This window comes from Vigna unguiculata, chromosome 1, assembly GCF_037176805.1.
Source record: "Vigna unguiculata cultivar grain cowpea cultivar isolate G323 ecotype 2 chromosome 1, ASM3717680v1, whole genome shotgun sequence".
NCBI classification, from domain to species: Eukaryota; Viridiplantae; Streptophyta; class Magnoliopsida; order Fabales; family Fabaceae; genus Vigna; species Vigna unguiculata.
Genome location: NC_140792.1, coordinates 30,067,598 through 30,186,009, shown reverse-complemented (window position 1 = coordinate 30,186,009; position 118,412 = coordinate 30,067,598). Strand labels below are relative to the sequence as shown.

The 118,412-nt window shown below is 31.5% G+C and overlaps 7 protein-coding genes and 1 pseudogene across 11 annotated transcripts; 3 read left to right on the top strand and 5 right to left on the bottom strand.

Annotated features, from left to right (window-relative positions):
- Positions 1-33,422: 33,422 nt before the first annotated feature.
- On the bottom strand, positions 33,423-34,605 carry LOC114195150 (uncharacterized). Its single transcript, XM_028085543.2, has 3 exons — positions 34,368-34,605; positions 34,219-34,271; positions 33,423-33,859 (listed from the first exon to the last, which is right to left on the bottom strand). The coding sequence occupies exons 1-3, from the start codon at positions 34,450-34,452 to the stop codon at positions 33,716-33,718; spliced, it is 282 nt and encodes a 93-aa protein (XP_027941344.1). The 5' UTR covers positions 34,453-34,605; the 3' UTR covers positions 33,423-33,715.
- Positions 34,606-37,439: 2,834 nt separating this feature from the next.
- LOC146888853 (uncharacterized) lies at positions 37,440-38,169 on the top strand (annotated as a pseudogene).
- Positions 38,170-48,052: 9,883 nt separating this feature from the next.
- LOC114194441 (uncharacterized) lies at positions 48,053-49,047 on the top strand. Its single transcript, XM_028084648.2, has 3 exons — positions 48,053-48,254; positions 48,347-48,414; positions 48,737-49,047. The coding sequence occupies exons 1-3, from the start codon at positions 48,164-48,166 to the stop codon at positions 48,884-48,886; spliced, it is 309 nt and encodes a 102-aa protein (XP_027940449.1). The 5' UTR covers positions 48,053-48,163; the 3' UTR covers positions 48,887-49,047.
- A 13,161-nt stretch (positions 49,048-62,208) lies between these two features.
- On the bottom strand, positions 62,209-66,216 carry LOC114194935 (uncharacterized). 3 transcript variants are annotated; one of them, XM_028085349.2, is made up of 6 exons: positions 66,168-66,216; positions 65,320-65,522; positions 65,052-65,171; positions 63,981-64,073; positions 63,383-63,436; positions 62,209-62,598 (listed from the first exon to the last, which is right to left on the bottom strand). In XM_028085349.2, the coding sequence occupies exons 2-6, from the start codon at positions 65,506-65,508 to the stop codon at positions 62,563-62,565; spliced, it is 492 nt and encodes a 163-aa protein (XP_027941150.1). In that variant the 5' UTR covers positions 65,509-65,522; positions 66,168-66,216; the 3' UTR covers positions 62,209-62,562. The 3 variants fall into 3 exon arrangements, with proteins under 3 accessions (XP_027941150.1, XP_027941140.1, XP_085527253.1); XM_028085339.2 differs by lacking the exon at positions 66,168-66,216 and adding an exon at positions 65,679-65,837; XM_085671127.1 differs by lacking the exon at positions 66,168-66,216 and having other exon boundaries at positions 65,320-65,838.
- Positions 66,217-69,152: 2,936 nt separating this feature from the next.
- Positions 69,153-86,830, bottom strand: LOC114194456 (Cyclin/Brf1-like TBP-binding protein). 3 transcript variants are annotated; one of them, XM_085671125.1, is made up of 20 exons: positions 86,644-86,830; positions 83,535-83,923; positions 82,800-82,877; positions 82,534-82,615; positions 81,973-82,048; positions 81,450-81,532; positions 81,261-81,337; positions 80,456-80,512; positions 80,207-80,319; positions 79,381-79,460; positions 79,183-79,269; positions 74,382-74,462; positions 74,088-74,252; positions 73,881-73,997; positions 72,888-72,948; positions 72,621-72,799; positions 72,274-72,411; positions 70,803-70,892; positions 70,055-70,117; positions 69,153-69,550 (listed from the first exon to the last, which is right to left on the bottom strand). In XM_085671125.1, exons 3-20 carry the CDS (start codon positions 82,859-82,861, stop codon positions 69,320-69,322), a joined length of 1,842 nt encoding a protein of 613 aa, XP_085527251.1. In that variant the 5' UTR covers positions 82,862-82,877; positions 83,535-83,923; positions 86,644-86,830; the 3' UTR covers positions 69,153-69,319. The 3 variants fall into 3 exon arrangements, with proteins under 3 accessions (XP_085527251.1, XP_027940485.2, XP_027940504.2); XM_028084684.2 differs by lacking the exon at positions 83,535-83,923; XM_028084703.2 differs by lacking the exon at positions 86,644-86,830 and having other exon boundaries at positions 83,692-83,968.
- Positions 86,831-89,052: 2,222 nt separating this feature from the next.
- LOC114173539 (beta-glucuronosyltransferase GlcAT14A) lies at positions 89,053-92,222 on the bottom strand. Its single transcript, XM_028058009.2, has 4 exons — positions 91,470-92,222; positions 91,234-91,309; positions 91,018-91,133; positions 89,053-89,663 (listed from the first exon to the last, which is right to left on the bottom strand). Exons 1-4 carry the CDS (start codon positions 91,954-91,956, stop codon positions 89,149-89,151), a joined length of 1,194 nt encoding a protein of 397 aa, XP_027913810.1. The 5' UTR covers positions 91,957-92,222; the 3' UTR covers positions 89,053-89,148.
- A 9,998-nt stretch (positions 92,223-102,220) lies between these two features.
- On the top strand, positions 102,221-104,523 carry LOC114177590 (protein pns1-like). Its single transcript, XM_028062998.2, has 3 exons — positions 102,221-102,738; positions 102,987-104,135; positions 104,219-104,523. The coding sequence occupies exons 1-3, from the start codon at positions 102,646-102,648 to the stop codon at positions 104,381-104,383; spliced, it is 1,407 nt and encodes a 468-aa protein (XP_027918799.2). The 5' UTR covers positions 102,221-102,645; the 3' UTR covers positions 104,384-104,523.
- A 446-nt stretch (positions 104,524-104,969) lies between these two features.
- Positions 104,970-108,829, bottom strand: LOC114176159 (DnaJ/Hsp40 cysteine-rich domain superfamily protein). Its single transcript, XM_028061104.2, has 3 exons — positions 108,540-108,829; positions 105,990-106,251; positions 104,970-105,344 (listed from the first exon to the last, which is right to left on the bottom strand). Exons 1-3 carry the CDS (start codon positions 108,723-108,725, stop codon positions 105,277-105,279), a joined length of 516 nt encoding a protein of 171 aa, XP_027916905.2. The 5' UTR covers positions 108,726-108,829; the 3' UTR covers positions 104,970-105,276.
- Between the last annotated feature and the right edge of the window lie 9,583 nt (positions 108,830-118,412).

Genomic DNA, 118,412 nt, shown 5'->3' with positions numbered 1-118,412 from the left:
CTTCATTTAATACTAAAACTAGTATATTGCAATTTTATTTATTAATTATTTAATTACTCATCCTATTGCGAAAATATATCATAGTTCAATTCACCATTCCTTTTGAACTCAACCCATCATTCTAAAAATTAATGTATTTTAAAATAAAAAGTGCTTGAAGAAGCATTTAAAGGTTAACCTTGTAATGAGCTTTTCATTTCATTAGCGTTTGTCGTTTAATGAATATAATTACACTACAATATAATATTTGGGTATAAGGATAATGAATTGTCATTAAGTACTATATTCGATTGAAAAACTATTAGTAATATACTAATTATTAAAATAACAAATTATTGATAATTAACTCATTTATGTATGAAACAAAATATGTCTTTTATAGTCATATATATATATATATATATATATATATATATATATATATATATATATATACTTAGGTCTCAATCTTAGTGTTACTAGACTTTTGAATGGATTTAGACTCAAAAAATCCACGAGCACTAGTGTAGTTTTTGGATTTAAAATCGCTTTATATATTTTGGTTCTTACGGAAACGAAGCATATAAGGACACGATGATATTTTTACAATTTTTGCAAACTTTTCTGACTCAGTTGCCAATATAACCGAAGCAGAACATGGTTTTTTGTCTCGGTTCCTAACGAATCAAGGCTTATAACCCTTTATGCTTCAATTTTAAAGGACTCGGGGTCTATAAGTTTATTCAAATTCCACGAAAATTGAAGCCGAAAGCCCTTTTATGCTTTGGGTTGTCTAAATCGAAGCCTAAAATTTGTTTAATATTTCAAAATTGTCACTGGCATCATCGTGTTTGACCTTGGTTACCAATTGAACCAAGTCAGATTATGCTTTCAGATTCAGTTAAAAATTGAACCAGGGCCATAGGCTTTTTTAGGGTTCAAAAAGTTAATTGTAGAGGCGTGGGCATTGTTCTTCTTCCTCAAAAACTCGTTTTCTTTTCCTCTCGCTTCCATTGTCTCTCCTTCCACGACCAACCACCTGTGCGCTTCTTGCCCCTGCCAACCAGCTGCCATCGCATCGCCACCCTCCTCGCCTCGTGTGTGAGTTCAATAACACGTGTGTATGGGTTGAAAAATGCTGCTAGTTTCCTTTCTTTTGCGTTTTTTTTTTGTGCAATTTGGGTGCTTTTTGTTTAAGTTTTTTATTGTTTTGGTTTGTTTTTGCTATTTTTTATGGTGTTTTTCTTTGTTGTGGTTACTTTTTTTTAGGTACTGTTGTAGTGTGGTGGGACTATTGCATCCTCTTCCATTGTCATTCGCTTTTGACGCTCCCAGGTTCCTATTTCTAATATGAGCCTATGATTTTATAGTATGTTGTTATTTGTTTTATGTTAGACATATGCGATTAATTATTTGCTTAAATATATTGTTTGATTTTCTTACATTGAGTTAGTCCTAGTTTCCCGTTTGAGATTCAATATGAAAATTATGTATTGTCTCCAAGCTTTGCTTTTGAAGTTGTATTTTGTAAAAATTAATATAAGAGGAGACAATACTAATAATTTATATGTATTGAATCTTGAATTGTTCGATTAAACAGTTTAAGAAAATTAATCACTTTTTCGTTGCTTATTAGTGCATGTATATTTTAATATACATATCTTAAAATTCATGAATATTTGTTAACTGTGTTTTGTATTGATCTTTGGGTGCTTATTTGATTGTGGTTGATAATCAATTTCATCTCGTATAACTTGAAGATCAATGCGAAATGCTGGAAAAATTTCATGAAATTTAAGATATGTCTTTTAAAACTAGTATGTACAAATAAAAAAAGAGTGAATCTTCTTGAATTGGATAGGGTCACACCTTAAATACAAAAGCGACATGATCGTTAATTCAGAGATTACTAAAATTGTGCACACAATTTTAGTATATATATATATATATATATATATATATATATGTATTGAGATTTAATTCATTTACCATGCATCAGTGATGAGTATGAGAAAGGAGTTGAAGAATTTATACAATTTGTGCAACGTAATGAGGGTAAAAGTGATGATGAGGTGAAATTTAGATGTCCTTGTAATTGTTTGAAATAGAGAATGTTGAATGCAAATGAAGTTAGGGAATATCTTATTTGTGATGGTTTTCATAGAAGTTATATAACATGGACATGGTACGATGAATTACTAGACTTCTCAATTGTTTCTCGAACTAAACATGTTGTCGATTCCACCAAGGAAGACCGACTAGAAGAAGATAAATTATTCCTCATTGTTCGTGCTCGTATTACAACTAGTTGGAAAGCAGTAATATATATTTGCATTGAAACAAATATTTTGCAACTTTGTCTTTCTATATACTAATTGAATTTAATTTAATTTTTTGTAGAAATTCAAGAATAGTGCACCAATTCCCGATAAGTCCATAACGTATGGTAGGATAACTTCTGCAAAATTTATAATTCAAATGTACAATAATATATACAATATTTACTTGTTGTAAGAGAAGACTTATAGTTGTATTTGGATTCTAGATGATTTTGGATTTCATAAAATGTATTATGTTGTTTTTGTTCTAGTTTGAAAATATGTGCAGGTTTAAAATGTGAGATCAAACCAAAACAGAAAAGGTATTTAAAAAAAGAATCCCACATTTGGCTTCAGTTGCTACATTAACTGAAGCATAAAATGAAACTTTGCCTCGGTCCATGTTACAACTGAAGCCAAATATCCCATCTTAATTTAAATTATTTATTTATTTTACTGATATATAGGTTCGATTTATGCAACAATCGAAGCCAAATAGTGTTTTTTATTTGAATTGATTATTTAATTTTGAGGCCGTATAGACTTGGTTGAAAAGCAAATTAAGACAAATTTTAAGGCCCTATAGTCTCGTTTGTTTGTTGAACTGATAATTATCTAATATTAGTTAAATTGCATATTATTTAGATACTTATCTTGCATTAATTCAATGTAAAAATCATTAAAATAACCTTAATTTCATATAAATACAGAATGAGGAGAATATAAGTCATAAGTTGAATTTAATATATTTGTGCTATTTTTGTAGGTAAAATGAAGGAAATTGAGAAGTTTGAGCTAAACCCCAAAAGTTGTAACTCTGCCAGAAAGATGAATTGAGAAAATTCAAATTTGAAGTCTACGACTGAGCGACAACATTGGGACTAAGCCACATTTTAAGAAACATTTACTACAAGAAAACCCAAAGCTCCAGAATTGAAGCTTAACATCAAGAGAAAACCTCCATGAGATGGAAAGTTCTATTACTGATCACCAAGGTGATTGCCCAAGTTTAGGACCAAACCCACTCATGAAGGAAACCTCCATGGATGATCTTCAAGGATGAAGCAACAATAGAAATTATATAAATATAAGGCATGTCTCTGTTATTTTCATGTTGATTTTGTAAATCATTTTAGAGAGAAACTCCATAGTTAGATTTGTTCTCATTGTACATCTTTGTAAAACTATGGAGGGAGGAAGGCTACTCCATGTTCTCATTGTATATATCATCATGAGTAGTTAACTTCTTCTCTAGTTGAGATCAGGTGTAACTTCTAAACTCTTTGTACTGCACTTGATTATATATTTATTATGTTCTTGTTTTAGGTGTTGGTTACTTGATTTGTATTAATTGCTTTGGTGACTTGGCCAATCGTCATACCTCATCAGCACTAGATGTAAAGACATCTAGTCTAGTGTTTAGATCCAATCAAGTCTCCTAATGTTTGGCATATACCATACATGGATATGTGACTTTAGTTGGTTTAAAGAATCTTGTTCTTAATGCAAGGGTTCCTCCACATGGATGGGGACATCCTGCATCTGACACCCATAGGTTCTAACTCTCATGCATGAGGTTATATCTACAACGTACTTCCAAGAACACTAAAATAAAGAACATAATTTATAGATAATTAAGGGCGGTGTAGTTGAGTAAAAGAAGCCAAGTTCAATCACAACGTCTTTAATCAACATCACTTCTCTCAATTTTCAAATATGTTTTTAAGTTATTAAACCAAACCTTTGCTATTATTTCATTGACAAACTTGAAGTAAATTATAGATTATTAATTTATTTATCAAATTGTTGTGGATACGACCTTGTTGTGCTACAATTGACCCAATACACTTGTTGGATAAGTTAAACCCTCAACTAGGCAACAACAAATTTTTGGCGCCATTGTTAGGGAGTTGTGCTAAGTAATCACCTTGAGTTTGTTGTATATTTTTGTAAACTTTCGCAGTAGTTAGTTATTTAATTCTATTTTGAAATATCACTTTGCTATGCTCACGTGATCTTGAGCTATTTTACATGCCAAGAAGAGAACAAAAAGAAATTCTGCTGTTTTGTCCAGAAATAGAGAAAATGGCAAGGAGAAAAACAACAAAAATAGAAAGAAGAAGTAGGCACAACTCGAGCAGCAACAACAACATATTGAAGAAAATGCACCTTCTCCTAACTTAATTCAGTATAATCAAGAGGAACAAAAGGCAGGACATACTGAACAAAATAGATTATTCAAAAATTATGTGTAGCAGCAAGGGCCAAGGAGGTTTTCAAGCATAGTTAAACCTACCAAGGGTGTGGAAATGAAACCTACCTTGCTGTCACTTATAACAACATTCTATGAATTGTATGGCACCATGAGAATATTAGGAGAGAATGAGGAGGCACTTTATCTTAGATTGTTTCCCTTTCCTTAACTAGAAAAGCAAAAATTTGGTTGCAATCTCAACCAAAACAAAGTTTGGTGAACTAGAAAGATGTGGAAATGAAGTTCTTGACCAAATTTTTCCCACCATCAAGATAAGTAGGTAGGTGCTAAGTCAGCAATCGCAACTTTTGCACAACTAATGGATGTGCCCTTATATGAATCATGGGAGATATACAAATCTCTTCTCAAAAAATGCTTTTGGATGCTTCTGCAAGAGGATCTATGATGACTAAAGATGTGGTTGAAGCAACTGCAATCATAGAGTCCTTGTCAACTAGTGACCACCAAGTGCAACATGATAGGAGCCAACCAAATAAGAGAGTAATTATGGAATTAGACACATAAAGCGTAATCTTAGCCCATAACAAGTTGATTTCACAACAAATGGAAGAAATTAAAAAGCAAATGACTAATATGTAGGTTGGAACAAAAATTGGCACATCTCAGCAAGTTTTGAGGTGTGATTTTTGTACTAATGGCCAATGTTCAACAACAAAGTTGATTCAAGAATAGCAGGTCAATTTCATGAGTAGCTAAAAAAAACCAAAATTTTTTAACTTCCACACCAAAATTCAAATTGGAGGAATAATCAATACCATAATTCTGGATGGAAGCAAGAGGATAGAAATCCACAAAGACATAATCAACAAGCACCTTACCAAACCCAACAACCATTCCGACAGGACAAATTGGACGATGCTCTAACTCAATTAAACACAAGTGGTGCTATAAACACAAGCGGTGCTAGTGTTGTGTACGATGTTTTATAATCCATCTAATTGATGAATCGAAGGGATGTGTTTTGACCTTTTTGTGGTGGGTTACATTCAGTTCACTTATAGATCACTCTAAAGAAGAAGACTTTTGAAACTAATTTGTTGGTAAAGGCACGTTAATTTCACATGAAAAAAGATGGTAATTTTATTTTATAATAATTTGTTTTAAATACAAATCTTGAACAAAAACAAAATAACAAATTGTAACCAAAACAAAATACCAAACTTCTTAAAAATTAGCACGAACTGGGTAATTAAAATAAATAATTTCTCAAAAACTAAATTAAATAGCAGGAAAAAAAATTGTTAAGCAAATTGATTGTCGATTCAAACTCATGCACATGTTTAACATATATCACTACTAGAAATTCTCATATTACATGAATTTTTTCTTGTAAATTTGTTAAAAAAAAGATTGTAAGAAAAAACTTTTTCTTCTACTATTTGTTCTAAGAGTATTAATTGGTAGGTAATTTCTTCGTGAGTAATTATTTCCTACAAAATTATAAAATTTGCAAGTATATTCTATAAAATTTGTTGCGAAAAGTGTTTTATATAAAATATTTTACAAAAAATTGATAATAATTTTTTGCAATTTTTTTTTACAACAAAATTTGTAAGATTTCTTACGAAAAAATTTTCAAAATAAAATTAATAAAAAATATAATTTTTTTTTTAGTAGTGTATGAATCTTAATTATACTCGTGGGCTTGCTTTTCATTACATTTTTTACTACTACGAAATTTGACGAAACCGCGTAATAAAGATTATATAATACATTTTAGTGTCTATAGTTTTAACGGCTCGATTTTAGTCGATATTTAAAAAGTAAGAAATATTAATTAATTTTCCTTTTTTTTTAATAAATTCTGTTATGTAGCATCTAAAAAGTTAGGACATTTGTTATTCAGTTGAAAAGATTCTAAACTCCAATTGAATTCAATTGACTGAGATACGATCTTTAAGTTGAACTAGAAGTTTGACTATTTTAATTTAAAAACAAACATTTTTATCAATTTGTTTTGGATAGTGCTTTCTATATTTTGACATTATTTTTAATTTATTTAATAATAATTTATCTAATGTTTAATATTAAATTATTACATTTGTAAACATCGAATAATTGATCTGACATATGGATGTTTGTGTGAGTTTATTATATGATCACATATATTAAAAATTTAGATGATAAACCGATGATATGGCTCGTTCTGATTCAAAACCGGACGATGAAAATTATTTGAACACAAATTATTCATTTTTTAAAATATACAAACTGAATTCCAGCCATTAAAATAATGAGAAGAAAAATTACTTGTCCATTAAGTTAAAGGAATCAAAAAGTACAATTGGACCCTAGCAAACTCAAATTAGAAGTTCCATATTTAAAGTATGCTTCATTAAATAAAAAAGTTATATACACAAACAAATTTAAAAACAAAAGGAAAATGAATCATTGTGAAAGTTGGTCCCCTGTACCTGAGTTAGAAACAGGCTTTTAAAAAATATAAAAAAGCCATGAGGAGGTTGGGTCCATCTACCCTTTTCAATGGTATAAACAATGACATTTGGGTGAATAATTTAGGAGAAATGGAATTTTTCTAAATAAAGAGTTGGTGATGGGTAAAAAAAATCAATTTTAAGTTCATCAAGTATATGTCTCAACACCTAAAAGTCTAAAGAAAAATTGAGAAAACAAAATAGATAATATTATTTCTTTTATAGTAGTATTTTATAAAATAATGAAGAAAGAAGTTCTTATACTTGTATTTATGAGGTGAAAAATATTTTTACACTAACCTTTATTTTCTTAGTAAGAATTAATACGTGAGTAAATAATATTAATAATGTGAAGAAATATATTTATCTTGAGACAAATGAAGGATAAAATATAAGAGGTGATTTGGAAAATGTATAAGCATCACTAAATTGGTCATCAAATATTGAAAAAATAAAAAATAAAAATAGTCATTATAAATGGCGTTTCTTCAAACTCATAAGCTACCACTTATTTAGCATCTTGAGTACCTTGGCATGTGAATTTGAACCCTGTCCATTCCTCTTTTCATCTCCTTTCCATCCTCTTTGTCTTTTTCTAATACTTTATTCTCTTAATCATTTATCAAATTTTCACTTCCTTTTCTACTTCAATACATATATGTAATACAAAAGAAAAAGTTAAATTGTAATTTTTAGATTTTTGTAAATTATTTTCTTAAAAACAAAATGATGATATATTAAAATAGTTTTTTAAAGAGGGATAACAAAGTCAATGGACATAATATCATTATTGAATGGGGTAAATTTTTTAAAAATCTGTAATAGTGTATTTGGACGAGAAAATTTAAGAGACTAACTTATTTATTTGAAGAACTTGAAAATCTTTTAAGGAAGATGACATGTTTTGATGAAGAAATTAAACAAAATGAATTTGAGAAATTCTAAGAAGATATTTCAAAAACTAAAATAGTAGAATTTGAAAATCACCCAAAATTAAGTTCGAATCGGCTTGAGTCGACTTGAAGCAAAACTAAGACGAGTTGTACCAAATTGAAGGCCGAATTAAGTTAAGTTAGACTCAAAGGTAGAGTTGAGTTCGCGTAAAATATAAATTAAATTGTTTTATCTAAATAAGAATATTGAAATATAAGATATTCAATTACTTCATCCAAACTAATTATTTAAGAAATGAAGATAATTCAATTATAACTATTTCAATTTCTTGAAATTTTTGAAATTCTTCCTTCAAACACAAGGTAAATGTAAGAATATAAGGTTGGAAATTTTTTGAAAAATAAAAATAAAAATTGAAAGAGATAGTAAAAATGAAGTAACAAAAGTCTCCACTCTATAATCATAATTTTATGTTTATCAAATATTTATAGCAAATGACAAAATAGGGTATTAAAGGATTATAACGTTGATATTAAAGGTAGAGTGTCATCAAGGATTAGGAGAATTTATGTAGATGAAGTTGGAAGATTAAAAAAAGAAGGCATGTGACATTGTCTCATGGAGGTTCCTATTATCTAGAAGGGTTGAGATTTCATGAAAGATGGGTGAATTGGATCAAAGAACATATAGGCTCATATTCTATATCTATTTATGTAAATGGAAGTTCTATAAGGATTTTAGGGTGTAGAAAGGAGTAAGACTAGAGATCTGCTAGCACATTTCTTATCATAATTGAAATAAAAGGATTGAGTGAAATGATGACAAGAGCAAGCAAAAAAAGTTATACAAGAGTTACAACATAAGTTATGGTAATGATAGATTTGATTTACCTCAATTCATTGATGATATAATAATTTTAGGCAAGACTTCCTCCAATAATACATTGGTTAGTAAAGGTATTTTGAGAAACTTTGAGCAAGCTTTGGCCTTAAAGTTAATTTTTCAAAAGTAGGTGTGAAGTTGTTGGGGGTGAAGAAATCACAATTAGTAACAATGGCCAGATCATTGAACTATAAGATGCTATTTATTTTCTTTGTGTGTAAGACCTGGGAAAAATTAAATAGTAATTAAATAATTATTTAATAAATGTGGGTAAAGAGAACCTTTAAGGTAATAAATGCGGAGTATTATAACGTGGAAAAGTATTAACTCAAGTGGTTGAAAGTACTTATTTGTGTGAGAGGACTTGGGTTCGAGTCTTATGTATGCTATTTTTGTGTGTTATTAAATTGGCATTATTTTTATGTATATTAAACCTGTTGTGAAGTTTTATAATAATTGAATTATATTGATTAGTATGAAATATGAATTGGTTGAATGGTTAGACATTGAGTTGGTATGTGCATGAGTGTGGGTTCAAACCTTGTCTTGAATTTGAAGGGTTAAAGGAACCCTAGTAAACCTAGCAGTCAAGGATGGCTGAAAAGACAAGAGAAAACCAACAATTGAATGGTCATTACCTTACCTCTTAATGCAATTTTTGTTTTAGGGCCTTAAACCAGAGTATTGTGAGGTAGACAGAGAGTGCGAAATTCAGTGAGGAATTGAGAGTGTAAGTGGAACCGTGGGGGTTGAATTGAGAGAAGCCAAGGGAGGTCATTTTGAGTCCAAGGAAAGAAGTAGAAGAATACTCCGGGAAAGCTTTAATCCAGGTTAGGGGAGCTATTATTGATGTTTTGTTGTTAATTGCATGTTTTCGTACTATATCGAATGTATGATAATGCCAAATTGTTCAATTTAGACGCGATTATGCGGGTTTCTGGAAATTTTCCAGAAACCGCCTGGCGGTCATGCACGACCCGCCAGGCGATACAAGCTCAGATGTTGGGTTCTGGGTTTCGCTTCATGAACCGCCTGGCGGCAGATGATGAATCGCTAGGCGACATAAACTGGAATGTCAGTTTGGGTTGTTTTGGGAATTTTGTGACATATATGGTGTTGTTGCGATGATGTGTAAGCGTGACTAATAATGATTATGGATTAATTTGGTTGTGTAATTATTCATCTGTTGAGAGTAAGGGTATTGCGTGAAATTGGGAAAAATTAGGGTTCCTGTAGAAGTTGAGAATGAATAATCACATTCTAGAAGTATAATTGACACACTGTTTTAAGGGGAAGGATAAACTGAGGGAAATATAAATTTCATATGATGGGTGCATTGGAAACTGTCACAATATGCTCGAGTCAAGACTGGTGCGAACACACCTGGGAAGAATCCAGATTTTTCACGCACCGCCTGGCAGCGCTGAGTTTGCCGCCAGGCGACCCAATAGTATGGCAAAGGCATGATGAGTTGGTGTATTGGTCATGGGGCTGTTTATTCAGGTGATCATTAATTGTGTTTTGTTGTGGGATGTAGTAGTATTTTAGGATCGATGTATTCTATATGATAATTGTGAGATTATATGGGTGAGATGAAAGAATTTGGGAGTTCATATAGTTGGTTGACATCGTAGCAGATTTGTTATTCATGTATAGGTGCAATGATGTTCCAATTGTGGTGAAATGAGTTAATTGAGTATTAGGCCGTGAGGGTATTGAATCAAGAGATTATTGAATGTCTTGGGTAGATTTAAAGTAATCAGAGAAAAATAGTAGGTGCATATGACAAAATGGATTTGGCACGAATTAAGGATGGAACTGCAATTGGGGGGTGGATTGGCAAACTGTATACATTGTGGGGTGGGAAATGGAGCGTACAATATTGATTCATTGTGGTTTGTTTCTTTAGAGCATAAGTGAGGCATGTTTGGGCATAATCATATTCAATTGGGACATGATTTAATGGTACTCACTGCATTTTAGTTATGGTGTTATGTATTAAATACTATGATTGATGTGTGAGAGTTGAATTGCATGCTTGGGGTCTCTTAAGACCTATTTGAAATGCCAAAAACCAGTAGCATTGCGCTATTGGTATGGCGCCTGGCGGCGAGGGGCAAGCCGCCAAGCGATAGGTGCCTAAAATAGTGGCAGTAGCCACTGGACGTATATGGCGCCTAGCGACAGGGAAGGTCCCGCCAGGCGATGACGGAGCAGCGTGGCTCCTGTTTGGCCGCTGGCGCCTGGCGGTAAGGGTCTGGCCGCCGGGTGGTCGACTTCCAATTTCCGCCTAGCGGAGTCTAGGTGGCACCAGGCGGTTTTGGTTGCTATGGAAATTGTTGACGTGTGGATTAGTGGACTTGAAGGACTAAGTTCACTCACTTTTATGCTTGGGCTTGACGAACTAAGTCCAATAGGGGTCTGGGATGTGCTTGGTGGTTGGACACATGATGGGCATGGAACTGGTAGAGTTCTCGTCGGCTACTAATGGGCGAGGAGTCCTTAGTATGGTGATTACATGTGTCGGGCGTACGATGGGCAAGGAACTTTTATGTTCCCGTCGGCTACTATTAGGTGAGGAGTCCATAGTATGGTGATTGCGTATGTGCCAGGGTCCAAGTTGAGAAGACTTGGATGTTTGACTATAGACGAGGAGTCTGTGGGATTGGACTATGAGCAGGATTGGCTCGTAGGGTTGGACCACGAAAGGGATAGTTTCGTGGGAGCACAGTAAAGTCCCAAGACCTAGTTTCATGCATATGACTCAAGAAGGAATCTGAGATCAGGGATGGATAATTTGTAATTAACATATATCAATAAATTTTTATTGGGATGGGTATCATATTTAATTTGTTTAATATGCATAGCTCACCCTATCTGTGTGTGTGTGGCGATGATCAGATGATTTATTCTCCGGGAGCAGATGATTTGACAAGTGAGCCAGAGGCGCTTGAGACTGGAGAGCGGGATCATATGGGCTTTTTGAAGATTGAGATTTTGATGTTTTTTTTATGTTTTGAACATTAGCCGTTTTGGGCTTTTATATTTGTAATAATTTTGATTGCGAACATTTACAATGTATTAAACTTTGCGATCTTAATTTTCCCGCGTTTTGGGAACATGTGTTTATAAATGAGGAATTTCTTATATTATCGTATTTAATTCCTTTTATTTAATTGCTTACGTTATTATCAAAGTAATATTCCTTAGGGATGTTACATTGTGTATTTGTGAATACCTAATGGAAGTGATAAGTATCAAGAATAAGTAATTTTTTTATTTGAAATTGACACTTATCATGTATCAAATGGTGTTATTTGTGTATAAAACAAACCTCTTTAGCTTAAGATACATAATGAGGTATTTAGAGTTGGAGTTTTATGAATTATAATGATATTTTACTGTTTTTGCAGTGAATATAAAAGAAAGTATCAAGTATGCAGCTAAGCCACAATACAATAGCTAAGCCATGGAAGTAGAAAAGACAAGACAACATATTTTGACTTTATGGCTAAGCACAACAAATGGAGTTGAGCCTCGTGAGGAAACCTTCTTTGCAAGGAAACCTGAAGCCCATATCCATGAAGTTGAGTAGCCAAGAAAACCATTCTAAGAAGGAAAGGTCAAGTGCTAAGCACCAGGACAAGAGGTTGAGCTAAGAAGGAAACTCATTTGTGAAGAAACCCTTATGGCTACCAAAAGTTGGGTTAAGCATCGCTCAAAATTTCCTATAAATAAAGACCTCATGTCTTCATTCTAGGCATTGAGTGGTGTAAGAAATGTAGCAATAAGAGAGAATAGGGCCTATGAGGCACTATGGAGATGCTCTTAGTGTAAATCTTATGTGTAGATGTTGTTGGAATTGCATTGTAATATTCTATGAGTAGTTGAAGTCCCTCGTGTCCAGGTTTGATGTAATCAACTCTTGTTCTATTCATTTCTACTTCTTAGATATTTATATTTTCTTTCATTCAATTGTTTGTGGTTTGATTTATGCTTAATTATGACTTGATCACTCATTTATTTAACTGGTTTGGATTGGGTTGGAAAACCAGTCTCAAACTGTGGTCCAATCAAATCATCATACCTATATTATTGCTTATTTAAGTAGCTAGAGGGGATGCTAGATGAAAGGGTCCTACTCATGGCATATATTCATTTAACAAGTCTTGCACATTAAAGCAAGAATTCATTCTACCAGGAGTTGAGGAATCACACTAGTTTGAAGTCCTTAGGTTCTAATGTATCAAACTACCAATATACTTGCTAAATCTTTGTGGATACGACATTTGTTGATATTGCAATGCACCAATGCACTTGTTGGGAAAAAATTGTCATGAAATAGTCATCAGGAAGCAACTCCATGGTGAGTTGACAAAATCCACGCGAAGCCTCCAGATCTTCGATCCTTCAGAAAGGGTCAACGAACGCAGCGAAAAATATGAATCTCTCAGGGGAGGAAACGAGTCTCTCTTGTGTTCCAACAAAGGAACCTCACACTCACACAATTTCGGAAACCTTAGGAGATGAAAACCTTAACTATCAAGTGAGCTTTGAGAAAAGGGGATAAACCTCTCAATATATTCATCAAAGCTGAAATTATAAAAATGACTTGCTTCTTTATATAGAAGTAGAAACAACCTTTAATAAGGAAAACATGAATTAAGCCTAAAAAGGGTGAATCCTTGTGTAAGAAATGAAAACCCTAACTTGCGGATTGCGGTTTAGCACCTAAGGGTCGAAGATGGTGTCAAGCTGCACGTATGAATCAATGAAAGGAACCCTAGTTGAGCTTTGCGCTCCTTCACATAATCATGTGGTGTGGGATGCTGCAAAACAGGGTCCAAGACTTGTGTTGCTGGGCTGGACTTGAAATGTTGGTACTTGTGGCCCAAAAGGAAATACAAGAAAAACATGGGCTTAATTCAATCCTAAGGAAAATGCTAATTACACCACACAAAAACACAACACATATACACTTATTCTCTTAGGGTGATTTCCATCATGGTGGCACACAACATTAATCAGCATCAATAAAACAAGAGGTTTCACATGGTCTCTTGGGTAAACTTAAGCAATGCATGCACTATAAGTTCATGTCTTCTTATTATAAGAAACTTTTATTGAAACTCCAATAGTTTCAACAATGGGATATATATATATATATATATATATATATATATATATATATATATATATATATATATATATATATATATTATCTTCCAGACCTATAATTTACTATGCTGAAACTTGAATTTCATAAAGATGATGAAGGCAAAATGAATATGTTCATTAGCAGTACTAATAGAATCATTTAAAGACACAGCAGAATTGCATGAACATTTTTTTTTTGAAAAATTAGTTTTTCAAGCTTTAAAGGCTAAATCTGAAGTTAAGAGAAAACATTTTCCTAGACTTGGAAGGATATGACTAAAAGTAAATATGAAAGGAATCTTTCAAAGGTTTCTAAAGATGCAAAACCTTATAGTAAATCTAGGGATTATAAAACTTCCATTTTTTCTTCTCTAAAAGATCAAGTTCAATTAAATGTTTTAAATGTTTGAGTTATGGACACATGGTTTATAAATTTTCAATGAAAATAACTTTGATTCTTAAGGAAGGTGGACAAACGAAAAATGGTCATTTTAATCCTCCATACCCTCCCAGTTCATCTTTTTCATCCCCTTTCTTTTGTGGTAATGAAAATGAATCCTTATGAAGATGATTTATTGATAGTTAGGAGCTTGCTTGGTCAAATCCAAAAGAATTTATATGTTTCTCAAAGGGAAAACATTGTTTTCATACTAATAAAGACCCATTTTAGAGTTTAGCATTATATGGTGTTTTGGTGATTAAGAAAACCATGAAGATTTTCACTGGAAATTAAGATAACAATGTTATTTGGTATGAAGGTGTACTTCAAGGAGCTCTAGAGAAGAAGAGAAGTTCAATTACCCAAGAATTATAAACAAGAAACAAAAACATAGTATATGCCGAATTGAAAGTGCATCGAAAGAGAAGAAAAGATGAACAAAAGATGGAAGTAAAGAAAGGGGGAAGGGAGCTCAAGGATGGCATGCCACTTACTTAGGGTTTGAGGCCTCCTTTTTAGTCATGCTTCTTGTAACTCCCCTTAGAAGGTCCTTTGTGGCTTCGTGGCGAGTCATGGATTCATCACATACAATATGTTAATTTAATGAAAAATTATACTATTGACGAAGGAAGTCGTACTTATGTGGTTAACATTAAAGTGATAGAAAAAATTGGTTTTTCTACTGTTCAACTTGCTAAGCCATATAAGTTACGATGGTTGTTTAAGGATGGAAAATATATGTAAACACAAGTTCTCATATTTCCAATAGCAAGTTAAAGGATGAGGTTGATAAGACACATGAAGTTGATATCAGTACTTGACATATTAGTTGTGCTATGAGCAAATAAGTCATTAGTATGAGTAATAACATTTTCCAATTATTACCAAATTGATCGACTAAGTGTTCGACTCATTTGGATTCATTAACCAAGTTGAGATTCAAGTTGGAAATTAATCATTGGTTTTAGTCAAACTCAACACGAGGTCCAAATCAATATTATCTTCAAGATTGCACTACAAAAATAATGGAATTACCGATGGAATTTTTCCAACGGATATATTTTAGTTGTTAAATTTGAATTATCGACAGATTTTACCGACTGATTTTCATATTTTAATTGTTGACAAAAAAATTCGTCGGTAACAAATTTCATTTATTGACAAAAAAATTTGTCGGTAATCTAAATTTTTTTACTGACGAATTTATCAATAGATAAATCCATCGGTAAAAGGAACAGAAAATTTTCCGCCCAAATTTATACTACCGACGGATTATTCATCGGTAAAATTCGTTAGTACTTACATAACTTAAAATTCGTCAGTAAAATCTGTCGATAATTTAAATTTTTTTTATCAAAATCCGTCGGTAAATGAGTGGGAAATTTCCCGCCCAAAGCTCACCTTAAAAGAAGATGAGAAGAAAGAGAAGGATAAAAAAGAAGAAGAAGTAGAAGAAGGAGAAGAAGGTGAAGAAAAAGGAGAAGAAGAAGAAGAAAGAGAAGAAGAAGGAGAAGGAGGAGAAGAAGAAGAAGAAAAAGGAGAAGAAGAAGAAGAAAGAGAAGAAGAAGGAGAAGGAGGAGAAGAAGAAGAAGAAGAGGAAGAAGAAGGAGAAGAAGGAGAAGAAGAAAGAGAAGGAGGAGAAGAAGAAGAAAAAGGAGGAGAAGGGAGAAGAAGATGAAGACGACGATGACGACAACGATGATGAAGAAGAAGACGAAAAAAATGAAAAAGGGAAGAGATGAACAGTGCACATTATTTATCGATGAATTTTTTGGTAATAACCAACGAATTTTTTTGTCGATAATTACTGACAAATTTATCGATGAATTTTTTGGTTGCTAATTACCGACGAATTTTTTGATAATTACTGACAAAACATGATTTCCGTCAGTAAAATTTTACCGACAGATTTTTGGTTGTCGGTAATTATAGTTTAGCGACAAATTTTAACCATTACCGACAGAGTTTGATCGCTGATAATATCAATTTTTCTTGTAGTGTTGACAAATTCAATTCTTCAAATTTGTGCCATCGGTCAAGATTTCTTCTATAGTTAATTTTGTTGCTAGCTCCATTACATGTGTTTTTGAATGAAGTTGTTAGAGTAATAACATCAATCAAAATGGTATCACTAGAGGGAGACTTTTAACATATGTGTATAACATTTATTTGCTTCTTTGAAATTGGCCTTGACAATGACAATAATTATTAACGATGGAAAATTTCATCGTCATGTGAGATATGTAAACCATAACTATTAAGTTTACAAGTGCCAACTTAAATTAAAATATTTAAAATATATACGACCATGAAATTTTGACATGCTTCACTTGAATTATAGGTTGTTAGAAGATATATGAATCCTCTGGTTGATATTACCTACAAACTCGAGCAAATGTTTCCTATATGGCTCAACAAGTTTCATGGCATGTTAAGTTTTCCTTATCTCTTGTACCAAACACAACTATTTCTTACTTTATGTTATGTTTACTTTAAACAATTTAACACCAACTTGTGTTTGCTTGAGGAATTCTACAGCATGAATAGAGTGGTCAAAATCACGTTTCATCATGGTCATTACAGTGTATAATATAATATTTTGTATAAAAAATAGTTTATAATAATTTTTTATCTAATTGAATAAGAGAAAATAATAGTTAAAACATAAAAAAGCTGGGTGACAACGGATAAGTCAACAAATGTTTTTGCTCTCTTCTCTGCAAATCTTATACCTTCTTTCTATTTTCATGGATTCATGAAATTATATATAGTTATCACATTCAACATGTGGTGTTTGCTTTTCTTTCTGTTTTCTTCATTTGTTTTTAGTGTCAAAGATATGATGAACCTTATCTTATCTGTCTAACACACAGAATGAAAATAATGTTAGAATATACAACAACACATTTCTGTCTTCCCTTCAATCATAGTATGAGATAGATTTGTGTCCAACTTTATCAGCTTTCTATTATTGTTTTAAGAGATTGATTTAATTTAGGTAAAATTGATAAAAATCCAATAATAATTTTTAACTCGATATTTACAATGCATGAAAAACACTAGAAACTAGTTTTTTTTTTTTAAACATGCGCATCAAATTTTTTTTATTAAAAACATAAATTAAGAAATTTATATCATCATATATCTGCACCTTGTCCTTGTTGTGTAGATTGACTTCGGCATATTGTATTAGAAATGTATAATTGTACTGACATTTTTTATTGCTTACTATTAACATACTGATGCAATTTTTAAAGTACATGTGTTGATAGTATTTTAAAAAAAATTAATTAATATCTTTTAGGATAAAAATGGTTTTTATGTATTTTTAAAAATTTTAAACTTTCATTTTGGTCTCTTTAAAAATAATATTTATTTTTCCCTAATTTTGAAATAAACTACTTTTTAGAGGTGAAACGGTATTAGATATAACCATTGATTCATAGAACTTTTGGATGTAAAAGATGCATTTCAAAGTTGAAGATAAGAGAAAATCGACAAATTTATCACAAGCATATTTTTAATATTTAAACTAAAGCTTGCAAAATCTCTTTTCTCGATCGTTTTTTTTTTCTCTTCAAAATCTTTTAACAAAACATACGCATTTTCTTGTTAAATTTTCCCAAAAATAACACAATAGGAATAAATTTTTATTGTATTATTTTATTTTTAAATTTACAATAACAGTGTTTTTAAACATTTATTTAGAATAAACTAGTTTTTATTTTTCACAGATAAAACTAGTTTTGCCACAAAAAATTCTCAAAAGAAAAAAAAATGAAACCAACATTTTTGGAGGGTTTAGTCACAATTGGAAAGGGTAACTTCTTCCTGTACTTTCATAATTTCAGCTTGTAATTCCATAAACTTTTTGTATTTTGAATTATAAATTTGAAATATAAATTTTATACTTCAGAACGTATAATACAAAATATACTTTTTTTATATTTCAAAATAATAACACAAAATACAAAAACTATATTATAAATTGTACATCCAAAATATAAATATATTAAGAATTATACAATCTAAATGAGTTTTTTATTTCAGATTTCAGAATATACAATTTGAAATACAAAAAATTATATCCTAAATTTTGTATTTCGAAATAAAAAAATTTATAGGAATACAAATTGAAATATAGGAAGAAGCTATCATGGGAGAGACGCCCAAAGCAGCGCTCAGTCAACAATATCTTCAAGCCCAAAACAAAAGCAAAACGGCCCGTTTACTGAAGAAAATGACGATAACTATTCGTATGCATTATTTTCGCTAATTCTATTGTAGTTTTCTTTTTTTAACTTAACTATATTGAAACAAAAAGAAATCTATAATTTTTTATTCCAAATTTTTAATTTGAAAAATATACTAAATACCCGTTTAAAATTTATTTATAAAATCCACCGTTCTACAAATTACTTTCCTGTTATATATATATATATATATATATATATATATATATATATATATATATATATATTTAAAAGTGTATTTGCAAATCAATCTTAGAAATTTAATTTCTAAGAGTAATATGTAGTTTGCTTTCAAGATTAAACAGAAATGATTTTGTAAACTCACTAAAGTCAATCTAGTGAAGACTTTGTAGAGATAAAGTCTCAGGCATAAAATATATTTTTAATGTTTTTATTTTATACAAAAGTAGTTGAATAATAGTAAATAAAACAAATGGATAATGTTACAGAAAATACTTAGTTACATACATACACGCATATATTATATATATATATTATAGTTATATTTATTTTTACTACATCCCAAAATTACATCAGAGGGATATATTTTGTTTCCTTTCTTGAAATTTAAATAAAGGGTGGAAGGTATGGGTAGTGGGACAATTAACATGTTGGTATAACTGCTGTTGCACATGTTCTGATATGAACTGTTGCAAAGGTAAAACCATGAATGACTAAAAGAAATACTATAATTGAAGAAAAGAAAATTTTTTATATTTCTTCTGGGTCAGAGTCTATTTTTGTTTTCTTGCACATGCAGTGCTCAGATCTTCAAATGTGCAATATAAATTTACATGAAGCTAACTGAATAATAATAAACACACACGTGCGTGCAGAATCTGTCAGTATTATTTAATTTATTGGTTAAGTAAAACTCTGCTCCAAATAATCTTGATTTGTTTTTAAATTTAAGTTTTATATTGTTAAATCAGCCACCACATTGGTCATGCTAAATTAGTAAGAAGTGTAAACCTTGGAACATTTAAGCTTTATTTAACAAACTTCATACTAATTTCAATATCACATTTTTCTTAGACACTTTTTAATAGGATACATACCTGAAATCCTTGTGAAAAAAACTTTCGATACAATAATCACATTATACTTATTTAAGTTAGTTTTAACCATCGATTTTGATACCATTTGTTAGGATGGAACGCTCACCACTAGGTCAAAAGCTATACTCTTTAATCAGGGCACAACTTTTTTCACTTAAGAGTGTAACAGCAGCCCAAGTGCCACGATTGTGACCCAGCCCACTTGCCTCTACCATGAGACAATTGATGTCACTTGCCTCTGCCATGAGACAATTGATGTCACCTGTAACAACTTCCCCTTCAACAATTGTGCTACTAGGAATACCACTCTTGGATTGTGACTTGGTCCACCTAGTCTCCGTCACGGGACAATTGTGCAACCCTCAACAATTGTCCACAAGGAGTTGAACTCGTGACTTTGGTTATGATACCACTATTGAGTCTTTCGAGAGAGGATCACCAGAGAGAGATATAACACCAATGAGACATGAGCTCAACCCACACATAAAGAATTTACACACTCTTCACCCAAAGATTTTGAATTAAGAGTAGTGTCACAATACCTTATGTGGTTGAACTCAAATCTCATTGATATTGTATCTATATGTGAACCTCATCCTCTTAAGCCTATCATGTTCTTCCACAAATATGCATTGTGTCAATCAGCTGGTTGGTAAATATTTTTTAAAATATTATAACAACCAATTTCATTAAAACACCACTACATATTTTTCATTCAAGTTTTATTAGTCTCCATTAAATTAATTTATTTATCATGTTTTTTTTTTTAATTTTAAAATCTCTAATAGCTTTATCTCTTTGGTTCCTTCATTTCTATCATATTATCCCATTTGTTAAAAATTAGGAGCAAAAGCGGAACTGAAGCCACATAATCACTTCAATGACAAAAGAGTAACTTCAATTTAAAAACCGGACACCCTTCAATGATTAACTGAGTTTAATCAGGTGGTGGAGCTCTAATTAAACAATCATAGCAAACACTACTAATATTAAATATAATATTTTAGATTACTTTTTTGTGTTTATATGTTTCTTAAACCTTCGATTGTTTTCATTATTGCACAAAGTCAATCATAACATCCAAATTAATCCTATTAGGATTTGTTTTATCTTATCATAATTCATTTTGCAAGTGAAATTTGACTTGAATGTCTTTATATTTGATAAGCTACCCTTAAGGTTCCTTTGAACCAAAATACTCTAATAAGGAAATGCATTGTACTAAAGAAATTTGTGGGCTTTATTTACTATTTCTATTAGTTGAGTAAATTGTTTGAACTAAAGCTACAGATGGTCAAAATCATTAGTTATTGAAGGGTTTTTTCTTTTACTAATCTAGGAGGTTTAGATCCAATAATACAAATGCATTTGAAATGATGTTTAGGATTAGGAGAAGGAATCCATTTACAATACGAGAACAAGAGACAGGAGAGTTCTACTTACAAAGATTTTGACACTCAAGATTTTTTTGGAAATCCAAGTGTGAGTTTAAGTCTCATATTGAATAAAATTGAGAAAGTTGAGCACCATATAAGGATGAAGACTCATAAACCCATTGCCTTAAGGTTTTGAGTTGAAGGTGGTGTCAATCTCCTATGTGAGGTGGGTTCCGACTCAGATGGGTCCCATTATCAAAAGTCTTCTTAAAGGAAGGTCAAACAAGCATGTCCCATTATGTGAGCGACGGTATAAGTAATGTGTACTCGTGGCTTGAATGACTTGAAATGTTGTTGGGAATCTAAGTGTGAATCTAAATCTCATATTGCCTTAAGTTTTCTGTTGAGAGTAGTGTTAATAACTTGTGTGGGTTCGGTTCATGTCTCATTAGTGTTGTATATTTCCGATCATCCTTTCTCAAATGACCCAACAGATTGATGGCTACTTACCACATTTTTTATTTGTATAACTATTTAATTGAATCAATTGATTATTTAAACTTAGATCAAATTTTAATAAAAATGTGATAAGAAGAATTATTTGTTTCTTGAATTTTTGGATTTACCTTTCATCTTCTCTTTATTCATTTTTTTATTAGCAAAATAACATATACGAAAACACTTGGAGTTCTTCAACCTGTATTCATTGGTATACACCATACAAAGAGGGCATATAAAAAAAAAGGATTAAATGTGTTTTTAATCTCTTAACTATAATACAAAGTTGGAATTGGTCCTAACTCAAAACTTTGATTCTATTTGGGTCTTTAATTTTAGAAAACAATGAATTTAGTCCATCCCAGCTATCGATATTAAATTTGTTAAATTTTGTCTGACGTGACAAACGACCTTCCACTAAGAAGAGTGACATGTTGACACATCACTTGACACGTATTATCTACGTGGAAAAATCTACTTTTTAAAAATTATTTTTTTTAAAAAATGTGTATATTTTGCTTAGGTGATCCTCTTCCCGCATCCTTCCATTCTCCTTATTTTTCTCTATCTTTCACTCTCACTCTTTTTCGTTAATTCAACCTTCAAACATATTTGTTGTTGTTATAAGTGTTCATCAAGATCAGACATGTCCATTCTCATTCAAACCTTTTCTTTATTCTCTCTCAAATTTTTCCCCTTTTTGCTTATACTTCACTCACTCTCTGTTTTTCATAGGTTGAAGAAGTGGTGCCCACTATGAGAAGAAGAAACACCAAATTAAATGGTTAAAAGCGCAAGATGCACAACTTCTATTAACTCCATATTAAACACACCTGAGTGGAATGTCATTTGCCACATCAAACAAAATTTAACATTGTTAGGTGGGAGGGACTAAATCCATTGTTTTCTAAAGTTAGGGAGACGAAATCAAAATTTCGAGCAGAGACCAATTTCAATTTTTATATTATAGTTAAGAGACAAAAAATATATTTAACCCTAAAACATTAGTAGTGAAATTAATCAAATGTTCACGCCCTTCAAAGTGATGATATTACACATGTTATCTCTTTAAGCAACCAATTCTCACACCCTATATATTCCAAAAAAGTTGTATATTGCTCCCCTTTAGACAATGCCAAAATCATTGCACAGTATTAATGTTACAATCTCATTTTGACAAGTTCTCTTAATTCATTTTTAATCATCATTGCATTTTAATTTTATTTTCAATCTATATTAATTTCTATAGGAAAAATATTAAAGATTGAATAGAATTGATATATGTCCTTGTGAATTGATTAAGATTATGCTTTGTTGCAAAGTTTTATAGAAACTTAGAATCTTTGTTTTCAAGATCTAGAAAAGTTATGACAAAAAGATACTCAAATGATTTCTTATATATGTATGCTTATTTGATCAAGGATGTACACATGCTTTCAATTTGACGACTTCACAATGAGTTTGTGTAGGATCTTATGTACTGACCTTCTTTTTTGGCATGGTTGTCTTGTCTTAATTTTCATCTAGTAAATTAAATTGTCTCATAGAAGTATCTATTGGTTAAAGTGTCTAAAGACATAAAAGAAAGTTGTCTAGCAAATCAATATTCCACTACACTGTTTTTTACTTTTGACCACACTAAACTAGCCCACGTGTATTAAATTGTTGCTTAAACAAAGAAAAGGTAACAAATATATAAATGTGGCTTAAAACTATTAAAGGCCACATTTTACAAATCGTTGATTATTTAAGGCAACAATTTTTTTAAATGTTGCTCATAGAAAATGTAGACAAAACAATAAATTGTGGCCTCTTCATTGTATTATTTCCCTCTCAGTTATACTATACACTACTAACCTTCTTCATACATGTAGATTAGGCAACGGTGACATGACAACAACTGAAAAACCATTGCACAAAATAGGAATAACCTACAGTTTATTATTGTTGGTTATATAGCGAGTTTTATTTGCTTAAACCTAGAGTATAACAAAAATGTTGCTTAAACCTAGGTAGGTCAAGTCACAATCCAATCATGACACTTTGGTTGCTACAATCTTAAGTAGAAAGAGTTGCATCCTAATTATTAGCGATAACTTTTGGCTTAGTGGTAAGCACTCAATCCAAGAATTTGTATCAGAGTCAAGGTCATGAGTTTGATTCCCGATGAGGCAATTGTTCAGGGAGAGATTAAATAATTATATTTTAAACGGAATCACAATAATTAAATAATCATTGTCTAAAGAATACAAAATATTAAAACAATGGTTTTCAAAACTTTCATAGTCATAGGAAAATAATTGTAGCTATACATTGGTAAGCTTATATTGAACTCCTGAGATTGGTGCTATAGACTTTGAAATAAGCCATTAAATATAATATTTAAAAAGTGAGCTAAGTCTTCATGGAGACCCTTATAACTCATGGTATTGCTAAATAATTTTTAAAGGGATTGAGACATTGTAATTCTCGATGTTGGGACATTTTCACTTTGATGGAAGGGTAATGACCATGACCTTTAGGGTGAAAGATGACATACATCAATGTTTCTTCTACACCACTCGTAGTAGTTGACAACTATTCTTACCAGAACCAGAGCATGGACCTTTGAATAGGTGGCAAGATCTGTGTATATTAGAGAATTCAGATGTATGCTCTTTGTTGTAATTAAGATGCGAAATAGTTTATTAATGGACAAAAACCAAGAAGGGGGTGAATTGGGTTCTTAATAAAAAAATTCCATTAAAACCTTTTACGAATATCAAAAATCAAATAAAAATCTTTCCTTTATTTTAATAACCACAATAAAATAAAGAGAGTAGGGAAGAGAAAAGACCCTAAGTCCAGTTGTTAATCTCTCAAAAGCGAGATTAACTCAATCACTAAAATAAGCCACAAATACAATTTTAGATAATACAATTTAGGATTTAGAAAGCACCTCTCTTAAATTCACAAGAGATGAAGACACCTCCCTTGAAATCCACAAGGGATGAACACTTCTCTTGAATCACACAAGAGTTGAAGAACCACATTTATTGAATCACACAAGGAATGAACACCTCCTTTAAATCACACAAAGGATGATCGACTTCTCCTAGCAACAATAGCAACACTCAATCACTCAAGATCCCACTTGATGAAATTTATCGCTCTACCCACACTAGGTTTTTCAAAGCCTTTCCACAGAGAGTTCTCAAGTACACATACTTCTCTAACTTTTATATTTGATAATGAAAGTCTGCCACTTTATTTATATAAGCCTATTTAGAAATTTGGTTAAGAATATGAAAAGTTAAGTCACAACTATCATAGATAATTGATTATCATAAATGATAATCGATTATCACATAAACTTTTATAAAAACATTTTTCTCACTATGATAATCTAGTATCAACCAGGATAATCTATTATCAATAGATGATAATCAATTATCAGCAGTGATAATCGATTATCACATAGGTTTTTCACAAATATCTCTTTTAACTGAGATAATCGATTATCACTAAGAATAATCGATTATTCCAGTACATTTTACAAATAAATAAAATTCTTTTAGTGCTCTACTACCTGGGTTATGCCTTTGGACTCTTGACATACTAATTTAACCATTTTAAATAACATACACAAATTACAAGACCTAAACAAATAAATCCCTAAGTCTTCAATGTATCTCTTGAATCCAAGCATTCTTTTAAGTCTTCAACATTTTTCCATGCATCATCATTAAGTCTTCCATACTTCTTCATAAGTCATCATCATCAAAACTCCTTATTTTAGGAAGTTGTCCATCTTTTTCTTTTTGTTAACACTCTTGAAGGTTGGAAGATAACGGAAGATTCACTTGCAAAAGACTCTTTAATGCATAAGTTAGTAAGAGGTTTGAATCTTTCGAGTAAAAGAGAGTGAGAATGCGTACAAAAATTTTATACATTAGCTACGAACAATTTCGTAGCTAATCCGTAGCTAAAACCTTTTGCGACAGATTACCTATCAAATTGCTAGGAAATTTTTCGTAGCTAAATACAGGTAGCTAATTAGAGAGGGATATAATCCGTAGCTAATCCATAACTAATTCATAGCTAATCCCTCTCTATTACCTATCTAATTGAAATGAAAAAGTTTTAAAATTTCTAGTTAATTCGTAGCTAATCTGTTGTAATTATGTTGTCGCTAATCCGTAGTTAATCTGTCGCAATTTCTTTGTCGCGAATCTATAGCTAATCTGTCACAATTTCGTTGTCGTGAATCCGTAGTTAATCTGTCGCAATTTTGTTCTCGCTAATCCGTAGCTATTCTGTTGCAATTCTCTTCTCTCTAATCCGTAGCTAATTTGTCGCAATTTTCTTCTCACTAATCCGTAGCTAATCTGTCACAATTTTTTCCTCGCTAATCCATAGCTGATCTGTCGCAATTTTTTTCTCGCTAATTTGTCGTAATTCTTTTATCACTAATCTGTATCACAATTGATTAGTTAATTTATTTCAATTCTATTAATCTCCTACAAATATTATTTTGTTAATTGCAGTTACTTCATTGTTTTTCACTCTCTATTATGAGTCATGTCCGTAAACCTATGCCCATAATAAAAAAAGAAGACGGAAAATTTATAATATTCAACAAGAAAATGAGACTTCTAAATAACCAGCAACCATTTCAAGTGTCAAATAAGTAGTTTAAAACAAGCTTTTTTCTATTCCAACTACTAATAATATATAATATATCAGTAAGCAAACTTTCATGGATAATTATTTCCTAAAAAATTATAAAATTTGCAAGTATTTTCTACAAAATTTGTTGCGAAAAGTGTTTTATACAAAATATTTTGCAAAAACATTGGTAGCAATTTCTTGCAAATTTTTTTCACAACAAAATTTACAAGTATTTCCTACGAAAAAATTTTCAAAACAAATTTGGTAGGAAATATAAGTTTTTTTAGTAGTGTGATCTTCTTTTGGGCACGTGTATCTTCAGATTCGATCATTTGCACAAACATTGTAGTTTAGTCTAATGTTATTTCCACATAAGGTTCAAATATGATGTTATGTTGTCAAAAACTAAATGGAAGTCCACCTAAAGGGAACTCTTTATATAGACTTTTTGAATTCTAATAAGATAAGTATAAGAAAATATATTTAATTTATTAAATCGTATTTTATTACCATTTCTTAGAGTTAACTATTTAGTAATTGAGTAAAGATATTTAAACAAATCAAAATAAACTTCAAATTCAAGTATATTCAAAGTGAATAACTCAATATGATATAATTGTTGACATTTCAACGAAAAATATCAATGTTCTATTTGTTCATAAATAATGACACAATTTTGATTAATTCCTAACTCATCTCTAACATAATAATATGGTAAAGTAGACACATGGATAATATGACAATAAACTAGAGGATCACATAAAGGGCATAATTAACCAAGACTAACCGATCTTAGATGATTTAGTCTAGGACATTATTTTTTTCAGAAAAATGAATAGAGAATGAAGACTTACCCAGAAGAAAAATTTAGTCAAAACTTTTGAGAACTAAAATCAATCAAATACATAATGGGTGAGCAGAACATCTAAGGGAGGAGGTTTGAAGTGCAAAAATTTTGTGCAAAAAATTCAAATTTTCAAGGCCATGTTGGGTTACATGGTATTATGAAACATTGTTGGACATAAGTACAATATGAACATAGCATAAAACAATGGACAATAAAATAAGAACATTATGTAGGAAGATAGCTTGTATAATTAATATGATATGAATAATTATGAATATCATTGTCAGGACTGAAATATATAGAAAATGAGTTTTTAGATTGCAAATTTAAGGTATTATCTTATATCATGGAGACAATATATTTGAGAAACATTGTACATGATTTTTTATATGGCTTGGAGCACCCAAGTGCTCTCATATAAATATATATATTTATACTTTGCTTATAAAAAAAAATGGTAAAGTTCTTTTTCAATTTTCCACTTCAATTAATATTTGTAATGGTATGATTCAATAAACTCCATATCGGGATTTCATGGTTTTCTACTTCAATTTGCATTATATTCATTTCTGATTATCTTTTTCTGATTGTCTTCACGTCTTGTCATATTGCTCAAGCTATTCCAACTAATCGGATGATATTAGGTTTCACCCAATAAAATCAACTACTTAATTTAGCAACGTATGCATCTCAAAAGGGTAAACCTTTTTCTAAGAGAAAAAAAAAAACTGGATAGAGAGATCGCAGACCTATATAATTTCAAACTTTATAAGAAGATATAAAAATATGTTAGGAAATTTTCCATGTTATCAATGAAAAATAAGAAAAAAATGTTAAATGGAATTTTCCATAAATTTAAATTATTCTATGTTTAAGTTAATTTGTAAAAATATGTTCATATATAAACTTTTAATTTTAATTTTTAATTTATGTACAAACTAATTTTAAGTTATTTATACATTTATTTTCTTTTTCTCTTCTCAGAATACTGTGGACAAATTTGTAAAACGTTTAGAAGGTAAAAAAAAAAAAAAAAAAACAGAGGGACAAGATTGTTGCCATTTCATAATAATTCCTTGGTTAGACTAATTGCTAGTATATAATCATTGCAAGTATGCTTATAGACCTTATAATAATCTCACATGATTAACATATCTAATTCAATTAACGCAATTATTAAGAGCCCCTCTTTCAAACGTGTTTCCATGTCACAGGACTTCTAAAAAGAATGTTCCAAAAATCAAAGTAGAGATTTCATTTATGTTTCGTAAGATTTTTATGTTGGGATTTAGTTACATGAATGATTTCATTCAATATTTTTTTTTTAAATTTAAGTCAACACTATAAACTAATGTTAGATATAAATACTTTCTCCTTTTGTTTTTAATATATATGCACACATTATTTTGATCATATGTAAAATCCTTAATATACTTTCTAAATGCAAATAAATATATGTTAAAGTGAGCTGATTGACTTACACGGATTGACTCACTATGATGCAGGTGGAAAATGAGTGAACTCAACCCGAATTAACTTACTATGAGGCAGGTTGAAAATAAGTGAACTCAACCCAATTCATTTTATTGTGAGTCAGAAATTTTGCAATGTGGCTCAATCCACTATGGGTTGGTGGGTTAAGTGGATTGACTTACCAACTCATATAAAAAAATTATTTATTTATTTTTAAGTATTCAAATATTTAAATAATTTTTTAAGCAACCTTTGAGATGACAATTACCGTGAAATCAAGAACTTATGAGATGACAATTACCATAAAATCAAGAACTTATGTCTTCATCATGCTCACCAACCACCAATATGATGAATTATTTTCAAGAAAGTATTCATATAATCCAAGAAAACTGACTAATATTACACATTTTCTGTCATGCTATTTAGTAAAATATAAAAAAAAAACTACACATTTTTGTCATACTAATTTAAAAAAAAAATTGTTTATAAGATGGTTGCTTGAGTAATTTACTATAAAGATTATAGTTAAAATTAAAGTATCAACATATATAACCTGATAATCAAATTAATTAAACATTCAAACTATTCAAATATTATTGAATAATATTCTAGCATTTAAAAATATGAAATTGTGAACCTATATAATTAGGAGTAGTAAATAATTATTAAAAAAATAAAAAAAAATGTAAAAGAATGTTGGTGGGTTAAGTGGGTCAAACCACCTTCAACCCAGCTCAAACTCGTTTAACCTATGGATTAAGTGAGTCAGGTTGAGTTCAACATACTCTTGAAAAAAAAACTGAATTTTTCTCAATCAAATACAACTCAAACTCATGTTGAGTCAACACATGTTAAAACTCATTTTGACATCTCTGATCTTAAATAAAAGTTTACTATATTTCATATTTATAAGAGATCTAATCTTAGTCTAATAACTCAAATAACAATATATTTCATATTTATAAGAGAAATATTTAACAAAAATAACAAAAATAATGAACAATTGGGAATGAAGAAAAATAATGAAAATTGAAACTAAATTGAATATAAGTCACGATACATTGACACAAAACTATTACTGTTTAATTTTCATTAATAATTTAAACAACACATAAAAAAGAACTAAATCGATCATAATTTACAAAAATTAGAATTTTTTAAAAAGAAGGACTAAAATGAATAAAGTTTATGAAAATTGATACCTGATATTTATTAAGACTATTATGTACCGGTATCAAAATGTTGTTGGACCCTCTCAAATATTTAATCGCATTAAATATTTCCATTCTTTGACAAAAGAAAATGTGTTAAAAATCTAAACTTTGATAGCATTATTTATATCAGTGTATAAACGAGATTTCCCCTTACTAGTAATTATCTGTAATTATCCATTATGTTAGTTTATAAAATATTTATACATTATGATATAGTGAAGTATCAAAACCTTTGGTAGATGGAAGAGTTACTAAGAGAGGAATGAAGTTTTGAAGCATTACCTTGGAAATGACATTGCATAGTGATATTAAAGGTTTGTTTACAGAAACTAAGACATAATCATGTCTGGTACTCTGAAATGGTCCTACTGAGTGAATGTGAAAAGCATTACCTACTCTCATTAACAAGGTTCCAAATCATGTACAAGTACTTCGTTTTGGGTCCATTAAATTTTATATTCGTAGTTGAGTTTATCAGAGCCATTATTGGACACATGAGATATGTTAATTTAAGACACCATCATTATCATCATTAATTGTCAAACTCTTTGAACTACCTATTAAAGAACCACACTTTATGATCACAAATTGATTCCGATTCATTTTTAACTATTCATTCACTCACTAATATCAAATTTGTAGTGCACTTGTTGCAAGAAATTGTTTTATAAATGTCACCAGTTGTCTCTTGTATGTTCAAAGCAATCTCAAATGAAAGCTTTCCTTAACTTTAGCCCTAGACCCTACGCTGGCTTAGCATCCTCTAGCTTTCCATTAAAAGATATGAGCATAGTGAATACGACAATGAACTAAAATCAATAATATAGTATTTGTAATAATCGTTTTCAAGAGACTAACACATGGAGAGTTCTTTTTATACCATTTTCCAATTTATTTATTATTTTTAGGGTTTCTAGACATGAAATACGAGTCATGTTCTCATAACTTGTTTTTCTATTATTTTATTTTCAATTAGAATTTACGAAAAGAGGAGAGATTAAATTACCTTATGTGAGATATTTGTTGTTTAATAAATTTATTATGTTATATGTTATCGAAAGATTTGTTACTTATTATATCTATCGTATCACTCGTATCACTTGTTACCAAACTACTTATTAATTTATAGTCTCATGTTTAAGATGAATTTCTTAAGAATAACTTTAATAGTACTTTCTTGAAATAAAAGTTTAGTATTTTTTGAAAATAACTTGATCTTTCTTAATACAATAAAAAATATAGTAAAAAAGAATTCCTTTATTTATATATATATATATATATATATATATATATTTTAAATGGTTATTTTTCATAAGTTAAGAGTTTTTATAAATTAGTTTGTATATTATGAGATAAATTTATTAAAATGGTATCCAAAAATACATGACTTGTACATGTAGATGCAAAAACTTGGCATCATAGCCACAACAAAACAAAAAACCAACAAATTCAAATGATTACAAACTTAAGTATCGTATATGCAAATCATAACAAGAAACTCTAGATGTAACTCTGTGAACTAGGTCGAGAATGTTCTCCTTACATTTTGTCTTTGATGAGTTGAGAAGGAAATTTGTTCCTGATTTTATTTCCCTAAAATACGAGACCGGAACATATATATATATATATATATATAATTGTTGTGAATTTTAATGTTATTAATTATATATATAACCTTTGTTATATTTAATGATATTAATGTTTGTCATTTTCATTGTAGAATAGGAACATGACTAATGATCAAAGTCCTCCCAAGAGATCTGATAGAAGAGCTACAAGATTACAGGATTTTACTATAAGGTTAGCTAGTAATGAAAGGACATCGTTGACGGTTGATGTTTACACTAGTAAAGCCATTGGGCCATATGCAAACAATTTTAGCACTTATCTCGGAGTTGTTATTTGAGCAGGAGAAAAACATCATTTGGTAAGATATATTTGTAAGAAATTGTTCCAATTTTTTGCCTTACTTTGATTACTAAGGAGATGTACTAATGTTTATTTTTGTCCTTATGTGGATAGATTTTTATATCCATAATGTGGGGAAGCTGAAGTAGAAGGTTCTTTCTTTGATCGCAATCAAATAGTGTCAATTTAAATCAAAATTGACCATAACTTATGTATATGCTTCAAGAAAAGATGAAAGTCCTTATGCCAAGTACAGCTACATTGATGAAGAAACTTGGAAACAATTTGTACAAATTTGAGAAAGTGAGAAATGGGAGATTAGTATTAAGATATATATATATATATATATATATATATATATATATATATATATATATATATATTTCTTAATTACATATAATATACATTACTAATTAAATTTCATTTCAATATGTTCGGAAAAAATCACAAGACATTTAAACACATAATAAGACTCACCACTTACTTTCCCAGAGTGGTTATCAAAAGCTGAAGTAGAAGATGATCAAAGAAAAGTTTAAAGCATGTTCTGCATCTAGCGATTATCATGGTATTGCACATTCAATTCAACCTCCATCTCTATAATAAGAAATGGAAGCAAACCCATCTTAAAAGGTCGGGAACATGGACTTATGAAGAACCACAATGGGTAGCTGAGAGGATTGTAGGTAAGGATTGCTCAATGAAGTAGTGGAAAATAAACATATTAAATAATATTTGTCAGGGATTGAACACCCTTGGACCGAATACCAACACTTTCAACAATAAATATTTCTAATCTAACTAGGAATTTTGCATTCAATAAATCAAATATATATGTAACTAATAAAATTAATCAAATATATCTAAATCATATAACTTATAAATAACAAATACTAATCAAATTCAAAAGTCAAATAAAAACAAAGCAAACTTACTTGGAATTGGAATGGAGAGTAGCACTAGGAGGAAAGCCAATATATATTACTGTCTGTGTCAAATATTGAATATGATGAGATAACAGGCTTGTTATTCAGTTTATATCAAACATTTGCTTCAATTAAAGTTTGTTTTGCGTATATTTTTTATTTATATATCCTATTATATCTAACCACCAAACGATTCTATCTTTTGAAGTGAATATAACCCAATGGTTATGTAAAGTTATTTTCTAACTCATTTAATGGTTAGCAACATTAAGAATCACTCTTATAACAACTTCAGCCATCATGCAAAAACACACAATCATGCAAGAAATAAAACAAAACACCTAAGCATTATTATTTCTAAACATATTATTATGGTACATGATGGAAAATAGCAAAGCTTGGACATGGACATTTAGCCATGAGCATCTGAATGTGGTACTACCTGTTAGTGTGGTACTAACAATATTTTGTAAGCTTTAACAACTTCGAAGAATCCATGATAAAATGTGCAAGAAATGAGGCTTTCCTAGACAGTTGGGAAAAAAAATTGCCTAATGGCAAAAAGGTTCGTAAGAAAAAACATTAATTTTGTAAATTGTTCTTATACTTTCAAAACGTTTTTAAAAAACGTTCTGATATATGTTTCAAATACGCCATATTACTGTGAAACTTGGTTATGACACTCTTAAAAAATCTAAGGGTTTTCTGTTTGTTATAACATGTTTCTTCGTTAGAGTGTGTCACATGTTTCTTAAATTTTCCTTTTGCCCTAATTATCTGCATATGCATGTTGTGCAATAACCCTTTGTAAGATAGATCAATAGCTTCACATGTAAATTGTCACACTAAACATAATCAGCTTTTTAACATTTCAGTAGGGAAATCAAGGTTACAAGCCTCAGATTGAAGTCTTACACCTTTTCATATATCTTACAACAAACCTTTTGACTCATATACATGTGGAATACCAAAGCACTTATGAGCTAAAACAACATGGATCTTACATCACAGACTTTTCATACAGACAAACACATTTTGAAGATTGCAAGCCAGGACAAACCCAAACCATATCTCATGACACTTCTAGTCTAACTAAATAACTACTCAAAACCCTGATTTCCAAGATTAAGTTAAGGTTTTCCAGGAGATTTTGGATCATGAGCTGGATTTGGTCTTGTTCCAGGGTAGTCAACTATATCCCTAAGCATTCTGCTCTCACCAATCTCTTCCTTCATGTCTTCCTCGTTATAACTTAACCCCATAACTGGATCCACCTGCAGGTTCAAAACTATCACTACTATATTACCATATCACATTCACAACCATATAATTTGGGTTATAATCTGTTTAATTGGATTTTACCAGCGAAATCAGAGCTTGTTCTTGTTGCTGTTATATATGAACTTTTCCTTTTTATTTTTTCTTAAGATAAACATTTCAACTAGTTCAGACAAAAACGGTTTTTGTCATGCTGTTAGGGCACAAGAGACATGTCCCCTTCGAGGTTTATTGTCTTTATATCTTGATATTTTTGGGATTTTTGGGATATATATGTGTCAGAAATATCTGTCAAGAGAGGGAGAGAAAGAAAAAAAGAAAAAGAAAAAGAAAAAGAAAGAGCGAGAGAGAGGACCTTAGCCAGATGATCTTGCACTAAAGGATTCATTTTCCCAATCATGGTGCTTCCTGTATATAATTCACAATTTAACACGATGAATCAGATGAATAGTCCAAATTTAATGCATATTAAGGCAACGAATAAATCAAACCCTTGAAACTTACTTGTTGCAGGAACTGCAGCAGCAAATACAACACAGGAAAGAATCAGAAGAATAACAAGAAGCCTAGAGAGGGGTTTGTTCTCCATGATATCAAATATGATAAGTAATTCAGAGAAAAGAGAAGAACAAGGGTTTGTGAGATGATGACCTAGAGAAGCGCCAAGAGGGTCCTTTTATGGAGGAGCAAGGCTACCACTCTTGAATAAAATATCAACCAAAGAATATACACAACCCTTCCATTTGCATTACAACAAAGATATATAAATATGTGTACGGAATACTTAAATACTTTTCTCTATTCCCTGCCTTTTGGCCACTCCAAAGAATACCTTTAATTTGTAATGTTTTTATCAAGATAAACTAAACAGGTACTTAGCTGTAATCAAAGGCATCAGTGATAATTGACATTGAGTTGTTAATAACAAAATGATTAATGCATAACATTTATCTTTCTGTTATCTATAATACACGTTCTGAAGCATAACCCTCCACTTAAGAAGGTCGTTGGCAAAAGCTACTACAGAATACAAGTTTCTTTGCATTGAACAATTATCAGCCAAAATATCATTTCATATCAGACTTTGTCAACATTGAGTTAGCAAAAGTCAGCTATGCGCATGATACACACAAATGCTTTTCACCACGCATGTTTGTGAATGGCACACTAGTGTTTCTGGCATATTTACCACCTACAAATGTTATTGGGAGAATCAGAGAACGTGCATATACCATTTTGAGCACAAAATATCAATACTTTCAAACGTTATATATGATTGCCATAAAATTAATTATATCCAAGTTCATTATTCTGAACAACACCAAAGTCAGAAAAAACAAACTCTTGCTATATAACATGTGAACATAGGAAAGATTAATTAGGTAGAACCCCTCAAAGAGAATAAAAACCTGCATAATTGACTTCCCCACACTGCATAAACAATTTGGCCCAGATACCAAATCATCTAGTACTTGTTTCATTCCCACTTTAGCTAACTTTAACATGGTTATGATGGTTCTCATAAATGTTCCACGTCTAGATGAGATTCTGTAAGAATAATAAAGAGTGAAGGGTTTTAGGAGGGTGTGATGGGGTTATTATAAGTTTCAATAATTGGCACCTGTGAGAGTGACACGAAGGGGTTAGATGTATATATATATTGCAATAAACAAAGTATCTTTAAGAAGTGCAGGTTCACCAAAAAAAACAATAGTGGTGTGTTGAATGCAAGAAGTGCAATCTATTATCCCAGGTGTGAGGTTTTCCTTTTTGAAAAGATGGATGAGTGCGTTGGTAGGTAGGTGTTAAGCACCCTTGTTGGTATCATCATCTTGGGAAACAGCACAGACATGGATTGTTGGTAATGGAGGTATCATACATCAGTATCTACCATGAATAAATATGAATCTGAGTCATTCCCTTAATTAGGTCACTCGTTTCAAGAATCTCATTATGCTACGTATTTACCATTCCACACTCAAAATATCTGTATTCTATTGGACCTACCCTCGGGCTTTCCACCTGCCCAATTTGTTTTCTCTACTAGTTGTGGCATAAAGTACGTCTTTGAATTAGATTTAATTTTTGGTTAAATATATTTTTTATTCTATAACTATAGAATTAGAATTCATCTCTTGAAACTTTGATTTTGTTAGGTTCCTTAGCTTTAGGGATGATCGAATATAGTCCCTTCCACTTAATGATTTAAATTTTCTATTATTTATCAAATCTCTTCTACTAATTTAAATTTTCTGTTAGGTGTCAAATTCCTCTTACTTAATCATTTAATTTTTTTCTAATGTGTCGACGGTAGTTCATTGTGACACTTAAAAGAACTAAATTCACATAATTCTAAAGTTGAGGGACTAAATTGAATCAAAATTTCAATGAGGAACTAATTTTATACTTAATATGTTTTATATTATAATTATTAAAAATGTTACTATAAATCAAATCTATAAATTATAGTAATGTATTTTAAATAAATATTATTATAATTCATATTTTAAATAGATGTTATTATAAAATATTAAATTATAATTATAACTATTAATATTTTTCAAATAAATATCATTATTTTAATAAAATTAATTTATTATATTATCATTTTAATAAAATATTAAATATTAATATTTTTAAAAACATATTTTTATTTATTTTTATAATATGATTAAATTTTTATTTCATCAAACTATTGTTTTTTTTAAATAGGATAAAAGCAAGTAATTGAATAATGAAAAAAATTAAACTTATTATGTATTATTCTTAAAATCAAAACTCACATGATTTTAAAAAAACAAAAAATAAAGTTCGTTCTGTTGGCATACTCGAACTTTTCAAAACAGGATAAACTTTCTGCGTGCAAAACAAAAACGCTCGATCTTCATAAAAGCGGAACACACTTATGTGATAAAGGGTTACAAGTTTATTATTGAGAGACAAACACAAAACTTTAGATTAATGGTTATTTCATCGACTATTAGGTTTGAAAATAAAGATGATTAAAATCCTGAAGTAGAAAATGTTACCTACTATGGAGTTTTGAAAGATATAATATAATTAGATTATTATGGACACTCTAAATTTGTGTTATTTAAATGTGATTGGTTTGAAAGTAAGCAAGACCATTTTGGTTTAACACTTGTAAATTTTGGCTAGTTGATTTCCAAAAGTGACCCTTTCATATTTGTAACTCAAGTAAAGTAAGTATATTATACAAAAGATCCAGTTGATATTGGCACGTTGTCACTAAAATCACCCCTAGAGATTTGTTTGATCTCTATGGAGATTTGGAAAACTACTTGGGAGATGAATTAAAGAGTCCATTTTTGTATCAATATGTGATTGATGAAGATGAATGTGAGGATGTTAATTGGTTTAGGAATGATGTGCCTAGAACAACAATTGATACGCGTACTGGATAATCATTGAACATAATATTAATGTTTCTATATGCATTATTTTTGTTGTGTTGTTTTAACAAACCAATTTCTATGCATATTCTTTTTTATTGGTTGGTTATTTGAACATAAAATTTCAAAGCCAAATAGATTTATGGCTAGTGATGAGAAATAAAAACCACCCTTGTTGGCCAAGAATGTTAAATTGTCATTTCCAAATGGTTTTATGGTTAAAATCCTTGATGAGTTGGAAGAAATTGCATCAAGACCTAGTCAAACTCCAACATTCCACCACATTGGTTAGTTATTTATATTTGTTCATGCAAATATGTAATACTTTATAATATATGTAATAATATCTTATTTCCTAATTTTATACATAATTACTACTAAGAGAAAAAGATGTCCTACCAAATGTCTCAAGACTCATGGCTTGAGATATGAAAAGCGTTTGTCAGTTAAACTTAATTTCCTTAACCAACCTGTTGGCACTTATCGAGCTACATTGAGCAATTATTTGAGAACATTAGCTAAAAATGCACATTTAGCTCCTCTAACTTTTACTAGGTGGAAAAGATTGAAAGAAAATTGGGATGACAGGTGGAAAATAATCCTGGTAATTCATTTCACTAACCTTTATCTTTGATTAATATATATTACCTAAATTCGAATACTTATTCATTGATTATGAAACGCAGTCAAAATTTGATATTGAAGAATGTGCTAAAAAGTGGGTTTTAGGAGGCATGTGCTCAAGTTGGAGGAACCATAAATGTTGGTTGAAGACGAAATATTTTGTTCCAAATATGCCAGATGATTTTCAAAAGTCAACCCCAAATGTTCCACTTGAGAAGTAAAAAATTCTTGTTAAATATTTGAAATTTGACATAACTAAAGTCATTTGATTATTTAAATTGTATTATATGTGTATTTGTACTTGTATACCTCCATTGCTTATATCTTTTCTCATTTCATATTTTTATTATAAAGGTTCGTTGTGAGTTGCTTATATCTTTTCTCATTTCATATTTTTATTATAATGGTTCATTGTGAGAAGAACAAAACAAGTAGATCAATGTATTAATGGTTAAATCAATATGATGAAATACGATATGAAGAGGTAGATGATGAAAAATATTAACGGAATAGAGTCATCTCATGCAAAAATGTTCATCATGACACATAAGTCTAAAAATGAGGAAACCAAAGAAATTATTGTATGATGATCTCATTCATTATATATATATTTTTATAATTAATAGTTTTGTTTGAATAACAAGTTTAACTTTGATTTTTTTTTTCTTTCCTTTCTTAGTCAAAGTTTGAGGACACAATTTCTTCTCATTCAATAGAACCAAAGAAAAACTCAACTCGAGTTGATGTATTTTCCCAAGTCTTTTGAACAGATTGACATGACTATGTGCGCACATATGGAAAAGGGGTTGCACCTTCATATCTATGGGGATCCAACTCTCAATTTGGAATACACAAATTAATTGATGAAAGTGGAAACCAAGCTAAAAGAGCAACTAGAAGCAATGAAAGTTAAGCTTCTAAGCAACTTCAAACTCGCTTCAACCTCAAACTCCAAGCTATCCTCCAAAGGTAATGGTTTCAAATTTGAAAATTATTCAAGATCTAAAAAAAGAGGAGGTGGTTGTTCAGGTATTACATTTCTCTTGTCATCTAATTTTTTGTCAGTTGTATGGAACCGGTTATCTAATTGTTGATGTTTACATTAATTTTCACTATTCATTAGACATTTTAATAGGTATTGAGACAGAGTGTACGATCCATGATACTACTATGTTATTACAACGATTTCGCGAGGAATAAGAAGCATCGGTTGTCGCCAATTGAAGAGCATTTTCATAGACAAATTCTACCTTATTCTTTGCACTAAGAGTTGTGATCGTTGATCTGCTCCATAGGGTTCGTAGGATCAAAGACAAGAGAAACAAGTTGTGTCTTCTTGTTGGGATGGATATAAAGAAAGCTTTGCATTGGTTATTTGTGAGCAATAACAAGTGTTTCTTGCATTGTTTGACTCATGCTGAAAGCAAGTAGAAAAGATAAACCAAGAAAAAAGAAAAGAAAGACAAAGAACAGAAAAAAAATAGTGAGTGTGCAACATAACTCTTCATGAAGAGCTCTAATACCATATTATAAAATACAACATACATGTATGATGAAGAAAGAGGTGTTGACTTACGTAAAACAAACTAATGTGAAGATAATAGAATAGAGTTGAACGTAAAACAAAAGAACAATATTATTAAATTGTGCATTTTTACATGTGTATGCTAAGACTTATAAGAAACATTTATAAAGACCAAAGAAAGCGTATAACTACATGATAGAAAGGAAGATGAATATGTTTAAGTTTTAATTTGTAAATGAGAAAAATGATATTTATAATGGGAAAAAGGTATTTATAATTAAAATAAATAAATAATGTGACGTGGATAAATTTATTTCCTACAAGTTATCGTTTATTTTGAATAGAAAGTATAAAACAAAAATTATTAAATATTCAAGTGCTAAATTAGCAATTGGACTTTTGATAAAAATTAGGCCTTAACAACGTTTGCACGTCCAAATGATAAGTTATGTTTCAATTTGATTCCAGTGTCAGATCTGGGCAGGCTTGTCTTTGTCTTTGACCTGAGATAACTTGGTTAAACTTTTAATTCAAGTTGAAGGTATTCTTCTTAAGAGTTAATTAAAACATTGTAATAGGACCAAATGCACCTTGACCTTAACCTTAACCCACTTGGGAGAGGGATTGAGATTTTTTTTTGCTCTCTCATTTGGTGACTCCTAAAAAGAAGCTTATTCAATGGTGGGTTAGAGTTTTCCATGGGTCACAACAAACAGTAAACAATCTTATGAACACTCAAAAGTATAAGCAATTAGTGTTCTTCAACTCTGCTTAATTTTATGGTAACCACACTAATCCCAAAGCCTCTAATCACCCAAATTTGTACAATCTAAACACAAACACCATGCTATAGAAGAAAGAAATTTTCTTTCATTTTGTTAAACCATGAGATTAGTCCTTGTATTAAGAGTCATTAAACAAATAGATAAGAAGGGTGTAACAGACAGCCTTAATAATGGTTTGTTATGAAGGTTTCGATGTCACACTACCTGTCATATTGATGGCAATGCAATATATAAGGCTTTTGCATGTTAAAGGCTTAAAACGAGCAACTATTTTCGTAATGCTTAATGCTCCCCAACACCAAGTGGGTTGGTGGGTGGGTTTCAAGTTTCCTTTCCACACATGTACACAAAAATTTTCTTAATTTTTCATCATGCACAACTTAATTATCACGTTTGTGGCTTTGAATCCAATGAGTTGTTGTTTTTGAAGCAAAAGAAGAAAAGACATGTTAGCCTGTTTAGTTTCTTGTACGATGTATTAATCTTATCATATTTCTTGTCAGTTGTTAGACATAATCATATCATGTTTAATTATTTACCCTAAAAACATCTCCCATTTAAGGATCTTAATTTAAAGTAACAAAAATAGAATCTCCCCTTACTCATCATCACTTTCTATAGTACAACTCTTTAATTAGGAAGTGTAGAGGGTCCCTTTTATATTGCTTTGTACGAACTGTTTAATACATCATTAGTTACAAAAACTAGTTTTAATTTTATGAGCAATGGTGCTGGTTTCACTTTTCTTTAATAATTTTGACAGCTCACTCAACTCGCATAGTTTAAGGGATATAATTATTTATTTTTCTTATTCTATATCGTGGGAAATAGTTACAAAAATTAAATTCTAAGTACCTTTGTTAATTTGGGAATTTTAATTAATTTTTTATTGAAAAGTTCTGTTTTAAAATACTTTTTCTTTTTATCTTTTGTCAAAATATTTTGTTGTTTGATTTTGTCATCTGATTTATGTGGACATTGTTTTTTATTTGTGTCTCCAACTCGTCAATCAATGTAGACACATAGTTATTGTTTCTTTTTTTTCTTATCTAATTCATTGATTAATGTTGTACGATTGACAAGTATATTCATTATTATTTATAATAATAAAAATATTGTTCATAGAAATTAAATTATTGAATATTATAGTTTGTTGAATATTAAGTTTGCAATTCAAGATAACAATTATTAGTTGTGAAAGTAACAAAATTAAAAAATACCTAATCCTGTGGAGAACAAATTGAATCACTCTAAAAATAATTAGAGAATCGATTTCATATATTTTCTCATATGTTGTTATCTTTTATTTCAATTACCCATTGTGTTAAAAGTAGTTTACTCTTAATTCCTTAGATAGTAAATTTGTTTAAAGAATCCTAAATCCCCAGTCTCTTAGTTAACTTAAGAAATTCAATATAACTATTAAAATTAATAATAATCTCAAATTTAAATTAATTAGACATGTCCAATTTTTTAATTATGATAATTTATTCAAATATGAAATATATATATATATATATATATATAATATTAAAAGAAAATCAAAACATATAATTTAGATCATTACATCAATTATTATCTAAATAGAGAATACTTAGCACTGCATAATGTGAAAAATATAATCCTAGGTAAAACAATTGGATGGAAGAGAGTAGCTTTGACTAGCTTTGACATATATGGTCTTTCTTCCCTTATGTCTAGTTCGTTTCCAAGAAAAAAAAAAGAATCCACATGTTCTTTTATGTTAAGAGTCATTATGGATTGTAGGTTAAGGTGAGTCATCTCGGACTGAAGGTCAAGGTGATTCAGTCTAAGATAAAGATTAAGCAAGGTTAGTCCTGGTCAAAGATCAAGATAAGTTAGTCTATAAAAGATCGAGACAAATCATCATGGGTTGTAGGTTGTCATGAGTCAATCCAAACCTAAGATGAAGAGGAGTCCACCTTGGTCGAAGGTCAAAAGTTGACATTGGCCAAAAGTTGAGCTAAATCGTCTTTGGCCAAAGGTCGAATCGAGAAGGGTCGAGCCAAGTTGGCACAGGATGAAAGTCTTGCTTTGTTTAAATGGATGAGGCTTTAGACGACTCGGCTCAAACTCGTATTTGAGACGAGTTAGCTCGACCCATAGTTGAGCCAAGTTGTCTTGGACCAAAAGTTGAGATGAGTTGATCCTAGTTGAAGGTTGAGCCGAGTCGACCTAAGCCAAAGGTCGATAAGAGTTACCCTTGATCAAAGGTCTTCGGTCAAGACCAACTCGTCTTGACCGAAGATCAACTTAAGTCAATTCGAGTTGTAGGTCAAGCAAACTCAGCATGGACCAATGATTGAGCTAAGTTGGCTCGGTACGAAGGTTGAAACTTGTTAGCCTAGGTTCAAAGTCGAGACTTATCGATCAAGGACCAAAGTCAAACTGAGTTGGACTGAGCCAAAGATCGAGATGAGTTGCCCCTATAGCCAATGGTCAAGTCGAGTTAGCTTGGGCCAAAGATTGAGTTAAGTTAGCACAAGGCGCAAGTCCACATAAGTTGACCTAGGTTGAAGGTTGAAACGAGTTGATCCAAGCTAAATGTTGAGATGAGTAGGTCAAGGTCAAAGGTCATTACAAGCCGGCTCGAGCCAAAGGTTGATAAACCTCGACTCAAGCCAAAGGTCGAGACAAGTAAGCTTGACACAAAGGTCGAGGTGAGTCATATCGATCCACGAGTCAAGTCGAGTTATTTTTGGATGAAGGTTGAGACAAGTCGATTTGGAAGAAGGTCAAACTGAGTTAGTCGACTGATGGTCAAGCCAGATCGGAAGATCAAGGCAAGTTGACCCAGCCTAAACTCAAGACAAGTCGAGCCAAGCCCAAAGTTGAGACGAGTGGAGTCAAGCTTAGAGTTGAGACGAGTTGGTCCTAATTGAAGATTGATTCGAGCCAACTTGGGTTGAGAATTGATTCGAGCCAACTTGGGTTGAGGATTGATTCGAGTTGGTCCTGACTAAAAGTTGATCCAAGTCTATTCAAACCGAATGTTGATTTCAGTCAACTCGAATTGAAGGATCAAACAGAATCAACTCGAATCGAAAGGTCAAGAAAACTTGAGTTAAACGGTCAAGTCTAATTGTCTCATATTAAAGGATAGAGCTTAATCATCCTAACCAATCCAACCCTAGCTAAACCGGGAAATACAAACCGAACCATGTTTGACCATGACCCGTGTAGCTTTTAGTACTATTTGATCCATTGAGCTTTTTGTCGCATAGACTCTTTTCTTTCTTAAGCCGTATGGACCAAAGCTAAATGTGGCTAAACCAAATTAACATATCTAGTCATATTAAATTAAATATTATTTATTTATTTATTCATACCTATGGTTTTATCTAACATTAAATATCCTTTATGAAACATTGTCACGAGCCTCTTTGACCATCCATAACCACCTTGTGAATTATTTTCACTTTTGTCTTTTTCTATTTCAAATTTAATGTTTATCTTCCTTCCAAACCATTTTTCTCCTAAAACATTCATTTAAAGGAAACGACACAAAACCAAACAAGTGTAATATAAAATAAAAAGAAAGTAAATCAAATAACGCAATTATGTATGCAATTGAACTAAATTCAACATGCATGAGAATCATTTAAATATACATAAATCAACTTACGTCATTTCTCTCAAATATTCTCTCCACTCAAAACTCAAATCACAATTTAAAAGGAAAGAAAAATAAATCAGTGAATTAATACACGATTTGAAAATGATAAGATAAATGTATTGATCCTTGTCATCCCGTTAAGAAGAAAAAAAAAACAAATAATATAATATTTAAACAAAAATAAGAGAATATTTTAAACACAAGAAGTTATAATCAAAATTTAATTAAAAGTATTTAAAATTTTGAAGTATTTACCAGACTTCAATTAAACCTAAAATTAAAACATATAAATAGTAATTTACTAAAATTGTGTAAGATATGTTTTAAAATAAATATTCATACACAAGTATGGTCTCTTCAAGTCACTCAGATGTGTCGACAAATGAGATTAATCCTAAACTTGTGTTTGGATGAAGCATTTCAACAATGTTGAGAAATTGAAATGTATTTTACTTGAATTGCTTGCAATTAAATTTCCTTCATTTTCTAAATAACTTGTTTGGATAAAGAAATTAAAATACCTTACATTTCAATTTCTTGTTTGGATAAAATAATTGAATTTCTTGTGAGATAAAATTTCACTTTATAGATATTTATTTTAGGCTTAATTATGTTTTGAGTTCATGATAAATTTGGAAACGGGTCGGTCAGGCTTGTCGGGTCAACAAGTCGGTCGGGTCGTTGGGCCTGCCCGACACATTTGGGTCGTCAGGCCCGCCCGACACCTCTAGGGTGTTTGGCTCGCCAAACCCGTGTGGGCGTCGGGCTCGCTTGTCTTGCTTGGGCCATCGAACCTGCTGACCCGTCTTGGTTGTGGGTTGTCGGGCTTGACCAACCTGTTTGAGTTGTCAAGCCCGCCCGACCCTTATGTGTCATCAAGTCACCCCATCCGTTTGGGTCGTCGGGCCCGCTGACCGTCTGGGTGGACCCATCTGATCCATCTGGGTCGTCAGGCCTGCCTAATCTATTTGGGTCGTCGGGCTTGCTCGACCCGTTTGTGTTGTCAGGTCGGTCTGATCCGTCTGGATTATCTAGCTAATCCAATCTGTCATGGTTGTCGGGGGGTTTGCCGGGTCTGTTTGGGATTGAATCCAGAGTGTGAGGTTGAGTGAGAAGAATTTCAAATTCCACCTTTTTTAGGGTATTTGAATTTTTTCTAATTTAGTTAATTGAAATACTTCAAAAAAAAATACATGCATTTTAAATGCTTTTTAATTTCTCTATCCAAACAAAGCATTTCATTGCAAAGAATTTCAAATTCTCCAAATAAATGAATCACCCTCTTAAATTACCTCATCCAAACACACCATGAAGGCCTAGAAATTCCTTTTAACGTTTTCTTCATTCAATAAATTACTCTTCATTTTTCCACTTCTCATGGCTTTGCCAAAAGCACAATGGTTTGAGATAAAACTCAATTTAGAATGCGTCTAGCACCAAGGCGATTCAGCTGCAACATTTTATCTTTTACACATTTTCAAGGAAGTGCAGGGAAAAATCATGGGAGTGCAAAAAGGAATCCCCATTTTCTCTAAAAACATTAGACTTGGCCCAAACTCTCATTTTTTTTTTAATATTTTTTCCCTTTTGTATTTGTTAGGCTTACCCCGATTATATCACTTTTTCTTTTTATTTTAACTGGACTAAACGTTTTACAATTGTTCTTTACTAATGTCTGTCTGTCGCTACCTTTTAGAACGTGTAGAAATTTCTAACGCATTTCGAAAAAAAAAAAAGTGGAATGTGATGAAATTTATCACATTGCGGAAAATATTATGTGGAAATATTTCAAACTTTACTATATTTTAGAAAACATTTATTGGAGAAACTTAAAAAAAAGAAGATATCAATTGCTTTTAGTTGTTGTGTTCGTCATGTATTCATATATGTTTACTTTTTATGGATGTATAAACATTCTAATCACTTTGACAAATATTTCAAGTGAAATAATCATTGATATCGTTTGTTAGTGATGTCATTAACTGAAACGCCTTTTGTTTTTTAAATATTTGATTGAATCCTAATTTTGTATTTAAATTCGAGATTTCAATAATTTTAAAAAATTGAAACGCATTATAATTACTTGCAATTAAATATTTTTTAGATAGAATAATTAAGATATTTTATATTTCATTTTGGGTAAAGTAATTAATTTTTTCTTCTAACAAATGTTTATTTTGATATGTAATTTCAAAAAAAAAAAGCCAACTTAAAATATTAAAATGATATTTAATAATTCTATTTTAAATGTTGAATAATTCAATATTTAGTATTTAATAATATTTGATAAATTTAAATATATATATATATATATATATATAATTAGTAATATACTTTATATTAATATTGATTAATTTGACATAAGAAATATAATATTATTCTCTAATTACTTCATTTAACAACAATAAAATCATTTAATCATAAAAATTACTATTTTAAGATATAACATAAAGCAAAATTATAATTGTAATTGACTTTTCAATCATAACACAAACATTTTATTATTAAAAAATAATTTTAATCTACAATTATAACAAACATTTAAATCAAAATCAAATCATTCTTTCTTATTTAATACATATATTTTTATAATTTTTCATCATCTAACAAGTTTGTCAAGATCTTGTTTGTGTTTTCTTTAATATTTATCAAATCATTCTTTCTTATTTAATACATATTCAATGCTAATGTATCTCGAGTTCTTGTCCACTCTCTGGTGGCTTGAATGGTTTCAATTTCATCTGCAATATTGTTTTCTCTTTCCCTTAACTAGGTTAACTCTTCATCAACAGTAGTTAAAAGATCCAAGTCTTGAATTTCTAAAAGCTAATTAGTTTGGCCAGCATTTATGATGACATATTATGTAAAACAAAATTGATAATCTTTATTTGTTTTTTATATAAAAAATGAAAGATTCTTAATAAACCACATCACTTTTTAAACATCCAAATGATCTTTCTAATGTATTTCATGCTTTTGCACGATGAGGATTAAACAACTTCTTGTATATTTGAGGGGTATTCCCAATCCACTTATTGATATGATATCTAGTCCACGATATATGCTAAATTTGAGACTATTTTGACCTTGTGAACTTTTCTTTATGTAAGTTTTTTGGTCCTATGGACTTTTTTTTTTTTACTTTGAGCTATGTAGGTTGGTGGCAAATTGACATGTGTAGTTAATGGATAATGATATTTTAACTTATCGTTTTTGACTCACTACTTCAATCACAATTAAATCATTTATTTTAATTCCTTTTAATCATATGATATAATGATTTAATAGTGATCGAAATGGTATGATAAAAGTGAGTAAAAAAAAGTACATTAAAATATTACTGTTACAACTTAATATGAAAGTTGAATCGTATGGAAATAATACAAAAGATAAGCATACCTCGAAATCTGCCCGAGAGACGTGCATGGAGCAACCAACACCAATATGACAACATTGTGGAGTGGACAACGTAGTAATGCGAAGCGAAGTGTGAAAGAAAGAGAATCTTGTGAGCAGAAGAATAAAGACAAAGGGTGCAGTGCAACGGTTCAAATGGAAAAGTGGAAGAACAAAAATATAGAGTTTGAAATGAAAGGCAATGAATACACATATTAGGAATTTAATGTGACTCCAAAGTTTGAGATTAAGTAAAAATCAATAAGATTAACAATATATAAATAAAAAAAAATTATAAATTTATTGCTTTAAGATTTTAAATTAAAACTAATATTTTAGTCTTTGATACAAGTTTGTTCACGTTTCTGAGCCTTCTTTAAAAAAAAAAAAAACTTAATATAGTGGTATCAAAAGTTGAATATCTACATAGATCTTGGATTATTTGACATGATGGACTATAGATCCATTCTATGTCATAATTAGCATGCCATAATGAATATCTATGTGAAGGTATGATGGTTCATGATAGTGTATGCTATTTTTCCTATTCTCGTGTCTTGGCCTAGAAATTAAACCGATTTGGCTTAACCAAACCGCAACAACAGTACTCAATTAAAAGCAATAAACAAAATCTCAAAACACTGTGTTCGATTCAGTGTGCTATAGAGATTTTTTACAATCTCTATGATCTTTATCAAATAGATTATGATAAGTAAATAAATGGAGTTAGGTCTGTGGGGGCAGAGAATAGAAAATAAAATGAACAAGTTGACTTTTTTGGCTTATGTGGTACATTAATTAGTGCATTGAAGTGTCTTTATTGTGGCACCTATTTAAGCACAAAGCTTTGTGCTCCCTCTCTCATCTTCTTCAAGTGCTTTCCTTGTCATCAGCTACTATTGCTGTTCATATCCTCTAAGATGCAGAGAAGCCTCATGAAGCTGCTACTGCTCCTCATAATCTTTTTCTACTTCTCATCTCTTCTTTCTGCCTCTGCTGTTCCTGTAACAAGTCAGATTTTCATTCCGTTCTTCACTTTCCTTTTAGGTTTCTCTGTAAATTTTAAAATACATGATGAATTTCATTGATTTGTTTGGTTACAGGAACCCAAAATTTGAAAGGTGATGAAGAAGAAGAACAAGAATTTTCGGCCATTCCTTCTTTAACTAGGGTTAGTGCTCCTTACTTTATAATCTCTCTCATAAGCTATGAATATCTTCCTCTTATAACACTGTTCTGGAGTTAAGAATCATTAGCAGAGTTTATACGGCTAGTTAACTTTATTAGGAAATTTTAAAGAAAGTAGTAGTTTATGTGAAAAGGATAAAATTGTTCAACAAAATACTTGCACCAAATAAGAACATTATCCCTTTTACCGAAAGCTATTCTCCTTTTGATGATAGGTTTTGAGTTCATTAATTGAGAATATTATGAAATATTACATAGTTTTTCTCCTTTTGATGAATACGTTTTTATTATAATGTATTTTGTAGTTGGAGCATGGCCTTGGAAATGGTGATGAAGTGGTGGTTGATATGAAGGAAGGAGAATTCACAGAGAGAAGGGTTTATTTGGAAACTCAAGACTATGAAGGAACTGGAGCAAATAGAGATCATGATCCAAAATCCCCAGGAGGGGTTTAATCCCAAAAACCACTATAAATATTTGCATGAAGTTAGTTGCACCCAGAAATGTATAAGACAATTAATTAATTTACATATATTTGGTTTTTCTACTTGTATAATCAAATACGAATTATTTTCCTTTGTTTGTTCATAAATTTATGTTTTCTTGTTCAACGTGACTGATGGTGTATTATTCAGAAGTTATATATATAATATGGTTATGGTTACAGCCATAATATATATGCAAAACAAGTATATTTTAATCTCCTCCTTCATTGTGTCCTAATTGATCAATATACTCATTACAATAATTTAATACATTTTTCTATCTTGTTTCTTATCTCTTCCTCCAACTAAGATAACTGTTAATTTGAAGTATTGTTTCAAATAAATAACAAGATTATTGAAAAATAAATAGTATTGTTATTGAGCATTCTCAAAATATTAGTTTCAGATGCCTTTGGCTTGAATATGATCCGGTTTCACTTTGTCATGTTTTTTCCTTTAGTGTTGTTTTCTTGAATTATTAATATATAAAGATACGTCAAATTATGGTAGTGTACGAGTTATTGCAATGTTCTTTATGAAAAATGTTTCATTACATCAATAAGTCGTCGAGGTCAAACGTAGTTAAAATACTTTTTCTTTTTTCTACTGAGCCGTCTTTTAAGAATAAAATCATAATGAAACTTCAATGTTCCAGAATGGACAATACCTTAGGAACATGGTGGTAACGATGGCTGCCGGACCGACTTGGGTCGGATCTGAACATTGGTGCCCACTGTGGGGATCGACAACTTCCCTTCAACTCCTCTTGCCCTCAACTAGGAGACTTGTTCCGGTACACTCAATAAGTTTCATATTGTTTAGGAGTCGAGGTCAAGTACAATTTAAATGTGATGGTTGTTCTTAATAATGTTTGCCAAATGAAATTGGGTTGGATCGGAAAAAAAAAAATTATGTAGATAAATTAAGTAATATGGAGATTGATAATAAGTTAGATTTTAAATGATATTTTTTTTATCCCTCTTGGTATAGATTCCTTTTTATATTTTTTTGTTGTTTCTTACATGAGTTTGGTGTGTTCTTCATAATTGAGTATCTCTTTTCTATTTTTTTTTTCTTTTATGTTATATTCGTATGATAATAAATGATTGATGTTTTAGAATTTTGACCTGGCTGAAATGTAAAATTTCATCATGACACTCAGCATTTGTTAAAAGGAATTAATGCTAATACTTTGAAAAGAAAAATTATAGTAAAACGACGCTTAAACCACGACAAGACGAAGAAAAAAAATTTGTCCCATTATATGTGTTGGTTAAATTCTTTATTATTCTTTAGGGATTCGATGGTTCACGTTATACTCAACATCTTCAAAGTGATTCTTATTTATAAAGTATTAATTAATTGCACATCCAACTTCATTGCATTTCGATTTCACGTGTTGGTCAACGTAGGAATTAGAAGACAATTGGCATAACTCATTTGTCAAATTATCTAACTTGATTTCTTACTTTAATAGGTCTTGTTTTATAAGAATTTAGTTTGTATTAAAAGTCAAATACTATTGATGTCTTGTATTTAATTGTTTTTTTCTCTCACCGTATTTTGCTAAAATTCGACTTAAGAAACTTGTTATTTTAACCTCTGTTTATTTTTTAAAAATATTTATACACTTTTTGGTTGACTCCTTTAAAGTGGTATATTTGATTTTTTTTTCACAATTTAAAATCATATATAGACTTGTAACTAATACTACACGCCTTTATATTTTCTCAAATTACACTCATATTTATAAACATAATTAAAAACACTAAATGTGTAATCTTTTATACCATATTTTGGCATAGCCATCACAATTCCATAACTGAAATTTGGTGCCACATGTGGGTTGTTTCAATTGTTCTCACAAAAGTAGAAGGAGGCAAGTCATTTCAAAAAGTCAAAATTTTGCATCATTTCATTCAACAATAAGTTGGCACCATTACTCATTTATGGACCCATAATTTTCATAATGGAATCCCACCTGTGTCACTAATACATTGGATACCATAATTTATCATCAAACTTGTGTAGGGGGTAAAATATTAATAGGGTTACCATTTTTAATCATATAATAATATATCCAAAAAAAAAACATGAAGAGATCAAATCAAAGTCATCTCAAGAAATCAAAACAAACTGTGTCCAAAAACTATACATAACAAAATTTAGGAAGTTGAAACTTATAATGGAATAAATTCGAAAACTAATAAATGTTTTCATCAAAGTCATGCTATAAATTTGATTTTTTTTTTTATGTTTAAACTTTCTTAAATTCCTTTAAATTGAAAATTTTGGGATTGTTCCAAGATTTTATGAAGTGGGGAGACTATAATGTTTACCCAATAGAACAATAACTTTTACTTTTCAACTTCATTTTACTATTATGTCTTAATTTATTTTTCATTTCATTTTAATTTATTATCAATTAGTATTTATATTTCATATCTTTTATTTTTTTAATAACTTATTTAACGTATTTAATAATGAGGGTTAATGAGTTGTGTATAAGAAAATGAATTTAGATAAAGTGTGTTAGGATAATTATAGTTATGATGAATGAAAAGTTGCAAGCATGATGCAACTTTAGATATAACATGGCTCGTAAAATTGTTTTCCCAGTTTTCTATGTTGTTTTCAATGGGATTGTACCAACCAATTCTCTCAAAACTATAGTGGCTGTCACACTCTTGTAGAGTTTTTTTATAACTATTTTAGGTTTAATTCTTAAAAGTTCTAACCCTGGGATTTGCGTCTTTCATTTCATAAAGGATATCTTCACTTTATATCTCTGTCTCAACTACCACTCTTTCTGTAGATCTAAAAACTTCATATACTTAAACTTAAAACTAACTAATAAACATCTTTTCTAAACGAATACTTAAAAGTTTACAATTTTTAATTATTATTAAATTAATTGAGTTAGACTTCTTTCACAAATTTTGTTGTGTCAATGGATGATGCCTCAGTGAATTTATGTATATCTACAAAAATTATTGTTTTCTCCCTTAGAGTTAAATAAGTTTTTGGGCACGTGAAAGAGGAAGTGTTATGGATCATTTGCTCAAAGCAAATATATTAAAACCCTGCTACAATTCATATTCATACTAAAATAATATGATAAAGATATGAATTGTATGGCGTGAGTGGAAAAGAAGAAGGGACAGAAAGAATACAATATATTTATATTGCCAGGATAATCATCCATCTTTTATTTTTACGAACTTTGGATAATAATATGGCATTAAAATTTTAAAAACCATAACTTATATGAACTAACAATTTGGATAAATATATGGTTTGGTGAGTTTACAAAAGAGGATACAAGAGGTTGTGGGTTTAGTTTCTTCACTGACAAAATTTAGCCATAAAAAAAAATTCAACTAGGCTAATAATTAAAACAGTTGTGTAAGGCCTTTTAACTTTTAATTAATATTTTATCGGAAATAGAGTTACATGAAAAACTTTTGGAAAGGATGAAATCATTTTAATGAAGTGTGAAATCCTTCTGGATAAGGCCTAATATAAAAGTCCACCTATACGAGACTATGTGATGTTCAAGTTAATATTATATAATAATATAATATAATAAAAGTAATAATAATAACAATAATAAGGGTTGAATGTGTTTTTAATTCCTAATTTTGATGTAAAATTAAAATTTATTTTTGTCTTAAACTTAAAAAATGAATAAATATAGTCTTTTTTAATCCAACTGGATGACTATTTTTTAAGTTTGAGGATGTGTGGCTTATCCTATATAGTATAAAAATGGTATAATTACTAATTTGGTACTTCAATTTTTTGGTTAAGTTCAATTTGGTTTTCATATTTTTTGTTTATTCAATTTAGTACCCCAATTATATAAAAAGATTCAATTTGGTCCTCTCCGTTAAGTTGGAGTTAAAACCGTGTTCGTACAGGACATTGTCAAGCCATGAAATTTTTAATTTTTTTAAAATTTTATTTTTTTTGTAAAAATTTATAAACTGCCACGTATCAGTTTATCGTCGTGCCACGTGGTAGTTTACAATCATGACACGTGACAGTGGTAATAATTGTTTTCAATTTAGTCTTCTATTTAAATTTTTAGTTCAATTTAGTACCCAGTTTTTAAAATGATTCAATTTCGTCTTTTCCAATTTGAGACCAAATTAGTAACTAAGTTTAATTATAACTTATATATACATGTTAAAATAATTGTTTTGAATTTATATATCAAATCACTACACCTAAATATTCAAATTATTTTATTTTTTACAAGTGTAAAAAATTTCATGTGTAAAAATTTACAAAGGTAAAAAATGTAAAAAATAAAATAATTTAAGTATTTAGGTGAAATGATTTGATGTATATATTAAAAAAAGTTATTGTAACATGTATAAATAAGTTGTAATTAAGCTTATTTACTAATTTGATCTCAAATTGGAAAGGACGAAATTAGATCATTTTAAAAAATTAGGGTACTAAATTGAACCAAAAATTTAAATAGAAGACTAAATTGAAAACAACTATTACCATTGCCATGTATCATGATTGTAAGCTGCCATGTGGCACGACGGTAAACTGACACATGGCAGTTTATAAGTTTTTACAAAAATTAAAAATTTCACGGCTTAAAACGTGTCCTGTACGAACACAGTGTTAACTTCAACTTAACGGAGAGGATCAAATTGAATATTTTAGATAATTGGGACACTAAATTGAACAACCAAAAGTATGGGGACCAAATTGAACTTAACCGAAAAATTGGGATACCAAATCAGTAATTATACTTATAAAAATTTTAACCTAAAAAATAATATCTTATACTGGGCAGCGCTGGCTTAACTGTTTACTAAGGTTATAGGTGTCAATGACTCGGACTCAAAAATAATATCATCAACACGAACCAGCCCGACGACCCAAACGTGCACGATGACCCGGACGGGCACGACGACCAAGATGGGCCCGATGACCCGAACAAGGCCAACGACCAGGAAAGCCCAAAAGACCCGGACGAATCCGATGACCCGGATGGGACCGACGACAAGGACGAGCCCGACAACCGAGACGGGCCCGACGACCCAGACAAGCTCGACAACACGGACGGGTCCGACGATCATCACGGGCCCGACGACCTGGACAAGCCTGACAATCGAGACGGGCCTGACAACACAGACGGGCCCGACTACACAAACAGGCCCAACAACACGGACCAACCCGACGACCCAAACAGACTCGATGACCTGGACGACCCGGACGACCCGGACGGGCCCGACAACCCAAACAGACCGACGATCGAGACGGGTGTGACGACACAGGCGGGGCCGACAACACAAACGGGCCCGACAACACCGAGGAGCCCGACGACCAGAACGAGACCGACGACCCAGACGTGCCCGATGACCCAGACGGGAACGACAACCCAGACTCGACAACCTGGAGGGCCCGACGACACGGACGGGCCAAACGAACAAGACAGGCCCGACAACACGAACCAGCCCGACGACCCGAACGAGCATGACGACCCCAACTGGCCTGACGACACGGACGGACCCGACTACCAAGTCGGCCCAGACAACACGGACCAGCCCGACGATCTGGACGGGCCTGAAGACTCGAACAGGCCCGACAACCCGGATGGACCCAACGAACCGAGACGGGCCCGACGACCCCGACAGGCCCAACGATTCGGACGAGCCCGACGACCTGGACGGGCTTGATGACCCGGACGGGCCCGACGACCCGGACGTGCCTGAAAACTCGAACAGGCTCGACGACCCAGACGAGCATACTTTGTCATAGGGCACGTCCGGGTCGTTGGGCCCGTTTGTGTCGTCGAGCCCGTCTCGTTCGTTCGGGCCGTCTGGGTCGTCAAGCTCGTCCTTGTCGTCGGTCGCACCCGTTCGGGTCGTTGGGGTCGTCTGGGTCGTCATGTCTGTGTTGGTGTTCAGGCTCGTCCGAGTCTTCAGGCTTGTCTGGATCGTCGGGCCCGTTCGGGTCGTTGGGCATGTTTGGATCATCAGGCCCATTCGAGTCGTCGTTCTTGTAGAGGGCTACGGGTAGGTTCTGGTCTTTCAACTTATTCGGGTCGTCATGCTTGTCCGGTTCGTTGGTCTTGTCCCGCAGATAATAATATATTTGAAATAATAATATATTTTTCATGTTGAAGATGGAAGCCCATAAGTTGGCCCTGGCCCAGAGGGCTTTTGTAGGGTTTTTGGCCCTGTGGGCTTCTTTGATATTTAGGTGAAATGATTTGATGTATATATTAAAAAAAGTTATTGTAACATGTATAAATAAGTTGTAATTAAGCTTATTTACTAATTTGATCTCAAATTGGAGAGGACGAAATTAGATCATTTTAAAAAATTAGGGTACTAAATTGAACCAAAAATTTAAATAGAAGACTAAATTGAAAACAACTATTACCATTGACATGTATCATGATTGTAAGCTGCCATGTGGCACGACGGTAAACTGACACATGGCAGTTTATAAGTTTTTACAAAAATTAAAAATTTCACGGCTTAAAACGTGTCCTGTACGAACACAGTGTTAACTTCAACTTAACGGAGAGGATCAAATTGAATATTTTAGATAATTGGGACACTAAATTGAACAACCAAAAGTATGGGGACCAAATTGAACTTAACCGAAAAATTGGGATACCAAATCAGTAATTATACTTATAAAAATTTTAACCTAAAAAATAATATCTTATACTGGGCAGCGCTGGCTTAACTGTTTACTAAGGTTATAGGTGTCAATGACTCGGACTCAAAAATAATATCATCAACACGAACCAGCCCGACGACCCAAACGTGCACGATGACCCGGACGGGCACGACGACCAAGATGGGCCCGATGACCCGAACAAGGCCAACGACCAGGAAAGCCCAAAAGACCCGGACGAATCCGATGACCCGGATGGGACCGACGACAAGGACGAGCCCGACAACCGAGACGGGCCCGACGACCCAGACAAGCTCGACAACACGGACGGGTCCGACGATCATCACGGGCCCGACGACCTGGACAAGCCTGACAATCGAGACGGGCCTGACAACACAGACGGGCCCGACTACACAAACAGGCCCAACAACACGGACCAACCCGACGACCCAAACAGGCTCGATGACCTGGACGACCCGGACGACCCGGACGGGCCCGACAACCCAAACAGACCGACGATCGAGACGGGTGTGACGACACAGGCGGGGCCGACAACACAAACGGGCCCGACAACACCGAGGAGCCCGACGACCAGAACGAGACCGACGACCCAGACGTGCCCGATGACCCAGACGGGAACGACAACCCAGACTCGACAACCTGGAGGGCCCGACGACACGGACGGGCCAAACGAACAAGACAGGCCCGACAACACGAACCAGCCCGACGACCCGAACGAGCATGACGACCCCAACTGGCCTGACGACACGGACGGACCCGACTACCAAGTCGGCCCTGACAACACGGACCAGCCCGACGATCTGGACGGGCCTGAAGACTCGAACAGGCCCGACAACCCGGATGGACCCAACGAACCGAGACGGGCCCGACGACCCCGACAGGCCCAACGATTCGGACGAGCCCGACGACCTGGACGGGCTTGATGACCCGGACGGGCCCGACGACCCGGACGTGCCTGAAAACTCGAACAGGCTCGACGACCCAGACGAGCATACTTTGTCATAGGGCACGTCCGGGTCGTTGGGCCCGTTTGTGTCGTCGAGCCCGTCTCGTTCGTTCGGGCCGTCTGGGTCGTCAAGCTCGTCCTTGTCGTCGGTCGCACCCGTTCGGGTCGTTGGGGTCGTCTGGGTCGTCATGTCTGTGTTGGTGTTCAGGCTCGTCCGAGTCTTCAGGCTTGTCTGGATCGTCGGGCCCGTTCGGGTCGTTGGGCATGTTTGGATCATCAGGCCCATTCGAGTCGTCGTTCTTGTAGAGGGCTACGGGTAGGTTCTGGTCTTTCAACTTATTCGGGTCGTCATGCTTGTCCGGTTCGTTGGTCTTGTCCCGCAGATAATAATATATTTGAAATAATAATATATTTTTCATGTTGAAGATGGAAGCCCATAAGTTGGCCCTGGCCCAGAGGGCTTTTGTAGGGTTTTTGGCCCTGTGGGCTTCTTTGATGGGGTCTTTTTTTCAATGTGAACTTTTTTGGCCCTAGTCCACATGGGCCAAGGCCAAGCCCTGTGGGCTGGGCCAAATTGACACCTCTAGCTAAGGTGATTTCAATTGCATCAACTGACGCTTAATTTGAAAATTGTGTTTCCCTCTTTATGTTTTCAGTTTTCTCTTTTTTCCGAAAACAATTTCAAATTCTATTTATGTTTGCTAAGGTGATACTTACTTTGACTCGCATTGGCCGATGCTACTATAAGTAAGTTTTAGGTTTCTTCTGTCGATTTTCATTTCGACGTTGAATTCGACTCTAGGCTTTAACATTCTTGTAGTGTTCTAGCAAAATGTCTAATAGTAGTTTCTAGTTGGTGTATCTAGTAGATATCATCTAGTGAAAATTGTTTGGTCCAGTTGATGTCTTCTATAGTCTAAAGCGTAAATGTTTGTTTCTGGTTGTTATTAGATATTATTTTATTAATTAGTTTGAGCCTTTTAATATTTTGATATTTAGTTAATTTTGGTTGCATACTACTTTATATATACATAAGTCTCACTAACTTAGAGGACTCAAGATTAACACATGTATGAAATTTGTTGTTGATCATCCTGAAATTTTCTCTTTAGTATTTGAGTGTGCGTATTATGAAATTGTGAAGTTCATGAGAAAAAATAGCTTCAATGTATGTCTTATTAAGATGCATGTTTTGTGTTGACAAAGAGAAGAAAATAGACATCTTGCTTTAATAAAGAATTTTGGTGATAACGACTTATGAAGAATTGTCGAAAATTTAATGATGATTCATAAAAAATTGTTGAAGACTTAAAGAATGCTTAGATTCAAGAGTTACATTGAAGACTTAAGATTTTAGTAGTTTAGTTGTTGAAGTCTTGTAATCTGTGTATATTAGTTAAAATGGTTAAATTAATAGGTCAAGAGTCAAAAGATAGAACCCAAGCAACAAAACACTGAGAAAGTTTTAGTTTTGGCAAAAATCACTAGAATAATTGATTATCTCAGTAAAAAAAAATGATTTTCGAGAAAAGCCACTATGATAATCGATTATCCCTTAAGATAATCGATTATCACTTAAGATAATCGATTATGAGAGACAATTGTGACTTGACTTTTCATATTCTTAACCTAATTTTGAAAGTGACTTCTATAAATGAAGGTGAGAGTTCTTTTTAGAAAATACAAAAGTTTGAGTACTTAAGAACTCTACATGAAAGGCTTTGGAAACCTAGTATGGTTAGGGCGATAACTTTCATTTAGTGGGATCTTGAGTGATTTAGTGTTGTTGTTGTTGCAAGGTGAAGTTCTTTATCATTTGCGTAATTCAAAGGAGATGTTCATTCCATGTGTGATTTAAGGAAGGTGTTTCTTCATCTCTTGTGTGATTCAAGATGAGGTGTCTTCATCCTTTATGTGATTCAAATGAGATGTTCATCCCTTGTGCATTTCAAGGGAGGTGTCTTTATCTCTTATGACTTTAAAAGAAGTGATTTCTATCCTAAACTATTTTTTTCCTATTTGTAGAGTTAATCTCGTTTTTTAGATATTAGCAACTAGACGTAAGGTCTTTTTATCTTAACTAGTATAAATACATTGTATCAATCTTTTCTTTCTTTACTCTATTTCATTATATACAGTTACATTAAAGAGAAGAATTTAATTGAAACGTTAAGTTTTGGAAAAAAAAAATTTAAGTATTAATTTTTATTAATCAAACCAATTCATCCACCTCTTGGGTTTTGTCCACACACGAACATTCTGTAGCGCGATTCTAACTTTTTGTTGAAAGAATAAGGTGTTTATACATCTCTCTCTAGTTAGACAACGCACCCAGTGGAGTCAATTCTAAGAATTCAAAAGGAGAATACTCATTCTCTAATTTTCTATTCTCTCTTAGGTGAAATTCTTTATGAGGTTGTAAATGAAGATGTATAGTAATGATTTGAGATTGAATGTCTCTTGCAAAAGATATCTTTGGTAACATTAATTATATATTTCATATCTTCCTATAGGTATGAGCTTCTAGTTTTGGCTTCAATGGCATAAGAGATAGAAGTTACTCCTAATCCTTAAGATTTTGTATCTCCTCCGTCCAACACATTTGTTCATTGTCTCAATTGGTTATTCTAAGTGTTAACAATACCCTAATTGTGGGATGACCTCAACTAGGATTTGCTCACTTGTCATGTATGTCATGGATCATGGCTTTGTTGTTCGTCTTAGATATTCTATAATTATTGGCTAATCATTTTTCGTAAGTAGTAAATGAAAAAATATTACACAAAAATAATACTTAATGAATTTTTTGAAAACATAAGTTTTTTTTTATCAACAAGTAAATATAATGATTATGAAGCATGTAGGGTGTTCCAACCCTTTTACAAAGAATATATACATTGTTTTTCCACTACACATCCAAAACAGACAAATAGCAATACCTACCACAAACATGCTAAACTCCTTATAAATTTCCACAAAACTCTACATAATGCTCTATGGATATAGCTAGAATAATTTCATAAAATTTTACTTCACTCTTTGTTGTTGTATTTAACTTTCTAGCACGATATATGAACCCCTTACAACCTTCACTACATTGCTCTTGCACACTGCATATACTTGTAAGGATTAGAATTCTCATTAATTCCTGTCAACCACCCCTTGCACCATCTCTACTTGTAAGTATATCGTCAAGAGTCAGAAACGTGGTCTCAACTGTAAAATTTGATAGTTATGACCACACCTGCAAGCAAAACAACCAATCACTTTGGACCTAAAGTCTAGGTTATAGATCTAATACTTGTGTACAATTAGCCTCCTAGTACCCCTAGCCCAAACAGAGAAAAAGTGACGTGTTCTTAGCATATAGATCTTAAACAATATATGGGACAAAGGCACCAATCTGAGAACTAAAAGTTAATATTTGTAATTTTATGTTTCAGTCATGTCCAAACTCTCACTTGGGCCATACTATATGGTACTGCATTCCTGAAAACAATATGATTTCTATGGTTCCATAGGGTCCACACTATAAAAATCCACCATCCCTTTCATAGCATATTCCCCTTGTGGTTTAACTCCAAAAAGTTGAAATATTTAGAATGTGTTTGAATTTGAGTGTGCTCTACTACCAATTTCCTAGTCCATATATAACACATATTCATATTTTAACATCCACTTTGCAAATAAACAAAAGATGATTTTGGAAAGCGAAGTTAAATAATTTTTTGCTTGACCCAAAGATGTTTTGAAAACAAAATATTTATGTTATTTTTTAATTATTTAAAATGTTAGTACAATACCAAAATTTGAATAAAGTTTTGTGTTAAGAAGGACACGCTCACAAACTTACAATGATTATCTCTTTTCTTATCTCTTACATCTTTTCTTATCCCTTACATCCTTTTAAAAAGTTTATAGAGCTTAATTTATAAAAGTTTTTCAAATTTTAAAGATTATAGTAAAATCTTTATTGAAAAATGATCTATAACAATTAACAATGAAAATTAATTTCTTTATTAACTTTTAACACATATTTTTACATTTTTTATCTGTTATCTTTTGTGTCCTAATTTGTTAACTTTTTATTTATCTTTTGTATCCTTGTTTTTATTAACATTGTGTAGTTGTAATAATGAATAAACAAGTAAATTATTTTTTATATACATATATCATTACAATTATTGATAATTGTTTTTTATTGCAATAATATTAAAAAATTTAATTATATTTATTATTATTAATAATTGTAAACATATAACCGTGACTACCCCTTTATTTTCATTAGTGTTTATCAAAGTTTCAAGTATAGGGTTATGATCCAATAATTTTAAAACAAAACCTGCCAAAAAGTTATAAAAACACAATATATCATATTTGGAAAATATTCTTTTAAGATATCTCAAATTTGTAATTTCATTCATAAAATGCTCTTTTCTAGACAAATAATTTGAAAATTTGTAACTTATTTATTATTTTTCAACACCTTTTCCTTCATTTTGAATTTATTGCCTATTAAAGCAAAACTCATTATATACATATTTGTTAGATTTATCACATATCACCTGTCATCAAATCACCCGTAAATATTTAATCTCATACTTGTCTAAATCTCAATATGAGAAATATATTAGAATTCCTCCATTATTAAATTATGATTTAAAAGTAGAATTTACTTTCTAAGATAATATAAGAGTTTATCCTAATAAATTATATAAATTTATCATATTATTTGCTATCAAACTACTCACAAATATAATTCTCAAACTATTCACAAATATAATTCTATACTTAAAAGATGTCAAATTTTCAATATGAAAAAATATATTAAAAATCTTACATTGATTAAATATATATAACTAAATTATAATATATAAATGGATATTATAATGTATAAATGGATACGAGTGAATGCAGATTTTTTTATTTTTTTATAAAGTCTTATCAAAATACTAAAGAATGTTCGATAATATGGTAGGAGTTTGAAGCCTCCTACATATCATGGGGGTGAGGGTTTTCTTGAAGTGAGTGTGTTTTCTTGAAGTCTAAAAGATGAGAACCAAACAATTTTGTTGGACAAAGCTTCATATCATGTGGAAGCAGGTAAAATGGATAATGGAAAATAGAACCAAATTACTTTGAACCCTTATGCAGCACCTTGCCCGATCTATAATAGCATTCATTAGCAATGCAAAGAAGATCACTAATAAAGATAGGCCTGCACAAATCCTTGATTGTAAAGAAAAATATCTTAGATGAAGGGAATCTACCAGATCAATTGTGACAAGATTTATAGTTTCCTATCTAACATTAAATTGCACTAAACAATGAAAGAATGCTTAGTTTTATATTCACATAGGAAGAATGAGCCATTTGTCCTCATGCTACATGAAGTTTGGCTAAGCAAGTGATGAAACTGTGTTGAGTGATTGTAGACTTTGGAAATTTCAACTTGAAAAAGTTCTAAGGCTTATGATGGGGATTTAGAACCAGTCATGCCATAAATGTGTCTGTTGTGTTTTCATGTTATTGATTTTGTTTTATGTATACATGTGCTATGTTTTATTATTGATCATAATCTTATGATTCTCAGATTCCATTTGGAATTCAAAAAATAGGATTTCCGATTGTGTTATGTTTTCTTGTCTTTGCCTCTGGAAAAAATAAATACTAAAAGCAATATTAGGAAGAATCATAGCAGAAACTTTTAGATAATCTACCACAAAACTTTTTGTCACGTTTAAAAAAAATGTATAGAAAAGTAGACTTTTGATATGAAACACAACCAAACCCTTGCTTTGTGTCAAAACAGAGTGATGCTGATAAACCTAGCTAACAATATCCTGGTAAAAAAAAAACTTCCAAATTTGGGCAAATGCATGTGATGAGTGCTTAGAAAATAGGAGGAAAAACTCAGCCTTCAAAAGATTTCAGTCTCTGGTAATCTTCTGTTCAACTGCCACCCATGTTGAATTCCAATTGCAAACAACAGATAATAAAAGCAGAAAGGGCACTTAGTAACTTTTCAGTAATCATCCGCTGATCCCATCTCATCCTCCTCCTGTGTTATAATATAATAATATTGAAAAACATTTAAATTGGAGAAAAGTCCAATGCCTTGATTTTAAGAATAACATAGGTTAATTGTCAGAAGATATCTATCTAGTAAATCAAGAATGAAATGTCAGCCATATAAAGCAAAATCATCTGATGAATGTAAAGAAAATTACAAATCACATAAAACCTCTCTACCAACCTAGACTACTCAGACGTATATGTCAAAACAACTTTCCACTCATAACTTTCAAAACTTAATAAAAGAGAAGAAAGAAATTACTTTATCAAACATATATAATCAAAACAACTTTCCACTCACAACTTTGCAAAAGCTTCAATTGACTGTTATAATGTCAATGAAACTTTTAATACATGAGAAAGGAAACAGTAACAGATTATTGAGTGATCTATGCTTTAAGTATCTTTAAGAAATGAGATTCGTAATTTGAATAATGATAGTATGAAACAAAAGATACAGACAAGCTGAATATTAAGAAACACTTACAAGAAAGAAAAAAGGTTAAAGTTCCCTCATGAACTAAAATTAACATACACACAAGTCAATCAACTTTTGAAATTAAACAAGTTAAACGGAAGAACTTACATAAACTAACATATGTATAAACTATTCTAATTTGAGAAATTTGATCTATTTAATCTTTTTTATCTTTTGCCTCTTATAAAAGAGTTTATTAAGACCTCAATATCAAATATTTTTTCTTATTGGTGGAACTAAAAGTGTATCAATATTACGTGTAAAAAAGTAAAACAGTTCTAAAGAGAATTACCATATCATTGAATAATTCCTCCAGGCGATCTAAATTGACTTTAGAATTGAGACTCTGCAAATAAAACAATGAAACAAGTATTGTTAGTATAAATAAACAATTTCTGAAGATCTTATGTTGACAACTAAAATAACCAAAATTAATCATATATTGATCAAGAAAAGTGCACACACATAGTAAAACAAACTAAATCATAGAGAATTGCAGATGTTACTCCATCTCTATCCCAAAAAGATGCCAACAAAAAAGTCTTGAAAGTTAAATTCGAATGCTCAATGAACTAGGGAATCCAATTTCAAAACAACTATAGGCACTCCCCACACAACTCATTGCTTAGATAGATATATTGTCTTTTGTTTACAATGCTTTTTACAAGCATATATTTTCCTTTCAGTTTTTACCTCTAAGGTTATTTCATCACATAATATATTTTAGAAAAAAAAATGAAGAAATGACCAGAAAAATTACAATTAACAGCACTGATGCCTGATGAACACCACTAAAACCCTCTCACGGAAAAATTACTCAGTCAAAAACAACACAAGCCAAAAACTTGCGCAGGTTAAAGAAAATGCACTTTTGTTATTGAATAAATTACCTTTTTTTCGTTAGACATTTGGCCGAAGGCCTCTGCAGCAGATTGAGTTGGCGCAATGCTTTTTGCTTCATGGGCTCGTTTCTGCTTCATTCCCTAGAATAGTAATTTAAGAAACTAAGACAATGTAAGGCTCGATGTTTTGCATTAGTTTATGCAGTACTATACTATGTTGAAAAATAAACATCCAGAATTATTGGAGCACCTACTAGCACACCCGCTAAAATGTTATATCCAGGAGTATAATCAATTTGAAATTAACAATTAAAAATACTTTATGTTAATGAAAATTGAATTCGATGCATTTGCCGGACTCACCAACTTCCTAGAATTACTCCTACAAGAGTTCCCATGCTTCTCAGACTTCCATTTCATTGTCCTCTTGTTTAGATACTAGTAAATAGTACATACTATAGAATGACAAACCAGAAATTCTTCATATCTCAATAGTTTTATCTGTTTTTATATTCAAATTAGGTTCAACTCCAACATACTACACTCTTATTATATTTTCGGCTAGGATTGTCAAAATATGGGGGACACAGAAATCATGTTACCCATTCACAGACCTTGGATCCTCTAAACAACTAATACCAACTCTTCCTGGCATATGCACTGCAATAATAACCTCTCACTTGACAACAGCATTGCCAACTTCAATTGCAGATACAGAGCAACAATGGAGAGCTGATAGAATACCCAAGAACGGCAAGAGTACATCAGTACCAGTACAAGAAATTGAAAAACTTCAACCTTTGAGTAACTTATTATGTGATCTTCACCGATCTAACCATTGAATTGAGAAAAAATAATAGTTCATGCTAATCAAATTTCAAATAAGCTAAAATCTAGCATCCAATAGTTTATTATATATATCACTGAAATCATATTTTAAATGAGAAATGTTGTATAATAAAGCCTAGGTTAAAATAAAAATGACTTGATACTTCTTCATATGATTTATGTAATGAGGGCTAAAACTCTTAGCAGTGCATTCATGAAATGTTTTCTCAATTCTTAAGTTACTTGTGGTGTACTTTCAAAAGAAGAACCTCAAAAAAGTTCAGAAAGTACCTTTCTGGATTTTGCCGCAGCTGCAGCTCTTGCTGCTAGGAAATCCTCGGAAGAGTTTCCAAACTTTCCCTCAAAAGCTTTCTTATTAGCTGTTGTAACTGCTTCTTTGGCTGCCTGTTCCTGAAATAAAAGATCAAGCTAAAATAGTACACGCATCCTCTTCTGAATTTGAACTTCAGATCATGATAAAAAGTGAAAAAAACTTGTACATACAAACAACTTTCTAGCACTACAAAAACTAGAAAACAGCAGATAAAATATGATGTACCATAACATACACTCGGTTAACTCTTTCCCACAGCATCTTCTTGATATTCTTCTCCTCCTCATTGTGAATATACGCATCAACATCACAATCATCAATATCAGACAAACTTTCTGATTCATCTTCACTTAGTGAATCATCATATTCACCATCTTCAGTGGCCTCATTCTCAACGTTAGCCCCTGGAAGCATTTTTTATTCAAAAGCTGCAACGCAAATCAGAGAATGGTCAACGAAGCGGAACCTAATATAAGAAAAAAAAAAATTAAGGCTCAACTAAAACATCAATTCGAATTTAGGTCTTTCCAAGTGAAGAAGCAAATCAATCAACAACTACTCTATGAAGAACATCAATGCCATACATTCCTCCATAATAAGACCATTTCTCTCTTCAATAGAAAAAAATGCACAAACGCAAACAGAATTCAACATTAAACTCCCAAATCATATTTTAATAACCCTAGTTGTATAAACTTCTTAAGTAGAAGAAAATAAGAAATAAGTTTGTTTATTTTCTTATAAACTAAACACCATTTACACTACATTGAAAGCTTTAAAAATATGACAAACAAAAGAAATAAGTAAAATTGTAAAAACTACCGAACTCACTAATTGATTGGTTCAATAACAAGTCTAATAAAAGTATGGGTCAATTATTTTAAAGGATCAGTACCTAGAGTTTTTCATTAAAAGAAAAGAAAAGAGAAAGAACATAATTTGTTAGTATCAACATTATTAATTTTGTAAATGATAGAACAAAGGAAGAGCAAATGCAAATGATTATAACAGAACACAGAAGAAGAGAATGGAGAATGTGTTTTGGTGAAAAGAAAGAGATTAAGAATACAGACCCTAAATGTTTGGAAGACAAGAATATGTGAATACAGCTCTCACTGAAATGCTCTGGTTATATATAACATTTTCTCACAGACTCTTTTAGATTAATTTATTAAATGGGCTAAATTATAGAATTCACTCTTGTTATTCATTATTTTTTACAGTTTTAGAAAGATTTTCGGATACATGTTAATATTTATATACACTAAATATGTGTATGTTTCGTATTTTTATTAAAATAATATAATTTTTAAAGTATAAAAATATATAGTTATAAAGAAAATAATTAAAATTAAATGATAAATTTTTAATCGTAGTATACATGGTATATTTATTTATTTTATTAAGTAATACAATTATTTTAATTTAATAAAAATTAAAGTAATTTTATTAAAAATTAATATAAAGGGTTACAACAAGTTATATTCTCTTCTTATAAATATTAATAGTTTAATTTAAAATATTACAAAACAGTTATTTTTTAAATAATTAAATTAAAAAAATATAGAAAATACACTTCTTTTTAGTTTTGGAAATATAGACCATTTTTAATACTTTAAAATATATAGAACTAAATTATATTTTTTTAAAGATAGAAACCAAATTTTAGTAAAACAAAAAAAATAATAATAACTACTTCTATAAATATGGAAAAAAATATAACACTAACCATTTTTTATGATTTTTGTTAGAATCAACACTTATTACTTAACCAAAAACTATAGTTATTAATTAGGACGCAACTTTTTTTATTTAAAAATATAACAGTCCATAGAAAAATACACATTTTTTTATAGTTTTGAAAATATAGACCATTTTTAATACTTTAAAATATATAGAACTAAATTATCATTTTTTTTAAAGATAGAAACCAAATTTTAATAAAAAAATAATAATAACTACTTTCATAAATATGGAAGAAAATATAACACTAACAATTTTTTATGATTTTTGTTAGGATCGCTTAACACTTGGTCAAAAACTATAATTATTAGTTAGGATTCAACTTTTTTTATTTAAAAGTGTAATAGTCCAAATACCATGATTCCCGGCCCACTTAGTAGGAGAAAATTCATGTCACATGCAAGAATTTTCAATTCATTTGAATCAATAGAAAAATTGACAAAGAGTATATGTATTAGAAAATAAAGTATCAGTTGGAAGAATCGCTCAATGGAAAACATTAATATTACATGTTTTATTACTTAATATTTATGTGAAATTTCATTGTGTAATATTGGTATGCAATATTGGTTTCCAATATTGTTTGTGTGAACTTTTAAAAGGTTTGATTTCGTTTATTAGAACGAAAAAGTTCTGTTTGACCTCATTGTTATAAATCTTGAAATTACTGTATTTGAAGAGAAACCAATTGAAAGAACACGACTCAATTAAAAAGCAATACTTTAGCATCTTTTGAAGATCTCATACTCTCTGTAAGTATAGTAATAGTTTCCTAATTGTTTGCCAATTTAAATTTAATTTTATATTAAAATAAATTATTGCAATTACTAAATTGCAATATTCAATGAAGTTTGAGATTTAGTTAAACATAAAACTGACATGGCATTTTTTATGCCTATGTCACTGATAGAGGTTCAAATAGAGATGTAACAGCAGCAATATGCAAATTTACCTGATAGATTCTATTACACTCCATTTTTTACTAAACACCATATAAATAATATTTTTTAATAATAATTTTATATAGTTTCATTTTTTTAACTTTTCTTTTCTTGTAATCTCTCCTTTCTTTCTTATTTCATCTCTTATTTTGTATACCTTTCTTGTTTATCTTATTATTCAAAAGATAGATATTCATTTTAAAACATGTAAAAGCATCACTTTACTTGTTTTAAAATGAAGCATTACTTTCTATAAATGTGCAAATCCGGTTGTTTTTTATCTAAATATTTCTTATATAAAGTTTTATTTATAGTAGTATTTTTTTTTTCTTTTTGAAACATGTATTATTTTGTGTCATTCATCTTATTAAAGAAATTTGAGGATGAACTATACTATTAAAAGATTTAAAGATTTTGTTAAGATAAAATAAATATTATTTTAAAATTGAATATTTTTTTCTTTCACTATAGCATTATAGTTTTGTACCTCATGTTCAATTCATATAATTGCCCTTTTAGCATTGTGTTTTTCTGAACTATTAATCCAAATTTGTACTCAAAATGTAATTCATCATAATTTGTTATACTAAATATTATAAACTTAATTTACATACATAACATAAATTATTACACTACTTAATTGTGCATGTGTGTTGTACATGTATACGATGCTATCACCTGATTTAATCTTTGATTTCCCAATTAACAATTCTATGTCCTTCATTCGAAAATATTTACAATAAAATAGCCAAATTGAGTGGCTTGAAGTTTTACAATCACAATTGCATTGATGAATTGTTTGGAATTTCATCTTCTCGAATGAGTGGTAGTGAATGTGAATCAGCATACACAGATTTATATCAATCCAATGACATCAGTTATAAAACGACAAACATACTAAAAATTTTATCCAAATTTTTCTCAGAAATATCCTCTTGGAAAATTATTAAACATTGTCAAACACTAAATATAGGTAAAAGTTCAAACTATATTAGCCTTTTAATGAGGAACTAGTCTCTTATGCTTCATCCACATTCTCTCATAAGCTCATAAGTGATTGTCTTTTACACTTTTATAATAATAATAATAATAATAATAATAATAATAATAATAATAATTAAAAGAAAAAATGTTCGAGGATTTTGGATCGCCTGTGTCAGGGAGAAACAACAGAAGGCAATGCTAGGAACACTCAACAAAATTTTACATTCAAAACATATATAACCAATTTAACTGTTGTCGTGTTACAAAGAAATGGTTGGAAATAAGTAGATTTTAATTTTAAACAATATCTAACCCTAAAGATGTTGGTAAAACCTAGCAAATAATTTTCTACTATAATTCAAGAGCTTTCTTTGAAAGCATATGGGATGATTAAAAAGAGGGACAAAACTCATTAGAGATACTTGCTAGTCAGATGGCAACTTAGGTTTCAAAGAATTTTGTCTGACAACTTTGGTTACACTGCTGCCAGCCACCGTGGATACCAATGACTACAAAAATCAGATAATCAAATCAGAAAGATCATCTGTCATCTTTCATTAATAATCATAATCGTTATAGCCATATCCATCATCCTCAGGGAAATATGTATCTGCAATATTCTCAGTAGACAACCCACTTTGATACATCTCTCCCATATCATCTTCAAATTCATCCACCGATCCAATCTCGTCGTCATTTTTGTACTCAAATGACTTTATCTTGTCATCATTATCTAGGAGTGAATCAAATCGTGCTTTCTTCTCTTTCTTGGGACCATCCGTTTTTTCCTGTTTGATAATATTAGAAAAGAAGTTAGATTCAAGAAAAGTTCAATGTCTTGATTTAAAGAATAGTAAAGGTTAATTGTTAGAAAACAACTTTCCAAATTTGTCTTTTGAACATATTGACATAAAGAAGTAAATCAAGAATGGAAACAGGCATATAACAAAAAGCATGTAGACCTGATTGGAAAGGGTTTTCAATAAACATGTATAGGAGAAAAATATTGAAGTAAACTTCTCTTACAAACAAAATTTGACTTTTTAGCAAGTTAAAATTAGGCTTTATAGAAGACAAAATCATTAGCTTATCTAAAAAGATGATTTTACAGTATGCATAAGCTAATTTTAAACATAATTCATTTTACTTTTGTATTTTCTTCTTTTGTCAATGTCTACTGAGAAGTTTATCAAAATCATGTTTTAATACGGAATATTTTCGGGTGCAAGCGGAACTCAAAGTGTATCAATATTACATGTGATATGAAGCAAATCAGTTCTAGAGAGAAGTACCAGTTCATTAAATAATTCTCCCAGTCGATCAAAATTGACTTTAGATTTCAGACTCTGCAATTGCTACACAAGCAAACAAGTAGTTTTAGTTATATATAAACAATTTCAGAAAGTAATAAGTTGATAATTAAAAAAAGTCATATATATTGGCTCCAGGATTTGATCAATAAAGCTGCATGCACATAATAAAACAAACAAAACTGTTGAGAATTGACACATTAGCTCATCTCTATCCGAAAAGGTACAACAAAAGACCTAAATCCAAATGCTCAATGAGCACGAGAAACAAGGTCAAAGCAACAGCGAGTACTCCAACACTACTCAATGCTTCGAAAGACCTTGCTTTTTTCTTTCCTATCGCATCTTCTTTTTTTTTTAGGTTTTTACCCCTAAAAGATTTATACTTCCTTGAGTACACGTGGAGACAAGAAATAATTTTATTGATAGTGATCATATGAATTACATTCCGGATTCCTCATTTTAAAACAATCAATCCCTCTATAATAAAGAAACAATATATGCATGAATAAATAAGATTATAAAGATATTTTATCCTAATAATGACATTTTGAAGATATTTTAATCCTAAAAAACCGTAATTTGTAAAACTCCCCCCCCCCCCCCCCCTGCCCTCCCTGTATCAGATACGCATATAGTTTCCTGTTATTTTTATACAAATATACAATGGAAATGAGACTGTAACAATATATAGAGAAAAATGCATGTTTTTTGTTGAATAGACAAATACCCTTTTTTTAGACATTTGGCCGAAGGCCTCTGCAGCAGATTGAGCTGGCCCCATATTTTTTGCCTCATTGGCTCGTCTCTGTTTCATTTCCTGAAATAGTGTATTTAACAAACCAAAAAAAAAAAATATAAGCTTGAAGTCTTGCAGCATGAATCGTACAGTGTATACAAAATACAATGCATAACTATTGGATCCACTCTACAACCATTAAAATGTATATTGATAGCATACTCAAATTGAAAGTAAAACAACTACAAAATTATTTGCAAATCAAAAATTGAATCAATTCATTTGCCAAAACTAACTAACTTCCTAGTGGGGCTGCTTTAAATTTTCCAATGCATCTCAGGCTTCCATTTCATTAGTCTCTTAGTTTTTATACAAGTAAATAGGTGATTTTAACTCTTCTTATTTACTCTTTCTATTCCGAGATAAATTTATTCAAACAAGGTCACACTATACAATTTCAAGGCCAGAAATTCTTCATATTTGAATCGATTCCAACTCAACAAAGTAAACTCATTAGGCAGGGGCATAGGGCCTATGGGCGTTAGAAATCAAATTCTCCCTTCATCAACCCTTGGATCTCTAAACAACAAATAGCAACTCATTCCCGACATTAGCACTGCAGAAATGACAACCTCTCACTAAACAAGCACAGAAATTGCAAACAACAAATAAATGCACACCAACATTGGGAAGCTGATAGAACACCCAACGGCCAATTAATGAACACCAACAAATAAAAGAGCTTAAGTTTCAACAAAAACAATTCTAGATCTTGCAGCTCCTCAGAGACTCAGAATAGAGTCCCCTTTCAAACCACAATTCAAACAATGCATATAAACCTACGACCTTGAAGACATGGCTGAGGGTAAATTTGTTGCCTTCCCCCTTCTAAATTAAACCATCCAGACCATGGAACTATCTGGAGAAAGTTTTACATGTAAAATCAATATACGGTGTCTTTCCTAATATTCTTAGCAGTGTCCATGCTTCCCCAATTCGAATTTAGAAAAACTGATTTTCAATTGTAATGACTACTTTCCCAAACTTTTATAAGATAGCTTACTCATTCCAAACTAAGGCCAAAACATGCGCAACATACTAGTACTATCCACCCTACACGAATAAACAATTGTAACACTAGAAGAATTATGTAACTTATTATAGGTGATCAATCTAACCGATGAATTGTGAGAAATACAGTGTTCGTGAACATCAAATTTCAAATAAATTCGCTACTGATAAGCCAAAATCTAGAAGACAATAGTTTTTTACGGAAATCATGTTTTATGTTCATTAAACATCGAATGAAGTAACAAAGCATAGATTAAAATCAAACTGATATGACTTGACAGGGTTTATGTAATGAGATAAAAATCTAACATATTTCATGAATTTTTTATCTAAAGTTATTTGTGGTACAATTTAACAGTAACAACGTCACAAAAAAATATTCAGAAAGAACCTTTCTGGATTTTGCCACGGCTTTAGAAGCAGATGCAGCGAGTTCTCTTGCCGCAAGTAAATCCTCTGAACAGTTTTCAAAATTTGCCTCAAAAGCTTTCTTATTAGCTGCTGCAATTGCTTCCTTGGCTGCCTGCTCCTGAAAGTATCGATAAAACTTGAGTGAGATCCAGTGCAGATTAAGCTTCCAAGTAAAGTTAAACAGAAAACCAAGGACAGGAAGAAGTACAAGTAACAACACCCACTTCTGAGTTTGACTTCAAATCATGATTCAAAGAGAAAAGAAACTAAGATACAAATTTATCAAGCACAACTAGAACTAAAAAATAGTAGATACCATTTCTTTACCTCAAGATACTCCCGATTTGCTGCTTCCCAAAGTATCTTCTTGATCTTCCTCCCCTCCTCATCATGAATGTATAAATCAACGTCTTCATCATCAATATCAGATAAAGTTTCTGATTCATCTTCTCTAAATGAATCGTCATATTCACCATCTTTAGTGGACTCATGCGCAACATTAGCCCCTAAAATCATTTTTGTGCAAATAGGAATGAATACAGAAGAAATCTAACATGCTAGCACAGTGAATGAAATAAGAGCACCCAGCAATACCTTCTGGCACAGGCAAATCTTCTCTATGGCTCTTAAACTGATCATTTGATGCATTCGCCAACTAACCAAAAGTACCAGAAAAAAAATAAAGATTTAGATGTCGTGCATGCTTATGGGTCACATCTAAAATTTATGAGTCAAGTTATTCGCAAAAACATACAGCTGTCTGGAAATTGAAAATTAATTTCAGATGACCATATGTCTGGATCACTGCTTGAAGAAAGGTTTCATATAAGATAAAGAACTAAATGATAGTTAAAGTTTCTACATGGCCACATTTTTGTAAATGCTGCTGTTCTCAGGAGTATTCTTGCTAATGAGGGGTTACAATATCATGATATCAACTAGACAGTGTGTGTATGTCTGGATCACTGCTTGAAGAAAGGTTTCATATAAGATAAAGAACTAAATGATAGTTAAAGTTTCTACATGGCCACATTTTTGTAAATGCTGCTGTTCTCAGGAGTATTCTTGCTAATGAGGGGTTACAATATCATGATATCAACTAGACAGTGTGTGAACATGCGCAAGTAAAAATTACTATTTTGCTGGATATCTACTGCATCTCATACTCTTCAGCGTGATGCATTCAGGTACAAGTAGAATAGTAATTTGATCTGATCAGTACTATGTAAGGAAATTAAAGTATGGGTTTGGTGTTCCGTTATGATATTTGGCACCAGTATGTTTGTCTCTAGAGTGAGTTGGTGGACGTAGATTCTCTTTTCTCTTCAAAGATGAAACTCAAATTTTAAGAAAATATTATGAATATAGACCTTATTTAGTTCGTGAATTGTTAAACACTTCCGAATTTAGCAATTTAACCATGAAGAAATACAAATAATTTTGCTTCTTTTTGTACAAGCAAGCCCTAGTGAATATTATAAATCTTTTAATGCAAAAAGTTAAAACAGAGAAAAGGAAAAATTAAAAAGAAAACCTGTGAATAAAAAGCAAACTACCACACACAATACCAAGTCAAGGAAAACTTACATCACATGCTTCATCAACACTCTCTTCGAGAAGTGCTCTTTTCTCTCTTTCCCTCTCAGCACGCTGGAACGCAGGAGGATCCAAACCACCACCAAGTCCACCAGAGAGCTTATCGAACTGTGAGCATATCAATCGATTCAATAGTCAATGCCAAAAGGCAAAGTGGCTTCGAAAGGAAACCATCTTGACGATAAAGAAAGTACTCACATCCTTATAGCATGCTTCACACAATCCAAGCGCAAAATGGGAAGCCCCACTGTCCTTGTGCTCACACAGCAGATCTTTCGACGAAATACCCGCTTTCAATTCACCTTCTGGCATTATTGTTGGATTATTTTCTTGCTCCTTTGCCATGGTATCCAACTCCTCAACCTATAACCATAAAAGGTTCATGGAAAATGTTTACTCACTGTCAAATCTAAGATAGTGAACTTAACCACTGGTATTAAAACACAGCAGTATCGTAATAGACCATGGCATTAAAAGGAAGTAGAAACATACTGTCAAGCTAGAACATTTCGTATTCTCAAATTCAACCAATCGTTTGGTCAATGTTGCTTCACATACATGGACGATTCTAAGCTGCATTGAAAATTAGAAAATCAACGGACAATTTAATATAAAATAAAATATTAAGGCTCAACCAACATCCTTGAAATTTAGATGAATAGTCAAGTGAAGAAACAATTACATCAGAAAATGTGTATCTAGTCTATGCAGAGGATTGTGAAATATGTTACTGCTAAAATGACCATTCTCTTCAAGAATAGATATTCTTAAACATAAATAGGATGTAAAATGTAATACTAAAATACAAAGGAAAATTTGACTTGAGAAAAATATAAAGGAATTAGAATAAATTTGAGAGTGAATGTCCCTCTCTTAGGATCTCATTTATAATGACTTTGTATACATCAGATATAATGTATGAGAGGGAAGAGAAGAGAATATGAAAAGATATATCTTGGAACTAAGTACAACACAAAGCACACAACACCTTTACAATAAATTCTGCTTAAGACTATTTCCTCTAACAATTTTATGACTTTTACAATTATACTAGACACATATGATACACAAGCACAAATAATAGGAATTGTTGTAAGCTTGGTAGATGACTCTCAAGTGAAAGTTTAAGGCATTAGCAACTCATCCCTTTCCTAACCTTTACTTGGATTTAACGCTTAAAGTTATTGGCTGTCATATAATTTAGCATCCATTAGAAAGCTAACATGCACTCTTGATTATTCTATTCTTTTTGTTAATAACTTTGTTCTAGTCCAAGATTGTTTCGCATGATGGTGTATTGCATAAATTGATGCACTGATACTTTAATTTGTATCATGCATATGTGTCTAGCATGTATCTAATACTTTAGGATACTTTACCGATACTTTTCAATGAAATATCTAATCTATAAAGTAGTAATACTTTTATGATAATAATAACTTATAAATTCTCAATACATTTGATTTTAATTTTAATTCACACAATAGCAATCATATATTTATTATGCTTTTAAGAATTTTTAAGCATTTTTAAAGATGCATATATCACGTATCGTATCCTATTATTTTCAAAATAAGTTTATCGTCATATCATATACATATCGTGTCAGACACGTATTTGATGCTTTAGGATATTTTACCAATACTTATCAATAAAGTATCTAATCTATAAAGCAGTAGTACTTTTATGATAACAATAACTTATAATTTTTTATTTTGAAAATACTCAATACATTTGATTTTAATTTGAATTCACACAATAGCAAACATATATTTATTTTGTTTTTAAGAGTTTTTATATATTTTTAAATATGCATATATCATGTATCGTATCCTATTATTTTCATAATAAACTTATCATCATATCAAATACGTATCATATCCATGCATCATAAGACATAAGTCAAAAGAATTATATCAACTTCCACCACTAATCTTCTCCAAAATTTTGTCTCTTGATTGACTCTTGTCATTTAGGAAAACATGCTTGTTGTACTCATAGTCATCTAGCCAATAAAAGTGCTTAACATTTGTGCTTTGGTTCACATTTAGAGTTCAAGTTGCTTTCTTTCAACGTTAGGCTACTATTTGTCACTTTCATGGATGATAGGCAAAGGAAAAAGGAGAGGGTCTTGAAGGTATACTATAGGAAGAAAAATAAAAACATAAACAGTTAACTAGTTAACAATTAGGTATTATCTGATATGGATGAATACCTTTTGTAAGAGTCTATATATCGTCATGTTAGGGAGAATTAGGGGAGTCTATTTTGAATTGATGTTTGTGATAGGGAGAACCCTGTAAGAGAGGAAAGCGATTTTCCTTCGTAAGCTTTGGTTTTTATAGTGTAAAGTGAATAATACAATTCAAGACTTTATCTTTGCTTCTTTTTAGTCTTATTTTTTCATCACTATTTCTAGGCTCCTAACAATTTGATCTGACTTGTCGTATCCAAAAAGGGAGAGAGTTATCGAGAACAGATTGAGTGCTTTAGAGAAATGGGCTATTGAGCAAGGTAAGGTGCTTATAGAAATGAAGGCAAATTTGTCTATTATTAAAGATACCCTACAAGACAAGAAGGAGACTAAAGATCTTCTTCAAGATAACATCAACAAAGGAGAGGAACTTTCAGATGGAAGAGAAAATTCAATCAATCGGGATGCAAAAAGAGAACAAGATGACATTGACAGTACTGAGTTTAATAAAGAACAGGACAAATTACTTTGCCCTTGGGTTAAAAGGGTGGAGTTGCCCACATTTGAAGGGAATGGCCCTTAAGGTCAAACTAAGGGCAACAAACGTTTTTGAGATTCGGAACATCAAAGGATCAACAAAAGTACACCCAACCTTGATTAGCATGGAAGAAAATGCAGTCCAGTTGCTCAAAATATCAAGAATCCTTCTTGGGAAGATTTTTCTAAAGCACTATGTAGGAGTTTCGGGGGTAGAGAACACAACACCATTTTTGATAACTTTGGGGCAGAGAACACAACACCATTGTTGAAAAATGGGCACCAATTAGACAACAAGAAAGGGTGGAAGATTACATTCAATAATTTGAGGTAGGAAGGAACAATTAGGGTGAATTTGGTTCTGTTGTGGATGTGCCACCCAGTAATAATGCAACATGATGGTTTATTGGACATTGATCCATTCTATATCAATAAAGGTATTGGCATTGTTGAGGATGGTGGGTTTGATTTGTTGGTGTCGACTGCTTGCAAGCCGGTTTTGTGGAATTGAGTTAGGCTTAAAGTCCACTTCTTAACACAAGAAAAACCACAAGAGCTACCACAACAAGTGTTGGTGCAATGGCAGGGGGCAGGTTCGAAGCATCCATGTGGGAAGATATTTCAGCAATGCATGACTAGTTTCCTGAGTTCAACCTTGAGGACAAAGTTGTTTCAGAGGCAGCAAGTAATGATAGGCAAGGGAGAAAGGAGGGGGTCTTGGAAGTATACTATAAGAAGAAAAATAAAAACATAAGTAGTTATTGGTTAACCGTTAGTTGTTATCTGATATGAGATGAAGACTTTTTGTAAAAGTCTATATATTGTCATGCCAAGGAGAGTTAGGGGAGTCTTTTTTGAATTGATGTGGAGAACCCTGGGAGAAAAAGGAATGCAATTTTCCTTTGTAAGCTTTGGTTTTTATAGTCTAAAGTGAATAATACGATGCAAGACTTTTGCTTCTTTTTCTGTCTTGTTCTTTCATCACCGTTTCTAGGCTCCTAAGAGATAGTACCGCCACAAGCTTCATCCCCTCCAGTTACTACTTGGCATGTCGTTACCAAGTCCTTGAGGTAACCAAGAATTGACTACATATGTAACAAACTAGGTGTTTACGGTTTGTATGTTTTAGCTTGAGGAGGAGTGTTGAAAATAAAAGTAATATATTTTGTATTTATTGTAATAGTAGTAGTTTATAAGCATGAAATCTTTGGTTTAGAGGAAACAAAATACCATCTATTTAGTATAGTCAATCTAAGGAGTAAAGACTTGCATCCTTTGTGTAATCAAAGGTGCAATTTCAGCCTAATAAGGTCGGTTTTCCCTCTTTTAAAGCATGGAGACACCATTGTGCACTAGGACCCCAAAACAATCGTTTCATTAGAGTACCCACATTACTATTATAAAAGAGTCTTGCTGGAGGCTATGGTAAACAATCATATAATGTCTCTTACAGTGGGAAACAAATTTTGAACCATTGGATATATTATTTCTAAATGAATGGTTATAAGATTTTTTTTTTTCTCTCGCTTTTTCTATCTTTACAGCATATTTTAGTTATAATGACCCTCCACACTCAACAACACTTGATTTTCAGTTGATGCTAGTTTATGTGGGAGTTCAATGTTTTACAATCAACCAATACAGGACTCTGTTTTTTTCATTTTTCTGTTTCTGAACTTCACCTCCACAAAAACATCTTCCACATCCTTTGGGGCCAGCAAATATATGCCTGTTAAAATTACCCAAGGATAACAACAGCACCAGAAGAAATCAAGATATGTAGTCAAGAGCGTTTGTTGGTCATAAAAGATCCCATTCCACCTAACAATCTCAACATAGCAAATATAGTTGTGTTCCATGTGACTTGAGAGATCATCAAATCCTAAAGATTCACACTGATAACACCATAAAAGTCGGAATTCATGTATGCTTCGGCTATAACCAGCTGAACAAGCTTAAAACTTGATTTTGCATTTTTGGGACAAATCTGCTGATAATCAGCAACCAAGCACAGCATTCTGAATTTGGAATGATGTTCTAGATATTCAACGAATATAAATTCCAAAATCCAAATCTAATGTATCCTATAATGTGGCAAAAGTAATCTATTGTGTTAATATATTTAATATGAAATTGCGGCAATTATAAGAATTGCAATACAGCACATATGTCTATGTCCACTATTCATAGAAATGGTGTAATTTAACGTTACTTTCCACAAGTTCCTGAAACAGGTGGTATTAATCCTAAAATTCTTGTTCACTAATTCTATTAATTGCGGCTCAGACCAGGACAGAACTAATGCCAATATTTAAATGAGCAAGAAAAGTGAGTAAATAATAACAATGAAACATATATCAGAGGGGAGACGAAAGAGCATCTGTAATCAAGCATGCCAATGAATTTCAAAAAAGAAATCAATAAATTATGAATAAAGCATTTCCTGATTATCTTCAACACTTATGAGGAACTGTATATGTTGTAAGAAAATACCCAGCAAGCACCATATGACAATAATAATAAAAAATAAATTACAAGGTAGAAAACTTTATCATTACTTACAATATCGGGTTTAGAGCATTTAATTCCATGTGCAAGAGCAGAAATGTATAATGCCGCACCGCATAGACCACTAGGTTTCCTCCCTGTCTGTTTTCTAGCATTAGCAATTCAACATTCTCGTAATAAAAAATGTTTATACTTCACACATCCCAAATTAAGGCTTCCTAACTAAACAATGCTAGAACAAGGTTAAGATACCTGCATCCAGTCTCGTTTCATACTTGCAACAATGGTCAGAGCAGTATCAGAGACTGCCTTACTCCCTCGCTTAATCAAATCTACATGACATGACATTAATATATTATTTCTCCTAGCTCAAAGAAAATAAACTGAATAAAATTTAAAATAAAAAATATATTAAATGAAACCAGGTTAACATTTTCCCAAAAGAATATGAATATGTTTTTACACTAAAACATACAAGTTTGCTCATCTGAATTATTTATAGTCTTATCAACAGAAGTAAAAAGCATAAAATATGGAAGGAAATTCTCACTCCATATCACAGGAGTTTAATTTCATATTCAAATAAACATAAACCAACATACAATTCCTTCTATATTCTCAATTTTTTTATTGCAGTATCATAGGTCCAGAGGAATCTTTGAAGGTTAGAATATCATAAAGGAACTAGAATAAATTATTGCAAGTGAAAACTCTCAAAGAATAGAAAGGAGAGTATTTATTTTCTAACAATCATAAAGCTTAAAATCCTGTTGCGGGAAGTACATCACTACAGGGTGTGCAGGATTCGTGCATCATACATCAAAAATGCATTTAATACTCATGCCTATTAATGTCCAAAAAGTTGAACCACTCATTATAATCAGAGGTAGTCTCCACTAGGTCTACAGGTTTATAAAGAGTTCTCATTGTCTAAATTCTCTCTAAATGATTTGTTCTCTCTCTCTCTCTCTCTCTCTCTCTCTCTCTCTCTCTCTCTCTCTTTAAATTCACCACACACAACCAACAAAATGTTTTAGTTATCTGCTTATACAAACTGAGATGAAAAGAAAACACTTACTTTTAGTAAATCTATGAATAAAAAGACTAGGATCAATAGGCTTTTGAACAATTGGGTGCTCTCCAAGCCTAAGCACTTCACAAAGCTGCAAGAAAACCGATCCTAGAACATAACTGCACATCGAATACGTAAACAGGAGCAAAGCAAGAATCAGAAACACAAAAAACAGGGATACATTGACAAAACATTAACTAAAATATGGGAGAAATATAACCAGTAGACTCCAATAACAAAGAAAACCATACTCACACATCTATTCTTAAATAATTTGAAAAATCAATAAGAAGGTACGGCTTGTTGTTGTGACTGCAAGAAAAGGAAAAACAATTTCAGCACAAAAAAATAAAATGTTGCAATACGACCAGTATACCAGACTCATTATGATAAATCAAAGGTGAAAAATACAATGCATTGAACTAATTGCTCTTCAACCAAAGTCGTAGAGCACTATTCTCTGACAATTAAATGCTCAAAAACAAACATCATTAACACAGTATTACCTGCAAAATAATATCATTATATTCTCATACACAAGTGCATTTGTTATAGAATTTACAAAAGAGAATGAACTTAAGAATTACAGGGTAATGCTAAATTCTCTGAGATATTTAAGAAGATTTGGAATATTGCTATAGCAGTCTTGGGTCAATCAAAAGGTTGTGTCAAGATAAGGTGTTAGAACAAATAGTGTTAAATAGAATGATAAAATCTATTCAAGAAAAAGAAAAACAAGTGTAACCCAGTGACCAGAAGGCCCCTCACTTTTCAAAGGTATGTGTAAGGCTCATTGTGCGCACTCTTACATTTGCATGTGCTAAGAGACTTTTCTTATTCAGCCTCATGGCCAATCAGTCACCAAGGCCAACTTTACTGCTTTTAGGGCTCAACGAGAAGTGAACAAAAAAATGCTTTGAGGTTTACATTAAAATTATTATCTGAACAGCTTTAAACAAGGGAACTTAAAAATCTCCGCATCACATGATTACTCATGGGAACTATAAAATGATAATGGTATGAAGAATCATCCAAAACTCATGCACAATAGAACTCATACCGAAATGCAATGTAAAGACAAGCAGCCTGTACTTGCTCTGATTTACGTCCGCGAGTGAAGTTTCGCTCAAGCGCTATCTTCAATAGGAAAATTCAAGGATTAGTTAAATGAAAAAAAAAAAAATTTCCAAAAGTGTATCAATAAATTAAAAGCAAGTTTAGAAGGAGTTCAGTCGAAAATGTGACATACTTTATAAAAGGTCAGTGCTTGGTCAGCCATATGTTCATCCTGAACTCCAAGGCCCAAACTTAGATATTTAATCTCATCATGAGCTGTGAACGCAAAATAAAATGACACATAAGAATACAAAATAATTACAAGAATGAAATTATTAACAGTAATCAAACTGATAATCATACAAGAAATAAGCACTGAGAACAACTATCCAAATTTCTCCTCTAGACATGGTTTCCCCATAAGGGTCCAATATCAATTGATTGCATTGGCTGTGTGAACATAAAAATTACTAGATTTTCTTATCGTTGGATAAAGATTAAACATTAAATTAAAATTTACTATTGGACTGCAACTTTGAAAGGATTGAGGAACAACCAGAAGAAAATAGCAGAACTGGACAGATTTAGGACCAACATAGTAACATGTTTGACAATTCTCCGATTTGAGATGTGGTATTTTATGCAAATAAGAGGATTAATTAATCAACATATAGCGTGAAAACAGCGTGAGACACTGAGATTTAAGAAAGGTGTACCTCTATCTAAAGTCCTTTGACGTGACTCCGAGAACTCGCTTTGAACTGTTCTTACGTAATTACCTGATAATTTACTCTACAGACACAAATCAGTAAACCATGAGAAACAAAAACAAGTGTAGAATTACAGGTAAAACAATTGCTCGTGGATAGAAAAATTAAACTTCAATATCCCAGAAACTTCACTAGTTTGATTAATGTCTTCTATAATGCTCTCCATTGATTGAAGATGCAAATAATGAATGCTCATGCACCACAACAATATTTTTGGCACGTTTGAGAAAAGTGATACATGTGACCTTAGGAGAGTTTAGATCCTCTACTTTTCCTTAAGATAAGGACAGGGTCAAACTCTGCAAAAGAAAAAAAAAAGACACTTGCAGGTTTGGAATATAGAACTGCATGGTGGGATCCACCTGCTTTTCCTTTCTCTCACAAACAATACTTGCAATCAAACTTAAAAATCAAGCCTCTCTCTGTAACATGATCTTGTAATTTAAGTCGGTCAATCGTAAAATTGTCTCCCCAAAAAACCACAACAGCCTGTCAAGCTTCAATTACCTGCCCTGCCGCATTCTTGACAAATGTAGGCTCCTCAGCAAAAAAGTAATCTTCCAACACCCTCCCACAGCTTCCACAACATCTGAGAAGCAAAATTAATAAAAGAAAATAAACATTTAATAACATTGGAGGTTTCCTCTACACATTCCTATATCAATAATTAAATTAAATAAACAGTTCCAAATTCAATCTGCATAGCATATGCACAAACTTTACTAGAAAAACGTCATTCCGAGAATTACTGTGAAATCACCAAAGATACTCACAAGAAACCGTCATCCAGTCGCTCCCCAGCTACATTTTTGGCACAGTGACTGCAGTACACCATTGTGGTTGATACAAATCTGCAAAGTCAGTGAGATGAAGGCATTGAAAATGATAGCAAAACTCAAGTGATATAAGAGGGAGTTGAAATGTTTTAGAGAATTGGAATAAAAGTTTAATTTAATTAGGGTTTATCATTTAGAGGGAAAAGTAGCAAAATCTGCCAAATAAATAAATTAGTAATTAAAATTTAAAGAATTAAAATAATAAAAAATTATAATTACCTCACTCGTAAATCAGTTGATAGAAACTATTCTATCTAAATCAGAGATTTTAATCAACTATTGGAAACTGTTTTAATTTAATTAAGTCCTAATCCTGGAGAGTATAGCATGCAGTATGATTACTTCATTAATGCAACAAAAGGAAGAAGTAAAGAGTTTTAGTGCGGGTTTGGTATCATTTCTATCTGACGCAGAATTGATTTAAATGCCAAAAAAGTCACGTCCACCAACAATCTCCATCCCCTGAATCAATTCAACCACAAAATCAATTTTCAAAAGCATAACCAAACACACCTTAGGCTTTCTTATGCTCTAATACATAGTCATTTTTTACCAGCCCAACTTCGTTCCTACCAAACAATACCTAAGAATGCAATGATTGTGTTTCAGGGCCAAATTTTATTTATATGACAAAATGCAATGTTATGGTGACCATGGTAGTAAGTATCGTACACGATACGATATGATTCTCCTCCTCCACGATACGAATCGCTTGAAAACTATCATCCGAATCGCATGAATCTCTCCGAATCACACCGAATCGTGGGTTGAATCGTAGCATCCATGGGCAGTGTTGTTAAAATCAAGTAAGATCTCACGTCGCACTCACCAGCGATTGCCGCCTTCGCTGTCACCGGCACTCACCGCACTCGCAGTCACCAGTGGTCACCGCCTCGCAGTCACTGGCGCTCCCGGACCCTCGCAATCAATTGTGCTCACTGCCCTCGCAGTCGCCGACGAACGCTCGCCGCCGTCGCACTCTTCGGCGCTTGCCGCCCTCACAATCGCCGGTGGTTACACTTTGTGTTCTGATCTTCTACTTTGTTTTCCTGGCAGCTTTCCTGTTGTTTTGCGTGTGGTTATTTTGTGTTATGGATTGAATTAGGAATTGCTGTTCAAATTGAAAAATTTGTATTTATGTTATACAATGAATTTTTTATTTATGTTAAAATTTACTATTGTTTACTAAACATTGTTATCTTCTATATTATCTTTAATGATACATATTCTAATGAATATAATTTTTACCATATCTATATATATATATATATATATATATATATATTATGTTTATCACGTATATCCATTTTATCTTATAATAATAATAAAAATATTATTAAATTTTTAACAAATGTATTGTAAAAATATAATGATAATTATAACAAAATAATTACAAAATTTAAAGAATAAAATAATTAACGAAATAATTTATATTGAAAGTAGAGTTGTCAAAATGGGTTGGAACTGCGAGCCAACCCGGCTCATCACGGGTTTAGGCTGGATTCGATTGAAATTTTTTTACGGGTTAATTTTTTACTCGGCTCACCCGGATTGAACCCGTGGTGAGCTAGGTTGACTCACCAACTTGTAAATAAAGGGCCACACAAGCATATTTTGTTGAATTAACTTTGTATTTGGATCACGTTAGGTTGTTTTTTTAGCCAACACATAGATAATTTATATTTTTGTTATTTTAGTTTGTATTTGAATTGTATTAAAGTTTATTTAGATTTTAATTAGAATTATAATCTAGTTTTGACTAAAAAAAAGATAAAAAAATTGTATTTTATTTTAATTAAGTGAGCCCATGAATCGACCTGTTTAACCCACCAACCCACAGTGGACCAGGTCGGGTTAGAATTTGTTTGGTTCACTAATTAGTGAATCGATTTTGGTTACCTCACTGATCAAACCGTGGTGGATTGAGCCGGATCGGCCAAATTATCCCGATTTTGACAGCTCTCATTATTGAAAATGAAATGTGTAACCAAAAACGGTAATTTATCGGTTAATACAAATATAGTTATAATTATAGATATGGATATAATTATAAAAAAGTAATTAGCAGATTTAAAAAATAAAATAATTAAGAAAATAGTTTATATTGTACATAAAAGTGAGATGTGTACACAAATAAAGTTATTTAAGAGTTATTAAAAACAATCTCCTTTATTAATAGCTATAAATAGATTATAAATTAATAGTTATAAATAGATTATAAATTAATAGTTATAGATTATATATATCATCTTTCTTTTTTAATATCTTTGAATCAAATATTTATCAATTTTTTTTTCATTTAACAAAAGACTAGATCATTCAACCTAACTCAATTCAACCATTATAATATTAACTTAATTTTTCCAATAAACAATCACTAGTTATAATATTAACTTAATTTGCCCGCTATATAACTATTTTTTTCAATGTGATTGTTATTATTAATTCTATTTTTATATGTTTATAAATCTTATAATTCACTGTACGGAACATGTTTACAACTGTTCATCAATAAACAAAATCTCCTTTGAGTAAGAGAATCTAACATCAGCACCTTTATTTTTATATGGATCTCTAACTATTTTTTTTCTTTTAAATTAATTATTATGTAAGAGTTTGTTTTTAATAGTATTTTAATAATAATAATTTATATTTTTATATTAACAATTTTGATATATATAATTTAAATTTAAATTGAATTCATATAATAATAATTTTATATTTATTATACTTTTAAAAATTATTATATATTTTTTAATATTTATATATTACACATTTATCGCATCGTATTTTATTATTTTTTAAAACAAGTATATCAAAACTGATATGACTCTCATACAAAATCTCTGAAGACTATTTACACCACCAAAAGAAAAGTAACACTTAAACGTCCATCAGATCACCCAGTATTTCATCTTCAACTTTTTCTTTTTTTTTTTGTGCAAACAAACTACTATATAAATACACTAGCCCCAACATAAAGTGATACTTATACATCTCACTGATAGGACAAATTCAACCAAAAAATGTTGGAATTGAATGATGGAAAGAACCAAAAATACTAAATATGATATCGCTATTGAGGTTCTATCTACAATACCCAGTTCCCAAAATGACAGTTTTGAATTTAAAACCAAAGCTTTAGAATGTGCATCTCTTGCTTTTCATCATCCTATGTTCTTTGACAACTAAGGTATTCCTAATTGAGTTCAACAACTAACTATGGTTCCAGCTTCTATTTAGACAGTCTTATAAAAACTTGAAATTGTCAAGGTTTAGTAGGTGTCTGATTCATGTTCTGGTGTGTTATTTCTTTCTTGACTCTGGTTAGCTGCAGAAAATCAAAAAGTTGAGAGAATCACAAATTCAAAAATGGGAAGGGTACATTTACTAGACTGAACCCAGCTACCAAAAATTCTGAAGGATTTTTATTTTCTCTTCCTACTTCTTATCCATAAAGGGGAACTTGAGCAGTTCCAGCTTTGCTTCAAAAACTGGGAGGAAAATTGAGTGAGTGAGGTTTCATGACACTAGTAAGCTTTAAACTGCTGTCACAGTCTCGTTACACTCCTTGAATTGTCACGAAATATAGACAAATCTAACAGACGCAACCACAATTGTGATAGCGACGTGCTCACGAACGCCACAAAAGTTAGAAATTGTACCAATAATCGCGGTCGCACACACGTTCTAAGAACCTCTGGACTATAATTTCATTATCATCTATGAATTTCGTTCGATAAACAAACAAACATACAACGAAAAGAGAGGGAAAACGGACCTGTTAGACGCAGCCTGGGGCTACTCCGGTGGAGGCCTAGGCAGCAGTTTCCGGTGCGACGGAGTACGATAAGGTAACCGGGAACGAAATCAAATTAGAAAACAAAAGACCGGTAAAGAGAAGAGAGGAGAGAAAGGTGAATGGGGGAAGAAAGGATTGCAAAGGTTAAAACCTGATACACACGATGAAGACCCGGGTGAGAGAAGGGCGCGCACGTTTTATTATATTATTATAAATTATAAAAGTGAAAATGTAAGTTACTGCTGTCAAAATTTAGCTACGGAATAAATCATATTATTTTTAAACTAGTATTAACACATGTATTTTTTAATTATGTGTGATATTATTTAATAGATGATAATATTATAATATTATTAAATTAGTATATAAACTAAATATATAAATTAAAATTATATTTATTACAAATAAAGTGAAATATATCAGAACAGATGAAAGAATAATCATTGATAAATAAAAAAAAAACAGAGATTCGATTTTATAAAAGAATTTGTAAAAGTAATGATATTTTTGTAAAATTTAATAAATTATTATATTTAAAGGATAAAATTGATATTTTAAAATGTAGACAAAAAAAAGAATTCTCTATATATATTGTTATAAATTAAATAATTGTCGTACTCTTCCGGACGAAGTCTTGTCGATTTGTTGCATGTGACATTTTTTTTTGGATAATTAATAAAATAAAATTATACGTTAACTGAGACTCGATTATAATAATTAAACTAAAACATGTGGATAAAATAATCAACCATTTGTTAGAAAAGATAATATACATATGTTGGTATGATGTAAAATATAAATTGTCTTTTTCTTTTGCTTTAATTGCATACAGATTATATTAAAAAAGTACAATTGATATAAATAATTACCTCAGATGTAAAACTAACACTTATGTTAGTGTGTTTTAATTTACTTAAAACTTTTGTATTCTTGCACCAAATTTGAATAATTTGAATTTTAAAAAATGAAAAAATTATCTTTTAACAATTTTTTTTAACAAACTTAACAAAGTTTTTAAAAATAGAATTAAAGTACATTAATTTTTTTTTAATTAAAATAAAGTAATAAAATAATATTTTTTACCTAAATATATTTTATACTTTACCTAAGTAAAAAAGTTTGTCAAAACTTTGTTAAAAGAACTTTGTCAACCAATGCTCTAAAAAATATTGTAACAAAAAACGCTGCATGTAAGTCTAAATACTAGGTCAAAAATATAAAAAAACATATATATTATTAAAAAAACGTGTGAAAATTAAATAATATTTTTAAGTTGAGAAGTTACTCAATATTTTTAATCAAAACAGTATAATTATGCATTTATATCTTTTTGTACAAAAGTGATGAAAGATAAAACAATTTTTTCACAATAAAATAATAAAATTATTATAAAAAAATATAAACAATTTTTAGAATAAATTTTTTATTTTATATATAATTTTTATTATAAATAGTTAATTTAGTTTTAAAAAATTATTAAAGTTTTGAAAAACAGTAAAATAAATAAATTATTTAAAAGATTAAATTAAGAAAATAATTACTTTAATTTTAATTTAAAAAACAGTTACTAGAACGCAAAATTAGAAAAGAAAAAATGGATACCGGATATAATATATAGTATAAATTTATGTAATGGTATAGATTCATATTATACCAAATCATATCAAATTAAACTTATTATTCGAAACATATCTTATCTATGATACAGTTATTCCAAAAAATATGGTAATAGCGGAAATTATTAAATTTTGAAAATATGTATCACAAGTCTACCGGATAATCCGGTCCAACGAGACACTAATAAACCTTCTAAAATTTCCGGGATTGAGTTGATAAACTTTTTAATAAATATTTATAAAAGAAAAAGGAAATATATTTCCTTCTTAAGTTCAAATTAATTTACATACATTAAAATTAAAAAAAAAGTAATATAAAAATGATTTTATAAACTGATTTTAAATAAAGATAATTTAACTTTATATAAAATTTTATTTTATTATTTTTCTAAGAAATGTTTATAAAAAGTTTTAATTAAATGATGGCTTTACCAACCCAAAGATCCAAACATAGAAACAGCTCTCATGCATGTTATAATGATACAAATTCTCTGAAGGTTGAGAAAGTCTTATTAAGGCAGTATTATTTTGACATCCATAATTTTTACCCACACTTTATATTCACTATTTGTTTTTAATTTCTTTCTTTCTTTTAAATTTTTAAATGATCAAAATACTTCCTAAAAGTAGATAGATTGTGAAGTGGTGCATATAATGTAAAAAAAAAAAAAACATTTTCCTTCTTATTAAACTTTGTCATGATTATTTTCACCACTGTTATGTATTCATGCTTTTGATAAAATAAATTAATTAAACCGCATAAAACTCCAAGTTGAAATGACAAAAAAGAAAGTGATCCAATATATTATAACCAAAATTTCAATAGTCTTTACAAGTGATAAAGATGAACGAAGATCATATATGGTTATTACCTGCACTGTTGTTTGTGAAAGAATTTATCAGAGAGAAGTTTTGTTAGCAGATTTTTGAGCCTTCTTGAAGCTGGACCAGGGTTAAGCACACCATAATTCTCAGTTCTGAAACCTGAGCATGCTCTGTGTTTTCCACCCTGAGAGCACCACCCTCCAGAGGAAAATTGTCCATGGTACCTCTTGAGAAGCTCTCTATCAATTTTATCAAGAACTGGATCATTTCTCTTGAATTTTCTGGCAAATGGACGGCTACTAAGAACCATTTTTCTGTAGTCCTTGAGTCCCAGAGACCTAGGGTGCTGTTTTGGAGGGTTGTCCCAGGTAATGTAGTGAAGATCATGGTTAACAGTGGTGTTCTTGTAGTCTTCAGAGTTGCATATAACCGTTTGGAAATATCCTTCTGGGGATGACACAAAGTTGGTGTAGTATAGTAGAAGGGTCCTTGGCAAATTTTCCCATCCCACTATGCAATATTCTGCAAAAGATCTTGATAGTATTGTCCATGCTGAACCTGATGAATTTTTGGGACATTTAGAATCATATAATGTTAGCTGATGAAAAATGTCTATAAAGATTGTGTTCAGAATCCAAGTGAGTTTAGAGGTATAATTAATACAATCTGATGATCTAAATGCATATTTGGATTCAATTTAATAATTCAAAATCACATTAAGCACACCAGTTAATGTGATTTTATATAAATGCTGGCATGTTTTGTTCTATGTACAGAAATTGATTCTGGGTCTAAAACATGTATGTGTCTGAAATTGAGACTGACACAGTCTTGAAAAGATAAACAAAGCACAATAATAATAGTAGAAAAGATGTTATTAATGAAGACATACATCCACCGTCGAAGTACTTACTATCCTCCACCAGCAAGGAATCACATGCATTGTTAGAATCGACAACTTATGACACTTGTATTTTCCACCAAATACAATCTAGTTTCCAAAATTTCACCGAATCTCTCTGCATAAAACGACAAAGTCTACCTGGTATAATCCTTGCATTTCTGTTATATAATACCATGGTGATTTGTAATTAGTGAAAACTGACACTTTTGTTTTCCAAGACCCTTTATTCAATTTGATAATTTAGAAACTGTTCTGGGTACTTTTCTGTGTTGTTTTTTTTTTCATGTTCACCAAAATTCAGAGGCATGTGAGAATTAAGAATTAATCAGAATGGTGTGATGGCTAAAGAAGAGGTTGTGGAGTTTCACTCATCTGACATTGGTAGGTAAAGTTCTTGAAGCCACATTAACATCCATGCCAATCCACCACCAACCATTCAATTACCTTCCGTGACTTATGGGCTGTAATTTGAAAAGGACATTGATAATGGTTTACTCCTAAAAAATCTCTAGATCCAACCACAAAATATAGTTCTGATTGCTTATAGATTCTGAAATTTGGTTTCGGTTACTTCATAAATTTGACCTTTCACCATATGAAAAAGGCACTATTTCTAGAAATGTTCTGATACAAGAATCCTATTAGCTGAGTAGTACACACATATTAAACACTTAAACTAATCTACACCAATGAGTGATTACACTAGGGGGAATAGAAAACTAAGATAAGATCTCATATAAAGTTGAAATTTTGGCAGTGACCGACAACAATAAATTATGACATTGATGTATGCACCATATTTTATGGGACAACGCATGGTCACTGTACACGTACTTCAGAGTATCACATGGTCCACATACATGCCATTCGATTACCAAGGGAAAATGTCTAATAATACATACACATGCGTGTGATGAAGGGAATCACAGAGGATAAACTTAAACTTGTGTACAGTAACATAACAGCACAATCTAGATAGAACATAGAACAAAGAGGAGAAAAGAATACCTGTGTAGAGCTTAAAAGATGTTGGTAAACTCCTCTGCTTAATAACCCACCAAATTTCTGATTTATTCAGGCTATAAAGCCCCGGATCTATTATTATTGGCTTCCCTCTCTTATTCCTAAAAAGGGTATTCAGAACATTAAGATATCATGACTTTAAACAAATCATAAGGCTTAAAGTAGAAAAATCAAATAAAGGAGCAATGCCATGCCACTCACAGTTTCCAACCCAGTTGACTGCTATGTTGTATGAAATTGATATCCCTTGGCAACTCAGAAAACACTTGTATCAGATCTGAAAGATTAAAATGGTTCACACGCCAATCAACACTAGTAAGATAATTGCACACAGTTAAAGAAAGTGTGAGTGGAGAAAATAAACGGACAAAACATAAATGTTGTTTGTTATATGTTTGTGGTGTTCTAAAGGAATAGCATAAGGCCACTCACCATACCATCTTGTGTAACTAAGGGATAATCAGAGGCACTGAGATTAATAAACCAGTCCCATTGGCAGGTCCTAAGAAGCATTGCCATGGCATGGAGAGTGGTAGCAAGCATGGTTGGTCCTCTATATGTCACCAAATTAGGCTTTCCCACAACCCAAACATTCCCCACTTGACCAAACACAGGATCAGCAGCCACATATTGTGCCACTTCCCTGTGTTCAGCCTCTGGAGCCCCATAATCTACATGAATCAGATAGTAGTTCCCTGGATGATAAAGCACCCTCATCAATCTTTTGAGCTTCCCAACATCTCCTTTTGATGCAGAGATCAAGTAAGCAAAAGTAACCGGATAGGCCTTGCTGTTGTTCTTTGGGGCACTCATGTAGTTAGGCCTGAGGCTGGAGAGTTGTAGGGTCAATCTTGTGGGAATGAAGATGAGAAAGAACAGGATTGAGGATACCATGAAGGAAGCCATGAATATTTTGAGCCCCATTTGGGAGAAAAATGCAAAGAGAACATCAAAAATGAAACTTGTTTGAGAAAGATAAGGTGGGAGGAGAAGCTAGGTACATAAGAGGGAAAGAGGTTGTTCAGTGGTTAATGTTGTTGGATGGTGAAGACATCATAATATGGTGGAATTTGTGAAACTTGGAATAGTGTGGTTTACATCACATATTCTGGTTCTTTTCTTCGAACTCAAGGCCATCGTTTGTCAGTGAATTGTCGGTTGAGATTAGAAAAAGTGGATTCCAGTGAGTGATCACTTTATACTTAACATCACTGTTCTAACTTCCTTGTCAAAAAAGTGTACAACTCCTATTCTGTGATATTTCATGTGTAAAGTGTTTGTGTTCATTCAATTGTAGTATATTAAGCAATACAATACTAACTAATTACTATTTAATAGTGTAAAATTGTACAAGTGAGCATGATATTTATCAATACACAATTAGTGAGAATTTATATTATTAGCCCTCCAATTCATTGCAAATTGGGCTAAAGAGGGAGCAAGATCTACTTCTCCGTTATCCCTTCTAAATTTGTGTCCACCAAGTGTTTGTCCTATTGTGCTAGCTGAAGTATGGGCACATATTATATTAGACCATAGTTTTTGTTTTCGGTTTACTCTTTTCATAAGCATAGAAAAAGGTATAGCGTAGCTGCTATCGTCTTTTTAGGGTTAATTTACTGAACTGTCTAATTTTGCATTCAATTTATCATAAAAATTTGAAATTCTTATGGAAATGGATAAATTATATTTAGAAGCATGACTTTAAGATAACGTACTTTAAAACACGAATTTGCCTTTGGTCAATTTTCCTGCTTTTACTATTTTTTATGCATAAATGGGAGTGTAGAAGCAATCGTTTAATTCTTTTTTGTTTCTTTAATTGTGTCCATAGGTATGATTTTATTTGTAAGCTTTTCTATTTATTTATAAACTGTGCGAACATTTAATTGTAAAGTTTTTTTTTTCCTTTTTAAATTGTCTATCAAGCATATTTTAAAGTTTTTTTTTTTACTTTTTTTTTGCAATTATTTATATTTTTCTATGTTTTTTTCTTTTCTTTTTAACTTAAACATTTATTATTTTTTTAATTTAAAATTGTTCTTACCGGACCTTGAAGCGAGTCTTTGATCCAGATGGCTTTGACAGACCTTAAGGCAAGTCTTCGATCTGGATGACTTTGATAGACCTTGATGGAGTGCTTCCAAGACTTGAGACACATGAGAAGATCCACCTGCAAAAGACTTTCTGACGCTCAAGTCAACAAGAAGGTAAGGATCTTTTTGTAAGAGAGAATGAGTATATGAGAATGTGTATTTCTTGGAGAATACTAGATGTATTTATAGGGCCTTTTGAGAATTGGATCCATGTGATAAAACAAATAATGTAATTTTAAGCAATATTAGTAAAATAACGACTTACCTCAAATAAAAAGTAATAGTAATAATAATAATGATAATAACGTGACACCTTGCCTGATAAACAGAATATCCTTTAAATATTTGGTATTAAGGAATATCAAGATGTAATCGAACTATCGATATTTGTCATAATTACTGTTAATATGATAGTAGTTGCCCCGATATATGTATCTTAAAATATTTTGTGGTCTTTTTGTGATGATGCTAATTGGACCTTATTGGGTCGCATTACCTAGTATCATCTATTGGGTCGGGTAGGTACATAAGCCCCCTAGTCTTGGGAGTTTGATTGGTGTGTAAGGCATGCTTGTTGCGGCGTTAATTGACCTCTTGGTCGAGTTGTGGCTGAATTTTACGATGTTATAGGTGGATGAGCTGCTTTGGGCTATTGTTTTCAACAAAGTTTGATACTACTTTTCTGAGCGAGCTTTATACTATCGATCTGGGCATATTTTAGTGTGTGTTGTCGACTTAGGCAAGCTTTAGTACGTGCTGCCAAGTTGGACAGGCTTTGGTATGTGTTGTCGAGTTGGGCTTAATTTTTGTTACCGTCTCGGTAACTCGTTTGCCACCTTTGTGAGCTTTTGTTACTGTCAAAATAACTTAGTGCCTTGTTTGAGGGCTTTGCTTAGGTTATTGTCTATGTAACTCAGTGCCTCGTTTGAGGGCTTTCACTTATGTTATTGGCTAAGTAACTACTTGATGCCTTGCTAGGAGGGGCTTTATTTTTACTACTTTCATTAACTTGGTGCCTCACTAGGAGCACTTTAGTGTTGCTTCTCTCAGTAACTCAGTGTCTTGCTAAGAGAGCTTTAATGTTATTATCCTCCATAATTTGGTGCCTCGCTAAAAGGGCTTTGATGTTACTACTTTTAGTAACTCGGTGCCTCACTGGAAGTAGGGGCAGACCATCATGTAGACAGAGGGAGCCATGGCTCCCCTAACAATTTTTACTTTTATTATATTTTATATATTTTTTAAAAAAATATATTTATATTTTATTATTTTATTTATATTAATTTAGTTTTAAAAAATTTTAAAATTTAAAAATCATATTTTCTTTCTCTATTATAATTTCTTTTACTTTTTTATTTGATATCTCTCTCTTTCGTGTCATTATCTCTTTCTCTTCTTCCATTTCTATCTCAATTGAACAATTTCTTCTTTTGAGTAAGTTTCATTTTTTACCATTTTTTTTCGAACCAGTATGTTTTTCTCTTGTTTGTGACTTTTCTACGCTCTAGGCATATTTTTATCTCTTTCTCTTATTCTATTTCTATCTCAATTTTCACCATCAATTTTTTATTATTTTCAAAATCAAATTGTACCATGACAAAATTGAGAAGTGGAGGAACATTTTAGATTAAACAATTTATTTTTTTGAGTAAGTTCATTTTTTACCATTTTTTTTCGAACCAGTATGTTTTCCTCTTATTTGTGACTTTTCTACGCTCTAGGCATATTTTTATCTGTCAGAGATCATAAAATCATAAAATCATGCTCTGATTGTTGATCAAACTCCTCTTTGTGTAAATAAAGTTATTTTAGGTTTTGAAATTGTGTAAGGGAAAAACAATATCAGGAATCTACTATAAGGTAAGGGAAACTAATAATTTAGAAGCTTAGTTTTCTTAAAATATTGAGTCTTAATTTTAAGATTTAATTTGGGGTATTCATAATTTTGTCTTTTCCTAAATATGTGAGAGGTGACAAATTTATATTAGAAAAATTATGGGTAAAGAGAAAAAAAAATTCTTTTTTCAAGAGGAGGATTTGTGATGAAGATGAAAAAAAATGCATCTACGTCATTAGTGGCGGAACTTGAACAAAAAATTCTACATCTACAACCGAAAAATCTATAGCTAAAGATATTTTTCTGCAATGAAAATAATCAGGTTGAGAAATAAGATGGAGGCTAGATTTTTAGCAATCACTATGATAATCTATATTGAAAGGATATTGCACCAAACTTTAGTTCTAATTCAATTATTGAAAATAATTTATATATAACAAATATAATTTGACCCCCCTAAAATTTTTGCTCAAGTTTCGCCACTGGCTAGAAGGGCTTTGATGTTACTACTCTTAGTAACTCGGTGCCTCGCTAGGAGGCTTTATTGTTACTGCACTCAATAACTCGATGCCTCGCTTGGAGGGTTTTATTGTTATTGCTCTCAATAACTCAATGCCTTGTTAGGAAGTCTTTATTGTTATTGCTCTCAGTAACTCGGTGTCTCGCTATGAGGGTTTTAATGTCACCGGTCTTAGTAACTCGGTGCCTCACTGGGAGGGCTTTGATGTTACTACTTTTAGTAACTTAGTGCCTCTCTAGGAGGGCTTAATTTTTATTGCTCTCAGTACCTGTGTGCCTCACTGGGAGGGCTTTGATATTATTACTCTTAGTAACTTAGTGCCCCGCTATGAGGGTTTTATTGTTACTGCTCTAAGTAACTTGGTGTCTCGTTAGGAGGGCATTATTGTTATTGCTCTCAATAACTCAATGCCTCGCTGAGAGGGCTTTGATGTTACTACTCTTAATAACTCGGTGCCTTGCTAGGAGGACTTTATTGTTATTGCTCTCAATAACTCAATGCCTCGCTGGGAGAGCTTTGATGTTACTACTCTTAGTACTCGGTGCCTCACTAGGAGCGCTTTATTGTTACTACTGTTAGTAACTTAGTGTCTTGCTAGGAAAACTTTATTGTTACTACTCTAAATAACTCGGTGCCTTGCCGAGAGGGCTTTATTGTTACCGCTCTCTTATGCGGGCTTCTTTCTGGATTTCGTGAATGAGATCTAAATCACCTCAAAGTTTTTCTTGGTTGTACTCTTCATCAAAGTGTTGTATTTGATTACGATATCATTACCTTATTTTTAGCCTTGACATTGTCAATCTGTTTCAATCTAGTTTTATTACCTTGGATATGTGTTTTATGTATATATACATTATTCTGAGTGGATTCCTATCATAAATAAGTTTGACTTTTCTTCCTCTATTCGATTACAAAGTTATTAGAAACTCAAAAGATAATGAAAGAGAAAATAAAAATATCTTAATAATTTTTTTCTTTATTACATTTGATTTTATGTTTTATTATTTATTAACATAAAGTTATACTTTATAAAAAAATATCCAATTTAATTTCTATTATTTTTTCAATATAGTACTGCCTAATTTAAAAAATACATATAATTTAAAAAATTTAAAGTTACATATAATTTAAAAAAATTCAAAACACATATAATTTTAAAAAATTCATAAAGTTAGGTGGTCCTTCAATCATCCGCACAGCTGATTTGAGAATTATGAGGTTGATTTGAAGGGTTTAAAAAGGAAGTGTCTCCACTCACATTTAGAAGTTAAAAGATCGGTTTGAAACGACGGAAGATGTTGTCAACTTCAAGTTTTCTCCACTAACAAAATTTTAATAACTTATATTTGTCAATAAAAAAAATATTTTGGGATAAAAGAAAAGTGTATTTTATCATATGGTAATGAATTGATATATATTTTATGAATGACCCCTCTACGGTTTCTGTTTGACAATCTTTTAAGTTTTATTACTTTATGTTTAGTTTTAATATCTCTATCTCTTTCAAAAGGAAAGGACAATTGGGTGGTTATATTCGAACTTTCTTTAGCAGAGAAGAAACGTAAGCTTTATTTAACGGGAATCAAATCTTTTTTGGTGGCAAGTCAAAGCAAATAAAAGAGGATTCTACGAATTGCCAATTTTATATTATTCACATTTAAATTGATATCATTCAATGATGGACATGATTGTTAATAATTTGTGCCTTTTAATCAAGTGATTCAGAATTTGAAGCTTCTTTTATCATCTAATTTTGAGTATGCAATAAAACATATTGAGGAAATCAATATTATTTCATATACTCTCAAGGTTTAAAAAATTATAAATACCATTAATGCCGTAGAAAAATTGATATAATTTAACCTCAATTAGTTATTGATAAAAAAAATAGTAACTTATATATTTTTATCACACCATATTTATGGATTTTGTTAATAATGAAAGATTTTGCTGCTTATTTTTAGTGAATTTTTTTTTAATCACATTTTTTCTATCTATTGAATTATCTGAATTATATAAACAAATAGAAAGTAAAATGAAAACCCTATGGAATTTCCAAATTGCCGTGAAAGAAATTTAAAATATTGTTTTAAGAGTATCCTCCTCTTAGTCACTTTCTTTACACTTTACTTAATCCAATCCAATGATTGTTCAATAAACTTTCTTATTGCACCTTCCTTTTCATATCCAAGTTCCAAAATTCCAATTCATCGATATTGAGGTATGGTGCAATTAATCATTGCAATTACTTTAAATTATTATTATTTAAAAAAGCTTTTAAACAGTTGGTACGTTGTCATTTTAGCGTGAGATGTTTATACCCAACCATCTTTGAAGTAAGTAAATCTAAAAATCTTATGCGCAATGTACCTAGTTAAAATCATGAAAATAATATTTACATTTGACTTATAGAGACTAATAGTTTAAAGTCAGTACCTTTCTTTTTTCTTTTTCTTTTTTATGTTTTGGTATGCATTCATGTTTACAAAATCCTAAGAAGAGGTGATTTTTTCTTCTCAAATAAAATAAAAGTGGGTGTTAAGGAAATGGAGACAGATGTGGAGAAATAGTGAGAAATGTAACTCGTGATTTCCGGACATAGATCAAAGAACATTAATTCTTACAAAAAACTTCGCAAAATTCCAAAGAGTAAACACAGTTTTCTTTTCTTTTTTCTTTTTTTATCAGCCAAGAAAGAATAAGTACATGTAAAGCTTAAAACAAAGAGTTACATTAAATTATCTGTGTTGTAGTTTTTTCTATTATGTTTGGTTATCAAACAACTTTATATTTATATAGGTTTTCAGATATACAATAGTTGTTGCATAATTTTCGTGAAATACAATATTTGATATTGATAATGTAATTTTTTAAATCTTTGTATAGATATATTCTTGATTTGCATTACTTATATGATCAAAGTCTTTTCATGAAAGATCAAGTTTTCTTCTAAGTTTTTGCGCTGTAAATTGGGAAATAGTGCAAACATATATGATAGATAGATATTTTGATTAATTTGTAATTTGACATTGTTTACACTTGTGATTGATTTTAACATCTATATAGTGTTCTATAGTGTTGTTGAAATCATTTGTTTCTTCATATAAAATTATGTATATAGGACATTGTTTTTCTGCATTTATGTTAATTTGAGTAATTTCATCCTACTATGTATTTATTTTAAATAGGAAAATTAATTTGGTACAACTTTGATTACGTGTTAGTTACGATTAATTGTTTACAAATAAATATAGATAATTTAGATATAGTTATGGTATTATAAAGTATTCTATACATAATAGCACTTTAATAGTGATTTTCGTATACGACCATTTCATACAGTAACGGGATACGTTTGTCTAAATTTTCTTTTAGGAAAATTTTGGATATAAGGAATCATTGTATCTAAGATTCTTTACTTAAACTGGATTCATGTAAGTCGGCGAATAATTAATTTTGATCCACCTATAAGTATTTCAAGAAGAATTTACTGAATGACTGTTAAGTAACTTAGAAGGGTGTTTCATTTATTTGAAAAAGAAGCAAGAAGCAAGTATGTTTTCATTTCCTGAAATTATATGCAAAATTGGAATTCGTTCTTATCTCAAACTTTGATACATTTTATTTCACAAACTTTAAAATAAATTAATATAGTCCTTTTAATCTAATAATATTAATTTTTTTGGACTTGTTAACGTTATTCTAGACTGACATTTGAGTTTGAACGTGTCAAAATGTGGCAAACAACTTAAACGTTATCCTAAAACGCGGTTAACACGTCAAAAAAGTTAACCATTTGAAGAATTTAATTTTTTTTTTTACAATAAAATGACTTGTTTGGATAAATAATTAGAAAGAAATTGTGGAAGGTATTTTAAATGAATAAAATGAAAGAATTTCAAATACTCTAAAAAATATAACAAATTTGAAATTTCACTACTCTAACTCTATTAACAAAGGTCAAGTAGAGTCGGCCCAAACTAAAGGCTCCGTTGAATCAGCTCAAACAAAAGGTTCAATTTAGTCGACTTAGATTAAAGTTCAAGTCAAGTTGGCCTGGACAAAAGACGACCTAAGTTGGTTTGGACGGTCAAGATGGGTTGCCTCAGATTGAAGTTCAATCCAGGTTGGTCAGTATTGAAGGTCTTGCCATGTTGGCCTAGGTTGCAGGTCTAGCCAGGTCGGTCGGGACAAAGGTCGAGATGAGTCTTCCCAAAATGGTTGAGGCAAGTCACCATGAATTGAGTGTTGAGATGAGTCGACTCAGATTGAAGGATGAGAAAATTTTCCATGTATCAAAGGATGAGAGAATTCAGCCTAGGCCGAAGGTGAGCTTGGACTGAATGTCGAACCAATTTGGTTCGAGCCGAAGGTTGACCCAATTCTGCTTGGGATGAAGATCGAGCTGATTCATTCTTGCATGAAGTTTAAGCAAATTCGGCTCGAGCCAAAAGTCAAGCGAATTCAACATAGGTTAAAGGTTAGGCTCATTCAGCTTAGGTCGAATGTTAAGTTGATTCAATTGAAGGTCGAGCCTAATCGGGTCTGGATGATTTGGTTTGGGCCAAATATTAGGTGGATTCGGCCTAGGCCAAAGGTTGGGCAAATTCGACATGCATCGAAGTTCGTGCTGATACGACCCAAATCTAAAGTGGAGCGGATTCGTCCTGGGACAAAGGTTGAACCGATTCAGCTTAAGACAAAAGTCGAGTCAATTTAGCTTGGGATGAAAATCCTATTTGGTATGTGGCGAAGGTTGAGTTGCTTTGATTCAGGCCAAAGGTCAAAGGCGATTCGTTCTAGGCCGAAGGTCGAGGTGATTCGGCCCGAACAAAAGGTTGAGACTACTCATTCCAAGATAAAGGTCGAGTTGATTCAACCTAAAACAAAGGTTGAGCCAATTTAGCTTGAGTAAAAGGGCAAGTCGATTTGGCCCAAGCCAAAGGTTGAATAAATTTTGCTAGGATTGAAGGTCGGGCATATTTGGCCCGATTAGAAGGTCATGATGAAATGGCTCGAGACAAAGATTGATGCTTGTTAGGTCAAAGGTCATCACTAGTCGGCACAGGACGAAGGTTGTGACGAGTCGGCCTAAGACGGAGGTCATGATGATTTGAATTGGGTCAAAGGTCAAAACGAGTCAACTCAGATCGTAGGTCGTGATGACCCAAATCAAAGGTCGAGACATCTCGATTTGCATCGAAGGTAAAGTCAACTCATCCCAAGTCAAAGGTCTAGACAAGTTGTTCTAAGTCCAAGATCAAGTCAAGTCAACCTAAATCGAAGGTCGAAATGACTTGTCCCAATCTCGTGGTCAAGAAGACTCGAGATAAGTCGGTATAAATTAAAAGTCAAGTTAAATCGACTTAGAATGAAGGATAGAGTTAGGTTATCTAAATAATTTTATAATAGAATTGTCTTAAAATATAAGTTAAATTACTTTATCTAAAAATAATAAAAATTTATAATATTTCAATTACTTTATCCAAACAACTTATCTGAAAAATGAAAAGAATTTAATTGTAAGAATTTCAAATTTCATATATTTTATTTTCTTATAACCATTAAAATTCCTTATCCAAACATAAAATAAAATAATGAGTTTTTATCCTTATATCTCATATATATATATATATATATATATATAAAAGACTTAAATTCATAAATTTTTAATAATTAAAATCTCATAAGTAATATAAAGATTGAAATAATTAATTCATAATACATGTGTCGGTACATGTAGATAACAATGTCACCCTATTAAGCATTGAAACATAACTTTAAGAGGTTTTGCTACTCATTTAAAGGTCATACAGAAAATTATTTATATTTGCTTTTAACTCAAGCAAAAAATAATTGCCATTTCATAGAAGTTAAGTTCAATACAAATAGTTCTTTTTGAGATTTCTAAAAAATAGTTAACTATAATTTTTTTTATAAAAATGATAGTGAGTCTAGTAAAAGTATATTTCATTTTAATAATTTTGTAAGCATATAAATTATTTTATCTATATTTTATTTGAACAAATTTTAAAAACTTCAATAATTGAAAGTTGATTTTTTTTTTTTAAAAAAAATAGTCTATATTAATTTTTAAAAATTTAGTTTTTAGTGGAAAATAATTTAAAACTGCTCCCCCCTAAATTGAACGCACTAGAATAAATGCTAACAGAACAAGCTGAGTTACTAAAAGCATTAAGCCACATTAAGTCTTTCATGGTTGGACACTAATCATTAATGATTAGAAAGTAATGTTATTTGTCATCATTCCCACACAAGTATCTGATTTTCATCTCCTACCCCCACTGAAGAACAAATAAATAATAACAATCCTAATAATATAATTATGTCATATATCCATACCTGAAATTATCTGCATAAACAAGTTTCTTCTCCTATTTTTCCTTATTTATAAAATGCTTAAATCAAATTTATGGAAAGCAAAAGAGTATGGTCATTCTTTATAGGAGAATAAAATGAGATATTTAACAAAGTAAAGGTTTTGACTAGATTCAAAGTAACCTGAAATGAATTTGACAAAAATAAAAAACTGTCAAATTCAAAGTCAAACAACCTAAATGTCAGATTTGAAATATATACTTTTGGATAAGATTGGTTTGATATCTTAGAACTTGTTTTCAAAATCAGGTGACACTTTTGTTCAAGCAAGAAATATTCAGTGTATCACCCATTGATCAAATTAGTTAAGACTAGTAGGTGAACTGAACAAACAATCACTCCCTTTAAAAAAGCAGTTATCTTCATTTCACTCTTTGTTTTCTTCTTATGAGACACTATTATTCAGGAAATATGGTAGCGTGGACCATAAACCTGCACTAGGATTCCACATCACCGTACCACGTCATCAACTGCATCTGCACTACCCCATTACTCCATTCAAAGAATTTGTATACATAAATTGAAGGAAGAACGAGGACAGAGTCAATTGCTTGTGTAGCAAGTGTGTGTGAATGAGAGCAACAATACAAGATTTGAGCCATATCTTATGGTTTCTTCCACAAGAATTGAGATTTTTCATCTGGGTTGGTTCATTCTTGGGGGGACCAAGAAAGTGAAAGAAAATTCAAAAGCACTCTTTGGGGGATTGAACTGTGATTTTGTGAATGCGTTTCGTATGCAATAATATATAGCAAGTCATCATGGCCATGTTGAACAATTCTAATCCCACCACACAATCACAGAGCATCCAAATCCAAGCACAACTTCCACAGCAGATTCTAGTCCCCATCAAGGTTTTGTGTCTCTCTTTGTTCCGTTAATCTTTTGTTCTTTATCTTATCTTTAACTTCCTTTTGCCTCTTTCTTCTTCTTTTGGTGTTTCTTCTCTCAATCACGTTTATCTGCTGCCGACACATCCATTTCTTATAGAACTCTGAGTTTGTACCATTGCTTGTTAATCAACAGAATTTACAGGCACTGCATTTGTGACATATCACTTGGTTGAAAAAACCTAAAGTCAACTTGATCATTTCTGTTGCAGGCACAAGATTCAAACTTTCCCAATAGAACAACAGTGGCGGGTCAAACAGCAAGAAGGGTTTTCCAGATTCTGTTCTACTTGTATTTGTTCTTGGTTTCAGTCTTGGTGATTTTCCTTGTCATATATGGTCTTGTCTCTGACGCTCACACCCACCATTTCCACCCTCAGAAATGGTACCCCCCACTTCTAGCTTCAACAGCATGTGCTGGAATTGTTGGTTTCACATGGCAACGCATCACTGCACGCCACTCAACAAGGGTAGTCAGGTTAGCATTTTGGCTGAGTCCCCTGCTAACATGCGCAATGGGAATTATGTTCATATGCATTGGCACTGCCGTGAGTCTTGCAGTTGGTGTAATTGCTTTGGTTTCTGCATTGATCCAATCCCTCTATGGTTGTTGGGCCAGTCCCAGATTTGAATATGGCACCAGAATCTTGTCAGTTTCAATAGCCTTTCCTCCTAACAAAACCCAAGGGCTAACCCTTTATTCAATCCTCATTGGCATTCTTTACTGCTGTTTCCTTGTGGCTGGGATTGGAGGAGCAAGAGCCATTGAAAACAGAACCAAACTATCACCCTTTTTCATCTTCTTGATCTTGCTGAGCCTAGGATGGACTATGCAGTTTCTGAAGAATGCAATCTATGTCACTATTTCAAGGGTCAAGTATATGGCTTTTTCAGGAGGAATTGACATGGACACTAGAATTGCATTTTGTGACACAATCAAACACTTAACTGGATGTGTTTCCATAGGGTCCATCTTGGTTCCCATCATCGTGCTCTTCCGGGGTTTTGCACGAGCCACGAGTCTGGTTGGAGGAGATACAGATGAGTTCATGTTTTCCTGTGTGAGTTGCTATACGGGGATTGCATCTCTTCTTGTGATCCGTGGGAACCGATGGGGTTTAGTGCACGTTGGAGTTTATAACAAAGGGTTTGTGCAAGCATCTTCTGATACTTGGGAGATGTTCAATAGAGTTGGATTGGTGGAACTCATAGACTTGGATCTCACTGGAGTATTCTGTTTCCTTAGTGGGGTTGGCACTGGTGCAATATGTAGTCTAGTGGGTGGAATTTGGAGTCTTGTAACGCACAAGAGCTATGCCACAGAAGTGTCCATTTATGCTTTCCTCATTGGCTATTTCATGGTAAGAACTAAATAATCGATTGCAATATCATGTACTAATTATCTTCTACCTCACCCTTACCAAAATGCTATTGGTTTATGCAGTGTCGATTGGCCATAGCATGGGCACAAGCTTGTGTTGCAGCTTACTATGTTGCCTACGCAGAAAATCCACAGAGCACTCATTTTGACTCCACTATTCCAGTACGCTTGGAGCAGCTTAACAGATCTCAAGCTCTGCAAATATTTGGAGCTAATAATTTCAGCTGAGGCTAAATAATGAAGTGTAACAGTAAACCAAGTTAGCTCATTAAACCCCAAGAATTGGAAGGGAAATTTTGTATTGTATAGAATGATTTCATTTGATTGTAGTCTTGAATTACGAAAGTCATAACTGATGGTTCTTTATACATATGCAATGATCATAAGTTCCATTTAGTTAGTACTGATACGATAATCATAACTGATAGAGAACAACTGAAACAACAAAAACCATGTATCCACGTAAGAAAAATATGTTTTTAATCCTTGTATTTTTATTTTGTGAAACATAATTTTGGTCCGTATATTTTTAAATTGATAAATTGTTTTTTTGAATTTTTGAAAATATTTGAACTTATTTTGATTCATAGACGTAGTTCAATATCATCCCAAAGCTTATAGCGAAGGATTAATCTTGCTGGCACTCGAAAGAATCTAACTCAACCTCTAAATCGGTCCCTGTATACCTATTTGAATATGTAAAGAATCAAAACCAAGTTTGATGAGAAAATATAAAACCCAAAAACAAGTTTTTCCCTGAAAACGAATCCATGCACCACAGGATTAATATCTGTAATAAAGTAGCTCCACACAATTCTACAAATCAAAAGGGACACAATTTTCCTTAAAGAAATAAATCAACTGTCTGTAACTTTCATGTAAAAGTATTATTACAAGTACTTCGAGGAATCACATAATTAAGAATAAATATGACAGCCATCTGATCTGATTACAAGCTCATGCTTTAGAAATAGCAGAGAATTTTGTAAATATCTTATTTTTTTTCAGGCATGACGACTCCTTGATTTACAAAACAATAAAAATAAAATGGTTACATGCAATATCAGCCAAAAAGACTACATATTGGTTGTACAACAAAATTAAAAAACGTGAAGACTTGATCATTTGGGTCCCAGATGACCTCGTCCGCCACATTCTGCACACATTATATTGCCTGTTCCCCCACAGCCTGCATGGTCATAGTTGTAAAATAAAAACATATTAAAAAACAAGATCCTAATCATCAACACTAGAAAACAGTAATACAACTGCATAAGAAAATACACTTTTTCATGTAAAATAATAAGAACATGATTCCCCAATCTGCAGTGTAGGATCATAGTTGCACGTGGTGCAGAAAGCCCACTGCAGCAGAAAATGTTTGCACCAATAAAGATGCTATCATACATTTAGATTATTATGATTGGGATTTGAGCAAATGCACCCCGTTTAATCTAGCAATTAGTAGTGTTACACCAAATTTGAATTATCAAAAAAAATCTTGTTTTAGTTTGAGTTATACTAATTCTATACATGCCAAAAAGATCTAAAAATTTGCAAACTTGTTTCATTCAAAGTCCTCATAGAAGACCAAGCTCCAGTTGTTCATCTAGGCAAGCCATAAAAAGGGTTAAGCTAAAATTGTCCAACCAAAAAAAGAATGAAGTTCCATCAGAGAACAGCTTCTACGCATAAGTGACAAACACAAAAATGTTAGGTAACAATACTACATAACAAAAGTGCAGCAAATACAGTTTAAACGTGAGTGAGGTGTAGGAGGTCCTGCAGCAAGCACGAACTAAAGAAGGTTGCTAGAACAGGAAGAGGAATATACCTAAGCAACGAACTTTAACAATTATGCCCTGGCTTTCCAATATGGAATCAACGTATAGACCAGAACCAGCACAAGTGACACAAAGCACAGCACCTTTGGCCTCGCAATCAGTGCATCTGGAATTGTTACCAATAGATTTTTCTTCCAAAGATAGCCTAACAGGCTTCTCAATTATTTCTTCTGGAATGGCTTTATCATAACAAAACAGAGATTCAAGATTACTTCTGCGTTTGTTATCATCTGCTTTCAAACTTGATACAGACTGAAATATAAGGAAGGAAATAGTTAGCTGAGACATCCATTCAACACCAAACTATAAGTCCAGTTTGTCAGTAGAGAAGGATGCACAGATTCTACTAAACAAAAGGAACAAAGTATTTTACAAAAAGATATTCCCTTCCCCTATAACAACGTAAAAACATTGATAGAACCACAGAAAATAATTCCAAAACAATTAAAATACTACAGTTGTCTACAAGGTAAAACCAAATATTAGGGGGCCGTTTATAAAAAAATTGAACAATCACCAACTAATCAGTAATATGCAACACACTCAATTCCAAGCTTCAATCCAATAAATCTCCAAATTACTCAACTTATTACATATACAATTTATTGCCAAGTGGTATCTAAATTATTTAAGGCTACCTAAATATGCAAACTGGATAGATCATTCCCTTAAACTTTCTTACCATCTATGACAAATACAATGTTGTCAAGATCGACATCCTACCCAAGATTGGAAGAGTGAGTCAAACAAATATGTGAGATTGTAATATGCCACTTAATATAATGCGCAAGGCAAATACTCAAGTACAATTTATAGTATATATGACAAATTTTTAATAAATAACACCATTGGATGATATCACCACAAAACAAAGACACAAAACAAAGCTCAAATACCATTGGACCACTGAATAAAAAGTCCAAAGCAAATTAGAAACAAGCAAGCAGCAAAACACAAAACCTGAACAGAAGCACAAAAAACCAAAGCAGAAACAAAAGCACGGAAGGACAAACCATCACCCATCCTCCCTTTCTTGACCATTACCCAAAGTTACGGCGGGTAGCAACCACAAATCAAAGCTCAAGTAGTGTGAAAAGGTAGTAGGGAAGGGTTGAATGAATGACATAAAAATTGTAGGGCTCAAGGTCTTAAGGTTTCAAGTGGGCAAGGACTTGGGAATCATTTTTCAGAATTGGTTGATTCGATCACCATAATGGGATCTTCCACCACAACAATTCCATGATCAATTTCAGCAATCCCAAACTAGCACACGAAATTGTGTTTGAGGGTGTAATTGTTGAATCCTTACAGTGTTACTGCAGAGAATATTAGATATTGTCTGAGCTCTGACAGAATAAAAATCAACTTCTGATCATGTTTGAACCACTTACATATCTATCCTTCGAATGTGCAAATTGTGCACTAAACACCTATTTGGATAAACTTTCTGATAAACACTAAGAATCAATGAGGCAAAGTGAATCAAATTTCTCCAATATCAACTTATAAACCTCGTTTTTTTCAAAAGCTTCCTTAACTTTTCTATAAGTTAAGGTGATAAGTTGATTTCAACTTAAGATCTTGATTCATTTTACTTCTACCTTAAAGTCATTTTATTTTTGCTCCTGTATGTACTCATAGAGATTTTCTCTAAATTGACTCCATAACATACAATGCCAGCAGATACTAGACCATGCTCAACATAATGAAACGATCTGATCAAGGTGTTGTCAATGATGAGGACCGTGTATATCTGAATTTCAAATACGGAAAACTCCAAGAAAGTGTTCTGATCTTAGGTTACTGAAGCAACACTTGTTTTTGTTCCCTTTTTTGGTCAAAATTAAAGCAACATTATGAATCACATCACACGCAAACTCAGAAAGTGATTGAAAATATCAACTACAACAGAGAAGGAAAACAATTGTTCTCAAAGTAGAAATAGATCAAGACATGACACAACTAACTAACTAGTAATTTAATCAGCATGCATTCGGCAACATACAAAAAGGAAAATACTAAAAACTTTCAAAAGCGAGAAATAAATAAAAAAGTGCAAAGGAATAAGCAATTTTAAAAAATAAATAAATGCACACAACCAAATGTGAAGAAAGTCTTTTGCTTAGTAACACTAAGACACAAATAAAATTTTCTACCTAAGGGAAATGTAGCAAGGGATAACCGTTAACCAATGCATATAATAACAATACTACGTCCATTATTCCCAGTCATTAAGATCTTAAAACCAAACCAATAAAGAAAAAAAAAAAAAAAACTAACATCTGTTCTATCCTAAAGTCATCCTCAATCAAAAAACCATTTATGTCTTTCATGCATCAATATTTTTTCTATAAACATTTTATCATTACAAAGTATCACTGGATTTAAGGATACAGAAAGAAAGTTAACATCATTGTCAAGTTTTCTAAACAACTCTCAAACAAAATTCATGTAAAACATAACTAACTGAAAGGAAATTCATTACCACTCGATCAACAAAAAATTGCTTGAGAATAAAAAAAAAGGAAAAGATAACCAACCCGACGCGAAGAGGAGCTAGAGACAGAGCCATTTGAGGAAACGACATGGATTTTGGTTTCACATCCTTTGAATTTGGACCTGAAATTGACGGTGGCAATCTTCTTGGAACCTGCAACCTTAGCCGCTGAAGCATTGGGGCAAAGAACAAATTTTGAGGTTGCTACTTGCATAGAAGCTGAATCCATCGGTGCCCAATGAACATGCAAAGCTCAGATGGTTCAAGCAACACACTTCATCGTACAAATCGCTTGTTTCTCCAACTGACTCTCGTAGTTCACGATGCGGGTCCATGGGTCGTGGAATATCCGAATTCTATTCCGAGCTTGAATTCGGATTCAGATCACGGAGTTAGTTAGGCCCGTTTGTTTTACAAATAACGGGCTTCGAGCCCAGTCGTTAAGAAAATTGAAGGAGTTTTCTTCCAGCACTTCCACAATTACTAACTGTATCCCCATATTTCAAGCAAGAAGAAAAAGACTAAAATATTACATCTCTAATTACACCTTTGTCCATTTCCACTTCAATCTTTAGGAGGAAGAAGAAGAGATTTAGAAAGTAAATTGATGGGTTTGGTGGAAAGTTTGTTCTGAAAAACTCGTTTTCGAAAGTATTATATATGTTTTCGATTTCTTTTTTCTTGAAATTTCATCCTGTAAAGCATCTCATATATCTTGGAAAACTTGCTTTGAAAATTTTATTTTGAAGAAATTTTGTTGCATAAATTATATTACGAAAATCATATTTTGAAAATTTCTTCTGAAAGATTTCTAGAACAGAAAATGGCGGAAGGTCATTTTAAAAATTAAGAGGGTACACTTAGATATTATGGAAGTAGAAAAAAAACAAACATTTGTTTATAGATAATGGGCTTGTAGCCCAGTTACTAAGAAAATTGATTGTGTTCTCAATTTCACGGTTAATTTTCTGAGTTAAATATTTTCTACTGTATGTAGAATCAACCTATTTTTTATTTTGGTGTATGTAATTTTTTTTTTCCTCCTAGCATTAAAACTCATTATTTCTTATTTATAATATTATGTGACTCTCATTATTGACTCATATATTAAACAAAGGATCAGTTGATTGCTAAAATAATATCTAGCTGTAATCAAATTTTAAAGAATATAAAATAATGCTAATTATTTATCTCAAAATAAATATTAGAAGTTAAAAACAATTATTTGAAATTTTTGGAATAATAACATTTGGAGAAAAATCTGCCAGTTTAGCTTAAGCGAGAGATTTTAGCTTAAGCAAGAATAACATAATTTCACTTTGCTCTCTGTTGGAATTTTAGCTTAAGCGGGATCAGTCTAGTTTAAGCGAGAATTGCTGCAGAATTTAATTCCTTACTTTAACTTATGCATTGATTCAATTACTCTTAAAAGCATGAATATGTGATTATGTATGTTTCATGTGATATTGACTTGCTTGGTATGAAATGAAACATGAGTTGGTTGAATTGGTTGTGCACTTGCTTTGTGATTGGTTGATTGTGCATTGGCATGAAATTATAATGCTTGAGATAAGATTGTGATTCTAGTGTGAGAAACATGAATGTGATATGAGATAAACGTAATTCCATGAACCTCTCGGTGAGATTTAATAATGTTGTTGTAGTGTATATAATCAGATAAGGATTCAAGTAAAGTTGCATCCTGAAACTCTAAAGAATCACTTAGTCTCACGTAGAGCGGACTAATTCAAGTGATGAGAGTAGCAGGAGACCCTAGTCTTTGGCAGGATAATGACCGTAGATGATTGAAGGCTAACCTTGTGTGTGGTAGGGTGAAACCTATTGACAATGGCTTTGTAGAGCAATAGAGACCACCACAAGTGCAGGCATTTAGTGAATCTGATCTCTTTATATTTATCCGGATAATTGAGTTAGAGGGTATTGCTTTGTTTGCCTTGACATGCCTTGTGTGCTTACTGAAATGTCTGTTTAAAAATTTGTTTGTATACTTATGTGAAGAAAAATATTTTTATCTCTAGCTTACCCTTTCTCTTTATGTTTGTGTTCTCTGTTTGACTTTTCTTTTTTTACAATGATCACCAAATAATTGGTGTGAGCAGACGTGGAGATTTTGGGGATTGTTCAGATGGTGGTGATGCTTCTAGTTTTGGTCAAGATAGCTAATGCCATTTTGAGCACCTTTTATCGAACTGTTTTATTTTGTAGCTTCTTGTTATGTGACCAAATTTCCAGTCAAATCTAATATGTGTTTAGATTTTGGTTATGACATAAGTTTTGTACCTTAGTTTCCTATTTAGTATACTAAGGATATGGATGTTAATGGGGCGAGTAGGGTACGGGTAGTAACCTCTTGTAACTCTCCCGTACCCTACCCGCTGTATAAATATTCGCCCCGTACTCGTACCCATATTCGTCGGGTATCCGTTATGCGGGTACCCGCCTATTTTTTTCATATCTGCGGGTATCCACAGGTACCCGCGGGTATTTATAAAAATATTTAAAAAAATAAATATTTAACCATAATTAGTGCTTATCAACAAGTTCACCTTCTCCGATTGATTCTTGAAAAACAAACAAATAAAAAATCACTAACATGCCTTGTGTGCTTACTGAAATGTTAGAGGGTATTGCTTTGTTTGCCTTGACATGCCTTGTGTGCTTACTGAAATGTCTGTTTAAAAATTTGTTTGTATACTTATGTGAAGAAAAATATTTTTATCTCTAGCTTACCCTTTCTCTTTATGTTTGTGTTCTCTGTTTGACTTTTCTTTTTTACAATGATCACCAAATACTTGGTGTGAGCAGACGTGGAGATTTTGGGGATTGTTCAGATGGTGGTGATGCTTCTAGTTTTGGTCAAGATAGCTAATGCCATTTTGAGCACCTTTTATCGAACTGTTTTATTTTGTAGCTTCTTGTTATGTGACCAAATTTCCAGTCAAATCTAATATGTGTTTAGATTTTGGTTATGACATAAGTTTTGTACCTTAGTTTCCTATTTAGTATACTAAGGATATGGATGTCAATGGGGCGAGTAGGGTACGGGTAGTAACCTCTTGTAACTCTCCCGTACCCTACCCGCTGTATAAATATTCGCCCCGTACTCGTACCCATATTCGTCAGGTATCCGTTATGCGGGTACCCGCCTATTTTTTTCATATTTGCGGGTATCCACAGGTACCCGCGGGTATTTATAAAAATATTTAAAAAAATAAATATTTAACCATAATTAGTGCTTATCAACAAGTTCACCTTCTCCGATTGATTCTTGAAAAACAAACAAATAAAAAATCACTAACAATTTATATTGTAGTTTATTTTTGAATGAAATATTAAAGAAATTACTAACTTCATCAATGTCCACATCTTGCAACATTGTATAAAGTTTCATGTTGTCTAATTTTAATCTAGAAGAACCTGAAAACATAAGGAATTCATTAAAAAAATTTCTAAAATCACTTGAGTAAAATATCTAAGTAAAAATGTTAATTTCATTACCTTCCGTGTTGGTCCATAGCTAGTCTTGGAAACACACCAATGCCTCCACTGTATCTGAAAGTAATCTACTCCGATGTGGGGTAAGAATCCGACTACCATTACTGAATGAAGACTCAAAATAGTTTTTACCCATATATATATATATATATATATATATGAGGATATTTTTGTGAATTAAAGTTTAGCGGGTATGAGTATCCACGGGTATGGATACTATGATACCCGTACCCGTCTCGTTAACTTGCGGGTATTTTTGATACCCGTACCCGCAGGTAGTGAGTATCCATTTTTAATATCCGTTTCCTACCCGTTACGGGTTTTATCTATGGATACCTGCGGGTACAGATTTTTTTTTTTGACATCCCTAACTAAGGATAACGATAAAGGTTGATTCTTATATACTTTGTATCGATGCTCTATTTTATGCTATAAACATGTGAAGTTTTATTTATTAGAATTATTCTATTAATTTGGGATATTACAGTTATTAAATATCATTTTAATCTAAAAAAACATTAATTTTTATAATTAACTAAAAATACAATAAACATTTACTTAAATCTACAATCATTTAAGTTTGTATCCCGTATAAATTCGCATTTGAAAAAGAAAAATTATCAAATTAATATTCTATTATTTTTTTTATTAGAAAACAAAAATTATTATTATGGTTATGCATCAATTCATTTCCGCCAATCCATTTAACTTTTCTTCATTCTCCCTTGCGCTTCCCACCTCCCTCCTTCAATTCTTCACATCCATCAACTCGTTTTAGAATTTCTTTTTTATCTTTTAAATTAGATATTTCAGAATATAAAAAAAAATCTGAAAGAGATATTCTTTAAAGATTTTTGAATTCCAAAATGTCTTTCGAACTATCGTTTCGAAATTTTTTTCTATACTTTGAATTGAGTTTACTTTTTTGAATCTAAAAATATTTTCCGGAACATCCAACAAAAAAAAGTGTAACCGTCATTAGATAAATTATATTAATTTATTTCACATTAAAAAAAACAATACTCTTTCGTACTAAAGTCAGGTTCAATCTTAGTGAATGGTGTTGTGTTTGTGTGTGATGAAGTCACGCGTTGCGTTTGGTTACAGGATTAGGACGTGGTTCAACAGAGCCGTTTGGGAAACCGCGTTTTTGACTTTTCCTACAAAACGGAAGCGTAGTCCCCAAACGCACCCACTGCTCTATTATTTTATTTATTGTTGTGTGTGATCATAATAATGCAAGTATTTTATATTTATTTCATATTATTGAATTTAAATTAATTGTTCCTATTTCTTCAACTTCAAATGCTTTATGAAAAAGTTGATTCGAAAGGAAGAAAAAGAAAGGGAAAGAAAGAGTGGTGACAGTGAGAAACAAACGACTTTCTTTCTTAGCTGCTACGTTTTTCCTGCATCTTCATTAATTATCATGTCAACGATAACTCACCCTTCATACAATATCGTTGCATTATTCGCATCATCTTTTAATGAATAACAATAATGATAATTTAATGTATCATTAAATTTTTTTAAAAATAATAATAATGCTTATTTCATGGAAAAGCATTTATTTTGTTGTTCACAAATACCATCACTAAGCCGAATATAAATACTTGTTAAAATATTTTTGAAGTGATTGAAGTTTAAATATTTTGAGTTGAGAAACTTGAAAAATTATATTGTATTTGACAACTGTATTAGATGATTCAAGTCGTAAAATATTAGTTGATTTTTAAACCATAGAGCTAAAATAAGAAGCAAATACTACTAAAAATTTAAAGTTTGGATGAATAATAAATATGATAGGTTTAGATTTCACTAAACAATATTTTGTATTTAACTTGATACTTAATTAAATATTTCATTTCAACAATAAAATTAATCATCAAACTCATATCAAACCCTTAGTTGAAAAGACTCAAAATTCCTTTATTAAGTTATAATATCTTGTGTATGTTATTAAAGTAACTTGTTTTAAATTCAATGACTAAAAAAATTAACTAATAGACTATGACTCTGTTATAAAAAAAATACACAAACTCACTAAGATTCTCTTCTAAAATTAGTATCAGACTTCCACACTTGACCTTAGAAAATAAACACTTAGCCTAACATATGCTAAAAATGTTCGGACTAAGCCTCGACATGTTAACACTTAAAAATAATAAATTTGACTTTGAAAACTTAAAATTTATTTACTGTTATCTTTCAATTTCTTTTTTCAATTCTTCCTCTTTTTCAATAAAAAAAAGTAATATATAGTAATATATTCACGGAGTTAAAGCATTAAATATACTCCTCGTTAATAGTTAAATTAACATAATATATTTTATAACAAAATACTAAGTTGTGTTTATGTCACTCGTGCAAACTGTGAAAAGTAGGTTGGTCATAAAACAATAAACTAACCCGTGAACTAACAAAATAAACTCATGAATGTGCCCTTTATTTTAAGCAATTTTCTTCCATTTTGAAACTAAATATCTTGACAGTTGAAGTTGTACTTTTAGAACTAGGTAGGTTCGTTTTAGTTTCATTGATTTAACTCATTTTAGTTTCATAGGTATTAAAATGGGTTAAAAATCTTGACTCCCGTTAATAGACAAGTCAATTCACCATTTTTTTTATATTTAAAAAATTTGATTATAAATATTTTTTAAATTTTTAATTGATTAATTAATACTTTTAACTAGATAAATTAAAATAATTATTACATTTATATCTTGAATTATTTCACTATAATTAATAATTAAAATTTAATTTGTAAATATTAATGATTTAAATTACAATAATATTGCATATTTACATTCTTGAAGTAATATAATATATACTTTTTTTTTAAAGTGAACCAAGAGATTAAACTATCTGATCTATCTTTGTTCGCTAATTTTATAAATTAGACAAAACATACAAAAATGGACTAATAAGTTAAAAATTTCAACTCAATCAACCAAATTTAACAAACAAATAAACTAACAATTATGACCCACACCAGCTCAAAAATCAAATTTTACATTGGTTATAGAAACGATATAAATCCAATTGTTGTAATAAGTTTGAGATATTTTACATCGTTTATTGAACAACCAATTTTGGTAATTTAAGAAAAAAACCTTATAGGACCGTTGGTTGCCACTTGGAGCACACCATAACGTAGTACCAAGAGTCTGTTGCATATGTGGATGCATTTGCCTTTGCATCTACACATTAACATCAATCATGAATCATGAATCAATCTACCTTAAACAAAAGGGCAAAGGAGCATTCAAATCCAGCTAAAACCCAAAATCATATCCATTTGCAACTATGAATGATTATGTTTTGTTAATATATGTTAGTTTATCTTGTCTTGTTGGATGTGATTTTCATTTGCTATGATTGTGTTCTACACGAAAGCAAATGATTGTGCAGGTGAGAGTGCTCAGTAGTGAGCAATTGAGAGTTGTCTAAAATTTTGTGTAGATCTATATGTATATAATGTGTTAACATTTTTCTTTATGGTTGTAATTTTTATATTTTGAAAACTTGTATGAAGAGGATGACTATAATTATAACTATATAAATTATCTAAATGTTATGAGATGATTAGTTGAAGTAATTTGTAGTAATGTGAATGCTATATAAAGGTGTTGCATTTTGTAGTCTTTTTTTGTTAAAAGGTACAAGTTTTATGGTACTATAATGACATGATATTTTGGAGATATGATAATAGATAACTAAATTTTAAACTCCCTCTTTATAGTTAGTAACTGACAATAACTTATTTATAAGATATCCTAGTTATATTACAAGTATAATGATTCCACATAAGAACATAAATCCTCCAAGTGTAGATTTTGAGTAAAAAATAGTTTGAGTAGGTGGAAATTTGTTAAATTAATACATTAAACAAGGATACTATAAGCACCCAAACATCCATACCTGCTACATAAGAACATAGCCACTTTAGACTAAAGAGTTTGAGAAAAAGTTAGAAATTTCCAAAACTATATGATTTTCATAAACATTTTTCTACAATAGCAGCAACCTTGTTTACCTTTGCTATTGTACACCTTTTGTGATCCTCTCACCTAAAATACTAACCCTCGGCTCGTCTCGTTTATATTACTTTATCAACGTTCCTATACAATAAAAAGACATAGACACCAATCAGAGTATGAAAAGTTCACATGAGCTTTTACATTTTAACCATACACATACTCTCATTTGACCCATGCAAAAGATCTCTTCAGCACCAACCTTTGCATTCCTAAACACTACGTCATTCTTATGGTTACATAGGCCCCAAATTACAACTATCCAACCCCCGTACCAAATTATGTTCTCTTTGTGTTTAAGTTTCAATAGGTGAAAGTGTTAAAAGTGTTCACTAGTTTGATTGTGATGTACATTCATGATCCCTATCCATCTATCGTACATGTTTCACATTTTTACCGCCACTTTACACATATAAAATAAAGACTTATTGTTTATTCCTTCTCACCAAATGTAGGACACATGTCATTTGCAAGTACTATTCAACTACTTTTTAGGTTATCCTTTATGGTCAAACCTTCTATCATAACCCACCAAACATAAACTTGTGCATAAGAAATAACTTTGACATGTCATAATTTCTTGAACGAACATATATTCATAATCAATATTCTAACTATCCTCAATTTTTTTATATGCAAAATGTTGAGTTATCAACTTAATGTTTACTTAAATGGTTGTCTTAAAAAATTTCATGTTTAAAATAAGTGGAAATGTTCAATCTTTGAGGTGTTTTGTTTCTTTTTGAAGCATTTTCCTTTTTTCATATAAACAATGCCTTTATCCTTTTATATTCCTACATTATTTTTGCAGAGGCATATTTTCTATGAGAATAATGCTTTTTTTCTAAAGGATTTCATCAAGTCTTTTAGTCGGTCATCCTACTTTTTCTTCCACTTTAATGTATTTTGCCTCAATCTTCTATCTATCTTCCTTTATAATATCTAAAGAATTTATTTTAGAAATACAAAGAAAGTTAAATATATAGTTAAAATACATGAGATCTTCAATTAGATCTTGAACTCTGATGCATTTTTTTATTATATGCCCAATACTTTGATGTAATATGCAATGTTCATGTAATCAACATAGTCAAGAGATTCTTGAACTATTACTTCTTGGCTAGCAAAGAATATATTCATCTAATAAATATATGCTCTTGTGAAGAATTTTGTAACCTTATTTTAGTCAAGCCATAAACATCTTGAGTTTTGTTAAATTTAATCATTAAATAATTATAATTTATCTGTTACTAATAATTGGTGTGTAAGATGTTTCAGTTATTCCGGAAGTTCTTAAAAGAAGAAATTGCAGCATACACTTACATAGAATAGATTGGAGAAAAAAAAATAATAGTGATAATATGTTCAAAATTTTCGGAATTTATAATTTTATTAAGTCGGTCTCAGTTTTGGTATATATCACCACGGGAGTAAATAGCACCTTAAAAAAAAAAAAAAAAGAAGAAGGATGAAACAGTAAATTGAGATAATTAATTACTCACCACAAATTATTGTACTATTGGCAAGCGATAGTTGTTGATCAATATCAACCCTAATTTAAATTCTTGTAAAGTTAACAAATAACGAAAAACAAAAAATTGAACCTTAAAAAAATGTTTCAAATCACAATCAACTAAAGTTCAAAAACGCAGCCCCAAACAGCAAATACCATAATTTTCATGCTGTTTATATAACTACAATAAAGTTTTTAATGCAATCATGAAAACTATTAATGGGAATTATTACTTCCTATTTCTAGAAAATTTGTGAATTATGCAAAGGAATCTTTAAGAACAGCGTGATTTATACGTATTTTCATCTTCTATGGCACTTTGACGATTTGTGACTCTTCGTCTTCTGCAAGTGATAAATGTGAAGGTTATCCAAAATAAGTGATTAGAAAAGATCGAAAAAAAAATTAAAGATAATTAAAATGAAAATCAAATTACGAGACTTTAACTTGTGATGATTGGTATAACCAAGTTTTATCCTAAAATTATTGATTTGTTAAAATGGATGAGAGGACCGAATAAGACGTTGAAGCAATGACTTAACCCCCATAATAAGTTTAATAACATTGATTATTGATTAACGTAATTAATTTATAATAATGCACAAGACTAAAAGACGTTACAAAACACACTCAACTAAAAATGACTTCAAATATGAATCACAACCCTATTATGGGTTTAAAGAAAGACAAGTGTTAAATAAAAAGTGCAAGTTGCAACTTAAAATAATATACCGGAATATTTTGATTTAGAAATGGTAAAAACAACATAATTGTCTTTCCAATTAAAATATAAAAGAATATAGGATTAAATATGTTGTTTCTTTAATTTTGAGTGAAAATTAGAATTAGT

Bases quoted from the DNA above. Each gene is read 5' to 3' on its own strand.
- LOC114173539 (XM_028058009.2), bottom strand. From the start codon at position 91,956: ATGGGGCTCAAAATATTCATGGCTTCCTTCATGGTATCCTCAATCCTG. The intron at 91,134-91,233 runs GTGAGTGGCATG...TACCCTTTTTAG, and splicing joins AGTCAACTGGGTTGGAAACT to GAATAAGAGAGGGAAGCCAA. The intron at 89,664-91,017 runs GTATTCTTTTCT...AAAATTCATCAG, and splicing joins ATCTTTTAAGCTCTACACAG to GTTCAGCATGGACAATACTA.
- LOC114194935 (XM_028085349.2), bottom strand. From the start codon at position 65,508: ATGCTTCCAGGGGCTAACGTTGAGAATGAGGCCACTGAAGATGGTGAA. The intron at 65,172-65,319 runs GTACATCATATT...CTTTTATTTCAG, and splicing joins TTAACCGAGTGTATGTTATG to GAACAGGCAGCCAAAGAAGC. The intron at 63,437-63,980 runs GTAATTTATTCA...TTTTATTTGCAG, and splicing joins AAATGTCTAACGAAAAAAAG to AGTCTCAATTCTAAAGTCAA.
- LOC114195150 (XM_028085543.2), bottom strand. From the start codon at position 34,452: ATGGAGAACAAACCCCTCTCTAGGCTTCTTGTTATTCTTCTGATTCTT. The intron at 34,272-34,367 runs GTAAGTTTCAAG...AATTATATACAG, and splicing joins TGCTGCAGTTCCTGCAACAA to GAAGCACCATGATTGGGAAA. The intron at 33,860-34,218 runs GTCCTCTCTCTC...TTGAACCTGCAG, and splicing joins TGCAAGATCATCTGGCTAAG to GTGGATCCAGTTATGGGGTT.
- LOC114176159 (XM_028061104.2), bottom strand. From the start codon at position 108,725: ATGGATTCAGCTTCTATGCAAGTAGCAACCTCAAAATTTGTTCTTTGC. The intron at 106,252-108,539 runs GTTGGTTATCTT...CTTATATTTCAG, and splicing joins CTAGCTCCTCTTCGCGTCGG to TCTGTATCAAGTTTGAAAGC. The intron at 105,345-105,989 runs GTATATTCCTCT...ATGACCATGCAG, and splicing joins TGTTAAAGTTCGTTGCTTAG to GCTGTGGGGGAACAGGCAAT.
- LOC114194456 (XM_085671125.1), bottom strand. From the start codon at position 82,861: ATGGTGTACTGCAGTCACTGTGCCAAAAATGTAGCTGGGGAGCGACTG. The intron at 81,338-81,449 runs GTATGTCACATT...TTCCTATTGAAG, and splicing joins AAGCACTGACCTTTTATAAA to ATAGCGCTTGAGCGAAACTT. The intron at 69,551-70,054 runs GTACTTCTCTCT...ATTATCAAACAG, and splicing joins GAGAATTATTTAATGAACTG to GAAAAAACGGATGGTCCCAA.
- LOC114177590 (XM_028062998.2), top strand. From the start codon at position 102,646: ATGGCCATGTTGAACAATTCTAATCCCACCACACAATCACAGAGCATC. The intron at 102,739-102,986 runs GTTTTGTGTCTC...TTTCTGTTGCAG, and splicing joins AGATTCTAGTCCCCATCAAG to GCACAAGATTCAAACTTTCC. The intron at 104,136-104,218 runs GTAAGAACTAAA...TGGTTTATGCAG, and splicing joins TCCTCATTGGCTATTTCATG to TGTCGATTGGCCATAGCATG.
- LOC114194441 (XM_028084648.2), top strand. From the start codon at position 48,164: ATGCAGAGAAGCCTCATGAAGCTGCTACTGCTCCTCATAATCTTTTTC. The intron at 48,255-48,346 runs GTCAGATTTTCA...GTTTGGTTACAG, and splicing joins CTCTGCTGTTCCTGTAACAA to GAACCCAAAATTTGAAAGGT. The intron at 48,415-48,736 runs GTTAGTGCTCCT...TGTATTTTGTAG, and splicing joins CCATTCCTTCTTTAACTAGG to TTGGAGCATGGCCTTGGAAA.